We start from the raw sequence: 144179 nt of genomic DNA on the forward strand, positions 1-144179 counted from the left end.
TTTGGACTATCTTTTCTTTTCAGATGCGGTGCAAAGGGAAGAAAACGGATTTAAATAATCCGCGCTAGTCGGTAACGAAGATTCTAACTGCTTTCTCTTGTTTATGTTTAGAAGCCTATACTATACTTGATGACGGACTGGATAATCTTACTGAATAAATTTAAAATTATAATGGCATGCAAAAAATGGAAAATTATTATGGGAAATATCAATGAAAGGACTAAAGTACTAAATAAGGATGCTATATGGAAACTAAGCAACAACTACGAGGAGGAAAAATCATGAAAATTTGGTAACTTAAGAACTATCGACTAACCCTAGCTTAAGACTAACATAGAAATAAGATGATAGGCGCGACTAATCTAACTATTTACATATGTACATATATACAGTGGATCAGGTAGGATCTTGAAGGTCTCTCTTTGGTTAGGTTATTTGCCCTTTTTGGTGTTTTGTATGGATATTTCCCGTTGTTGCTTCTCCCGAAGTGTGCATAGCTGATGTACTCTGCCAATTTCCCACATGTGAGGTTGGGAATTGGTTAAATTTTTGGTTGTTGTACAATGTTCGAACGTTCGGCGAGGAAACCCTTTAGTCGAACCAGAACATTTACTGTTTCAAATGCGAGATCATCACCTTTGGGCTCGCTTCATTCATGGTATCATTACTAATACAGGTCATCGCCCAAGCTCCTTCTTATGCTTCGTGTCTGAGTTCTTTGGCCAGGTATTTCCTCTTCACTTTCTTGACTGTACAATCAACTTCAAATCGAGCCAATGACCAGTATGAATATTGGGAATTTTTTTATTGGTCCCTCACATAAATTTTCCTTGTGTTTCTCCGTAGAGTTGCCATAGCTTGAACAAAATTAGTTGGTCATTTGGAAAATGGGAACAGTTGACCTCGAAGGTTTTTTCTTTAACTGAATAGTTGTCTCGTTTGTCACTCATCAAGATTCATAGCTGTAAAACTGGTTGGATTTAATCCCAAAGGTGTTTTCATATGCATACACATTTGGTTCTCCCGTAGGACTACATAGCTGTAAAAATTGTTAATTCTTGGGCAAGTTTGCCTTCTTCAGGTGATTCCCGTAGAAGACGCCTAGTCGCTTTCCATTTGTATCCTCAAGCTCGTAGCAGTGTTTTCCTAATATTTTCCTAACTACGGCGAGTTCAAATTTCGGCGCTAACTTTGCACAAAAACCTTTTGCTTTGTCCGACAGTTCGAAAGTTCGTTTTAAAACAGATTCGCCAACTGAGTAAGTTGGACAATCGGGGTTCGATCGCAAATTGTACTGCTTCTTATGACGCTCATAGGCTTTCGTCAACTGGCTTTTTATTTCCTCGAAGAGTTTCTTCCTCCTTCCCTCTACTTCCGCTGGTGAAACGTTGTTTCTGACCTGGTCGCGCATTTTCGCATATTCCTGGCCGTCCGACACCCTTTCCCTACCGAAGACAACAAATTGCGGTGTATATTTGGTCGATTCGTGTACTGCGTTTCGAATTGCACAGGCAATCGTTTGCAAATCGTCAGCCCAATCCTTGTGTTGCTTAATCGTTGCTCGGATGGCTGTTGTTATTACCCGGTTTACCCGTTCCGTGTTATTCACTTGTGGGTGGTAAGCTGGAGTAAGCCAATGGTTTACATTGAACTCGGTTAGCAATTCGCGGAATATTTTCGACGTGAATTGCGTACCGTTGTCTGTTAGTACGACTTCTGGTACGCCGAACAAGAGAAATATCATGTTTTTCACGAAATCTACTAACGAGTTCGCTTTCGCTTCTCTGAATGGTTGAATCAACACAAATTTACTGAACACGTCCGTTGCGACTAACAAGCAGGTGTGACGACTTTTCCCGGACGCCGGGAGCGGACCGACATAATCCAACGTAACAAATTGCCACGGGTATTCAACGAACTCTTTCTGTATTCCCATTGGCGGAAGTGTATTGACATTGCCGGCTTTCGAGGTTTGGCACTTCAGACATTCTCGACATAGCTTTTTCACGTCCTCTGCCATACCTGGCCATGTGTAACGACGCTTTAGCGCTTGTAGGGTCTTTTCCGCTCCGAGATGTGCAATCTCGTGCTCAGTTCTGATGATTGGCGATCGTTCTTCAACTCGGGGGTACATTTTCCATCGAAATCGTGGATCATCCACCAACGTCTCGCTTTTCACGTACCGGTAGATAACACCGTCTGTTATTTGATAATCGGGAAACTTCGCTGGCTCTGCTTTGATTTTTTCGGCCAGTTCTTCGTAGTCGATGTCCTGGGATGTTAGATCGAGTAGGTTGATTGACCTTGACAAACAGTCGGCCGTTATGTTACAGCTTCCTTTTCTGTACTCCAACTGGATGTCATAAGACTGGATCTTGAGCGCCCATCGAAGGAGTTTTGAGTTGCCAGACTCCACTCCGATGGTAAACAGCCACAAGAGGCTCCGTGCGTCAGTGACCACTTTGAACCGCGAACCTTCTACGTAGTGCCGGAAATTTTCAATTGCGAGCAACACTCCAAGGCATTCCTTTTCGACACTTGAATATGCCCGCTGTGTCCTGCTCAATTTCTTACTGAAGTAGGCAATCACTCTCGTTTCTCCGTCGAGTTCCTGGACCAATGCCGCTCCAACCGCTGTGTCAGAAGCATCCGATTCTATGGTAAATGGCTTTTCGAAATCCGGGTTTGCCAGAATCGGTGCCGATGTTAAAACCGACTTCAATTCGGTGAACGCTTGTTCGGCTTCCTCTGTCCACTCGAACTTTTTCTTAGCTTTTTTAAGCAGGTCCGTTATTGGGACGGTTATGCGGCTATAGTTCTTAATGAACCGTTGGTAGAAGCCTGCCAAGCCTAGCAGCCGACGGACATCCTTCACGTTTTTCGGTCGTGCGTAATCAAGAATCGGTGCAATTCGGGAACCGTCAATTGCGACACCCTGTTCTGTCAGCAAGTATCCTAGATACTTTATCTGTTTGCGGCAGAACTTAGATTTTTCCAGGGACACCGTTAGGTTTGCCTTCCGTAACCTTTCAGAAACTACCTTTAATAACCTGAGATGTTCTTCTAGCGTCTTCGTTGCTATAACGATGTCGTCTAGGTAAACAAACACCGACGGCATTAAGTCGAATCCAATAGCCTTATCCATTAAGCGGCACATGGTAAACGGTGCATTTGTTACGCCGAACGGGCAGACTTTGAACCTGTAAAGCCCTTTTGATGTTCGAAACGCTGTCAAGTTCCGACATTCTTTTTTCAGTGGTATTTGAAAATAGGCGTCTTTCAGGTCTATGATCGAGAAGTATTTTGCGTGCTCCAGCCTTCCGAAAATTTCTAACATGTTTCGAATTGGATACGTGTCTTTAACCGTCATTGCGTTCAACCTCCTCGAGTCCAAGCAAACTCTGATCTTTCCGTTCGACTTCCGGACCGGAACTAACGGATTAGTCCATTCGCTGTAGCATTCTTCAATCACGCCCATCTGTTTATAGCGTTCTATTTCCGCATCCACTTCCTTCTGAATGCTAGGCGAACAGCGGTATGTTGGTTGGTTTTTCGGCTTCGCTCCCTCTTTCAATACGATTTCGTGCTCGATCATATTTGTTCTGCCCAGTTTTTCGCTGCAGGTGAATTCAAAATGCTTTATGACTCCCAACAGTTCCTTTCGCTCATCGCTTGTCAACACGTGTTCCACCTCGAGGGAGTCTTCCGTTGGTATTTGTGCTTTTTCCGGTATATCGAACGTCGGTATGTCCAAAGACGTGTCTTCGGACGTTGGCAGTTGCGGCAAGTATCCCACCGGTTCTAACGTAAATGCAATGAGCTCATTGACTACCTCAAACTGTCCAACGGGTTCTGGCCCTCGGCCCAAGTTTACCATTGGTTGAATTCCGAAGCTTTTCCAGAAATTACATCCTAGTATCGGCTTCGAGATTTCAGGGACGACAACTGTAGGGACTACTCTTGTTATTCCCTTAAAGGTATACGGTATATTGAGATATCCCAAACATTTGTACTGAGTGTTATCCGCCGTGCTGACTTTTAATCTTGTTGGTTGAAGCTTCAACCCGTATTTTTCGGCGAGCTCTAACGAATTTATTACGCTAATACCGGCACCTGAATCTAGAAGGGCTGTAAATTCATTGTCAAAGACTTTTACGGACAGATAGGGACAGTTTCTTGTTTCTATTTTGATTGTATGTATCTGGTCGACTGGGTCGTATTTTTGTACATCGGGAACGTTTTTAGAGATAGGGATGATTGTGTTCCCAATCGTGCACCCCTTTACCGGTTTCCCTGGTTGTACTGCGACTGTCTCCCACCTCGCATACCGCATTTTGTACAAGAGCGAATTGTTTGTCCCAGTTCGCCGCAGCCGTAACAGAAGATTTTTTCCGGTTCGCGACAGTCCCGCCAATTGTGCCCTGCTCTTTTACAATTCCAGCACAAGCTTTGACGGTTTTGTTCTGTCCTCTCTAAATTTTGTCGTTCCGGTCTCGTTTCTATCCGCTGTCGGTTCGGTTCGTCCGTTCTTAACCTAATTGCACCTATTTCTTCCGGACTATCCCTCTCTTCGTCGGAATCTTCACACTCGACATGGTGGATGTTGCGCTGTTGATTACGAGAGTCAGGAAACTGTTGAAGGTTCGGGTCGGCGGCATCTATCCCGTGGTTTAACCGCACCAGGTGGTCCAAGTCTCGAACGGAGATGGTCGCGATTTTTGAACGGTAATGTTGCCGCATATTGTCCCACACTACTTCGAATTTCCTTCTACGGGAAAGTGGCCTAGAGAGCATTTTGTTTAGCCTCTCTATGTCCGTCACAAACGCAATAAACGGTTCACCTCTTAGCTGTTTCCGATCCTGAATCTTTTGTCTTATTCCCTGGTCCTGGTTTGGATTTCCAAACCGGTATCGGATCCGTTCTTCGAAATCATCCCAGTGCTCGAATTCATCGACATATGTAAAGAACCAATCCGAAGCCTGTCCTTCTAGGACAAGGTGAATATCCCTAAGCAAATTACTGTCCGATATCCCTTCTCTTCTAGCAATCTTCTTGAGTTTATAGAGAAAGTTTTCGACAGATACGGACTTCGTGTCTCCCGAGAAGAATAATTTCCAGTGCTCTATTCTCCGGTAGTGTCTAGACTCTCGGTCTCGTTGGTAACTGGAATTAGAACCCCACGATTCACGCCTACCCTCGTTTACGTTTGAGCTATGCCTTCCATCTGTTCTTCGCCAACCTCTTGATACCTGTCGTTGCTCTTCTTCTGAATCGCTGTCGCTAAACTCCTGGACATGCCTCGTCACTCTGCTTGTTTGTCGATTCTGCTCCAAATTTTGTTGTTGAACCCCATAACTTTGCAAGTGAACTCGTGAATTTCGATTTCGCACACGGAATTGTGCGTCTAACCCATCTGGTTCATTTTGAAAAACTGGCTCACTTCCTACCCGCGGCGGAGCGTCGAAACCGGATATGCTTTTTGGTACTGACATCTGCAATTGTTTTAACAGCTTCTCGAGCTCGAACACGCGGTTTCTCATTTCTTCGTACGAAGGTTCTGTGACATTCGAATCGACCGGGGCAATCTTCTTGGCAGGTGTTTGGATGTTTTTTGGAATTGCTCCTAACGATTTATTTTTCGCGTTTCCTTTAGTGGTATCTCCACCTTCCGCGATATCAACACCCTCTACTCTGGCTAATTCGTTCGAGGTGCTTTCTTCTTCGGTTTCTGAAGGAGGTAATTTACTAGCTGTTGTTTGTAACAGCTCTTCGATTCTCCTCAACAATTGTTGACGGACCTTTTCACCACCTTCGTTTGCTGCCGTGTTCCTCTGTACTCGGAGGAAATAATGTCTCAACCGAGACAGCAAAGTTGGGTGTGCCGCGTCTTGAAGAAGGCGTTCAATTTGATCGACCCGATTGATAATCAAATCTACTTCCGTTTCGAACTGGTAAGGAGAAAGATACTCTTTTCCCGATTTATTGTCTTCCTTAAACAGCCTTCGCAACAATCGCATTTTGCTTGGCAAATCCTTTTGCCTCTCCTCCAACTGATTTCGCAACACCAGTTCATAATCTACCTCCTCGTTCGTCAAATGATTCGCGTATGGAAATTTCATAGCCATGTTGAAAATTTAGCCGGATAATTGTTCTAGATATTCACTTACGCTAGGTCACTGTTCACACTACTTAGATTATACTATGGTGTTGACCAACAATAAAAATTATAAATAAAGTTTGAAATGTGTTTGAAAACTTATAAGTATAATAATGTAATGTAAAAATTAAGTAATATAGTACAGTAGATGTTAAATTCAGAAATCAACAGTCGACGTGTATTCAATTTTAAGTATAGAAGTAATAATAATAGATTATATATATATAATTTATCTAAATCTAAATTCATGAAATGAAACAATCCGAAATTATCTCCAGTTTGTTTCCTTTCAAAAAGAAAAAAAAACTATGCGCCAAAAAAATGTAGGAAAAATATCTGACTAAAAAAATTCAAAATTTCAGCCTTTAAACGTTGGGCGCCAATATAACGTGGGCGGCTTGCCCGCGATTTATCTCCCGTCCACCAAAGCTCTTCAGGCCGTTCAAGACGAGTGGCTTAAGCGCCACCTCTGAAAGAGGACCACTCGCTCGGTTAAGGTTGCCCGGCACGAAACCTAACCTCAGGGCAGGTTGTGGAAGATGGGTCCCGAATCGCGCAAAGGAACGGTTGATTTGCACACCTGGGACGTTAATCTACCCGCGTCTAGATGGTGCCACTATTACTTTCAGCGAAGACAACGACCGCCTTACCGGTTCAAGAAGACGGAACCTATAAATAGATCGTTATCATCACAGGCAAAGATCTTCCTATCTCTCTCACCCTCTCGCTTCAACGTAATAGTGGGGCTGGTTCCCGACAGCCACTCGGAGAATAAAATTAAATTAAAATTATCAGACGCGAATGTGAGAATGTCTTCAGGTGTGATTATCGACGGGGGAAATCAGCTGGGGTTTACAGAAACATAGGAAAGACGAATATACAATTTACAAGTTGGGTTTATTCATATTCGATCTGCTTTATCGGCTTCCTATGACTATCGTTCTATCACTTTCCCCCTAAAGTGCGGTCAGATTGGCTCGTTCTAAAAATAGCTACAGAACGGCACAAATGTCGGCTCAGCGAGTCGCCTTCGAGCGACGAAAAAAGGTTCAAAAAGGTAATGTGTGTGTGGCTATAAAAATCTCAACGTGCACGGTTTACTCACTCGACCGATTTGATCGGTTGGCTGTGGATCAGCTGCGGCTACTCGCTGATGTATCGACGCGTTGATTCCACAGAGATGGCGTCGGGTTTTTATCAGCGATGGCGTCGGTTGGCGTCGCTTGACAATAAGATGGTGGCGCGACAGCGTCACAGGTTGATGCTCGATGCGTTAGCGATTGTTAACCACGTCAGCGAAACGGGATGTCCAACTTATTTCCGTTGCTCGTTTGAAAACCGGGTCGTCGGCGGAGCGTGGCCGCGTCACCAGTCGATACCTGCTGCACTAGCGATGAATATGGACGACGACGGCTGGTCGTCAGCGTTAATTGCTTCGCTGCAAATTCAAAAGCGCGTCGTTGGCTGGCGCTGTCGTCGTGAGGGTTACGTAGTGGCTCCGCTGTCAGTACGTGTCGCTAGAATCCGGTCGCTGTTAGCAGTCGATGCCAAAAATAAAGCAAAAGAAGCCGTCGCACGGCTGTCGACGCCTTTGAGCATTTTGCCAACACACACTTTTTGAAAATTCTTACCTTCTTTAATTAGCTCACAACACACGATAAGACGTCCGTAGACGCAAAAATCGACCGCACTTCCTAGCTTTGACCGCACTAGCTATTCTGACTAATTAGAAAAGAACTTTTGTTAATCATCAAACTGAAACCTTTCTCACATTTTATCGGACTTACAAAAAACGCACGCGGGACTACTCAAAATACCACTATTACCACTTTCACGATCACGATCGAAATGAATAGTAGAAATTTGGAAATCCTCAGATAAAATAGTAGGCATTCAAATTCTTTTCACGGAAGTACGTTTTCTTTAGAAAACGACTCTTCAACGTTCGTGTCTTTCTAAAGGTTTAGTGGTATCATCCCGTTCTTTCGCGTGTCGGTTCAATCGCGCTTCCCTTCTTTTGCACGATTCGGCTTTGGTGAGACGGAAACAGTGGATAAGTTTTTTGAAAAGCGCTGAATTTTGAACGCGACGGAGATATTTGAATACAGGCGTCGGACTAAACGTGATTTCTGCAGTTTTGAACAGTGAGCGTAAGTGGCGTATGATGCGTAAAAATTGTAGAATGATGACCATGCTACAAGTGGTTCCGGAAAGTAAGCTTGGAGTCCAGTTCCACTCCTAAATCTTTGATATTCGTCACACGTTCCAGAATAGATCCATTAATCCTGTATGCAAATAAGATTGGAGTTTTGCTTCTGGTAAAAGAGATGATTGACCGCTATCGCCAAAATAAAGTGCCTAATTTCTTAATGATCCCATCTTTACTACCGAACCGATTTAGCAAATAAGCCATTCAATATGTTCCGCCAATATGTTAGCCACTCTGGTTTACGCTCGTTCAATACCGGCTTTCGCCTTTCTCCGCTCGTCGAACTTTCTCCAAGTTTCGCCCGAAATCTACTCCTCCACCCGCTGCGCATTTTGCCGAGGATTTCGTCACTGATCGTGATGAAGGCTCATTCCCCATTTTCAGCTAATGTAATAGTGGTCAATTTGGTTTTCTATTCAACCGTCGCGGGAAACAAAACTCTATAACTAGCTCCCCATTGTCGTAGTGGTGGGAAAACTATCATTAATTACTGATAGTTATCAGTAAGCAATAATATCACTAAGTATCAGTAAAGTTTCGCAGTTATTGATGCTTACTGATACAATTACGTCGTCCCGTTAGAAAAATCAGTTGGTTTAAAGTTAATGGTCGGTAGTTGTGTACGATAGATGAGAGTGACACAATATATCATCGTTGTCGTCAGCAGCCTAGAGACGGGGTGGTTCGTGCTGTTTCAAGCAGTCGTCTCGATCTTGGGCCATTCGTCGCAAGTTTCCCAGTCGTCTGAAAAGTCATAAATCACTTTCGACTGCGTCAAGCCATCTTGCATGTCGAGTCTTCGTGTTTCCGGTGCCGGTGGGGTTGTTGAAAAGAACTGTTGTCGTTGCTCTGTCGTCCGGCATCCTTACGACGTGCCCGGCCCACCGTAGCCTACCGAATTACGTCAGATGTAGATGGGAGTCTCTGGGATTCTCAAGCAGTGAAAGTATGTCGTGATTCATATACTTCTACCCTCGATGAAAATCATGCCTCTCGTTTCGATACTCGCTGGTCGGAAAACCGCCTCAAGAGTGACGTTGACCAGTATACTGGATAAACTGTCACCTTGTGCCAACCCTCGCCGAGTCTCGAAAGGACTCGAATGTGTCCCAGAGACGTGCGAAACGCATCACTCGTTCCAATGCAGCTCTGATTAGTCAGGTCAGTTTATTCGGAACAAACATCGGAAAACCGTTTTCGTGCATTATGTACCATAGCTGGTCTCGATGGACTGTATCGTATGTTGCTTTGAAATCAATAAAGATGTGATCCGAGGACACGATGTACCTCAACATTTCTGCAAGATCTGTCGGATGGAAAAAATCTGGTCGGTAATTGCGCGAGCCCCCATGAAGTCCACCTGATAAATTACAATAAATAATGCAGTTATTACAATTTCCTATTTTTTGCTACAATGCCGTGATGGGTAAAATTACTGATTTTTACTGATAGTTATCAGTAACGTACTGAAACTACTGATAGTTATCAGTAACGATTTTTAATGATAGTTCCCATCCCGATTGTCGCTTTTTTTCTCATGGCCGTCGTCGATGTCAGCAACGATAGCAAAAGAAATTCGTGAATGTAGGTGGAAGTGGATCGGTCACACCTTGAGGGATGGAGCGAACGAGATCTGCAGAAAAGCACTCGACTGGAATCCGCAAGGACAGCGTAGAAGAAGCAGCCCCAGAGTCTCATGGCGACGGAGCTTAGCCAACGACATCCAGACTATAGACGAGAACTTTTCAATGATAGGCTATCATGGCGACAGGTAAAAGCTATCGCGGGCAACCGTCAACAGTGGAGATCTCTGATTTCATCTACCGGACCGGCGGTTATGGACACATAATGCATAAAAATATGTGTCTCATGGCGCGTTTAAGGTCCGCGTTTTTTGAGCCAATCTTCGCGTTGAACTCGCCCAAGAATCTTTGAGTTTCCCGGTTCGGGATTCTCTCAACCATGCTGTTCAGCTGGTTGTAGAAGCTAACCTTCAGCAGCATCTGTTAGCCCATAGCACTGAATTGCTGTGAGGTTTCTAGCCCGTGTTCTAAATCTGGCAACGATTATTCTTTCGTTTAAAGCTTGCTTCATTTAGAAATGAAACAAACATTTGCTCATATTGTAACGCTCTTGGTAGACGGATTTGGCGCCCACGTGTCGGAAATTTTGTTAGCTTCACTTATGTATTTTTGACATTCCGTAAAACGACTGTATTTTGTAAACAAACAACATGGAAACCGAAAGAAGCAAAAAAATTGTGCACAGTTATTTGGAAAATCTATTGCGGTCTGCATCTAGGTTAGTTAAATAACTGAAATTGCCCAGAAATACCGTATGGCGCGTTATCAAACGGTATAAAAAAGCATTGAAGCCTCAAGCTAACAATCGGAGTGGAACTGTCGACCGGAAACTGCGTGGTAAGATTTTGAAGACCATCAAGAGGAATCCCAATCTGTCGGATCGTGATTTGGCCAGAAAATTCGGTGCTGCAAATATTTAACTGAATATTTAACTGAATTTGCTTTTATATTTAACTGAATGTAAGCAAATGTTTATGATCAAATCAAGAGTAATCATAGCTAGCTTAGTTATGAACTTAAATATAAAACAATAATGTCACTTTCAAAATGTTAGCACTGCCCAAACTTTGAGTCGATATTGTTTCTGGCAGCCATGTATATAATCCTATTGAGTGGGACAACGTTTCCCGTAAGGTCGAGGAACGCGAGAATAACGAGCGAAGTCATTCTGTGTGCTATTTTCGAGAACCAAGGATGTGTTTTGGATTCGGATACGACACCAATTGCCCCCAGTTCCACCCTTTTGAGAAATACTGGGCAATCATGAAGAGAAGACTCAAGGCAAAGGGAAAAGCTGTCAAAGACATCAATCAGATGAAGACCTAGCCAAAACGATGGACGAAGAAAGTGTGCGCCGCCTAATGAGCCATATTACAGGAAAATTCCTTCGAAACCGTAACGAATAATTATTTCCGTATTTTTTCTCAAAAGTACGAAGAAAATGCTACATTTATGTAAGAAAAAATCTTATTGAAAAAAGAATTCAATAAGAAATAACGGAAATACACGCAATTGTTTTTGTTCCAATACTATCTGAAACAAGCTTTATCTGTTCCCACTTAATCAGGGCCGCATGTGTCTCTGGGCTCAGTAGGAATCCAACTTCGCCTTCTCCTCGTTGACATACGAGCAGAGCAGTAGAGCAAGACTTGCCTGCATAATGTCTTGGGTTTTCCAATACCCGGCCAGTGGATCTCGCTCAGCCCCAGGATTTCAAGCTTCAGGTGGCTAGCTTCCCTTGCAAGTTCGTGTTCGTGTTTTCATGCTAAATGTCATTGCCAATGAGCCAGATCGATTTCTTCTACTTCTACTTTCTACTATTGTTGTTTTCAGGTACAGTAGGTTGTTCGTCTAAAGCAGTGATGGCCAAAGCGCGGCCCTTCGTGATAATTCGTGCGGCCCGCGGGCTAATTTGAGGGATGGACTAATGAATAATTTTTTTGATGACACAGGGGTCACTCGTGCATATTGTAGATCTGATTGCTCCGCAGTTTAAATCTTGTGGTGATTCCTAAAAATCGGCTTTTGCTGCCGCCTATTTTACATTTTGGTATGCGAGAGAATGGCCAGAGGTCCTTGCGGCCCGCGACTCATTGCGCGACCTGATTTGGCCCGCACCACGCTTATGCCTGGGCACCACTGGTCTAAAGCCTGTATCCCGCTGATGGGGCTGGCATCTTAGATGTTGACGGTTTCCTCTTCCTAAGGCTGCGTATCCCAGCCGGTACCACGTGGAGGTAGGGATAGGAGTTAGTGAACAAATTTACCTATGAAGACCAACAATTGTAAAGGGTCCAAGTCGAAAATGCAAACAAATCGAGTGAGGGTTCATTTTGCTATGCTAGTCCAGCAACAAATAACTCGAAATAAAAAGGTCATAACTAAAACAAGTGTAATGTATAATTAAAATCAAAGGATCAAGCTAATCATTTGATAGGTAATTACTTTTTTATATTCAACTTAAAAAAGATAACTAAAGAATGTCAATAACACATGCTGTTTTTCGCGCTAGGTAAACTTTCAGTCGGATCAGATCAATCAACATCAAACAATTCTACCCTGAAGATTGAGACCACATCCTTCCAAGTGGACAAATATGGGACTATTTGGCAATTTTTATTTCTCTTCAATTTACCGCTCAAGTGCGCGGCTCCATTTAGCACGATGTGACCACCACGGAACGTTAGATAATTCGATTAACGTAATATGCTCTGCACACGCGACGCCTCGCCGACCGCCCGGGCGAGAACATTCCGCGACGGTTTCGAGATCATTCATTCTAATTGAGAGTTCACACATTTCCATTTGCATAAGAATCATTTGATGACCCGACTGCGGTTTCTTTCTAAGTCAGAAACTTGATCTCTTTTTTATATACATTCAACTGATCCCATAAAACTGGGCCTGCCTTTTCAATGTGTTGGCAGAATCTGCCACATTGTCTGTTTGCATATATTCATACAGATTATTGCCATTTTTGTGCATGTGAATTTAGATTTTATTATCATTGTCCGCGACATCATACGATTCTTTATAGCTTGTATAATATACCGCCCTTATCTCGGCATTCCGGTTCATTTACGAACTGACACTGTTGCAAAATACTGTTTTGTCTAAAAGGCTATATTAATAATAATAATGTATTAAGTGAAAAAAGAAAACATCAGTTGACCTAAAATAATACAAAATTTGTTGCTGAATCTATCTGATTTGACTTTTTTACATAGTGCATTCACCCTGGGGAGATTCACGAGCTCATCTTTTCAACGCGTGAATCAACCAGAATCATACGATACGACGACCTGTCTTTATCAGTTAGCATCATTAGTAGATGGATTGCGACTAGTTTAAGCATGAATTGCAATAAAGCTTAAATCTGCGTTCAAGATTTCAAAACTATTACTGTTCGCATTATTGCGTTATGCATTGCTACTAACTAACTAGTAGTTTCCCAACCAGCCAAAGTGCATTCACTATCCAAAAGACCTTGAAAAAGAGTGATCATTTCAATATGGATATCGGTTACGTAAAATCAATTAGAACTAGTTGGCGTGAACGTTCCAGAACTCGGCCGGGCCGGCATAACACCACTAACGATTCCGGTTATAGAGCAGATAGTGTTTTCATCACCAGCATGACGTTGTCACATTTCGACACAGCCCCAACGCATGTTGTAGTGATAGATAAGTTCAAAGGCCTTAACATGCTTTGGAATGGTATGGAAAAGTATCAGCATGATCGATCTCTCCGGCCAATCACTTGCACCCTTGAAAGATCCCTTGCATAATTTCCAACCACAATGTCGAGTCTGATGTTGTATAATAGCCATGCGGTAGAAATTAACACACACAATAGTGATGGGATTGTTCCAGACATCATGACGACAGACAGGACCGACGGACGGTTGGTTAGCTAGCGCTTTGTTTGCCGACATCGCATACCTTTCGTGTTTCGTTAGTGCAAATCTTGAAATAGTTGGAAGCTGATGGGGGAATTGCTTGACGGAATTAAAACCTGTAACGGTGATCACTGATCAAGTTCTCGTTGAGCTTAACGTCTAGTAAAGCGCAGGCTTTTATTATATTTTTGGAAAAGTGTGGCGTGGTGTGTTGGCTCAACGCTTTTAATGGGCTGGACACGCCCTTCAAGCAGTTGGAAAATCAACTGATCACGGAACGGAGCAGACCTGTATAGTCGTCGACATGTGGGATTGGTGATTGTTGCTAGTATTTCAGCTATTTTTCGTCAGCAAAATGATCGTCGATGACGCTACAAAAATATTGTAAAAATAGCTGAAAGCGCTTCGAATTAGATTACTTGTTTCTGCTGAACTCTTCTTGGCTGAAAATTTGCTCTCTAATGTTACGTGAATTGTACAAACAAAGTGGAGACGCTTTCGCTTAATTAATTTCGAACACGAAAATATGACTTATATTTAATGAGATATTATACGACTACTGCAGAGAATTGACTGTGATATTAAATGCTTAATGAAAACTGATACACTATGCTTCCAGCGCATTGATCACCAGGGTGAAATTGACCAAACGTACAACTAAAACAAGCTTAAATTTTTGGAAACAATATGAAATTAAACCACATTATTTTCCGGCAGTCTCTCATTGCCGGAAAATTATATGAAGAAAGAGGAGCTAATAAGTATAGGGGGAGGAATAGGAACTGAACGATGCGCTAGCAGACGTTCAGTCCTTTTCCTCGTCTACCCGCAACCTGTCGACTCGTTGGAAATCGGGAAACAAAGAAACTGACGAAGTAGTAAACTAGAAAGTAAAATCAGATCCGGACCTTAATTGGAAGGTCCGGCTGAGAATGACGTTTCGTGAAAACATTATCTGACAAAAGCTCAGGAAACGAAAATAAAGAGCCTGCCGCTGGGACTCCTGCAAAGGAGGCACGGCAGCTAGTACCGGCTCAGTCTGACTCTGTGTCGGATAAAAGACCACGAGGATCGGAACTACCGAGCAGTGGAGAAAAGGCGATCCCCATAAACTAGAAGTGTGAGTAGGACAGCATGTGTTAAAGCAAACCACCCGTCCCGCACGTGGGAGACTGGTGAAGCTTCCAAGCATCATATGGAATCCACTACTGGTGTCCCTTACAGGAAGGCCGTAGGTCAGGTCAGATCAGAGTTGAGTTCCTCTATGAGGTTTACCCAGCATTGAATGGATCAGCTAAATTCAATACAGGATGCTCTATTAATAGCAATAGAACAGCAGCGAAAAGAGCAGGTTAAACTAAAACTTTTTAAATGGTCGTCTAACCCAAGATCTTAGCTAGTTCTTTCTGGTTAAGACCAGAAAACCGCAGACTGGTTAAAGATAAGGTGGATCCCAGCTTACTATTTATGGGGAGGAACAAGACTCGTTGCTCTGTATGCAAAAAATATTTCGCGTCCACAAATTCATTATGCTTTCTATCCAAAAAGCGCGATATTCGATGACAGGGACTCAGAAGTCTTATAGGCGAATTGTGTAACGATCAAATCCGAATGAAATACATACGGATTCTATGCGTCAGCTCACTAGTAAAAACTTCACCATAATCTTTCGTTTTGGCGAAACTCAACTGAGGACAGTAAATAATTCCGTCTCTTCCAAAAGCCTGCGAGCGGAAAATCTCAAAAAATGTAGAACACTAGAGTACTGCAGATAAACCTCCATCATGGGAAAGTAAAGCTTGTTTCAGATAGTATTGAAACAAAAGCAATTGCGTGTATTTCAGTTATTTATTATTGAACTCTAGATCTCTTCTTATACAAATGTAGCATTTTCTTCATACTTTAAAGAAAAAATAGGGATAAAATTATTCGTCACGGTTTTGAAGGAATTCTCGAACTTTACCTGTAACCCTGGCTGGCTTAAGCGGCGCAAACTTTTTTCGTCCATCGTTTTGGCTATCTTATTCCACCAGGTCTTCATCTGATTGATGTCTTTGACAACTTTTCCCTTTGCTTTGAGTCTCCTCTTAGTGATTTACCAGTATTTCTCAATAGGGCGGAACTGGGAGCAATTGGGTGGGTTAAGGTCTTTCGGAACAAACTGCACCCCTTTCTCTGCATACCATTCTTGAACGACTTTGCTGTAATGACAGCTTGCTAAATCCGGCCAAAACATCACGGGATGGCGGTGGGATCGAATGAAAGGTAAAATTCGTTGCTGGAGACACTCCTTTTAGTACATTTCCGACGTCATTGTCTTATTTGTAACGAAAACAGCTGCAAATACCCTGCCAAATCATAAATTTTTTGTTCTGCTAACTTTGTACTTCCAGCTTAAGGGACATCTTACTTTCGTCGTAACATTCCCAGGATTCCCACTCAAGAGGTTGCGGCTTTTGTCAAATAGTGCAGTGAAGTCAATGAAGACTTCAAGCCAAGTCTCACAGGTAGCATATTGAGAAGATATCCTAAAAACCCAACTGGGATCAGCATGCGCTTAAACTCGACTTGAAAAGCTTTACTACAAGAATTGTTAAAGGAAACGCTAGTCTCTGCATATAATAATAATAATTGTCCACTTAAAAGGGTTACTTCCACAAGTAATGTTGCCTAGTCGGGGGGGCTCCGTAGCCGCATGGTTATCGAGTCTGCTTTGACAAGCGAGTGGTCGTGGGTTCGAATCTTAGTAGAATCAAGCCATTCGATGTCAAGTGACTTTAGCGTGGGTTTATTGTCAGGCCCCTCCATTTACCCTTTCTTCATGCTGAATTCTATATTTACCCTCTGAAGTCTCTTGACAGTGCAAATGTCCCTCCTACAGTTAAGTGTACTGGTCAGAGGTACGAATGAGTCCTCGCCAGGGACGGCTATAATATGGGATAGTACTGGCAGCGAGGAATATATGGGTAAAGTAGATTAAGCTTGGAAGGAAGGGTAAACCCCAATACACACAGGCACGCATAAAATTTAATAAGCATATCGCTCATTCAATAGCGATTATAGCTAAAAGAAATGCAATGCAGGTCATACAGTGAACACCCGGTCGATATCACAATAGATCAACGATACTGGTCGCAGTGATGAGTCCATACATGGAAAAAAAATGTTCCCTAGTAGAACAAGAGGCCTGAGCGATTTTGCAAAACGACGCGTACTCTTCAATAGAACAATGATTACATGGAAATGGAAATGAACAAAAACAGACGATTAAAATGACGAGAAAAAACGCAAAAAAAGACGATGAAAAGAAGATGAGACGAGTATACGACAGAAAGACGATGAAAGAACAACTGACAACAAAAAAGACAATGAATGAATATCAAAAGAGTGACAAAAAGATAATAAAAACGGTGAAACGACGATAAAGCCGATGAAAAAATGAAGAAAAAGCGAAGAAAAGAAGACAAAAAGACAGCGAAAAGACGCCAAAATCGCGCTAAAAGAACAAAAAACCGCAAAAAACCGACAAAAATACCAAAAATAGAGTTTAAAAAAACGAAAATATGATGAATGGAGGCCAAAAAGATTGGATGATGACGAATACAAAGAAAAGACTACAAAGAGATAACATAAAAAGGGTAAAAAGGCGTCGAGAAGACAACAAAAGATGACGAAAACACGGCATAACCCCAACAGCAACCAGAAAACCACAAATGCCAGTAAAAAAATGTCAAAAGTAACCAAAACGCCACAAAAGACGATAAAAAATAATAGCAAATCGCTGAAAAGAGACAAATAGACGATGCAAAGACGCCAGGATGACAGATGTTAAAAAGCACGAAAAACGACTAATAAACGCTAAAAAGGCAACCATAAATGGCAAGAAGACAACATCAAAAGGGAACACAGTACGCATAACAAAAGAAGACAAGAAATTAAAGATAAATGACGGAAAAAAAGACGAAAGATCAAGACAGAAAGTCGAGAGTAAACGTCCTTGAATAATTTAAATCAAATCCCAGATGCCGAGAGTGAGACCTAGGAACACTTGAGATCTGTCGCAAAGACTGTAACGATGTTACAAAATAACTAAAGTAACAAACCCTATAGTCCGATCCCACACACAACCTTCTCCAAAAGACTTTACACTTTACATCTGGTATCCCCGAAAAATGGTTAGAGTACCGCGACAGTAAACAAACCCTGGTAATGCCCATCGGATGGAACCTGGCGAAACTAGCCGAAGCTGAATCGTCGGTTCCGTCGTAAAGTTCTGTGCTTGACAGGCAAATGAGCCATTTTCCGGACAACCACTAAAGAGTTCACACGAACAAACAGTTAAGAGAAGTACGAAAAATAAAGATAACCAGTGTAAAGTAAAAAAAAGCAGAAAAGTACAGATAGAAGTGAAAAATTGTAGAAGCACGGTTAGGAAATAATAGAGACGCTAGTGTGAAGCTAGAGTGATAGTGACACGGAACAGTAAATGTACAGCATCCTCCTTCAAACGGGGTTCTACCCTTAGGGCCGTCAGTCGGCCTCACTACGTGTCGACCATGAGTGCGTGTTCCGTTTCTCCGAGCAACAAGCCAATCATGATTTCCTGTAGACGGTTTCAAGAACCGCTAAAATCAGCATTGCCTGTGCCTCGAAACATCGAAAACACTTCGTCGAGGATGAGCAGCATGCCGTAAGAAAAACCCCAAAACTAACCCTTAGAATAAGGAACTTATGTAAAACCAGGGCATCTAAACGAAACTAAACTAAAGAGAGTGCGTTAAGCACAGTCGCTCCTCCCTGAAGTAATACCGATAAGGTGGTGCCAAGGGGGATGGAGGCTGGAGACTCCAGTAGGGTTTTAGTGGGTCTGGATCCTCACGCCCCAGTAGGGGGTAGGGATACCAAACCCCACTCCCTGAGTTGTCTTCTCAGGTGTCTGATAACAGATTTCCCTACTCGTTAAAAAAAAATATTGAAACTAGGAAAACCGTGTGAAGGCTGGAGGTTGAACAAAAAAAACTTATAATACCAAAAAATACTGAAATCAAACAAAACAAATACCAGGGTCAACTGTCATCGAACACACTGAATTTCGTAACGATATTTCTGTATATAATATATTACCATTATTGAAGCAATCACGATTGCTATACTATGTGGAATCGTGAAACTATCGTTCTCTTGTCCATCGTCTATCGTTTTTTTTTTTGTTTTTATTTCGACTCGAGCCCCTGTTGTTTCTCTACTAACTCCTCCTACTGCTGTAGTTTGCCACGTATTCGATTCTAGGTCAATTTCTTTCCTATATAGCCTCCACACATTATTAATGAACGTTCAAAGCAAAATCGAGACGCATCTTTTTTTGTTGTTTTGCGTTCGTGAATTTTGCTCGATCTCAGTTTGCGGTAGTTAAACGTAGTTTTGTTACTAGGACATAAGTATCGATTGAAACTTTCTTTTGTTTTAGTGTTTAATTTCGATTTCGGGAGTTTATTGGTCTCCGATATCTCTCTGTTTCTTTTCTTTCTTTTTTTTTCTTTGTGTTTTGTTTGCCATTAACTAGCGGTATCAAATGTAATAAATTGATTACAATTTACTCTTTGTAACATTCTTATGGTATTCGAATTGTATTTGGTTGGTAATAATATATTTTTCTAAGAATCAAACATGTTTTTTGTGAGTATTTTTGGGATTACAAGATGCACATCAAAACGTTTTTATTATTCTAAACAGGTTTGCATAAATCTAGGTTCAATTTACTTCTCATCCTGGATATAAGAGAAAATTTGGAGAAAATCAACGTTGAAATTAAATGCAAAGATGAAGCGTTTAGCTTAGTTTTTAGCATTCCGTAGACTACACTGGTACCTACCATGTAAATGAAGAATTTGCTTAGGATTAAAGATAGGTGCTTATTTAAAGGTGAAGTTCTAAGTTTATGTTGTTATCAAAACCTTTCAAATATGTACAGCTACTAATGCAAGATGGTGCCTCGGACAAAAGTCTTTACCAGTTTTGCCGCTTTTTTATGTAAAGTATTGTATTTATTTTATGAATGTGTAACAAATCAGATTAAAATTCGTTGAAAATGTTCTAGGGTGTAGACTCATGCTGGATATAAAGTGCTATTTTGCCCATTTTTTGTACGTGGAATTGGCGATAAATTGTTCCGAAGAATGCTTGTGTGAAAGAGTGAGAAAAACTGTTAAATTCGTAAAAAGTGTAACAACGGGGTTTGATTTCCGTTTTTATTTTTATTTGTTTTTTTGTTTATAAAGGTCTTGCCAATACGGTTGAGAGAAAAAGTTTCACGCTTTACGTAATTCACTTGCGAATGCAATTCTACATATGTAAGTCATCTGTTCTTCCGCATAGATCAATTTGATTATTGGTTTTGTAAATATAAGTACCATTTTCTTATTTCTTCATATATTCATATAAAAAATGATTTGATAAAAACCATTACTTCAATAAAAACAAACTACAGTAAACCACAAGACTATTTGCAATCACATTATTCTCATATTTTACTCATCCATCGGTCTGCCGATTGAGATTCCTTTTTATGTGTGTTTTTTTTTTGTTTTTTATTTTAATAATTTCTAAATTTGTTAATTTATATTAATGTTAATTCATAGTATTTTTTTATTGATTTTATAAGATCCCTAGCTGAGATGTGACTGACAATATGTAAAAACGAACGCTTGCAGAAATATTTCAAGCGATGAAGGAAACATTTCACATCAAGCTTTTCTTTCGCATGCAAAGCTTTGCTAACCGTATACAGACAGTCGCCCACTATAAATGCATCTCTCTATTTTCAACGCAAATTGTATAAGTATTTAAGAATACTAAAAATAGAGCCACTGAAGGTATCGTATCCCATCGTATTGTTGTAGTTTCATGTTAGCAGAATATTTATACCTACCTAATTGGAATAAAACATTAAAAATTGTTGGATTTAAATTTGCAGCACATGCCTACATTTTTCAACAAGCGATGAAGATGAAAATGCCATGTGATTGTGGAGTATTATAAGCACATTAGTGGTTGTTATTGAATAGTAAGTAGTAGAATAATGTATAAAGTTTCCTGTTTTGTGAACAAATGATATTCAGTCTGATTGTTTATTAGTGAAAATTTACCATCTGTTACATACTTGTAACGATAAAAAAGGATTGATTAGTTCAAGGGCACTATAATTCGACCTACAAAACCAACGCATGACCAACAAATTGCAATATATCGTCCAAATAGTGAATAGTGGAATAGTAGAATAGTGGAAAATGATGTATTTTCAGTTGGCATTTAAAAGGAATTAAGTGTACGATGTATATTTTTTACTCATTTTCTCGTTTCAATTCAATTGGGCTAATTTTCGACCCCTTCTAATATTCGACCCAAGTACAAAGTAATGTATTTTCAAAGTTGAGGGTCGTTTAAATTGATGAATTTTAACTATTTCGATTACCCTTCTCCTTTGAAGGAAAAGATGGAAAATGTTTGTAATGCAATCCTGGGAAACGCCTAAAATCATACAATTACTTTCGGATCTGGCTACTTTCCACTTCCATGGCTTTTGAGCGATGGGTCGAAAATTGAAACAAGCGGATTTGAAAGCATACAGTAGGCTGTTTCGACCGGTCGAAATCTAGAACACAACCAGTTTCGCGTTTCAATTTTCGTACCTTTCTAAACGTCTTTAATAACAGCATAAAAACAAATATGCACAGGGTCGAAAACTAGATTCCTTATCCTAATATAAAAAATATTGCCGAAATTTGTCTTGTAGATACAAAATAAGCGAAAGGCAACGTCACATCTCAGCTGCTAGTTTACTTCGCTTTATGACGGACTCATCAACAACGGCCCCGCCCGCCAGTTTCGGTTTCTGCTGCTATTCTAAAGCTACGCGTCAACTCAACTCAATCATTCTTCTGCAATAGCACATTTAAAACCATTTGAACTACAATATCTTCGAAAGATAACAAGACAAAAAAATCGAGAAAAGGCTGTCGTACAAATTTTAGCTAGCGTACATCCAATAGAATGATTTTACTATATAGACATGACTCTCTTTCTATTTAGTTAGCATCTTCGTGCTGAGTTGATGTTGTTTTTGTTGTTGTTCTTGTTGTTGCTGTCTTTTTTTCTAATTGTTGTGTTGTTTTTCTTTTTCCTCAATAAATGTTAACGTTCGTTTTCATTGCAATGAAGCTACCAAAAAGGATCGCAAATTATGTTTTCTGTCTACTAAACCGTTCCGAAAAGAACTTATGCGCTGTGGAAGCAAGTAGATTGATAAAACTTCCCGAATAAAGAGCTACAAATATGGTTCTGTTTAGTGAATAAAAAACTTTTTTGGTAAACTGGATTGTTCTGTGTGCAGGTATTAGCCAAATGATTTGACTTTACTTATGCTGTCGGTCGGCTTAACAATTGGTGGAGCAGCCTTTCGCTGCTCGTTCAAAGATTTGATTTGTGCATTATTTTACTACTGGAACTAACGGGAAAAAAGACATATTCTAATAAGATATATGTATATATAGTTATTATCCTTAGAGTTCTAGGGGGTAAATAATGATTTCAATATTAATATTTAGAGGAAAGTCTTAGAATATACTCAACAGCAAGGAAGAGGAGAAAATATGTAATAACACTTTTTTTTATAGAGGATGATATCGTCCGATGGAAATGCTGATGGCTCTACTGATGGTTTTGAACGCACAAATGGCGTTTTACGTCTATCAGTTCTTATGTTGTATCTTCTGTGTCACTATTTCAAAATTTGGCTGTCGTTTGTTTTATTTTTTTGTTTTCTTCAGAAGGCGGTGTAGAATATCGTAAACAATATGGTACTTATTCTACGATAAACGATCAACGATTACAAGTTTTCGTACACGATAGGCCTTCAAGTTCAAGCAGCAACAATCTAACTAATGTCAGTATTAATATGTAAATGCTAAGCTAACATTTAATGGAGTTATGCTGCACAGTAGAGAGTGAAGTAGAGAAAATAATCACATAAATACATGAAGTCTGAGAAAAGTATTGCTCATTAGGGTTCACTGGACAACGTATAAGGAAGAGCTGTAGCCTCTGTGACGACCATAGCGGAGTGTGTGTTATGTATATTTCCAACTTTCCTACCAGGAACTGTTATACATAGTGTCACTTTGAACTTCTAAACTAAAAAGCCCTCAATGATACAGGAATTAGTACCATATGCAGTGATTACGGGTCAAATTTTGTCCACGACTGTGTGGAACTTACTGTCACTGTCCAATTGCTTTGTAATTTTTAGGCAAGCAACAACACTGATGATAAGTTTAGGCCATTATCACCACTAGGCTGTGGTATATGGTTATTTCGTTGTTGTAAAATTCCTTTTTTCGATCAAAAATTTTGTTTTCTTGTTCGCCAAGTCTCAATCTTTTGGTAATGAAAATTTTCTTTATGACCACGGTGAACCGGTCAAAAGTTTTTCGGCTATAAAACTCAAAAACAAATAATTACACTATCGTAAAGTTTTTATCACTAAAAGATTAGAAATTGGCTATCAAGAAAAATTTTTTAAACATTTTTCGTGAGGTAGAACATAGTTTTACCGGACTTTTGTTTGGAGTTTTTCATCGTGCAAAACATTGTGGCAAGCATTTTCCACAAAGCTCATTCATTGAAAGCTTTCACCCCCTGCTCCTTATTTGGTATTCAAATCTTTTTCTTGAGAGATTTTTACATGAAATATCCCGTAAGATACTAAGAGATGGGGAGATGAGAAATGCGGACCTTTAATTTGTATGAAATTGCAACTATTTCCGAGTGTGGCACTGTTCTTGATCTTGATTCAAGATGATTTTCATATTGGTAAGGATGAATCTCACAACGTTCGCAGCCTAGCTGCTAGAAACCGAACGAGTCGCAGATGGCGAAGCTTAAACGACCTCTAGATATCAAGAATCGCTTTGCGAATACACTAAATAAACTCCACACGGTACAGTGTGGAGCGTTTAAAGAACTGTAAGTGCAGTGTCTCGTCAGCGAAACGGCAGCTCACGTTGCGAGGCTAACTATCGCAACGCTAGTGGAAAATAACCTAGAGTACGAGAAATAAAGAAGACAGCACTATCGGAACAGTCGCTAACTTGATCTAGCCCAGGTAACCAATAAGCTTTAACATTAGCAGTAAATCAACCGTTTATTGGTATTTACTGCATGTTGCTGTATATTATTTTTTTAACTGTATAACTACTTTAGATCGGCACCCAAAATTCTATTCCAATTTTTTTGTCAGTAATCAGCTGTAAAAAAGCATTATTAACAGTATAAGAGAATTAGCAGTAAAGTAGCTGTATATTATGCTAAAGTAGCTTTTATGTAACATTTAACAATAGTTCAATACTTATTGGCTTACATGTAAATTGCTTTAATACTTATTGGTTACCGAGGAGGTGATGAATGAAAGATAACGATTGAAGACTCGGTATTCGGAACTGGACATCGCTAAGCAACTCGGGTTGTACCGGATTTACGGATTAGCTTGAAAACCGGTAGCGTAGCGTTGTACAAACATGACCGGAGAGATGTAAAGTGATCATTTGTGTGAAGTGTGCGTATTGAGGACATAAGGTTGCTGCTACAACTGCTGCATCTTCATAATGATCGGTACATGATATAGGCACTCTTCCGAGGACTAGTAGCCAGATGTACTTTTCCCTGTAAGGCTATCCAAAAAGTGACGAGAAAATCTTCTGATTTATGAACGGCAAATCAAACGGGGTTTCTCGGAAAAAAGGGTCAACTGTATATCAGCATGACAGAACTGTGACCCTTGATGACTGCGAAACTCCCAAGTCACTGCACTGTGGTCCCAATGGACAAAAAGTGGAATTTTTGTTCCAAACATCTATTGTCTTCAATTTAGCAATATAGTGTCTTTTAAACATTTGTTTATATGAATACCCCCATAATCTGATAGTATCAAAAGTCATTTATGGCTGACTATGGTAAAAATAAAAATAAAACTAACTTTTTTGTATTAGGAGATAGAGACACAGTTTCTTCGGCAAAGCTGTAGAATATGTAAAAACCAGCAACTTCGCTAAAGTAACCTAAATTTGTAACTCCATAGAGTACAGAGTTATAGAGCATTTTGTTTGAATGCTCCTTAAAAATTATTTTTCCATCCTTAACTTTTGTTAATTGCATTTTACAAAAATACATTGATTTTAACAATTATCGAATTCTGTAGACTCCAACTCTCTAGAACCTTTCCTTACAAAGTTATTGCATATTCAAGTTTTAGTTATCCTGCAGTTCACGAGCCTATAATAAAACAAAACTAGGTATTAGACTACCTACTCCTTTCCCTTTTAGTGAGTAAAACATTCGAAAGAGCGTGGGTGGTAGCCCCACCTGCCAGTTCACAATATTTTTGGTCTATATCGAAATTTTCATGATAGCCAATTAATCATACATTAATCGCGCTTCCTCTTCCTCCCAAAATAGTTTACGTCATAACCGCATATAAAGTAATATACGAGTAAATAAACAGAGAGAAACTCTTACTAATCTATCTATTTACATAAGTGGCTTATGTCTGTCGCCAAAACGAGGGGCGCGTATGTATTTTCGTGGTAATAATCGCCCACATTAAGGTGAAATTAGTCGTCATCGATTCTGCCAATTCCAAAAGCAGTTTTTTTTGTTTAAAACGAAAATTCTGCCCATGAAAATATATTCGCTATGTTCAGATTGGCAAGATGAATGCAGTATTTACATTTTCATGAACAGAATCCCGCTTTTGGGCCCAAAAACTGCTTCCGAAATTGGGCTCTCCGACGAAAAGTTAATGACTGCTAGTTTCCCGTTACGCAAAGACTCAAACCAATCATACCAGATTACTTTCAAGACGAGCAAAAGTAATGTAGTTGCACCTCATAGAGTTACATAGTGTTAGCGTACCTGCAATTTGCTCTCAATGGATCATTGAAAAAGCTAAAAAATTACACAGATGGCTCCAGCATAGACATGTTCTGTCAAACACTCTCGACGAACGTCGACACATATGCTTGACTTACTACTCGACTTGACTGCTCTACTTAACTGCACGATTGAACTGCTCGACTGGACTGTTCGATTCGACTGCTCGACTGGACAGCATGATTTGTCTGCTCGACTAGACTGCTCTATTCAACTGTTTGATTCGTCGCTCGACTCAACTTCTCGATTCAACTGCTTGATTCCACTGCTCGACTGGACTACTCAACTCAACTGCTCGACTCGACTGCTCGAATGAACTGCCTGACACAACTACTCGATTGGACTATTCGAATCGGCTGCTCGACTCAATTGCTCAACCTGATTACTCGATTCAACTGCTCGAATAAACCGTTCGACTGGACTACTCGACTCAACTGCTCGAATAAACCGTTCGACTGGACTACTCGACTGCTCGAATGAACTGCTCGACTCGACCGATAGAATGAACTTCTCGATTTGACTGCTCGAATGAACTGCTCGACTCGACTACTCGAATGAACTGCTCGACTCAACTGTTCAACTCATCTGCTTGACCCGGCTGCTTGACTAAACCATTCGCTTTGACTGCTCGACTCAAGTGCTCGACTAGACTACTCGTTTCAACTGCTCGACTAGTAGTCCAGTCTTAAGTCCTGTCCAGACTTAATTACTCGAATAAACTGCTCGACTGAACTGCTCGATTTAACTTCCCGACTTGACTGCTCGACTCGACCACTCGATTCAACTGCTCGACTCAACTGCTTGTCCGGACTGCTTGACTGAACAGCTTGATTTAACTGCTCGACTAGACTGCTCGATTTGACTGCTCGACTTGACTGTTCGACTCGACTGCTCGGCCCAACTGCTTGACTCGATTGCTTGATTCGACTGCTAGACTCGCCTGCTCAACTCGATTGCTTGTCGCGATATTATATGGTCGGTGTTAAATCAGACCGAACCAAGTCGCAAAATTTTCAAAAATGAGTTAATGATAGCAAACGATCAAGAATTTTCTAAGCAGTATTTTACTCTAATCAGACTAGGGTAAAGAACTAGTTTTAAGCAGTCTAAGCGAGTCACTGATTGTTTTACCTTATTACAAGCGATGGGTTGACTAAGTGGGGGATATCAGCAAACCAATCTTCTTGCTATCTTTAGTTCTTCAAGCTGTTACCATTGGAAGACACTATTGTTGAGCTAAACTTTTGATTTTTCGCTTTAAAAGTTGGAGCGGCGGAACTAATTTTGAACAGACCGAACCCATTTTCACCCGCAAGGTGCTTTTTTAAGCAATCCTGAAATCTGAATTTTTTTACGTCCCCTTAAAAAATCCCTCCCTTCAGTAAGTTCGCGTTCCTATCCGCGACCTACTAATCGGCATCTGATGCGTAATCGGCATAGCGTATCGGCATAGATGCGTAAAATGCCATCTGTCTAAATTGTTTATCGGGGCATACACTCACCGCACCGTTCGGCAAACGGTATTCGTCGTCTCTTTTCTTCTCTGGTGTTCTTATGGGAAACTGCGAGTTTGACGTCTCACTCGCTGTTCATAAGGATGGTGGGAGAACAAAAGAGGTAAACATATAGCAGTACAAACGATCCGACTCAGAACAGTGTTGTCAAAGCAAATAACATTGAAACACATCGTTGCTTTATTAAATCACTGAGAAAATCTTCGAAAATTATTGAAAAAGCTGTCTTTTGTGTTGTTTTTAATAAAGAAAAATTAATTATGAACATACATTTCTCTTGAAAGTATTGAATCACGTTTTCACCATAGGAGGTTTCAGTTAATTTCAAACTTAAAATTCTTATTTCCAGAACCGAAACAGTGTCTTGGCAACACGATAGTTCATCAGTTGTGCTGCAGCTGCTGCTACGAAGTAATTTGCGGTTTCGTCACCAACGAGAATGACATTTGCTGAGGATCGCTTATGATGGAGTGAGAGGGGAGCAAAGAGTGGAGGAGAGGATCCGGGAGTTTGGAATTTGATGTTGTTGATATTACTCCTACTGCAACAGCCTCAGCGAGGGCCTCAGCTAATGTCAAAAAATCTTTATATGTGTGCGTGGTGAAATACTTCACTGGTGAACAGGTTCCGTCAATTCAGAATTTGTTTTCAGTTTTGTTAGAAAATAATAAAACTTTCGGCTAGTGACAAAGCCTTAGATAATAGAAAAAAAGCGCGAATAATATGGTATGTGACAATTGAGTGCTTGACTTTTAGAGTGGTTGTAATCAGTGCTGAAAAATGTGATGGATTCGTTAGTAGCGAGGTGGCAATAGCCTTCAGCAGCTGAAAAATGTTTTGGACAACAATTTTTAATTCATCATATTTCTTGTCGGAAACCCAATAAATTGTGTTTGTGTGAATCAAATGTATGGTTAAGTGATTTGTGAAGATGATCCTATCAAAAGATTTTGAAAATATGAATAAAAAAGTGCATTTTCGGCTCATTTATGTTCAACTGATTAAAATAGGTGACACTGCTTAACTCGTTCCTTACCCTACATAAATGTTGCAAACAGCCAGAAGTTTTTATTCAGTTAGATAAAATCCAATATAACCATAAAAATTATTTGTTTCAGTTTCCGGCTATGACTCTTTTATGTACTACATCTTAGAGCTATATTATGCAATATAAGAACTCAAAGAACTAATACAAAGATTAAACATCTTCGCAAACACTGGCCAATGGAATGTACCCGCAATTTTCGAAATTCTGAACAGACATTTATATTTTCCGGATCGTAAGACTCGGGCCCAACTACGGCATTATAATGGGTTGTTTTCAAAATTTACGAGAAGGATAAACCACCGCAAGTGTCCCATCTACAAAAAACGCGGCAAGCTGGAATGCCACTACTATTGCGCCTACAAATCTTCTCAATCCGACAAATTTTGTATAAATGTCGTGGGTACAATTTCATCGTCTTGAAGGCAGCGTACGACAAAGTCGATCCAGAACAGTTTTGGCCATGTTTTGGAGTACTCTCGGATCCTTTTACTTGACTTTTCTAAAAAATGCAGAAAGGAGGCAGAGAAATTAGATTCTCGCAGCAACCCACAACTTCCAGTTCTCTGTGCAACTATTAGATTAGATTAGCTACAATAAAAGTCCGCTGGACTTCGAACAATGGAGTCTTTTGTTTGAGCCGACACGACATTTTTCGGACCGAGTGAAACAATGTGCTCACTGACCTTGAGAAATGAAAAACAGATCAACGCTCATTGTAGACAGAACAACGCAGCCAATATTCTGCACTATTCGAAAAGATGACTTCCTTGCCTCGTTTAGACATGTTGGAATGCCGTTTTTTACGCAGCAATAATAGCGTCTGCCGATTTACCTCTTGTAATATGCAAGAGCTACGTTCAAAAACAGCATAAATAATAAGGGTCGTACCTTGCTTCCTTATGAAGCTAATCATTCATCATTTTTATCTCAATTCAAAATAACAAATAGTCTGCAACAAATCTTCTATTGCATTATGCCCATAGACACTTTCACTTAGAAACTGTTAAATATGTTTAAAAAAATCAAAATTCAAGGCAGAATAAATGAACTAAGATTCGACAGAAATCTCAAAATAAATCCTTTATGATTTCCGCAAGAAAATTCTCCGCTACTCTGCAGGATCTTTACAACTATATAGCACCTGTTTGATGGGCTCTTGAAAGCTCTTAATTATACAGCATCTTCCCCAAAAATTAAGCAACAATCCGCCACCGTCAATTTAAAAAAAAAACCTTATTTTCGGCAGTTTCATTGCTCTTCACCTAGTTCCCATCAATTTATAGTTGACACTGAAAACTGTCCATATTCCTGCGAGCCTGCAGTTCGATTACACTTGGAGCCGCAAAAAGGTGTGCCCACACCACATCACATGCACCATCAAAATGATCAGCTGAGGTGGCACCGAACAAAACGCACCACCATAAGCGCACCAATAGCAGCATCAGCTGACTACGAAACTATCTATTTGACAGTCTAATGATGACCATATTTTTCGGTCATTACTTCTTTATTGTATTACACCTCACGCAACGCCGAGTACCTACAGTTCGGCTCAGTCCATCATTATCATTCCAGTCCAGTCTGAACCAGACTAGAAGTTCCCAAAACAATAATTACGCACGCACTATGACAACATGAAGCTGCTGTACGCACGAAGAGCTCCGACTGGGTCCAATTAGTAAGCTTCGCACACGTCATGCTTACATTATGATGAATTATTCAGCAGAGGTAAACAAAGGAACAAACACACGAGCGCAACGTGGTGACAACGAGTATAGCAGTTCCTGTTGATAGCGATTTTCCGGGAAATACACCGCAACATACACACACACACTGTCCATCGGCTATGGTTTGTCAGAATTGTTCAAAAATTGGCTGATTTGAATTAGTTAACTAATATCACATTGTAGTAGTTTTGTTCGAATTACTGCTTGTAGCCATCCATTTGTCTTTTATTTAATACTAGTCTACGCATAAAAGGAAAGCGCCCTGATAACGATCCTTGTCTTTTACAGTTCAGCTAAATATCGATAAAGAATGATTTGCTAGTGTAAGTTGGTATATTTTTGTTACCTTAACAGGATAAGATTTGTGCATTAAAGTTTGGAAATGTGAATCTTTGTTCTGTCGTTTAAACGAAACAAAAAATATAATAAACAGAAACTAGTCCATTCGATTGTGTTTTCTGGGATGTTAAATGCAATACCTGCTTTGCTGATCTTCTTCGGTTGTAGAGTGTTTCGAATATAATTAATAATCAATTTTAACCTTTTAACGTTCTCCGATAGACTGTGATGACTTTCCTTTTCCTACTGTACAAAGTACCCATAGCACTAAAACATACGTTCAAGTCTGGTTTCACATTTCCTTTGCTTTGTTTCTGGACGCACTTACATTGAAATAGTATATATTTTGTTTCATACAATTTTTAATCGATTTGTTGTGTTTCTTTTCTTTTTTTCGTAAATCTGTTTAACTATGAATTGGTTGATTTACACTATTTTCCACTAGCAAAATGTACGACCGTTCGTTCCACCAACCTGCACCACGGCGTTCTCCTTCGACTATTTCTTTTTTTTTTGCTTTTCATCTGGTGGAAATAATTATGCTTGTCACACGCCAAAACATGGAAAGTATCACGTCGTTCATAATTAAAACACATTTCGCATGTTTCTGGTCAGGACAGCGGCCATCACCTCTGCTTATTGTTTTAAACTCCCACCTCTTTAACATACACCGGCAGGTCCACGGTCCAATTCGTTAAGCGTAATTTAGTTTTGAGTTTTTGTAATATTCCGGTCGGGAGGTTTATAAAACTGTTGCACAAAATGTAGTAAATCGTACACGCTGCCAGGTCCCTTTCCCGGCTTCATGCAGATAAAATCGTCGAGGCTGTGTGTGTTATCTAAGCCGGGGAGAATGAACGAATTAGAAGTCATCGAAATTAAAAACAAACATTGAATTTATCTGATGGTGTTTCCAATGCACGGCACTGTTTCCAATACTCACTGTTGGTCTGAATGGGAGGATACGATGGCGGGGGTTTAATCCAGGAACCGTCCGGTCTACGCATGTGTCTTCTGTCTGACGAAAATTCCGCCAGGTACTTCTCGGCAGGTATCACTCTGAAAAATCTAGACCAAACATTTAAGATAAATTCGTACCAAAGCATAATCGCATTTCCAAACAGTCAAACTCGTACCTGTGGTGCTCGGGTGTCACTGCATAATCCGAACGGAACGTTTCCGTGACGTACTTGTGGAAATAGGTCGGAAAAGGCAGGGTGGTGTCCAGGTCGAACACTAAACATCGGTTGGGCGACGGGTTGTGCATGAAGAATACGTGGTAATCCCATATCACCAGCTTTTCATCACCGCGACCCGCTTTCTGTCGCCACAGCGGTACCGTTCTCCGCTCGTTTGACACGAATACGGCGTAGCATTTCGGCAGCTCCGACGGATGTGTCTTTTTCACCTGCTCGCACAGCTTCCATACGTTTTCCTCACTGGTGGTGGCGAAAATTGTATAATAGAGAACAGAGGGAGAGAGAAAAAAAATCACTTTAGACCGTCGTACCGGAAGCTGCTAATTGCAAATTGATTAATTCATCGGATAAGCTTTGTTCTCTCTTGCCATGTATTTTTCATCATTGGCAAAATCCCTCTGACGGATAGGAAAGTGGCCTTGAGCGAATGTGATTAGGACTAAAGAGCGCTTCTTAGATCTAGCGAAGAAGCTTTAGCAGAAAAACCGAAAGATCATTCGGAAAAGATTTTTTTTTGCAATTTGAAACTTTGAGCATAAGATAATCAGATATCACAAAATCGATGTTTAACCAGTTTTCTGCTCACAACTGAGCACATTTTCATTCTAGCTGAAGAACTTCAACAAGACAGCAGACATTTTAAAAGTTAGCTGTTATCATTTTGGAAGGCATATTTTAACGATTTTATTTTTTCAAAAAAAGGGCCAACGCAAACCGGTGAAGTATATTCATAATATAGAATAGGACGTTATAGAAATTCTATTTTGATGTTTTTGTCTCGAAAACTACATCGTGGTGCAGTTTTTATGCCAAGGTAAGCCAACTAAGCTAAGCCTTAATTCAAGTAGAATAAAATAGTTGGTGTACCTTAGGAGTTTCCCTCGTCTCAGCTATCATATCTATAATTCCTAGTAGGTAAACTGATTCAGATTCTGCTCTGATAAATTAATGATAAGCAAATAATACAGCTTCTCTGCTGCAGATTATTTTCACTTAGTTTTAACGTGATGTTGAAAAAAGAACATTTGTCTCGAGCAGAAAATTCTCTGCCACTGCCTAAGGGTAACTGCCTCATTTGGCGCAAAGTCACGAGCCTTTCCTGCGAATAGTTTGCAAAGGAATTTGATGCGATAATCATATTTTTTTGCACTTTGAATGATAAGTTTCTCCATCTTTAATAGTGAATATTTTTTACCTTTCTGTTTTACCCTTTTCATATTTTGCTTTTCTTTCCATTGCCAAACAAGGCTTTTCTAAAGTGTTTATTCTGGACGACAAACTACTACATATCGTAACTTTTAAACAATTTTTTGTTTTTATGTTTAATATGAAATCTTTAGCATTTAGACCACTTGAAAATGAGCAATTTCATAACTCAACAGTCCTTCAACAGTCGAATCGATCGAATCGATCGAATCGATCGGTATCGAATCGATACCGAGGCGTGCCACGTACAATTCGCAAAATGATATTAAACGACGATCTACACGATTCTTCTCTGTTATCAACCAGATAGGGGTATTAGGGGCATAATGAGCACTCTAACTTGTTGGCTGATTTAAGCACCCAAAATGACTGAATTTTTAAAGGGTCGTCATTGCAAAACATACATTCACTAACGATAATTAAAGGCATATGGTTGACAAATTGAAAAATAATTGATTTGATGACGAAAATTGCAATTTAAACTTATGCTTCAAAAACTAAAAATCGGTCAGTGTGTGGGGCAAAATGAGCACCCCCTGGGGCATAATGAGCACCCTTATAAACACATGCTTGAAGGGTGTATATAAGTACAACAACCAAACACATACACACACACTCACACACATGCATATACACATACATACACACATACATACACATATACACATACACATACACACCCATACATACACAAACATAAAACGTGTCACGTGCTTGAAGCCAATTGAGCCGCGGAGGTTGCCTCTGGAGCACACAAAGAATGTTTCGGATGACGCTAAGGCTAGCTGTATTTTAGTGTTGAAGACATATGCTTTTCCGTTTCCCTCTGCCAGCTAGTATACGAGGATTCTGATTTCACGGGTAGTAATACCGTAGCGTCGAACCTCCATTTACAAAATATGGACCACCAGTTCTTGTTCTGCAGCGGGAGTGAAAACAGACAGTTTTGAAGGAATCAATTTGGTCTACCTCTTGCCCCGAGATTGCCCTTTCGTATGGCCTCACATACCGAGCTAACGCCTGCCGCAGAATGCCGTGGAACTTGGCGACTTATTTTGTGGATATTCCGTCTCGCCTTATAGTGGTCAAGGTCGCTTGCAAGACCTTTTTTAACCAATTATGTCTTCTGGATTCTCTTGGCATATTCATACCATCACTGTAAACAAGCATAGACGCGATAAACAAAGAAACTGACAGGTTAGTTAATGCGACACAGTGCTCGTTTCACCCCACCTAAGGGTGCCCATTTCGCCCCCAGTCAAGTAGTTTAAGTAAAAATGGGTTTTTCCACTAATTATAGTATAAAATCAAAACTTCAATGAAGGTGAAATTTGAGATACAATGCATACATTATGTTGCAGTGTGCACTTGATAGATTAAGATATTTAAATGATCGTAAAAGCTTATTTGGTAGTGCACCAAAATTATAATTTTTTCAGCGTCTGAGAACCTAGTTAAATTTTTTAATATAACTCCGTGTTTTAAAAGTAGAGATCACTCATTTTTTGATAAATTGATACTATAGTACCTACAGCAGTGTTTCGCATGCCATATGATGTTACAAAATGCGTACTTTCGTAGAAAAGAGGGGTGCCCATTTCGCCCCGTGTGCTCATTATGCCCCTAATCCCCCTACGTTGCGTCACACTGTTGTCGTCGTCATCGTGGCTCGTACTGTTTTAAGCAACCGTCTCCATTTAATTATATTTTGGGGCGCAAGTCGCTAATTTCTCAGGCACCTCAGAAACCTCGCAAGTTCGCTTCGCCCTCTATTCCTGGTGCCGTCTACTTTCGCCAAATGTCCAAAATTTCGAAATTTCTCCAAGCAGGGCTTGTAGCTAGGGATTAATACGCCTCTGACAACCTCCACTTTCAGTTTGTACTCTATCGAATAACGTCCGCTCAAACACGGCCAAGACATGTATGACCTTCTTGAGCAGCGTAACTGCTTCAAGTCCATAAAGAACTATCAGTCTAATGGGAGATTTGTACATTGTCAGCCTCGTACGGCGGCGTATGCATCTTGATCGTTGCGTTTTGCGAAGGCAAAAGTAGGGTCCGATTAACTGCTTGAGTGCCCCGCTGAATCTGCTTACTAGTGTTGTTGTTTGCGGTCACCAGCGATCGCAAATACACGAACTCTTCAACCACTTCTCAGTCAGTCGCCGACAGTATTTACCCCCCATAAAAGATGGGTGTTTGAATCTCTTCCTTTCATTGGTCTTCGACTTTTGCCTTTGCCACTGCAAAGTTCGTAGCCATGATATAAAAGTCATCTGCGAAACCTAGGAGTTGGCTATAGCTGTTTTTAATGAGAATCGTGCAGGATAAGCCGTCATCTTGTCTCAACTATCGTCGCGTCTCCAAGGGACCCGAGAGTGTCACCGAGACGCGTACGAAACTTATCACTCGAACCAATAATAGCTCTGATCAGTGGTGTTGCTTTGTCCAGAAAACCGTGTTCGTGCATTATCTGCCATAGCTGATCTCGATCTACTGTATCGAATGCTGCTTCGAAGTCAATAAAGGTATGATGGTCGGACACGTTGTACTCTCGACAATTTTGCAAGATCTGCCGGATAAAAAAATCCCTACGAAACCTTGTGCTATCGGTGACAGTTGGTCTAACAGCATCTGGGAAAGCACGTTGCAGACGGCGTGTACCAACATTATACCACGATAATTGCAACAGTCGAGCCAATCACCTTTTTTGTACCCGTTCTTCCAGTAGCTTCTCTTCCTCTCACATCTTAGAATTAACCCAGTGTAGAGTCAATCGTTGCAAGCATATCTTGGTCAAGTTTGTAACGCTCTCCTGTAAACGGTCCTTACCGGTGCCTTTGTTAGTCTTTATTCCCCAAATTTCTCGTTTAACTTCTTGGAGATCAGATGCTGTGACACTCCCAACGTTTGCATAAAAAAATGGACCAAAATTGTCGATTTTGCATGGGTTTACCTTCACACTCACTGATCTAAGGACGAAACTACCTTTACTTACTTACTTAGGTGGCTTGTCATCCTAAGACAAAGCCTGTTGAACAAAGTTTCTCCATGTAACTCGGTTGAGGGCTACCGCTCTCCAATTCCTCGGACACCGAGTACTCTCCGCCAGGTCTAACAATCTTGCGTAGTCTTGTTCCTACCGGATTTGAGGCGAACACCATCTTTGCAGGGTAGTTGTCTGGCATTCTTGCAACATGCCCTGCCCATCGTATTCCTCCAGCTTTAGCCACCTTCTGGATTCTGGGTTCGCCATAGAGCTGCGCGAGTTCATGGTTCATCCTCCGCCTCCATACTCCGTTCTCCTGTACGCCGCTGATCATAGCACTCGTCATTCGACAACTCCGAGCACTCGTAGGTCCTCCTCGAGCATTGTCCATGTTTCATGCCCGTAGAGAACAACCGGTCTAATAAGCGTCTTGTACAGGGTGTACTTTGTACGGGGACTTAGTCTGCTCGATCGCAATTGCTTGTGAAGCCGATAGTAAGCACGACTTTCGCTGATAATACGCCTCCGAACCTCACGGCTAGTATCATTGTCCGCCGTTACCAGTGAGCCAAGGTAGACAAATTCGTCGACTACGACTCAAACTCAACGCCGTCGATTAATATACTACTGCCCAAGCGGCGTCTTTCGGTCTCGGTTCCGCTGGCCAGCATGTACTTTGTTTTATACGTATTTACCTCTAACCCAATCTTTTCTGCTTCGCACTTTAGTCTGGTGTACTGTTCAACCACCGCTACAAATGTTCTGCCATGTCATCGGCAAAGCAGACGAATTGACTAGATTTGTTGAATATCGTGACCCCGCGTGTTGATATCCGCTCGGTTCATAATACATTGTAGCGCTATGTTGAACAGCAGGCATGAAAGACCATCACCTTGACGAAGCCCCCTGTGTGATTCGAATGAACTTGACAATCCACCTGAAATCCGAACACAGCACTGTGTACCATCTATCGTAGATTTAATCAGTTTGATGAGCTTCCTGGGGAAGCTGTTCTCGTACATGATTAGTATCATATGCGGCTTTGAAGTCAACGAACAATTGATGCGTGGGAACTCTGTATTCACGGCCCTTTTGGAGGATCTACCGCTGTGTAAATATTTGATCCGTTGTAGCCCGACCTTCGACGAAGCCGGCTTGATAAGTTCCCACAAATCTGTTCGCCATGTTCGGTGAATATCTGTGGAAATTGATTTGGGACAGCACTTTATAGGTGGTATTGAGAACGGTTATCGCTCGATAGTTCTCACAGTCCAACTTGTCGCCCTTTTTATAGATCGGGCAGATAATCCCATCTTTCCACTTCTCCGGTATCTGTTCCGTATCCCAAATTCTAACAATTAGCCGGTGCATATAAATGGCCAGCTTTTCTGGTCTCATTTTAATAAGCTCCGCTCCGATGCCATCTTTCCCAGCTGACTTGTTGTTCTTTAGCTGTATGCTGGCCTCCATAACTTCGCCTATCGTTGGGGCTGGCAGTTCTTCCCCGTTTGTTGGACCGTCGAAATCGCTTTCCCCGCCGCCACAGTTCTCCGCCTGGGCGCCATTCAGGTGTTCGTCGAAGTGCTGCTTCCACCTCTCAGTTACCTCACGATCGTCCGTCAGAATACTGCCAGTCTTATCGCGACACATTTCGGCTCGCGGCACTAAACCTTTGCGGGATCCGTTGAGTTTCTGGTAGAACTTTCGCGTTTCCTGAGAACGATGCAGCCACTCCAACTCTGCATATTCCTGCTCTTCCAGGCAGCGCTTTTTCTCCCGAAAGATTTGGTTTCGCTGCATCTTCTTCTGTTTGTGTCTTTCCACGTTCTGACGTGTGGCACTGCGCATCTTGGCCGCCCGCGCAGCGTTCTCCTCACTATATTTATCATCAATCCAATCGTTCCGATGATTTCGGGCCACATGCCCGATGGAGTTCTCTGCTACACTGTTGACGACTGTTTGGATAGTGTTCCAACAGTCCTCGATAGGGGCTTCGCCCGCTTCCGGCAGTGCAGCTTCGAGTGAATGAGCGTAGTTTGCGTCGACGTCTGGCTGCTTCAGCCACGCGAGGTTTAACCAAGGCTGGTGTCGGAGAGTCTTGGGCGCATCTACCCCAACGCGAAACTACCCATGCAGCATTAATCATAGTAACCCATATGTCAGCTGAAAAAATTTGACAGCTCTACCAGTCTATCTCTAACCGTGATGACGAAAACAGGGGACGGTAAAAGAAAGTAATGAAGCAAAGGTGTTGGTTGTATCCAAACAGAGCGAGACAAGGCGTGAAGGGGAAATAGTGGAAAAATTAGAACAACACTTAAGAAATTGTGTACCACTCCTCTTTAACCCAAGCTGGGAAATCCGCAGGTTGAAACAAACTAGAGCCAATTATAATCGGATTCAGATTTTTGCAATCTAGAGTGTGAAAGTGCTCATCATATACTGTGCGAATGCACGGCATTATTCAATAAAAGGCGCAAATTTCTTGATAAAGGACTGTTGGAGCCTTCGGAAATATGGGCTAGTTCTCCTCAGAAAATAATACAATTTATTCTCAACATATTACCGTGTTGGGATGATGCCTTCAATTAAAATAACAATTACTAAACAACATAGTAGCTGTTCATAAGTAAAGGCATACAGCAAAAGAGGACACACCACAATAGATCAAAGAACTGGTCGCAGTGGTCCAAGGTCCCCAACAAGGAAAAAAAAAGATAATCGGATTCAAAGCCACTCCTCCTTCCAGGCCCTGTAGATCGCAGACAAATGTGGGCCTTTAAGAATGCGTTTAACATCATTGCAGTACAGCAGCAATATTAACGGTTGTAAATGACTGTCTTGTGAAAATCCAGGCGGGGCGGAAATGCATTTGATTGAAAACCTTCAACTGTCACAATCAGTTTAGTTGATAGATTTCGTCAAATACCGCAGATAAATCAGTATAAATGACGTCCGTTTGAGCTTGATTAACTAAGGTTTCCGCAAGGTATGATGTGAAACACAGGAGATTCGTGGTGGCTAATCAACCAGCGATGAATCCATATTGATCGTTAATGAAGGTATTGTCACCAAGTCACGATTACAAGCCCAAATAAGTTCGAAGTGTCACACAATGACCGGATTCTTCGGTGGTTATTGACATCTTTTTGATCCTCTTTTTTAAGGAAAATGGTTTCCATGAAGACAAAAATACTACACTTGGGAAGGACAGAGGAACAGGCTTAACACAAGTCGAGCCGAAGGGGTATAAGCAGTTCTCTGATGCGTATTTTAAAACACAGACGGAATAGCATCTGGGTTTAGTCCAGGATTTTAACATTGAGGCGGTTCTAGAAATCATTACTTTATCGATGTTGAGAGAACCTAGTGTATTTCCGGTCACTAGCGGAACATTGCAAGCAACCTGGACAACTTGGTCTTCCGAGATCACTTCATTAGAAAACGTTCGCGCGAATTTATCGGCAAATAGTTGGCAAACATACTGAGGGTCCGAAGCAATCTCACCGTAGAGGGTCATAGTTGAAGGGAGGGTCGAGTCTTCAGGCTGATGGCTTACATGCTTTCAGGAAGTTTTTGGATTTACCTTCAGTCAGGCATTCAATTTATCGTTTCAAATGCGCGATATTCAATGAATTTTGCCTACTACGACTTATAACCTAGCAAAAGAGAAATGAGAATGTTTTATACATATGTATTGTCGCTCGTGAGCGCAGGCTATTCATATTTTTCTTTATCCCTAGAAACACGCGATCATGATTTGTTTATTTTTAATTTTTCGTAACACTAGTTTATCCTCTCTTTCTTGTGAGAGGATAAAGCAGTATCAGCCGTTTTTCAGAGACGAAAATGCACAGGTTACTATTGAATTTACCATGCAACCAGCCAACAAGAGAGAGACATATAAAACAACAGAATTTATGTATTTGGGTAACACCATGGGTTTCATTATATACCTAGTATTGCATTAGAGTTTCGCGCCAATTCCACCTGCGATTTATATTTTTCATGGTTTACTGAGAGAGGATAAATGTTTTTCAGGGAAAAATGCAATGAGATATTATCAACTCTCATTCTGTAGCGGAAAAATGTTTTTCTTTCGCTTTGTACAAACAGATAATCACAGAATCTAGTTGTCATATGAGAATAATGGGTGAGCGAAAAACGTTTATCCTACATGTGAGTGAAAATTTTAATCACTGCTTCAGATTATGCTGGATTCTCTGCCGGGGTCATCTAAAGCATTCCCTACTAGTTTTCTTGTACACAGTGTTCAATCTTATGTAATGCTGACGCAGCGAAAAGGAACAAAACTTAGACTATGTCCTAAACGCCAATGCAGTTAGTCGAATGTACTATCTAAGGTACATGTCCATCGATTGCGTGCCCAATTATGTGCGAGGGAGTCAATACAACGTTATCAGCATTATTTCCGTCGATAATACCAAACCGAAAGTCATACGAAACACGTGGAGTGGTTTTTGTTTGATTAGAATAATAGTTATTAGGAGCAAGCACGAGTGGAGGCTGATGCGTTACTAGCCTAACCGGAGGCGACGGAGCGAATAAAATCACTGGAGCAACAGCCTATACGCTGACAAAGCAGAGATCCAGACTGCGATTGATCTCGATTGATTGGAGTTTTCTAGAAAAATTGGTGAGCTCGAATTTATTAAATATTGCTCTCATTAATATGCTCGTATGCAAAATTTCAGGAAGTTCTAAGACCCTTCGGCCCATTTTTATGATATTTCTGAAAAATGCATCTTTCTCAAAATACATCCATTGCGATTCTTAGGAAGTTCATTTTTCAAGTCGTTATTTTCGACAACTTACGCTTGATTCGTAACATGTGGAAATACTTACATCTGAGCTACAAATCCACAAATCATTGAATTCGTAATATGTGCAAACTAAGATTCAGGCCACAGTGAATAAATTTCGAACGCATTTGACTTTGAATAATAAACCATTGTCCCGTGTTCGCAGAAGAGATACGGAGGAGAATATTGCTGCTATACCCGCCAGTGTTGATGAGGACCGCGAATTGTCGATCCATCACCATTCTCAACAACAGGGATTATTTTACGCCATCACATGAATGGTTTCAGAAAAACCTGTATTGCCTATAACTATATTTTTAAATAGTCACATGGTTCTTTATGAAAATATAAAAATATCATATATCGGAATCAAGTAAATCGACTTTTTAAGTAAAGCAATGCTTGAAACCAGCTATGGAATAAAAGAAAAATAGTCACATCATTGTGCACCGAATATTTTTGCATATTTTTCATTTCATCTGTAATAAAAATTATACTCATTTCTGTCTGCGGGCGTTGGACATCCGCCTACCGGAAATGCATATTAATTTTACATCAAGAGATTTTATTTAAAGCACCAGCTGGTTTCACCACTTCCTGTCTTGATTCCGCTACAAAAACACCAGCACGAAACAGACTTCACGACTACGCATTTAACTTTTGCTTAAACAAAGGAAAGCCTTGTAAAAGCAAGAAAATGTCTCTAACAAGTCCGCCGAAAACGAAAAATTTTCTTCACAAGATTTTTTTACTTTAACACTTTTAAAGCAATCAAGCAATTGTATATTTGTGAAATTGAAGTTTACGAAAAGAACATCAACCATTTTATTTTATGTTCATCTTAAAATTGTTAAATCGTCTAAGAAATAGCTACTGCTTAATCTTATACGGGCTGTATTCTAGATGATTTCCAATTCAACGCGACAATTTTCCTGAAATCCACAATGGCAAAGGGTTTATGATACGGTAGCTTTACACACCATTATGTCTATCAATCTTTCCCTTACGTGCAATGTTTGTAAAGTAATTTTCAGGCCTGTATACACCGCCACTGCTTCTATAGGCAGCTTAATGTCGGTTCTTGATGAACCTTGAGAAAAGTTTCAAGACGACAGATTATACATTCTGAAAGCCGCCGACATGAATTGCTAGGCGAACCGAATCGGCAGATGAGTTTTCCGTAATAGGAGCAGCCAGGTGCCTGTTTCGCTGTTAAAAGAATTTACTTGATGATACTTTGACATCGGTCAGGAAATTTCAGTTCTCGTGTAATCAGAACCATGAAGCGTATCGTCAAAATAGCGTAATAAATCTTTTATTCATTCCTTTATTATCCTGCTTCACAGGATATAATGTGCCAGCCTACGATATAAATGACTGCGATATCTTTACGGTCGTTAGTGCGAGGATGGGCCAGAGTCGGTCATTATGCATTGAACAGATTTGCATTTTTGTTTGCGTTCGGACAAGCCAGGTTTGCGTCTCGTCTATCATCAACTCATTGCGATTCAATGGATGAGACCACAAATCCGGCATACTGCTACATCGTCCATCATACCCCGATGGGAAGTTGCCTGGCGGGCGTGATAAATGCTTCCACTGTGATCCGCCATGATCCATAATTAAACGTGACTCTGATGACTAGCCACTGATAATAATTGGCCGCCGACCGTTCTATGTGGAGCGCGTTTTCGATTATTTAACTCGTTTGTATTGCATTCATGTCATTGATAAATCTGAACGAATGATTAATTTACGTCTAATCTCAACGATTCTAAATACATTAGTTGGAATCTAGTCACAGAATTAAATTTAATTTAATAAATTGAATTCGTTAAAGAAAAATAGCATTAATAAATCAGTTCTTTGAGTAGATATTTAAAGTAAACTTTATATCATTCCGTTCATTTGCTAAATTTCAGATGCTACACTACTTAAAGCAAAATGCATAATCGCGGATAAGCAAACAAACCATCTGCGAAAGAAAATCCCACGTTTGAAGGGATTGCGAAACGATATATTACATCACACTCGTACCGTTTTTTTTTGTTTTTTGCTTTCCAAGAAGGATTAACGAACAACTCATCTGCCTTTATTTTATGGTTGTGTATATCGTATATCCTATGGACAGGACACTTAGCACTTTAGTATCTGAAGCAATTTCACTTCCGATTCACCACTTTCGCCTGCCAATTTCCCCTTCCTAAATAAGTTTTTCCTAGCGGCGATTGCACGCTTTTCCTCTTCACGCTTGTTTACTTTTCCTGTACGAGCCAAAATTCCATTACATCTAACACTGACCCGTCGGTCGGTCGGTCGTGCGTCGATCTGCCTGCCAGTCGATTGTTTCTATTTTTCCTTGCCGGCAGAAAGAAGAAAAACTGTTTATAACATTGACTGTAGTAAAAAGTAGGTCCTTATGGCTGCTACTAAAAGAAAACCCATCTTGGGCAGCCTGCTAACCTTACATATGTTCCGAGACCAATATGGTAGCAGAAGCGCAATTTGTCTATAGAGCCGAAGGGAATTTCTTCTTTTCTTTATATTTCGATTCTTAGCAGACCTCTGATGGATTTTCGTGTCGTGTCAATAAGCTGGGAGATTGCAGCATCGTCTTTTACCAGAAGCCAATTTTGAAGGTTCATGTGTATCTCATCTTGTAGTTTGCTGACTGTACGTACGGGCAATGGGCTTGTTTCTTTTAATGAGTTTCTCTCTGTTTGCCTACAAGACGATAGCTTCGATGGCTAAATTAAGAAAATTTATCCCCGAACAATTTAACACACCAATAGACACAGACTTTGAACTTTCCAGAAGCCAATTTGACTATCCTTTCCTGCCTTTGCCATGTTTTCATGGATCTTTCAATTATAGATGCTTGCAATTTCTAGACTCCAATCTGCCCACAATCAACATAAATATTCAAGATTGGTAAAGTGAGCATCATGTGCAAGGAAAGCAGCATAGTGCTTCGCTGTATAAAACTTCGTAAAATAAACTCGAGAATGTTTTATAGCCATTCAAGCTACGTGCCGCATTGAAACTACACTTGGGCGCCATCCAAAAGACTCGTAAGGCGAAACTGCGGCTCATCAGTGTAAGAACCGGTGGTAGCCTTGACTGGAAAAGAGCAGACACAAAACTACTCATACCATTCCTTACAGTTATGAGACGTTATATTTGGTTATTGAAAAGTTTTAAATAATATCCCAAAGTTAGCCGTTCAGCAGCAAAACCTCTACTGAAACTTTTGTTGTGCGACGAAAAATTTGATATTGTTCCTCTGTGTGACCTTAACAGTTAATCCAATTTGTCACTGAACCTGGTTAAGTTCAGATGGCACATGCCCTTAAATCACATTAAGAGCATTGGGGAAATTATCGATTGTTCTGGAAACTTTGGAAATGCACAAAAAGTTGTGTGCCATAATGAAGTATTTAAGAATGGGCTGATGGTAAAAGTTCAGAGTACTACTCCACGAAAATTTAATGGATTAACATAAGACAAAGCTGTTTGCCCGGAAACTACTACATTAGAGCATATAAAATCTTACCCTTCATTTGCGCTTGTGCTGGAAGGAGGTTGACATTGCTCAACGAAATCGACAGTCGATGTGACCACTACGATTAGAAGCTACCACATTGAACAGGGTGGTTGTTTTTAAACGTTTTTTTACCCTACTATCTATAGTCCGAACGTGTTCTCTCCTGTTTGCTTCTTTATCCCTGAGTTTAAACCCACTGTGTGATTTGAATGAACCCGACGATCCACCCGAAATCCGGACATAGTACTGTGTACCATTTATCGTACTGATGAATGATTGAACTGTACATAGTACTGAAACTGATTGAATCAGTTTGATAAGCTTCCTGGGAAAGCCGTTCTCATCCACAATTTTTCATAGATCTTTTCGGGCGATTATATCATATGCAGCTTTAAAGTCAACGAACAAATAGTGCGTAGAAATTCTGCCATTGCCATTCTTATTCCAATGCATTCCGGTTCGCGGTCCAACGCCTTTGCGGGTTTTGTTCGGTTTCTTATAGCACTTCCGAGTCTCATGAAAGCGATGCAACCACTCCAACTCCGCATACTCCTGCTTATCCAGGTTACGCATTTAGTTCCGGACAATTTTGATACGCTGCACCTTCTTCTGTCTGTCTTTCCACGTTCTGATGAGTTCTATTCATCCTCATTCATTGTCAAAGCCATTCCTTCCACTGATTTCGTACCACGTGTCAGATGGAGCTTTCCACTATTCTGCTAATGGCTGTTTTGAAGGTATTCCTACGGTTCTCGTCCAACTTGTCCTCTTCCGGCAGCGCAGCTTCGAGTGAATACGCGTAATTTACAGTGATGTCTGGCTGCTTCAGCCGCGCGAGATTTAACCGAGGCTGGCGTCGGTACCGAGTGTTGTTGAGATGGGCGGGTACCGAATGGCCGCAACACAAATGGCCGGTAACCAAATTTCAACAACAGTTACAGAAGGCCGAAATTTGGTTTGGCCGAATCACGAAAGGCCGAATTTTCTCGGAATGCATAAAAAACTATTTAATAAAAACATGAATTCTGTCTTTAGTTTTCAGAAGGTCGCATAACGCATCCAAAAGGATTGATTATGCGACCTGCGGAACTCTAAAGACAAAATTGGCAAGCAGTTAACAATTAACTTTAACCAAACAAAAATAAGCAACTTGTTTATTTTCTATAGAGATGATTAAATTAAGATGATTAAAAGTTCTTTCTTTTCCTAAACTCTAATGGTTTACGTTCATTATAAGGTGCGAGACCCATCTACCGTAGCAAATGTTTCCTAGATGATTCAAGGCGAGACTCGCCGTCGAAAGCGCCCCCGCAGAAACCACTTCTATTTAGGTGAATGCATTTTCCTAGGCTTACTAACTAGTAAGGGATTATCCTTTAGTTAAGTCCGAACGAGCGACAGCGAGTAAGGACAGCACGTACCCAACTTACATGCAGGTTGAAGGCCGTGAATATCTTCGGCCGAATATAGCGTTCGTGTTTCAGCCTTTTGTGCTTCGGTCACTCGTGATTTGGCTATTAGATATATTATGCTATTTGTTATTTCGACCATTCGTAGGTGATTCGTTCAGATGGTATGGTCATCTCTGAACGCACGTACCGTTGAACCTTTCCAGCACTCCTCCAGCAGCGCAACGATGTCGAGTTTGTGGCACTTTAAGGGGACATGAACGACCAAAAATTTTGAAAAAATCATTATTTTTTTATATCAGATTTTGATTCTGCAATCTTTTCCGCTTATTTTGATACTAAATTTGTAATGATCCGACCACGGAAAAGGGCCAAAAAACGATCATACACATAAGCATTCCAGTGCGGCGTGAAACAACCTCGGCGAAATAAAACGCCGCTTCTGAAAAACCATGATTTTTAAACTTTATGTACCTTTTTCTCAGAAACTACACAACGTATTGGAACAAACTTTTTTTTGTTTTGTTGGTAGTAGGTTGGCAAAGACTTTTATAACTTTTCAGTTTTGTAAACAAAACACAGCTTGAGAAAAAAGAAAAAGAAGACAAAATTTTATTTTTTCAGGCATCTATTTTTCTTCTTTTTCGTTTTTCTCAAGCTGTGTTTTGTTTACAAAACTGAAAAGGTATGAAAGCCATTGCCAAGCTACTACCAACAACACAAAAAAAGTTTGTTCCAATACGTTGTGTAGTTTCTGAGAAAAGGGTACATAAAGTTTAAAAATCATGGTTTTTCAGGAGCGGCGTTTTATTTCGCCGAGGAATCTGAAGAATCAAAATTTGAAATAAAAAAATAATGATTTTTTCAAAATTTTTAGTCGTTTATGTCGCCTTAATACGGCAGAGAGCACTTGAGTGTTTTTTGGAAGTTCAGAGATGGGTAGTTTTACGTCCCGAGTTTCCAATCCATATCCTTTTTCTTCGCATGGATTTATGTTCCGACAGTTTCAGTTCGAATTTCTTTGTTCATCGTTCGTTGCTCAATACTTTTTTATGGTGGCGGCTCTCAAGCTCTGTCTCGTCGGAGGACCAATGAGGCTCAAAAGACTTTATTCAGCCGTTTACCAGCCAACAGTTTGCCCGTCCAATTTCAAGTTTAATTGCATGTTTAATTTCAATTCCAATTTGAAGTTTAATTCTAAGTCCAATTTAAAGTCGAATTCCATGTTCGATTTTAATTAAAAATTCAATTCTATTTTTAATCAATTTCAAGTCCAATGGGAAGTTCAATTTTAAGTCCAAAGTCCAACGTCCATGTCAAGTCTATTTTCATGAATATTTTCAAGTTCAACTTTGCGTTCTATTTGAAGTCTACCTCCGTGTCCCATTACAAGTTCTATTTTGTGTTTAACTTCAAGTTCAAATTAAAGTCTAACTTCAAGTTCAGTGTTATTACTGTTTGGGACGACAGTACTCCCGAGAAAGCTCACAGAGCAAGAGACCGTAGATCTTGGATCACCGGGTCGACTTGCACTGGGCAATCGGAGGGGCTACGCGGACAAATCGTGCAACAACTGCGGTATTCCTAGGCTGTTCGAATTTTGGGAATTTAAAACTCTATTTTAGCATCTATAGCTTTATTACCACAAAAGTGTGCGTGTGGGTGTGTAGTGTCTCCTGGGGCAACTAGGGTTTTCGCTGTGGTACGTACCGGATCCTGGGCGCTGAGGGTCGTTGTTGGTTCAATTCTGCTGGTTGGTTGGGTGGGCGATATCGGGTTCAATGGTCGCAGTTTGCTGGCGTCCCAGCAAATTGCAATGGCGGACTAGCTTATCCAGGAAAGGTTTTCTTCTTCGGCGTCTTCCTTCGTTGACTCGATCGGTGGGCCACGGACGATACCGTATTGGTTCCACCGAGAAGGGTCCTCTTTTACGATTAGGGCCTTCTGCCCGAGGATTCCGCGATCGGTGCCTGGTCTCCTTTACGGTTAGGCGTAGATGGAGTTCACCATCTAGGCCGACTCGTGTGCGTGTGAGGGATCGACAATCGGATTAGAATCCGAACCAAAATGCCAATACAAAAAGGTCCTAACGGGACAAGTTAAATTTATATCGTGGTACTTTCTGAGGCTAGGTACGAATTACCTGAATAATTTTGCCGTATTCAACTAGTTTTGATCACTTTTAGCAAACAACTTTTCTCTTCCACTGACTTCTTTCACACACGAACGCCGTCACATATCTGACCATTTGGCGGTTTTTCTATTATATCTTTGCCCTTTCTTTACCACCCACCATTTTCTTCTCCTTTCGCTACAAACTATGCCCACCCCCTTCAGGGCTGGATTTTCTTGCAGCTACGGTCAATGTCCCCCTTTTTGCCTTACTAATAATAACAATATATGTTTTGTGTTTCTTACTAACCTACTAACAAATTAACAAACAAATTTATATTTCTATTACTTAACCCTACTAACAATTACTAACATAGAAATACAACAGTTATTAAAAAAAATTAGCACATTTAAAAAAAATACCTAAGGAGAATTTGTAACAACGGTTACAGTGTCAAGTGAAGCACTAATGTAAATTGTTCCAAGCTTAAATTCAATTTCATGTTCAATTTCAAGCTCAAATTCAGGTAAAATTTCGTGCCTAATTTCAATTTCGCAGTAATGTCAGGCCTAATTCAAATCTCATATTAATGACAAGTCTAATTTTATGTTAAAATTCAAGTCCAACTTCGAGTGCATTTAAATCCAATTTAAAATCCAACTTCCAATGTCTAATTTTATACCCAATATAAAATCAATTTTAAGTGATATATTGTGTGTAATTTCAAATCCAATTCAAGTAAAATTGCAAGCATAGCTTTAAGTCCAAATTCAAGTTCATTTAATTTCAATTTCAAGTCTAAACTGGAACAAAATTAGATCCGTTTTCATATCAAATTTCATACTGAATAAAATTTCCAACCTTAGGTTTAATATTAAGTCTAATTACAAGTATAATTTAGGTCCTATATCAAGTCCAAATTCGTCACCCATTTAAAATACTATTTTATGTCTTATTTCAATTCCAAAATTCAAGGCCAATTTCATGTTACATTTAACATTCTGTAAATTTGCAGTAAACCTTTAAGTCTGGATTGGTCCAAATGTAAGTCCTATTTGAGGCCATTTTTACGTATACTTTCAAGTTTTCATTTACCAAATTAGCTTAACATAACTCTAACAGATTGTGTTAATGAATAAAAATATCACAACACAGTTATCACAATTCTCATAGAACAACAAAAGTCAGCTTTAGTTATTCTACGCAAGAAAATGCTTGGACTTCCCTCAAACTTGAACAAGTCTTCAACAGCACGGCGAAAGCACGTCTCATCGATGGCATAGGCTCATTGTGTCCAAACGCTGTGCGATGAAATCTTGGTTGCAGTAAGGTATAGCATTCTTAAGGGACCGCGATGGAATTCTGTGATCAAGTAGCGAAAGCAATCGTGGACAGTCGACCTCGTTGTTTAGAAGCTTGGCTACAATACAGTTACCTGTTGAATTTCCCGGCGTCTGGTCAAAGTGTCAAGGTTGATTAGTTTGCAGCGATCGGGATAAGGAGGAAGGTTCAGAGGGTCACGCCATGGCAAATTACGCAATGCGAAGAAACCGTTTTTGTACTCTCTCTTTTCGTATGTCCCATGTTATTTGATGACGTAGCCATATAAGTGCTGCATTCACCAAAATAGGACGAACCAATGACCAATATAAAGCATTAAGGTTGTAAGGACCCTTTAAATCTTGCGCTATTTTCATTATGAAGCCTAACTGTCGACTAGTTTTAGCGATGATAGCTCCTCGATGATTGACAAAAGAAAGTTTCTTATCCATCACTAATCTCTTCGACTCTGTTGAGCTTAATGCGTTCTATGTGATAGTCGAAGATAATTAGCTGTGCAATACGATGAAATGTCATGACGGAGTATTTAGGGACGCTGACAATCAGTTTGTTGCGTTGACCTCAATCAACAAAATAATTTAGAAATCTTTGTAAACGATAGCAGTCGTCGATACACCTCACCAAAGAATATAGTTTTAAATCGTCAGCGTAAACGAGTTTACAGTCACCATCGTGCAAAGATGCAACATCACTGAAAAACATCGTGTACAGCAAAGGTCCCAGGTTGCTTCCCTGAGGTACTCCACTCAAGTTACCAAACGGTGACGATGTTGTACATGTTCCCAATTTCACGCGTAGTGTTCTATGGCTAAAGTAAGATTTAAGCCATTCGGCCAAATTTATCTGAGGCTCCCAGATGGCGTAGCTTATGCAAAACAATGCGATAGTCAATTCTATCAAATGTTGCTGAACTCTAGTATAAACCAAGTCAACCTGAGCAGGGCCCGACAACGTCACCTTCAATTGCATAGCGTTATTCAAAAATGAAGCAGTGAAGCTTCGGTTTCAACAGAAGCTGATGGCTTTGCTTTGCTTCAGGTTCAAACTGGCTTCAGTCAGCGTCAACGAAACGGATTTCACTTCGTCACGACTATCGGTTTCAACTTTTCATTTGTACTTTTCTATCAAATATTCAGAAGAAGGATAGCAACTATGAATGCAAATAAATTGAATTTGAGTAACATTTCCTACAATGCAATGCATATTAAGGTTAACCTTGTCAATGTCAACAAATCGTATCTGACTTTCTGCCGTCGACAAATGAAACAGCCACCAACTTCAACTGAAGCTTGCTTGAAACGTTCTGTTCAACAAATAAAGCAAGTCACTTCATGTAGGAAGCGAAGGTAAGAGAAAGTCAGTTTCATTTATTTGTTTCGACGATACCGGGCCCAGAACCTGAGCTTTCGATTCAATTTGTGTGAAACAAGTGAACGTGAAATTCAGTAAATTCGTAGTAACGGATCGACCAGGCATAAAAGGTTGTGCTTTAAGTCCATTTTCTATTGCAATTTCAAGTCCAATTTCACGACCAATTCAAGTCCAATTTTTAGTAAGATATTGTGTAAAATTTCAAATCCAATTCAAGTAAAATTGCAAGCTCAATTTAAGGTCCAATTTCAAGAAAAAAACATCATGGTTAAATTTTAAAACTCGAGTTCAATTTTAAGTTCAATTTCGAGTAAAACTTTGTGTCTTAACTTTAACCCATTATGACCCAGCGTATGATATATCATACCTCGTCTTCAAAACCTGTTTACTGCTGAATTTCAATAGTTAGCATTGTTAATATATCACTACAAGAGAGATAAGACATCAATCTGATGTGTGTGTGATATAATTTGTCAGTTTTTGTCATTTCATCTGTATTTTCAACAGTGCAAAGTTGTGACAAATGTCGGAAAAAAAGTTGAAAAAATGGCGAAAAAATGTTTGTCTCCAAAACGCATGAAAAACTCTACATTTAGTGACGAAACATTACCTGACATGTAAATTAGTATTTATATGTAAAGTCTATCACAAAATTCGATAAGAAATCTGTAAAAAACTTTGTGATTTGTTTGTTTGAAACTGAGCCTATAAAATATTTAACCTGCGATATTTTGGCCTTGAAAGCATTCCAAATGACGATTTTGCGTTTCCCGACACATTCGAGCCATAATATAATAGATTACAGAGTTTCACTTCATTTGGTCCAAATTTAGGTATACCCGGGTCATAATGGGTTAACTAGAAGTTCAATTTCACGTCTAATTCAAGTCTATTTTTAAGTACAATTTAAGTCCTGTTTGAAGTCCTATTACATATCTCATTTCATGTCCAATTTCATGTCGAATTACAAACCGAGTACAAAGTTTAAATTTGTCCAAATCCCATGCTGGGGTACGATGCTGGCCTAACAAGTCAGTAGTCGTATTTTCGAATCTCGACTGGGCGGTGCCGCTACAGAGTTAATAGGATCTTTCCAATTTTCCTGTACTCTAATAACCGGCTGCGAAGTCTGTCGATAAAGAAGGGTCAAGTTCTGAAGGACGTTTCCTCCCAAGGCTTTGTTTTGCTTTGCATGTGCGCAAGATGGGACACGTGTCCCGTTTTCTTTGTGAAATTTAATGTAAAAGACTCCTCATTAGTTTAAAACTTTAGACTTCCCGGAAGTGCGGAGTTTTTAAATCTGACCGGGCTGTATTTTGCGAAAAGTAAATTATTGCGCATAAATCCGCCATTTTACGATTAATTGTTTTTTTAGGTTAATACATGCTTATAACATTTAATTTCAACGAAGCTTGGAAGAACGTAGGCGGTGCTGCTAGATAGAGTCAGTAGGACTGTTGCACTAGCCCCGTAATTATCCTGTACTCTAATAGCCGGCTGTGAAGTCTGTCGATGTAGAAGGGTCCAGTGTTAGAAAGACGTTTAAACCCAAGGCTTTGCCTCTCTTTTGGAAGAACGCAGCTGTGTAACAAGTAAGTCCTAAAACTTTTTTTTAAATAATAATTAACTTTAGTTAATTAGCTATATTTACTATGAACTAAGAAGAAATTAAATTACACTTCAACATCAATCATACACCAAATTGCAACTCAAAACTAAGAGTGAATCTGTAAACAATTAAAGGAAATTCGAATAAACTTGTGTTCCAAGCAAACTCGAAAATGCAATAAGGATTGGTGACCACCCGGGCTGCTCAAATCCAGGATGCAATCGAATCAGGCCAAATATGCCTGCAAAGAAAAGTCTATGAAAATACTTAAATCATTAAGACTGGCATTAATTTTACGCGTTGAAGCAAAGCAAATCCTAGGTGCAACAGTCCATTTTCAGAACTTGAGCCTTTGTTTCCATTCGATAGACTTGGCAGCAACCAGCTGTTAGAGTACAGGATGATTATGTGCTCCTTTTGCATCAATACATAAAATTACAGTGCAAGAACTATTCGTGTCACAAAGTAGTAAATTAAACTAAGTAAGTTTGTGATAAAGCAACAATTTCAACTAAGTAACTTTTATGTAAGATCTATTAATTCCGGATGTTATACAACTCCCAACAAATAATTGATGCAATTAATCCAGATTTCCCAAGGCTTTATTTCCGGACAACTCCTTACGTATGAAACTTGTCTATAGAGATGAAAGAGAAAAGCCGAAAACAAAGGTGCTTTGAGCTCAAAACTTCAGAGCTCGCGTCGAAATACAAAACAAAAAGCCAGAATCGTGAGGAAAACCAAACCTCCCTGAACGGCGTACATTCGAAATGACTGTACTACTTTAAATTAGCATTCTGTTTTTTATTTAATCCAGTACAGTTAGTTGAACCCGCTGAAACGTTGTTTCAAGTTTATATCGATTTTTGTGCTATGCCTTTCGTGTGTGATCAATTCGCAAAATACGCAACGTGATACGCCTTCCTCGAAATTAGCAATTGTCATGAGAAATAGAGCACATACACCGTGACCGTGACATAACGAACCGAATCCATTTCGACATGTTCGCCGCAGGTTCAACAAGGGACAACAAGACAGAACCTTCAAAGCGAAGCGATGCTAATGCTGGTGGAACACTCGCAGCGAAAGGCTGTCGGTTTACATGTCAATTAAAGCTCAACTCAACAGTGAAACTGATTAAGGGTGACATTTGCTTGTAAACTTTGCGGCAAACGAGCAAAATGGGACAAAAGAACGGACAAACGATATTCTAATCTGCTGCTAATCCGAAGAAGATTGATGAGTGCTTTACCCATTATTTAATGTGTGCCGATGTTGAGCACAGAATATTTTTCGGTGTCTGCATCCTACTTTCAATAGGTGGCGACTTGTGATTGATTCGAATTATGACAAATGATTATTTTCCTTTCAATATTAGGAGCAAACCATATGGTGCATTGCTTTTGTCGAACATAGAAATTCCATATTTAAAAATGAGAAAATAGAATAAAGCAAATTCAATATTATCCATTTGAAGCACTATTTGTTACGTTATAATCGATTGTACATCAAAGTAGTTATTCGATAAGAATTTACCTATCTGGTTATCCATCTTCGGAGTTTATTTTCTTCTTTCGCTTTTGAAAGTATGACTGCTTTCTCGACTTCATCGATTTTTTTTTCTGCGGGGAACAAGATTCCCGATATACCCAACTTATTTTTCTAGATTGTGAATAGCAAAAAGAAAGATATTCTCTGTCTATTTTCAATTCAAACAAAATTGAAATCTTGGTTCTGAGTGGCTCGTTGCGCCAAAAGAGTGCTGCTGCAAATATTGAAATTTGCTCATGAAAAATTGATTATGCTGAACTAAACCGAGATCTGTTTTGAAGACAGAAATCGTTACCATTGGTCGTATTCTATTTTCGCATATTATGAATTTTTTTGCTTTCCTTTATTAGTGATTTGCATGCAGTTGGCGAATATTGAATCAACAAACACACAACATGTTGTGTGTAAAACTAAAGGGAATCAAAACAAAGTTTTTTTTACTGTCTGAACAAATTCGGTGTTAACTTTCCATTATTTGGCTAAGCCCGGCCTATGGTTTAGAACAAAGTTTCCTATTCCATAGACACCTACAGTATGATTAAAAATGCAATTTAAATGTAATTTCAACCACACGGCTGGAAAAAGTCTAATCTCATCTCGGAAATCTTCCGCTATGCTCGTACCTAATGAAAAAATGAATATTCCACGCCATGGCCCTATAGGATAACACTGGCTATGAGGATTAAATTGCCATGTCGTCGGGGGTTTGCCAGCAATAATGGCCAGTAAAAACAGTGCTCCGGCTCCGGTGGGGTAAAAAATTAAAATTATTAGATCGCGTGTTACACTCTTATCGTGGACTTCAAACCTTCATCAATTCCCAGCACAGTTCATCTCCACTACATCGGTCTATTTTCCACCTTGAAGCTCACATTCAACCATACCATACACCGCACGCCGAGGCAAAAAGGCCTTGCATTCAGGTCAGGACCTAACATACTCTGCCGGAGCTGCCGTCGTCGTCGCCATCAAGAGGCCACATGACCCGGCAGCAAACATTGGCTGTGAACTGTGGCAAGTTTGTGTATGTGCTTGCTGGTGGAGCTAAGACCGAGCTTCAAACACACATATTTCCACCCCATTATGTTGCATGTTAGCCACAATCATCATCGACCCGAGAGCACGGAACTCAAGCGGAAAAACTTGGGCCGTTCGGATGTAGCAAAAATCAAGTCATATATCATGAGCCCGGCTTTATTGGGCTAGCCTAATGGTGGTCATTTTTTCCCCTAAAACGGACTATATCGGTATTACTTCGCAAAATATATAAAACATGTAAAACATGAATGTAAAATAATAAACGAATATTTTGAAAGGTATGCAAAAAATAAATATTGAAATTGTCTTAAATTAAATTAAAAACCAGTAGTCAATCCAAAAAAATAAAAATTTCACTGTTATCTTCGTAGTTCCTGGATCAAATCGTTGCAAAGCTTTTATTCAAGAAATAAAATTTTGCTGATAAACGGATATTTTCTACCAAATATTTTTATTTCACGTAAATTTTCACCGCAAACAAACCACGGCTTCAGCTTTCTTTCGTCGAAAACAGAATGGGCATCCCTGCATGAGCGTACACCCTTGGGTGTCTATAGGCAATAAGCTTTCTTCCGAACTAGTCACGGAAAACTTACTCCGCATCGACGCCAAGATAACTGGTGGCCTGTTGACACCGACCCGGCCGGCGGTTGTTAGCGGCGATCCGGTGTACCAGATACAGGGTGCTCCATTGTTGAGCATAAAAATTATTTCTTTAGAAAAAAATAGCGAATATTAAACTCAATCACAATTTATGACCTTTCGAAGTGCTGTGCTATCGGCAGGCACTGGAAATTTATTTGATTCGAAAAGTTAGATTTTGGTTATCGTTGAATAGAAAGGAAAACGTTTCGAACAGCTCAGAATAAATATTTGATGGTAATAATGATACCTCCTTCTTGAATAACTACATTATATTCATATAGACTTACTAATACATTTTGTAACTCAATATTTCGAGTCATTGCAGTGCAGAGTCAACTATTTCAGAGTTAATACTTTACGCAAACATACCGTCAAGGAGAGCAATTAGTTTTAATTTATCAAATATAATGTCTCAAAATTTATAAATATTTCTATTTTGTACGTATACGTCGTTTGTATGGATTCGAAAAAAGAAACGAAAAAACGTGAATCGTACTTAAAAATATGTTAAGTGTCCTGGAGAGTAGACAATAACGTTGATATTGTTTTCCCATAAACAACAAATAATAATAAAACAAAACATTTCTTTTCAAACAAAACCCTGAAGGATTTGAATAAAAAAAATGACATTCCGGTATTGGAAATTTTCATATTCTAAACTCGACGCTCGAAGAGAATCTAATTGAAAATGCGTGGGAAATGATAATGTGCAAACATGCTGGTAGACGTGTATTTTCACCCCGAAGCAGGTCGCTTATAACATTAGCAAAAACAAAAAGTTGACACACTTTGTCCGAACAGAGTACGAAGGCAAACTGCGGAGTGCAAAGCATGCCCCTAAGATGTCAAGCGACATTAGACAATAACGGAGTGCTGCATTGCTTATTAAATAAAAGTCCCTTCAAGTTTCAGCGTGATATTTATGTGTAGATAAGTTTCAAATGGATAGGTGTCAACATATTCTAGTAAAACGACAGTCTTGCAAATGGAAATTAGATTAATACCACACGCAACCGGAATATAATGTAGAAACACATGAAATGTTATAAATTATGCTTCAAAGTTGCTAGTGTTCTTATTAACCTATAGAAATTTATGTTACGGTAAACAAATCTTCCACTTGTTTAATTCATTTTGTGACACGTTTAAACGATTCGAAAAAGTATTCTTTCGAGCACAGGCATGGTCGTGCACAAACAAGTCAAAGTGACAGCTAAATTCACGCAATCACTAGGTATTCCAAACGGTTGAACAGATGCTCGAACGCGTCAGAACCATTAAAGTCGAAGAAACAGATGCGACGCCGGTGTCAGTTGATCGGATTGTGCTAACAAGGTGTTTACTGCTTTTTAATTAACAGAAACAAAGTTTGCGCCAGGAAACTTTAGTTTCATCAATTGCTGTCACGTTCGTATATTTCTGCTTGAAGAATTTATAAAGTGCAATGTTGACTCCAATACTTTATAATCGACTTTTCTTTCTTTGATATTTCGTTTTATATCGATTAGTTGGTAGAGCAAAATGTAAATCGCGGAGTCATAAGATTTGTAACAATATAGTTTTTCTCACGAATCCAGGATACCCATCTTTTAATCAGTAATTAGTTCATCATCAATTGAAGGCAGGGCTGTCCTGCACTCAGTGCACCTATTTTGCTTATTTAACTGTAACACATCAACCAAACAAAATTCGAAAATGTTATGTATGAAGTATAAATGCTTAAGTCAATTATTATCCACAAGATTCCTGAATTAAGTGTTGCGTGTTGCTCTATCTTAAGTATTTACGGCGCACTCCCAGTTCACACTGGTTGGTGCGCAGAGATTTTAAACCGTTTTACTACCGGTTATGTGGAGAAAATGGCTCTACGATAGTATCTAATTAACAACTAATCAACAAAGCAATTTTGAATTGACAAAACACATATAAATTGCTTAACGAATTCATTAAAGTTCACTTAGGAGAAGTATAATCTCATCGGGTATGCTCTGTTTTCTGTTTTTTAAGATTGGCTGACCGGCATAACACATCATAACATGTATCTGCCACACTTGATGATTGTGTCCGTCAAAGATGTAAAAGAAGTGCTTTCGTCCGTAGATTCCACCAAAAGACATTCGTTTTCATACTATAAATCATGCATTATTCTTAGTGCATACGTCAACTTGAGCATGGCGTACGATAAAGCTCCACACGCACTGGCAGTGGCAAAAATCAGGTGGGGTTACCCACCGGGGCGATACAGCAGTGCATCCCATCTTATTTTACCGAACGCTGCGCATTTTTAAATATCACTGGTATTAATTTAGCTTGTATTGAGATACCATTCGGCGTGCCACAAGGTAGTTATCTAGGGCCTTTGATATTTGTACTTTTTGTTAACGAGCTGTGCAGCCATTTGCTCTGTTCTAAGCTTGTTTTCACTGACGACTTAACGACGACTTCCGTGAAATTAAGACTGGATTTGACGGTTGCACTGTTCAGGGCGATATACAGGGGTTAGACAAAATGATCGGGACATGCAAAATTTTTATGAAATTCAAACGGCCATAACTTTTACAAAAATGAACGTTTTTAGATGAAACTAATTATATTTGACGGGGAAATTTTCCTTGTTTTCCGAAAATATTTCATAATTCGCAATAGTCAGCAGACACCGGAGATATTCCGGGTTGTCTGGGGGTATATCATGGGGTGTATCTTTTTTAGTCGATTTCATTTTCAGTCGATTGGTCGAAGAAGAACGGAAATCCGACGAGAAACAACCGAGATATGGCCATTTTAGTGAAATCAGTTCTAGAAATGTTGCCAGTAATGTCTTACCTTTATGACCATTTCAAAACATGACGAAAACCATTCCAATATGGATGTCAAACCCATATTGACATGATTTCGAATATTCCCTGAAACGACCACTTCCGCCGGGGTACCTACAACCTGCTACAGCGTTGCCATGGCACGCTGCGGACCTGGGAATGCTTCCAGTGTCAATGACTCATAAAACTTTAACGTTTGATGCTCATATTGACATGGTTTGCGTTATGTCCTAAACTGGCCATAGCAATAGTTGTTACTACTAGTGATTTTACGAAAATGGCCGTAGCTTGGTTTTTTCTCGTCGGATTTCCGTTCTTTTTTCACCAATCGACTGGAAATGAAATCTAGTTTTGGGATAAAATATGAATATGAAAAAATTTCGATGACAGAAAAAGATACAAGCGATGAAAAAAATCAGTTTTTGACATACCCCCAAAATATCTCCGGTGTCCGCTGACTATTGTGATTCTTGAAATACTTTAGAAAAACTAGAAAGATTTCCCCGTCGAGTGCAATTGGTTTCATCTAAAATTGTCCAATTTTGTGGAAGTTATGTCCGTATGACATCATCAAAATTTTGCCTGTCCCGATCATTTTGTCTAACCCCTGTAGGTTCTCTCTCACGATGGTGTATACTTAAGGGAATGCAAATGAATGTCACGAAATGTTGCGTCATATCCTTTAGCCGTCTACGTGATCCCCTGCGAAACGATTACACTATCGGGTTTAGCCATCTACTCCGAGTACAGGCTTGAGTTCTTGAAGAGAACGGATTTCACTGCACAGTCGTCTGGCATCCTAACGACGTGGCCGGCCTACCGTAGTCTCCCAAATTTCGTCAGGTGTACGATGGGAATGCCTATAGCTCGTGATTCATACGCCTCCGCCACTCTACGATTTCCGTTTGTACTCCGCCAAAAATAGTCCGCAACACCTTTCGTTCAAATACGGCTAGTGCACGTAAGCAAAGTTACTGTCTCAAGTCCACAGAGGACTACCGGTCTGATTAGCGTTTTGTACACCGTCAGTTCTGTGCGGCGGCGTATGCTCCTTGATCGAAGCGTCTTGTGGAAGGAAGAGTAGGCTTGATTTCCAGCTTGAATGCGTCGTTGATCTCCTTGCTCGTAATGATGTCGAGGTAATCTGCGAAGGCTAGGAGTTGGCTACTCTTGCTGAAGATCGTTTCTCTCGTTTCGATGCCCGCTCGCCCGATCACACCTTCAATAGCGATATTGAATAACATACAGAACAGTTCATCCCCTTGCCGCAATCCTCTGCGCGATTCGAAAGGACCCGAGAGTGTCCCCGAAACGCGCACGTAACACTTCACTCGCTCCAGAGTAGCTTTGATCAGCCGCGTCAGTTTGTCCGGAAAACCGTACCTTTGCATTATCTGCCATAGCTGTTCTCGTTCAACTGTATCGTATGCTGCCGTGAAATCCATGAAAATATGATACGTGGGTACGTTGTACATTTCTGGAGGATTTGTCGGAGGTAATTACAGCCGCGGTAATTACAGCAATCTAGCTGGTCCCCTTTTTTGTAAATAGGACAGACTACACTTTCCATCCACTCCTCCGGTGGTTTCTTCTCCTCCGCTAAGTGGAGCTTTTTTCCTAGCGTCTTTTGCTTTCATTTTATCATTTAGGGTCTCCAGCACTTTAGTTCGTATGAATATCTCCCTTAATCCAAGACTGTAGAAAGTTAGTCAACTTTTTTGTGTTAAGAAATATAGACATAGTTTCTTTGACAAACTTGTAAACAATATAAAAACAAGCAACTTTGCTGAAGAAATAAAATTTCTATCTTGATCGAGTGCTGAACTATAGGGCATATTCTTTAAAACTTAAAACTTAAAATTTGGTTTTTCATACTTAGCTTTTCTTAGTTGCATTTTACAAGAATACAAAGTTCTAGGCAATTATCGAAGCACGCAAAATCAGAGAATCAAAAATCTGGACTCCATTAGCATCATACCATTCCAAAACATCTTTGGCGTAGTGACAGGATGCCAAATCAGGCCAAAACAACGAGGGTACATCATGGCTGTGTAGGAACGGTAACAATCGTTTCTGCAAGCATACTTCACAGTATATTTCTTTGTTAACCGTTCCCGTAGTGATGTAACTTTTGCTTGCTCGACCACAGCAACATATGGCCTGCCATACTAAATATTTTTTGGGGAACTTAGCTTTCTTCTTTGTCATAAAATACTCTGCAACGCCATTCCGTTTCATGGGAGTGTAAACAGACATACCAGGAAGCTGTTTAAAGTCTTCTAGCCCTTTAAGTACGGAGGGTTTTAGTTACGATATTTTTGGTTTTTTTTTTTTCAAATTAAAATTCAACTAACAAAAATGTCTTATTGAATATTCTAAGTCATGTTCATAAAAATCTTATACTATTTAATTTTTGTACTTATACTTTTAAATTTATACGACGGTTCGTTAAACTCAAAAAGGCTTTCAACGGCGGAAAAAGTTCGAATGCAGGCCATTATTGGTTCGTAAGATCCAAAGGTTGTCCGGTGGAATCGCGCCGGCAGTAATCCGGTCGATCGAAGTGAGCGTTGCGACGCACGAAAGTTTAAGACAGACAGGACTGTCGGTGAATCGATCTCGCCATTTAATATCTTCGCCACACACACTGCTTGCTGAACTTTCCTGCGATGCTCGAGTGTCTGGAGACCTAGGAGACGACATCTGTCGGGGTACGGCGGTAGATTTGCTGGATCACTCCAAGGTAAATCTCTCAACGCAAGCCAATTTTGGATCAATATAAATTTTTTTATCTCTTGAGATATCAAAACCAGTATATTCTACACATTGCAATAAATGTTTGCTAAATTTAGCAGCCTACACAATTGTGTGGGTTCGGCCTTATCTTATACCATTGCACTATGGGCAAAAACGAGCCGAAAAAACGGACGCAATTAAGATATGGCTTGCAGGCTGATAAAATGTAGGTGATCTTATGTAAAATATTCCGGAGAAACGCATGGTGCCCACAGCTTTCCTATTTGTCATCGGGAAGTGCCCCATTTTGCTCATTTTCCCCTATTGTTAACATTTTTCACCCTTTTTGGACAATACCAAGCCAGCCTTTGAAAAAACAAAACATGAAAACCTAATTATTTTGTGTAAAGAAGTCCACAGAATTGGATAGGGTTGACCCCGTTTAGTTTAGAGCGAGATCATCGCTTTGAGGCTCATAGACTTCAGCTTCTCAAGCAGCGGAACGGTCGTTACGTAGCTATGGAAATACAGGCAACTTTTTGCAAGCTAAGTTTTTACTAACCTTAATACAACAGATATACCGGAACGTCCAGATTGGCTTAAACACATTCAAATGTTGATCCAAGAATTTGTCTTAGAAAATCCCGTAGTTGAATACATCATTTGCCACACTTCTTTACCATTTTACAATGTATAAATGACCAGTTTTAGGTTCCGGTAGTACTCTTAACGGACGTTCCGTAGTGTGGAGCATGAACGAGTGCTCTACAGTATAATGTATTCATTCTTACTGACCCAAAATGAGATGGCAGCAGCAGATTTCGTTTTATTTCATCTGTTACATATGACGTGAAAAAATAATCCCACTGCGATCTGGAATATCTCCGGGAAAATAGATCAAAAATTTGCTAATATATTTTTTCATTGAAGGTCAATCGAAAGTGGTTCTTTGAAGACAAGTTGTATAAAAATCGATCAAAAAATAGTAAAGATAGAGCCAAAAGTGTAACGGCAAGTACACTAATTTTTGAAGTCCCGGCGGGAACGTAAAGGTAAAAGTAGATATACAGTAAGGCCAAACCTACACAATTGTGTAGGTATAAAAATCAATGTGCATAAGTAAGTTGTAAAAGTTATTTCCCGTAAGTTTTTAATTACATCAATTAGAAATATTTATTACCAACAATTTTTTATCCAAGCAATTTCGAAATACGGTTCCAATAAGAAAATACGACAGATAAAACTTTTTGCTGTTTCCACATAATTTTGAAGACTAGACAATAATAAATCCAAACACAAAAGAAAACTTCTTTTCAGCTATTTTCTATTTTTCTACGAGTTACGATGTTTACACAAGAGATTGGTGCCATATATGTAAAAGTACAACGTTTAAAAAGGAAAGGAAAAATTTTAAAAGTAGTCATGTCTCACCTAAACAATTGTGTGGGCTCGGGTTTAAAGGGCTAGGACATACGTTTCATCGTCCATTATAACGCATGTAAACTTCGTTAAATATTCGTGATAAAGCTTACGAGCGCGTGTTTTGGCCGCCGTATTTTGCTTATCATTGCGGTTTGTCACAGTCCTCACCTTGAAAGACTTCATGCCTTGTCGTTGCTTAGAAGTATGCACGAATGTTGGCGACATTTTTATTTTACGAGCAATGGTACGTACAGAAAGAACTGGTCTCCTCCGTAATATTTGTTTTACCATCGCATACTTGAGGTGGTTCCTCAGATCCGTTTTTGTTCCACTTCCCTTCTTCCTAGCTATTGTCAAGCGAGTATCGAACGATATTAAAACACTGTGAACAGTGCTTGGAGGAAATCCAAGCTTTTTGGCAAGTTTTCTTAACGGGAGATTCGGATTTTCAATGCGACCGCACACAATTGCTTTTCGCACCTGCTCTTCCTTCGACGCCATTTTACGCTGAGCGCTTGTAATATAAACAAGTGTTATATTTTCAGGAAGAACAGACATACGTCTACTACTCTGCAAAATATTTCACTCATTGTTAATGTATTTCAGAAGCTGTGTGTGTTTAGGAGTGTCCAAATTTTGTCGCGAACAAGCCTTATATTCTCATCGAAAGTTGTCCTGCTTGTTGGTGTGAATGGACATTCATTTGTCCTAATATTTTGTTGTCGTGATACATTCTGCTTGCTACTTATGTTTGCTTTATAGGCAGCGAATAACTGGTTTATCACTCTTCGTTTTTGTCGCTTATTTCTGCGTATGAACAATGATATTTTGATTCCCTGCTCAAAATACACGTTTTTGCAGAAGACCGCAAATCTCTTGGACCTTTACCTGCGAAGTTATCGCATATTCAAGCTTAAATTTCCATAGCTTCACGAGCCGAAGGGGTACAATTGGGCAAGTGAATTTATGAAATCAGTGCTTCATCTTAAAACTTAAGTCAAGTACTATGAACTTGTACGGGTTTCGCATGTCCCCAACCACCCAAATGAGAGTACGGCAAGCATACATTTTATGTGTTTCGCGTTCGCTATAGGCTCAGTCGGTGTTGCCACATGTACAGATTTATCTGGAAAAGTACAGATTTTTTAGATTTTTTTGGTACAGATTCTGTGCGGTCCAGATTACAGATTTTTGTCATAACGTACAGATAGATAGATTTTTTTTGGTGTCAAAAATCCATCATTTTCTCTCAGTGTTGTTACTAGAAATCAATAAAGGAGCACCTCTTGGCATGTATGCAAATAAAACAAAATGTGTCTGTATTTAAGTTTAGTAAGAATACGTACAAATATCATCAAAGAAATAAATAATTTACGACTTATGTATTTTTTAAAGCTAACAAACCAGGTTTTTCTATGCAACAAATAAACTTAGTGGTACAGATTTTGGTACAGATTTTTCAAAGCAAAAGTACAGATGAAAAGGATTTTTTTTTTTTGCTTTCCAGTACACATGAATATGTGGCAACACTGACTGGGCTCGATACACGTTCATTCTTTTGTGTTAGTAGATAGACACACGGTTTCTTCGGTAAAGTTATAAAACAAATAAAGGCAAACAACTTTGCCAAATAAATAACCTTTCTATCTTTATCGAGTGCAGAGCTATAAAGCATTTCCTTTGGAAATTCATTGAAATAAGTTTTTCATACTTAGCGTATGTTGGTTGCATTTTACAAGAATATATGGTTCTAGGCGATTATTGAAGATCTCAAAACACATGTTTTTTGCAAAGTTTCAAATCTCTACTACCTTTCCTTACAAAGTTATCGCTTATTTAGGCTTTATTTTTCCTTATCGTCACGAGCCAAAAGCGATAACTTGTTAAGGAAATGTCCTAGAGATTTGCAATCTTCTGCAAAAACGTGTATTTTGAGTCCTTGAATGTGAACAATGTGTTGTTGTAAAATGCAACTAACAAAAGCTAAGAATGAAAAACTAATTTTTAAAGAAATTTCAAAGAATATATATAGTTCAGCACTCGATAAAGATAGAAATTTTATTTCTTCAGCAAAGTTACTGGCTTTTACATTATTTACAACTTTACCGTAGAAACTATGTCTATATTTACTAACAGAAAAAAGTTATTTTTTTTGTTTTCATATAATAGTAAGCAATGACTAAGTTTTGGTAGTTTTACATTAAGAGGGTTATTCATACGAACAAAAGTACTGAAGATCATAAATGATAAAATGAAAGCAAAAGACGCTAGGAAAAAAGTTCCACTTTTCACCCTTTTGGACCACTGTGCAATGGCGTCACACACTAACTATACACAACCACTTAAACAAACACGCATATTCATCGAACACTGAAGCTACGTTTCTTGGACATTGATTGCGTATCATGTATTGAAAATTGTAATCCTTGATACAGAAAATTGGTTGTTTCGTGAAGTTATTTCTAGTGCATACCAAATTCGATGGACTTAATTTACTATTAACGGGCGCTACCTACATCTCGGAGAAACTCAAGATACAATATTTGCACATTTTTTCTTATCAAAACTAAGTTAACTTACGAAAAATCTCAGGCTACACCGCTCGAGTAACAGATAACGCATTTTAAACATTTTTCTTATTATGGAAATTGAATTTGTAATCACCTAATTTTTTTCAAAGTGCGGACTAATGTAAAATATGTTTAAAAATTGGGTGAGCAAAACAACACGAGCCGTTGGTTTAGAAAGACATAACAAATATAATGGAAATCCTCCACTAGACCGGCTAACACTTTCAGTTTGCCACATTTATTTTAGAAGGTCATTCATCGTGCTTATCGTCAGCTGCATCTCCACTCTAGGTTAAACTTCAACTGTCGCAGCTACCGCAAACACTCTTGATTATTAGCTTTCTTCTGTCCTGTGTACCCTCTGAGCCTGGTAAGCCGGGCCGCGGCAGCTCTTGACAGCTTGTTAAACTCTTCTATCCCGGCTTACAGAGATTAACTATCGCTAGTAACTGCCACATAAGCTCAGCCATCGGTAACTACTGGCGCTAGTCATGAGAGCAACGATGAGCTATGATGATGATGATGGGGATGATGATGATGATGATGATAATGGTGATGCTAATGACGATGAAGGAGATTCTAGCAGTGTATGTGTCTGTGTCAAAATGTGTCAACTGTGTACGGTGATGCATGGCTAAAGGATTAAAGTTTCAAGATCATCGTGCTTAGAACTGAAAGCACCTGACTCAGGGTATGGCAGATAATTAATGTTCTAATTTGATCGCTTTATCTTCTGAAAGTTGACCTTGATATAACAAAACTTCCGTGAAAAATAGCACCATTCTTAAATGAACGGTACAGCTCGATGAAAACTTTTCTCTCTGCTATGCGTTCTACTTCATTGGTACGAAAACAACATAATATGTACCGCATTGAGTTAGGATGAATTCAAAATTTACTCGGCTTTTTCACACACAATCCTCTACTAGATTATACTCTTGTTTCATCTTCCGTGTATCAATCAAATCTAACTGTATGCGATTAAACACAAACGTAATAATGAACTCTTGTTCTTTTCCTGGTTCTCTGCTCAGTGATTGCAGTGCACCCGAAACGTTACACGGGCTGCCGACGGACAGCATCACGTCAGGCAAAGGCAGGGGAGGCATTATAGCACACGTAAGTATGTACATTGCGGCTGCAAGTGACACAGAAAAGTTTTGCTACAGAATTATCAAACATTTATGTATGCATACTTCAGCTACAAAGCACTCACGGGATGTACCTTACTGCCTTACTGTATTATACTGTAGAGTAGTTCTGGTAAATATGAACTTCCAACAAAACACAAACCCGTTGCGGTGAAACTTTTCAATTAATCGGGCGTCTCCATTGAATTCATGACGATAGAGAAGCATGGTAGCCCATGTTTGCACTAGATGTTGACGTTGCGGTATGTTTCGATGATTTAATGATGATGGTCTTCTAACTGAGGGTACTTATGGCAGACCAACAACGTTGATTATGACTTGCTTAATCGAAAACTCAAGGGTGGAAAAATAAAATGTTAACCCGTTACTTACTGTATGAAGCAACTCTTGCTGTTTCTCTTCGCAGTAAGTTATTACAAGGGTTTGTGTTCATAACTCAGTGTTTTTCATTCCAATAAATCAAGAACCAGTTATCACGGAGCAAACTTCCGCCGTCAGCTGTCGGATACAATGTTTTAATAACATAAACTGTTACTAACTATACATTACATTCGGATGAGCTGGCAGAAAAATTATGAGCATAAGCTAGAAAGAAATAGTTTTGTGTGGGAAAACGAATTGACGGAAAAGTTCTTGATACGATAAATACACATCGCACACATATTATTATCATGTTATTTAATATAATATTGCATAGTTTCACGCATCAGATAGAGGTCACTCGAAGTTCTTATTCAAGCCTCAGTCAATTACATGAACCTCACTTTCTTGTAAGTAGCTGACAAGAATTACTGCCACATATCTAAAACGCATTTATTTTACTCCCTATACGCATGGTGGTGGTTCATGTTACAACCTTGTTTCCTCGGCAATCACATTATAGCTCTGTCCTTAAGACTTGATGTGAAAGAGAACAAAAAACGCCGGCTCCTTGGTGTTCGCAAGCAACACCCCCACGGAATGCATAAAGCATGTTACGAACGCCGGCTGGCAGTATCCCCCACTTATAGACGTGTTGCAGGGAGCACTTGCAAGCGCTGCAGTGCAAGCTGCATAATGCTGTTGGCTTGTAACCGAGTTACTACTATAAATCCGACTTTCCAACTCAGCTTCTGCCGCTGCTTTTCAGCAAAACACGACCGCTGCAACATGTGTGTATGAGGGCCTGCTATAACTATGAACCTTTGAGGGTCTATTATTCACAACATCGCCAGGGAAATAACTGCTGTATCATCGATCACAGAAACGAATCAAAAGATTTGAAAATTAAATTTAAAACATTGCAGTACAAATTGCATTCACATTGTTGAATAAAAAAAAGTAGAAATGGGAAGCACTTGCACTAAAAGGGATAGTTGAAGTCGAAGAGAGCATCTTGGTAGTCGGAATAAAAAAAATTAGGCTTATGAAGTTCCAAACAGACAACTGGCTGCTTGTGCAGCGAATGCAGCAATGTTTGTGAGAAATAACATTAGAATGCAATTCGCCTAACATGGCTTGGGACAACGTGGTACGTGGTGTGAACCACAAATTGAACAAATGCATTTATAACAATACACTGACCAGAGCAATTAAGGTGACCTTTTTATGCAACAAACACAATCCAAATTTTTTACGAATAGCAAAAATTGTAAATACATTTCAAGAAAATTTAGTGGAGTTTTTCATAGCACAGAGATGGATTTATAAAATTTGAGGTCATCATTTAGGTGTTTTACTCTTCTCAGCATTGTTTTTTATGAAAACAAGCAGGTATTATCGATTATACTACATTCAATGTGCGTAATGGAAACAACCTCAATCTAAATGCCATTTGTTCAATTATAGCTTCAGTATTGTCGGGAGCACTAAGTAATGAATGCATTTACGATACGTATTGTGTACAATCAGGTCCGAAGAGAATTAATGGCATTCGCTCTGAATTCAGGTCATTCGGGGTCTCAGCAGTTTTACACGTGTGAAGTATTTCATAGAAAATAAAAATTTATTTATTTTTACTGACTAAATATGAGAGCAAATACTGTCAAATAATATTCTAGGTTTATGGACATTTTTATTAATGATTCAAATAGAATTAAGCAGGACTGACATGATTTTGATACTCCGATTTTATTTATTTAATTATAACGCTAACGACTGGAGTGCAGCGATTATTCGGACATTCCTCTTCTCAACTCTTCATACAAAATTCTGTCCCGCATCCTGTTTCATAGACTGGAACAGGAAAAACCTTCGTTTGCGAATACCAGTGTGGTTTTCGAGAGAAACGCTCTACATTCATCTTGTGACAGTTCCTTGGTAAACTCCGGAAATTCAACTTGCAGTCTCACCATTTGTTTATAGACTTTAAGATGGTGTACAATTCAATTAAACGAAATGAGCTGTAACGGATTATGCTGGCACATGGATTTCTAATAAAACTGATTAGGCTGTTACGTGCTACCCTTGATGGTTCAAAATTAAGGGGTTATATACTGTTAGAATTATCGAAAAATCGAATGAAATTTTTTTGGTTTTATCATGATCGTAATGTACATATATTTATGTATGCACACAGAAAATTTCATGCCAATCCGGCAAATATTAACGAAGTTATACGCGTATTTGAAACGACGTGTTAGAGCGATTGAGGATGGAATGCGAAACTTTGCACGCGTGTTTCTCAAAACCATGTTTTCAAAGTCGGTGAGCAAAATTTTTCGAAAAAGGCTAAACCGAATCACTTCAAATTTTGACACAAGTGTTCTAAGGATATATTCTAGAGATTAATCGAAGGTTTTTCCTCGCTTTTTCCTACTTTGCTAATTGCTTCGACCAATCTATAGATAACATATTTTAACATGGATTCCTTTTTGGTTTTTCAATTTCCGATGATTTAGTCCATAGATATCGTGCCCACCGCAAGACGCCTTTTTTTTAGAAGAGTTCCAGGAGATTAGCTATAGCCACTATTTCTATAACTTTTTTCAAAAACAAAACATATTAAAAAAGTCAAAAGCTACCATAAGATGTATGCGGCTGGTAAACAGCTGAATAATGCGTACCGTCGGTGCCTTGTGCACGTGTATAAAATAGACCCTACAGTGGTTCATAGCCTCTTATTCAACAATTCCTATTTCTACCTCCTCGTGGTACCAGCAACTTTGGTGGAGATCGGGTAACCAACCCCGGTGGAAGCCAAGGTCGTATACCGACAGGAAAGGAGGGCTTTTTCGAGCTTCGTTGACCCGTTGACTGGTGTAGCAGGCTTTGCAAGCCGTCACCACGAAAGATACTAAAGCACGGAATGAAAAACAAGGAAATTCTTACTAGAACAATCGAAATAGACCCACGCGACGAAAAAGGACTATGGATTGGAAACTCGGGACGTGGAACTGCCGATCTCTCAACTTCCAAGGGAACACTCGAGTGCTCTCCGACGTATTGAAGAACCGCAAGTTCGACGTCGTAGCGCTGCAGGAGGTGTGCTGGAAGAGCTCAACGGTACGTACGTTCAGAGATACATACCATCTACCAGAGCTGCGGCAACACACACGAGCTGGGTACAGCTTTCATAGTGATGGGCAAGATGCGGAAACGGGTGGTTGGGTGGTGGCCAATCAATCCTCGATTGTGCAGGTTGAGAATCAAGGGCCGATTCTTCAATATAAGCATCATCAACGTGCACAGCCCTCACCTCTGAAGTACCGATGACGACAAGGATGAATTCTACGCGAGAGTGAATACGACCGCTGCCCAAAACATGATATCAAGATCGTCATCGGGGATTTCAATGCTCAGATCGGCCAGGAAGAGGAATACAAGCCGGTGATTGGAAGTTTCAGTGCACACCAGCGGACCAATGAAATGGGTCTAAGACTTATCGACTTTGCCGCCTCCAAGAATATGGCCGTATGTAGCTTTCCTTTTTCCAGCACAGAATCCATCACAAGTACACCTGGAGGTCACCAAATCAGACAGAATCACAGATCGACAACGTTTTGATCGACAGTCGGCACTTCTCAGACATTATCGACGTCAGATCCTATCGAAGCGCTAACGTTGACTCGGACCACTACCTGATGATGGTTAAGATGCACCCAAGACTCTCCGTTGTGAACAACATTCGGTACCGACGCCAGCCTCGGTTAGATCTCGCGCGGCTGAAGCAGCCAGACGTCGCCGTAAACTACACGCATTCACTCGAAGCTGCGCTGCCGGAAGAGGACGAGCTGGACGAAGCCCCTCTCGAGGACTGTTGGAACACTATCAAAACAGCCATCAGCAGTGTAGCGGAGAGCTCCATCGGGCATGTGGCCCGGAATCAGCGGAACGATTGGTTTGACGATGAATGTAGGAGGGTGATGGATGAGGAGAACGCTGCGCGGGCGGCCAAGCTGCGCAGTGTCACACGTCAGAACGTGGAAAAACACAAACAGAAGAAGATGCAGCGAAACCAAAGCTTTCGGGAGAAAAAGCGCTACCTAGAATAGCAGAAATATGCAGAGTTGGAGCGGCTGCATCGTTCTCAGGAAACGCGAAAGTTCTACCAGAAACTGAACGGATCCCGCAAAGGCTTTGTGCCGCGAGCCGAAATGTGTCGGGATAAGACTGGCAGTATTCTGACGGACGGTCGTGAGGTGACCGATAGGTGGAAGCAGCACTTCGACGAACACCTGAATGGCACCCAGGCGGAGAACCATGGCGGCGGGGAAAGCGATTTCGACGGTGCAACAAACGGGGAAGAAGTGCCAGCCCCAACGATAGGCGAAGTTAAGGAGGCCATCATGCAGCTAAAGAACAAGTCAGCTGGAAAAGATGGTATCGGAGCGTAGTTTATTAAAATTCACCCCAGTATTATGGGCCACCCAGTATTATGGGCCAGTCTTTACTTTACGTTAGTTTTATACGTAGCAAACTAATATTTAACCATCGTGTATGAGTTCAACAGTCAGAAGCAACATTCCGTTGCATGCTTGACAGCAATACACTTAGCAATGCGTAAATTTTCTTAATTTTCCGATAGTTGGCAGTTGGCTCTATTCGACTGTCGATTTGTTGTTATTTTTGCGGCAGTTATAAAAAGGCGGTCGTGAATTATAAGCTGAATAGCGGCGTAAATTTGTGTGTCTAAATGCTAAATGGATGAAAATCGAGGGAATAAGTATGTATTCATTGATTTACGGTGAAATCACCTAAAAAAATTCGTTTTCCGCTTTAATATACGAAGTTAAATAATGGCCCATAATACTGACAGCAAAATTCACTTTTCCCAGTATTATGGGTCAAACATATAAATCAACAGGGTTCGCTGCATTTGACTAAAATTGTAATTTGTTTTCAGTAAAACGAAAAAACGTGCTAGGAAAATCAATATTCAGAATTCGAAACACTATGATACTAAATGTCAGGCTCTTGATCAAGACAAACCGAGAAAATTCGGGAAGTTGCAAGAGATCACAGTCTACCGTACCGTACAGTTCTGCGTTATTTTCGGAAAACACGCAAAACTAATAAGCCAGGACTAAATACTTTTCTTCTTCCTGAACTTATTTACTTTACTTAGAAGGCGTCCTAAGATCTCCAATGCACTCGGTTGTGGGCCAATGCTCCAATTCCAATCCAATTCCTTCCCTTCAATTCCTTGCAGGGTAGTTGTCCGGCATTCTTGCAACATGCCTTGCCTGTCGTATCCGTTCAGTACATGGTTCGCCATAGAGACCATCACCTTGACGAAGCCCTCTGTGTGATTCGAATGAACTTGACAACCCACTCGAAATCCGAACACAGCACTGAGTACCATCCATCGTAGATTAAATCTCGTTAGTGAATCTAATCTCATCTCAGTTGCTGAGTACATTACAAGAAACAACAAGATCCCTAAATCGCGAGTACTGTCACCCACACCCACATCCAACCAGACATACTCACATCCACCCCCTCACATACTCACATCCACCCCCTCACACACACACACACACACACACACACACACACACACACACACACACACACACACACACACACACACACACACACACACACACACACACACACACACACACACACACACACACACACACACACACACACACACACACACACACACACACACACACACACACACACACACACACACACACACACACACACACACACACACACACACACACACACACACACACACACACACACACACACACACACACACACACACACACACACACACACACACACACACACACACACACACACACACACACACACACACACACACACACACACACACACACACACACACACACACACACACACACACACACACACACACACACACACACACACACACACACACACACACACACACACACACACACACACACACACACACACACACACACACACACACACACACACACACACACACACACACACACACACACACACACACACACACACACACACACACACACACACACACACACACACACTCACACACACACGTTTTTTTCTCGAAGTAAAACCAATTTTGTTTTATTGACCCATAATACTGGGAAGATTGACCCATAATTCTGACCACCTTTAAAAGTGGCCCATAATACTGGGAATGGAATATGATTACATTTTGTTGTTTTGCAAAAAAGTGTGCGATTTTGGAACAAGATCACCTACAGAACATCAAACTATGATATATTTTTAATCAATTAAGTTATATGTTGGAATACTCCAACCAGTACTAAGCGTCGACTCGCTGTGAGTCAACGGTGAGTTACTGCTAACCCAAGCGCACCAGTTCGCGCGCAATTGCTGTCGACAATTAAGCCTTTATTTGCTCTGCCAACAATACTGACATTGTGGCCGAAAGTTATAAAACCACTCTGAACAGCAGCAGCAAAGTGAGTTGAAAGTCAGTAGGCATTCAGATGCCGTATAGTCACTAGGCATGTAGATGCCAAATCGTGCACGTCGTTCGATGTAAATAGTGTACATAATTTTAACTAGTCGCTATGTTAAGATAAGTGTTTGATAAATGTAGACTTTGAACGAATACTCGTGTGATATCTATTCCGAAGAAACATATCCATAGGCAGTGGCATAGACTCCTCCACACTTCTCCGCGCTGTACTGAGTCACTCGAAAAAATGGTCCTTCGAGCCGGATTCGCGTCGATCTCCGCGGACCAACAGCATCGTGCCAGCGCAGCCGGAAACCGTCGAACTTCGGGGACCGGCTGCATTTGTTTGGAGTAACCGCCGCTGAGGTAAATCAACGCGCCCGACGACCCGCCCCGCCATTCAGCGAGCAGCCTCACCGCTGCTATTCTGCGAGCAGTGTTACCAGCTGGCATTCTTCAACCTGTGTGTGGGCTGCAATCACGCGCAGCAAGTTCACCCAGGTGTAAGATGCACTAAGCTTACCATCGGTGGATGAACGACAATCGAGCATCGTCGGACGTAGAAACGGGTAACACTCACAGCGAAATGACGACGTTCTGTATGGGTCGTTAATCTAACCGGGACTTCAATCCCAACGACCCAAAGCGGGTTTTGTAAAATGAATTAATTGGACAGGCTCTCACCTTGTCCCGAGATTCAAAGGGCCTTGTATAGTTTCATTTCAGGTGCAGCAGGCTGGATCAGGTGAGTAGAGTGCATCGGATTACCGAAGACCAGCGCAGGAACAAGAATTTGGGCCATTTGCTGCCAGCTATCGTCGTTGTTTACATTGTTGATGATGAAATTTCTGCTGATAGTGCGATCAGAAGCAGACAAAATTTGAAACCGATGGACTGCGGTGTTTGAATAGGTATTACACGGACGAAATGGTTTGGTGAATTTCTGGCCCCTATGAACCAACGTCGTATGTAAAATGTCGTCTTCCGTAGTCCAAAGCGGATAAAATTAAGTAGCACGGGCTGCCCTTTGCACAGAGTAGTCTTCGATACTGCAGTTGAATTATGCTGATACTTTGAATCTCGAGACAAGGTGAGAACCTGTCCAATCAATTCATTTTACAAAACCCGCTTTGGGTCGTTGGGATTGAAGTCCCGGTTAGAATAACGACCCATACAGAACGTCGTTATTTCGCTGTGAGTGTTACCCGTTTCTACGTCCGGCGACGCTCGATTGTCGTTCACCCACCGATGGTAAGCTTGTGTACACGACCGCATATATAGGTGACGCAGGATTACGTAAGTCTCTTTGTAGTGACAGTGGTATGTATTCATGCTTGTAATCATTCGATTCTTCATGTATACATGCTATATGCAACATATATATATATATGCTACATGAGTTGTAACAATGTTGTAAGTTGTAATGTAACATTTATCAAAGTAGTAACATTGCGTTCGTTCAATTCTCAAAAGATTGTGCATTTGAAAACAATTTAACAAAATCAAGAACACAAACTATTGCTTTCCAGCTACCTTACTGAAATTAAAGATTGTTTTTATTATCCATGGTTTCCCACGTTGAAGGGATTTTACCAATTCAATCCTATTTTATCAACAGCACATCTTTTCACTACACGTCTAATGAAACGACAAGCATGCGTATTCATACAGAGTCGTATTATAACCGGACACTACAGCTGTAGCACATTTTTCCAACACAGATATCAAGTTCGCCGAGGTTTAATCGTCTCGCAGTAATGAATTTGCGATCTGTTGGGAAAGCAAGCTTGTGTCATTTTTTCTACCACACTTCCCTAACACAGACTAGGTTTAATCGCGTTCGTAAGAAATCTGTTGGTACGAGGGGGCTTTGTTACTCTCTCTGGCGTACTTCCCAAGCAAGGACATCAAAATGGTCTAGGTTTAACCGCGGTGTTCCTGAAATCCTGTTGAAATGAGGAAGCTTGGTCACTTGTTTTGGCTTACTTCCCAAGCACAGATATCAAATTGGTATAGGTTTAGATCATCGCAAAGAATCTTCCAACCAATCACGAAGCGAGAATTCTGGTAAAACAGAGGTTCATTATTTTCAATTTTTCAATAGTTCAACATCAAGAATTCATACTTTTCTTTATTTGGGTCAATTCTTAGAAGATTTTCCGATCGATTGGTGTAAGAATAGCTGAGCTAATAGCGCTCAAAACCTATCATTTTTCGTGACGCTCGCATTTTTCGATTTTTTGGAATGACACCCTATCTCAAAACTTGCCGTAAGACGTAGTCCTACGTCAAAATCGTAAAAAACGCGTAAAAAGACTTATATAATTTAGTATGACTTTTACTCAATATGCTAGAAGCGTTCTAGGCACACATTTATCAGTTTGTTTAGGCTGGAATGAGCAATAAGAAAAATTTTCAGCTTGATTTATGTTTTTATATCAAAGGGGAGCCAATTGCAACCGGATTCGAATCCAATTTTTCCTCTAGGTACTGTAAATCGCAGATTATTATTATTATTATTATTTATTTATTCCCTAACACCATCTGACTACTTTGTCTACATGATAAATTCACTTTACATTAAATTATACAAACGACACTTAAAAACTTCACAACTAATCGAAAAATCAAACAGATGATACACATTGTTAAAACAAACACACATTGCACGAATAGGTTCATTTTGTCCATACATCGTCCGATGATAGGGCAGGCGTAGAAAGTCTGTTGAACGCAGAAATCTTGATGTGGCAGTGATGCTTAATTTCGCCAAAATGTTCGGAGCATCAATTTCACCACAAAGCAGCTTCACAATAAACATTGCTCGCAAGTCTCTTCTCCTTTTCGCCAAAGTATCCATGTCCAGAAGCTTGCAACGGTCTTCGTATGGGGGAAGTTCGAGTGGATTGACCCACGGCAAACGCCTCAATTCTAGTGGACCAGATTTCGGTGTAGGGGCTCCAAACTACTGCAGCTGTTTCAAGTATCGAGCGCACTAACGTATAGTATAGTGCTCTCAGGCAATAAGGGTCTCGAAACTCTTTGGCAACTCGCATGATAAGGCCAAGATTATGATACGCTTTGTTGATTACGTGGCTAAAATGCACCTGAAATGTTAGCTTGGCATCCAAAAAAACTCCCAGATCCTTCACAAGATACTCCCGCTGAATTGGTTGACTGTTTATCAGGTAACGATGCTCAATTGGAGATTTCCATCTGGTGAAACTTACTACCGAACACTTTGCGACACTGATGTTAAGCCTGTTGTTGACGCACCAACTAGAAAATTTATGAGCTTTTGCAGGGCTTCGAAATCAGCAGCTTAAGATCATCAGCATACACAATTTTACATGCTGGAGGAAGTGCTGAACAAACATCATTAAAGTACAATAAGAAAAGGAGTGGTGCACGGTTGCTTCCTTGTGGGACGCCAAATGTGCTTTGAAAACTCTGAGACTCAGTATGGCCAAGCTTTTCAGAAAGATGACGGTCTGACAGGAAATAGTAGAGCCAGTGAACAAACGGCTCCGATGAACCTACGCGCTGCACTTTAGCGAGAAGTATAGAATGGTCAACGCGATCAAAAGCTGCTTTGATGTCGGTATACACTGTGGCAATTTGAGCACCATATTCCATGTACTGGAGACCGGAAGAACAAAACTCGACAAGATTAGTGTTGATCGAACGGCCAGGGTAAAATCCATGCTGGTCTGTACTGATATAATGCGCGACACTACGCTGTAAGTAATCACCGATAAGGATCTCAAATACTTTTGAGCAGGCACAGAGCGACTTGATTCTCCTGTAATCTGAAACGCCGCTTTTGTTTCCTTTCTCAAACACTATTGGTGAACCTTTGGACCACAGCGGCAGGGTAAAAAGGAAACTCTATAACCTCCTTACTAAGCGTGCGACGTATATCAAACTTCACCAACACTGGTTTCATTTTCATTAATACATTTTCATTAATACATCGCACGTTTTCTTTCACGGTAAAACTAAAGGAACGTACGGACAGAAAACGAGCGATGTATTAGGGAAATGACAAAAATGCTGTTCAAATATTACGAACACGTCCGCCATTATGGTTCGTAAAAAGCTGGATAGAAACGATAAAAATGACATATGGAGCTTTCATAGCACAGTCGACAGCGTTCGAATTCTAAACACAAAGAGCGAGCAGGTGCACGATGCGGTTGCGCCGGTTATATAAAATCTGGATCTGGTTAAAATGCCAGAGAATTGCTTAGGTCTCATGTATACTCTCTACGAAAAGAAATATGGACGTTTGCGATCTTTCGTACCCTGTTTTTAAATGGAGACTGTTAGATTCCTTTGTCGGTGGATGCCAAGCAGGTGTTTCGAGGGAGTCGCTCAACTATAGAACAAATAAGTGCACTGCGACAGATAGCAGATAATTTTCGAAAGTAAAACTTTCAGATTCATCACCTATTTGTGCATTTCAAGGCAGTGTACGATTCAATAAAATGAATTAAGTACTGCAGCTAAACGTTTAAACAATGAAACAGATTATTCTGATTAGAATATTGAATGAGCCCTCAAACGCTTTTGTGACTTTGGAAAGAATGAAGCAAGAACATGCTTTCTTAAACCTTCTATTCAACATTGCTCTTGAAAGAACAATACACAGAGCAAATATGCAAAGAAATGGTACAATATTACGAAACCTTACATGTATTTGTATTTTGTGGATGATAAATGTCATCAAGATCGACCGCAAGGGTGTGCAAGAGACTTTTAGGTGACCTAGAAAACAAACTGCGGGCTTAGAGCTCAACTCTACCGAAGCAAAGTACATGAGAGCTGGTTAGAAACATAGCAATTCCAGTGGTGTTAGAATTGAGGCTGAGCTAGTTTATTTGATGTTGTCGAGAAATTAATATATCTTAGTGTGATGTGACTGGAAAAATGTCTTTAACGAATTTTGATTTGAAATACTTGTTGAACAGTATGTAATGCAGTTAAGAGCTGAGAAATTTGTCTAAATATTCAAATCTTACCAATGAGAAAGTAACATTGGTTTACCTTTGGTATATTTTTACCCAAATACTAATTGAATTGTTCATAAACAATCTTTGGGAAACATTAAAGTAAGTTGGACTTACTTGATCAATCAGAGAGGTTCAGTTTAGCCGACTATTCTGTCATTAAGTTTGTGTACCAGCCTTAGGGGAGGGCAATTTAAAAAACGGAAGCACAGGTAAATAACTGTTTTACTTGAATACCAATTTAACTTTCACTTAATGTTGCTTTGAGTACCTCTTCTAAATTCTGGTACGTGATTTTTCCTTAATACAAATTGACAATAAACGCGACTGATTACCAAGCACAAACACACCCACCGAGAATTTCACATCCTTTTCAAACAAAAATATTTTACATAAAGGTTACTTTTGCGGATAAAAAACTTGTTGGTGAATACCAACACAGCAGGAGAAAGTCGAAATCTACCATTTTAGGAGTTGCTCTCTTTGGCGGTATATATTACATGCGCCATACATTACTCGATATAATAATTCAATTACACATTGCAGTTTTCGACAGCTTGAATGGAAACGTGAATAATTACAGACATGTGAAAACGCTCCGGCACAAACAAACACCACTTCCGACCAGCTTTGTGTTGTTTTATTCTCATGTATCCATTTGTATTTAGCCAAATGCCAAAACTCGCAAGTGATTTCCGGTGTAGGCGGATCACTGTGAACCACTCAGTCTGGCATGACAGAATACTACCATCACCAGTAGTAAATGGAAGGAAATTACAACCAAAAAAATAACCCTCGCCCACAGAGTGACAAAGCTTTCTACCGACCAGGAAAAAAAATTATTGCTATCCACATGTTCTCATAATGAGTCTTTCAGATGCTGCAACTACTTGGTCGGATTTTAACTTGAAAAAGTAAAACGAAATAAATTTTGTCGTTAAGGTAACTATAAAAACGGCTCAATGCACTGTTTAAATTCAAAAGATACACTCGGAGATTCTTCATAAATATTCATGGTCTGTTTCTCGAGGGCAAGAAGACCCATTTCACAATTAACGTTATCCTTTTATAGACTGTCATACTAAGCAATGCTTTTCCGGTAACCCTATCTCTTACGCAATCCAATAATGTTAGCAAAAACCGTGAAACGAAAATATTCACTTCTGGGGAAAAGCTCAGTTGAGTAGTTGTGAGTGGTCCCACCATACTTTTGTGGTTATAAAATAATATATTATTTTATTAATCAAATCAGCATCAATCGGATTAAATCGATGTCGAGCAACTGTATCCTAATTCGAAGGATATCTAACAACCGGATTGTAGAACTTTTCAAAACGAGAAAAGTAACCTCCGATTCCATATCACTTGATACCGTAAAAAAGAAACCCTCATAAATTTTCGGTTTCTCGAGCGTTTTCTTAATCGGAAGCCTTGATGCATGAGCAACGTATGAACCCACTCACACACACAGAGCACTAACAATAACTACTAAATTTATTTTCTACTGCATACAATGTATGCCATACATCTTAACAAGGAATGAGAAGAAAGGTTTTGCTAAAAAAAAAACATTTACATAAGAAATGTTTATTATCACCATTTAAATCAAAACCAAACGTTTTATGGCGTGTTATTTTCCTTCATATTTTCAACCTTTGCGCGAAATTATCAACTTGTTCTAACAGTTGTGAAAAATTTGGCAGATTGGTACGGCTATCTGATTTGTAACAGACTTTTTATGTGATTTATTGAACTTTTTCTATTTTATTCAATTCGCTACTTAATCACAGTGTATGTAATTACAATCTCAGACTACCACCGTGAAAAAATAATTAATGTTCAATTAGTCATTCAATCTCACATGTGGCAGCATGTCATAATCATAAATATACAAAATCTCCAAACAGTTTGCCAGCCAATGGCTAAGAGCCGCCAGTGCATTGGTTGAATTAGACCCAAAGGTTATTCACGCCAAAGTTCGAATTTCTTTTTCGCTGCTGACCATTAGTCGTAATGAACCACTGCTGTCTGGCAGCTAACAATTTGCGGCTTCGCCACTCTTTGAGGAGCCGATATTGGAAAACGACTCCGGAAAATCATTTATCGTAAACGATAGGTTTTTTATATTACCTTTTTTTGCGGATCAGTTCCTGCAAGCGCACCACGTAACGGATGTCTTTTCGATAACATTCACCCAAATCAATGCGACGACGACGACGACGACGAGGACGACGATGAATACTTGATGATTGACATGCGAACTCTAGCCACATCAGCCAATGGGGTTCACACGAAAATGCGTAGCAAAACGACAAATGAGCGAAAGATGCTGTCGGATGTCTAATATTATATGCAAATTTAGGTTGGCATTTTTCTCATTTTGGTATTGTGATTTGCATGTTCAAAATGTTTCTCTATACATACTGTATACTGTAGTCGGTTCACGTTATTGATGTAAGAAACTTTCTGCTTTTCATACAGAAAGTATTCCAACAATTAGACCACAACAGCGAATCAGTTACTGCAGACGGGTTTATGCTGACGATTCTTTTTTTTTTTGTCGACGACAACAAGAACGTCCATGATATGCTTCACTTTAGGTGGCATTGGGTAAAGGATCCTAATCTTGGTAAATTTCCAACCTAAGTGGAAACCATTAAAAATAAAGCTTAAGTTAGTGGCACACCATTACATGAGTATTGCAAAAATTGTCGACGTCTTCTCGGTTCTCGGTCTGATGTTGAATGTTAACATACTTTCCTCTTCTCTGTCTCTTAGTAGGTATCGTATGTTGTTACATTGAGCCTTTTTGCTGCTGATGATGTCATGTTGCGCTAAGAACAGCCGACTGGCTGTAGACATCACGGCGCTAATGTGTTTGCTGCATGTCTCCGCCGGCAGAATCATGGTGGATTTTGCCATCATGCAAATGAAAATAATTTACCGGAGTATTGGAAGTTTTAACATATCTAATCAATAGTTTATACAAGGGCTAAATGAGATTTTGGTACTACATGTTCAATCCAATTAATCGAAACTTTGATAGGATATCTTTTACTGTATTATTATTTATTTCACTTTACTCACTTGGTCAGTTCCCCTTCTGTTGTCCTCCAGCCACTTGTAAATCTGTCTTCTTCTCGATAATTGCGATAAATCGACACAAAGCCTTTTTTATGTTTTTACGGTAAGTTTATTGTAAAAGTGCCTCAAATTCAAATCAAATTGGTCTAGGTTCAATCGTCGTAGAAAATCTCCGACCTGTTGGGACGGGGAGATTTTGTCACTTTTTTTTCTAGAAACACGTTAAAACTATGATGGCGTCTTTTGCAACCAATCACGAAGCAAGGATTTCTAGTTAGACAATGCTTCATTATTTTCAATTTTTCAATAGTGCGTACTTTGAAATCAATAGGTATCATTATTGAGGTTGATGCGTAGATTTTCCGATCGATTGGCACAAAAATATTTAAAATCGATCTGAAAACCGCTAAGCTATTAGCGCTCCAAATTCTTTCATTTTTTCGAGTCGCTTGCATTTTTCGATTTTTTGGAATGACACCTTATCCCAAACCTTGCCGTAAGACGTAGTCCTAAGTCAAAAAAAAAAAACAAACAAAGGACCGACGTTGCTGCCCTGAGGAACACTTAAGCCCTCCGGAAGTTGCAAAACTCAGTGTTAACTAATTTCAAAGAAACACAGCGGTTTACAAGGAAGAATTTCAACCACCGGACAAAAGCAGCAGAAGCACCAAGATGCATTATTTTGAGTAGCAGTATGGTGTGGTCAACGCGATCTAACGAAGTTTTGATGTCGGTATACACCGTGATGATTTGTGATCCACCTTCCATATATTGTAAATAAAATGAGCTGAATTGCACCACATTTGTTGTCAAGAATAAATATACATAGTAGAATTAAATTGGATAAGTTTTCTTTTTATTTAATTCCAGATTTCGTATTCTACTAAGACGCTCCAAAAACTTCAGTCAAAAAAGCCATGCTGATCAGTTGAGATGTGTTGAGATTTCGAGCCAGTGCATACCATACCATATAAGAATGCGCTGGTTGCAGCAGTGAATACAGAGTTAGTATGATCAATTTGAACTTTTCCAAAAGCAGAGTAATTCCAACAAAGACCGGGTTGGTTGTAATCACCAAATAGTAGATGAAAGTCTTATGATCCTAGTTTTTCGGATACCGAGAATGCAGAATCTTTATGACGCTCAAGGCACTTCGGGGAAGTAGAAAAACAGAAGGAATGTAGACAACGCCAAGACAGATAGTTCGGTTTGCTCCATTCTCATTTACCCAAAGTTGTTCAATCTCACAATCATCGATGATTGCTGATTCGGAAGAACTGTATCTTTTAGAAACGGCTATACAGGGTGTTCAATAAGTTCGAATACAACTTTTCATCGTTGTGTAAGTGCGCATCATGTACATTATATGTATTGGTATTGGTGTCAGCTTTAGCCTTATATATAGGCTAACCGACGCGCAAGGTTATTTGTTTACCACGCGCGATGAAGGAGTACCGCAACGTCGTACTAAAGTTGTTTGCGAGAGGTGAGGTGATCCGGCAACATATTTCGGCGGTTGAAATCGCACGGGATGAAGCGGGATTTCATCTATAATACCATCCGTCGGTACCGGGAGACGGGCTCGGTCAAGGACAGTGCTAGATCCGGGCGGCCGCGTTCGGCGAGGACGCCAGTAGTCATCAAGGTGGTGAGGGAGCGGGTTCGTCGAAAAATGAACCGCTCGATCCGGAAGACCGCTGTTGACCTGTAGGTGTTGATCGGAACTGCCCACACCATCATGGTGAAGGACCTAGGATGCAAGCCGTAAAAGAAACGGAACATTCACGGGATAACGGAGGCTACAACGAAGAAGAGGCTGGACAGAGCAAAATTGATACTTTTGCGACACGCTGGTCAGGAGTTCGTATTTTCTGATCTTGCAACAGCCGCACAATGTCCAAAATGATCGGTTGTGGGCGCCGAAGTTGGCCAGCATCCCCCACATCCACATAAACATCCCGCGGCTCCAGAGCGCCACGTCGGTGATGGTTTGAGGGCCGTATCCAAGCGTGGAAAGCTTCCACTGGTGTTAATCGAGAAAAACGTGAAAATCAACGCCGCGTACTATAAGACCGAGGTTGTGGCCGGCACTTTGTGACCTCCACGGGAAAGAGCATTACGTCTTTCAACAGGCCGGCGCACCGGCCCACACGGCGAATATCGTCCAAGCGTGGTGTCGGGAGAATTTGGCTGATTTTCTCGATAAAGCTTTGTGGCCTCCCAGCTCCTCGGATCTTAGTCTCCTGGACTTTTATGTAAGGTCGTACATGCTGGCCAAGCAGATGGACCAGCAGATGCACTATGGACCAATTTAAAAAGCTCATTTCCAAGATCTGGGACGAGATGCCCATGGACCAGGTGCGTTCCGCTTGTGATTCTTTTGAAAAACATCTCAAGCTCGTCATAAAGCACAAAGGTGGGTGCTTCCACCAAATATGTCGTAAAGGTTCTCAATAAACACTGCTTCAATAAAAATTGACTCATTGTATTTTTATTTTTTAAACACATTTTTAAAGTGTATATGGACTTATTGAACACCCTGTAAGTACGAGTCCATCTCTTAATTTGCCCGAGCCAATGGGGTCGCGGTCATTGCGTCAACATTATATTCCATTCCAAACAACTGCGGTGCATAAAACCGATCATTGAGCCAGGTCTCGGTGAGAATCACCACGTCGATTTCAGCGTCGCTAACTGACATGAAGAAGTCGTCGAATTTAGTGCGGAGTCCTCTAACATTTTGATAGTATAGGCGGCTACAGGCAGATTTTGGAAGGGTTCCCTCAGTAGCAGTAGAATAGCAGCAGAGGCTACAACGAAGAAGAGGCTGGACAGAGCAAAACTGATACTTTTGGACTGATACTCCACCGCAACGTCAGCAACTGTCAATGGGGCCTATATGTCGCCGCCTTCTTTCATGCCATCTGCTGCGCTAGAACCATGGAACAGTTCAGGAGAAAAATGACTCGAGACTGAATTGTATTTAGGGTAAAGAACTAGTTTTAAGCAGTCTAAGCGGGTCACTGATTGTTTTACCTTATTACAAGCGATGGGTTGACTAAGTGGGGGATATCAGCATACCAATCTTCTTGCTATCTTTAGTTCTTCAAGCTGTTACCATCGGAAGACACTATTGTTGAGCTAAACTTTTGATTTTTCGCTTTAAAAGTTGGAGCAGCGGAACTAATTTTGAACAGGCCGAACCCATTTTCACCCGCAAGGTGCTTTTTTAAGCAATCCTGAAATCTGAATTCTTTTACGTCCCCTTAAAAAATCCCTCGAACTTTTCCCCCTATTCAGTAAGTTCGCGTTCCTATCCGCGACCTACTAATCGGCATCTGATGCGTAATCGGCATAGCGTATCGGCATAGATGCGTAAAATGCCATCTGTCTAAATTGTTTATCGGGGCATACACTCACCGCACCGTTCGGCAAACGGTATTCGTCGTCTCTTTTATTCTCTGGTGATCTTATGGGAAACTGCGAGTTTGACGTCTCACTCGCTGTTCATAAGGATGGTGGGAGAACAAAAGAGGTAAACATATAGCAGTACAAACGATCCGACTCAGAACAGTGTTGTCAAAGCAAATAACATTGAAACACATCGTTGCTTTATTAAATCACTGAGAAAATCTTCGAAAATTATTGAAAAAGCTGTCTTTTGTGTTGTTTTTAATAAAGAAAAATTAATTATGAACATACATTTCTCTTGAAAGTATTGAACAACGTTTTCACCATAGGAGGTTTCAGTTAATTTCAAACTTAAAATTCTTATTTCCAGAACCGAAACAGTGTCTTGGCAACACGATAGTTCATCAGTTGTGCTGCAGCTGCTGCTACTGGTGAACAGGCTCCGTCAATTCAGAATTTGTTTTCAGTTTTGTTAGAAAATAATAAAACTTTCGGCTAGTGACAAAGCCTTAGATAATAGAAAAAAAGAGCGTGAATAATATGGTATGTGACAATTGAGTGCTTGACTTTTAGAGTGGTTGTAATCAGTGCTGAAATGTGATGGATTCGTTAGTAGCGAGGTGGCGATTGCTGAAGAGCAGCTGAAAAATGTACGTTTTTGGACAACAATTTTTAATTCATCATATTTCTTGTCGGAAACCCAATAAATTGTGTTTGTGTGAATCAAATGTATGGTTAAGTGATTTGTGAAGATGATCCTATCAAAAGATTTTGAAAATATGAATAAAAAGTGCATTTTCGGCTCATTTATGTTCAACTGATTAAAATAGGTGACACTGCTTAACTCGTTCCTTACCCTAGCTTGGCTAACGCGATGGAAAACCCCTTCTCCACACCCACACTTAAGGCAGGACGACTGTTGTGTGCAGGCGGGAAGAGCGCGACCGTGGTGGTGGGACTTGGGGCTTCCATGGTACCAGCATTATTACGTCCCGAAAACTGGAAGCCAGGTTGAGGCTGATAATGGGTCGTCAGGTAACTGGAACTGATGAACGTGTCACAAGCGCATATGGTCGCTAAATTATCGTACTTGCCTTTTTGCAGGCTCCAACTCCATACACAGCGCCGGGACAACTGATGAACGAAGGCTGCTGTAGCGCGACTATGGTGGGAGGATCAGTGACTTCCATAGTATCAAAATCGTTGCGTCCAAGTGAAGATCCAGTAGCATCGACGGAAGATGCGGTTGATTGCGAATGGTTAACCATTTCTCGGGCGTTCTTCGGACAGTTGAGGCTCCACGCTTAATGGGTAATGTTGACCTCCTTGTCCTTCGTAAGGTTACATTTTTTGTTCGCCAATTTACAATTCACGCACTTTTCGAACGAGAATAGATAATATTTTGCTGAATGATTCGGGCAGCAGAAAGGGTTGTTGCAGGAATAAGGTCCAGTTTTCAATTTTCATTTTTGCGGGTACGAATAACGCTGATATCCGATAATCGCAACGATTATTCTTCTTCAACGCTATTGCGTTCTTCTACAACAACAATAAACATATTTTGACCTTCCGTATAGTAACGAACTTCCAACTAACAATATTCCTGATTAATTATGTTTCACTGTCTGTACAACGTGAGCCAAACCATCCGTTATCACTATTTTATTGATTAGTAATCTGCTTTGTGTTAGAAGGAAAGTTTCAGTTCAGGCCAAAGTTACGCTATTGTGATAATATCTCGTTTAACCAGAAGTACCACACAGAATTTTCCAGCGCTCATCCTACCAATGCATGGCATCCTACAAACCGATTTTCACACCGAGCGACTATTCTACACGCTCAACACCCCTTGAGGTATGATAATATAGCGAACAATTGGGTGGTTTCCCCGTTTTAGACAATAATCACTTTAACACTTTGACGAGCCATGCCGCCACCTAATTGCCACCAATCAATGATGACCATAATTTGCTGTGATATCGGTCTCCCAGTTGGCTTCGAGGTCTGTCTAGTCCAACAAGTCAGACGTCGTGTATTCGAATCTCGTCTGGGAGATACTGTTAGTCAATAGGATCACAACACTGGTCCCACAATATTGTCCTGCACACAACCGTTAACAGTTGACTGTGAAGTCTGTCGAATAAAAAAAGTATGAAGGTATATGTCTCTAACGGCACGAACGCTGCGCTAACGTAGAACTACGAATGTAGATGCGATTCGATAACACTGGGCATTTTTCAAATGTTCCACAGTTTATTACGTAAATTTATAACATTTTTAGATGAGGTCGAGATTATACTTTCCAAATTCCTGCATCTTGTGTATCAGTTTCTTCTAATTTGTAGTTCTATAAAGAATTAAACCACCAAGTCACAATCACACATCCTTTGGTCATTGGCGGTGATACCACATTTTGTAGATTTTTGAGTGACTTGTAGCACTAGGTAACTTTAGGTAACTGGCTGGAAACTACACACCAGTTGACATTCGATATACGTTTATTGGCTAAAAAAACTTATTCAAATCATAAAATATTTGTCATTAAATGCAAAACTTTTGGCTAAGCTGGGTTATCATTCACAAAACTAATTCGCTCTTATCAGTTTATTCGAAAATAGTTAAAAACGTCATTTATTATGGCACATTATCGGCACATGAAAATGCTACTTAAAATCGCGCAGATTGGAAAATTTCCAATTAATATTATCGTTCTAAGTACATTGGAAGTTTACTTGGCTCCCTGCTTTTCAGTTATTTTTATACTTTGCAGCAATTAAATCAAAAGCTTGTAAAGAATTTCATAGCTAGGCTTTAAAGAAATACTGAAAATTTGTACCTCATGTCACATGCTAGAATAATCCATCTACCACGTTTTCATACAAGACTTCAGTTTAGAATATATTTTTTCGATATAATCGGTTGAAAAGGAGAAGTGAATGCGTTCTTTTCTTCACCGGTTTACTTTCAAGACATCAACTTCGTCTAGATTTAATGTTCAAATGATAAGATCGATCGAAGGGAGAACCGAACTTCGGACCCTTCAGGTTAAAGGCTCTGTAATAAAAACCATACCAAAATCGACCGAAGGGTAGATGTAATTGGAAGGATAGGAGTGTAAAACTGTTTTACACTCTTAAACTTGTTTACTTTCAGGACATCGAGTTCGTCTAGGTCCAATGTTTAAATAATAACAACAATCAAAGAGTGAGGGTAGTTTTGAATTTTTACAAAATTGCTTACCTTCAGGACTTCAATTTTGTCCAGGTTTACTGGTAAATTAGGGATGGGAAGTGGGAACTATCATTAAAAATCGCTACTGATAACTATCAGTAATTTCAGTACGTTACCGATAACTATCAGTAAATATCAGTAATTTTACTCATCAGGGCATTGAAGCAAAAAATGGAAAATTTTAATATTATAACTGCGTTCTTCATTGTAAGTTTACTTTGTAATTTACCAAGCGGGTTTTATGGTGGCTCGCGCAACTGCGAACCAGATTTTTACCACCCAGCAAATATGTTGGGAGCACATCATGCCTACGCATGACATGAATCAGTCGATCAAGACCAGCAATTGCACTTACTGGATGAACACGGTTTCCCAGATAAACTGACGCTACTGATCAGAGTTATTGGATCAAGTGGTGTGATTCGTGCACATTTCGGGGACAAACCCGTAGAGACGCGGCGAGGGTTGAGACAAGGTGACAAGATGACTGATATCATGGGTAGGAACCTTGCGATGGTGAAGGCAACCTACGCTAGGTTGAAAGCAGTAGTCTAGGAAGATCAGATGAATAATAAATACGTCAAAGATCACATACATTAAAGGAAGAGACCCCAAAGAGCCAAACGCGTGCCTCTCATGGATAGTAACCTTTGACGGCGACGAACTAGAAGTGATAGATGGACTCGTTTATTTTGGATTGCTGGTGACCGTGGACAACATTAGTAAGGCAATCCAGCGGCGCAGTCAAGCGGGAAATCGAGCTTATCCTTCGCTATACGCTACGATCAAGAAGCATATGCTACCATACGAAGCTGATAATGCACAAATCTTTTATTAGTAGTTCTTTATGGAATCGTAAGGTCGCTCACGGAGGATATACGCGCCCTTGCCGTGTCCGAACAAAAGTGTACTGCGGATATTTGGCGGAGTACAAACTGTAAGCGAAGAGTGGTGGAGACGTATGAATCACGAGCTACAGGCATTGTTTGGAGAGAATCCCATCGTACATTTGGCGAAAGTCAGTAGGCTAGGTCAGTAGGGTAGGGTTGTCTTCAACAACCTTACTGGCATCAGGAACAGGGGCTCAATGTGCAAGATGGCACGATCACGTCGAAAGTGATTTGTGACTTTTGAGACGACTGGAAAATTGGCGACGAGTGGCCAAAGTTCGAGTTAAATGGAGGCGACTGCTTGGATCAGCACGAGCTACCCCGGCTTCAGGCTACTGACGATGACTACAATATATTGTGACATCCACGTTTATCGTACGCAAGTACCAACCAATAAGTTTAATCCAATTAATTTTTCTAACGGGACAACGTAACTATATCAGTAAATATCAATAATAGCGAAACCTTACTGATACTTAGTGATATTATTGCTTACTGATAACTATCAGTAGTTAGTGATAGTTTTCCCATCCCTATGGTAAATGAATAATTCCTGTCCTGTTGGAAAGCAAGGATTCGGTTACTTGTTTTTAGAATCGAAGTAAACGAAACCGCAAGTGTATAAGATTGTCGTACCGGGCCTGGGAAGCAAAACAGTGCTTCCATGTGATTGGCTGATTCGTTCGTTCTTGACAATAGGCCGTATGAATAAAAGCGTTGAACTAAACTCTCCCATAAGATTTACACGGGAAAAGCAAAGCAAACCGGTTTATTCATACGGCCTAATCCCTACTATTTATGCTTTTTACAAAAGTATTTTGACAAATTATTGTTATATTTGTTATATTAATCAATTTTTAGAAAAATTTCTGATCGACTGATGCAAATATCTCAAAAATCCTTTGAAAGACTGAAAAATTGTTGAGTTATAAGTGTGCAAATCCTAACCAATTTCCGTACATGCTCATTTCTCGAACTTCTAAAGTGCACCCCATTATAGAATAGAAAGCAAAAACGTAGTTCTACGTTAAAACAGAAGGCAAAATTTCATCAGAATATAGCGCCAAAACATTACTTTGCTCTTTATTACTTTGGGTCTTTATTGACCAAAACTTCAATGGAAGCACGAGCGAGAGCACTAAAAACGATTATTTTATGATGAAAATAACATGTTTACTATGTAAATGTGCTCTTCGATTTCTACAATCTCTTAAATGGTGATCGTGTTTATGGAGTTTTATTTTTGAAACTTTTATTTTTTTAACAGCTTACGGTTTTCATTATGAAAAAACTCACTTCCAAACAGACGTATAAACTCATTGAATTTTGTTATGAAAATTCGTGCTCTGTGAATTTTACAAATGAACGCTCTAAAATCGACCTAGTGCGCGAAATTCAAGCCACAGTAAACAAATTGCGTATGATTGTACTCATTTCGACATACGAATACTGTTTGAGTTCACAAAATGTGTTTGAAGTAACTGCCTTAGGCTCCAGTTTGCCGTCATTTTCTGCAATTGGAATTGTATTAATCAAGCACATGAACGATTTTACGTAAGAATTTTGTACTAAAACCGTAGGCCGATTTATCTATTTTGCACAACCGTTACGCGTACTCTATTGTGGACACTTACAACAAAATCAAATGGAAATATCTAAAATACCGTACACGTAACGCCTGCCCAAAATAGATAAATCACCCTCTCAATTAGAGTTTATCCAGGAACTGAAGTCAAATGATCCCCTTAGATCAATTTGAAGAAGAATTGCATATAGAATAGATATGTTAACAGACAGAATTGACACATTCCAGAAATGCATTGCTTGTGGTAGGCTATGGGCCGGAACCATTGGTTCGTATATTTTACAAAATGGTGATGGCCGGCACGTTACGGTTAACGGAGCCCGCTATCAATTGATGATTACAAACTTTTTTGGACCAAAATGCAAGCATTGGGTATGTGATTTGATCAAGTCGGCGAAACTTACCATACAGCACACTTCTGTAGCTTCTATTTGTGTGGAAAACGTAAGTAGTACCAATTGTAGTTGTTTCATAAGTGTTATAATAGAATACATCAAGAAGCACATTTCCGATAGTTTCAGTTTAATCATCTTATTAATGACTCAAATTAGTCGTACAACACTAAGAGTCAGCTCAACTGTTTTAAAACAATTGTCCTTGCAAGGACTAATGTATGTTAACACATATTAGTTAGTAACATAAAAGTACAAGTAAAAAATCTTGTGACAAATATTCATCATCAGTGTATGATTACCATACCGGTGAAAGAATTCCCACGCAAATTTCCCATTCGAAACGGAAATCGCCTAGTAATCATTTCCCAATCGGCAAGTTAATCAAAATACAATAAAACGCACATCACCTATCAATCGTCAAAGTTTGCCGGGGGTACGCTGGGTAAGCATTCCCATTGATTGTCCCTGCGGGTGGTGCTCCCTGCGTGCCTGTTGATTCCACCCACCCAAGCAAGGAGAAAGCATCCGGCACAAACATATAGCAGGGATACCTAACTATTCGTTTTGCACTTACCAATAGCACGACACGTAGGAACAATCGCTAATGTTGGAAAACAACATGAAGTTTGCATCGTTTGCCGACATTTTTGTTCACTTCGTTGATCTATGTGATATCCTGATTCTTTCACCGACTTTTGTGGTGCAGAAGGAGCAAGGATTTTCCGTGCGTAAATTCGCAACAGCAACAGCGCCTTGGTGAGGGTATCCGCTCGGAAAAACACTATCACTCGCTCTCTATCTTTCCTTTCTCTCGCGCGCTCCCGTCAGCTTTTGTTCTGCGGCTCACCTAATGTGGTTCAAGTCACGTCTGGAAACAACTGGCTGGCACGGATACAGGTCAAACTCAAGCACAATTAAACATTAGCACGCACAGTCAAATCAAGGATGCCTTTTTTTGATTTTTTTAACAGGAAATTATTCGTGGCGAATTTTGAAGGGGCACGTTTAAAAAATATAAATCCGGTTTTTAGTAAACGAGCTGTAGTTGCTGTTATCAGACAAACACTATTAAACACAAATATCACGACAAAAGTGAAGTATAAAGGAATATACGCAGCTTCATTAATGTTCTTTGCTTCTCCACTATTCTGGAGGATAATTTACAATTCACATAAGGCCGTACTACCTACTTAATTTCCGTCGAAGCTAATTCATTCGTTAATTTGCACTAAACAACTTTCCATTCAATAGTATATTAGACTCATATATTAGGCTATTTTGCAACTGGATATCTTTCTATAGGAGGATGCAATTAAAAATCCTAACTAGCACTAGTTGACACTAATGTTACAGCTATGTCTTAAAAATTTTGTTTATCAAAGAGCACACAAAAAATCTTCTAACACTATCCGAAATATATCCTGCAAAGGATTTTTACGGTTCTTTCACATATTAGACGTCACACTACACTATCAGCGTATAATTTTTGCTCAGAATTTTTCCAAAAGTCACCCCGAACCATCAAAATGCGAGAAATTTTCCTAACACTGCAAACTTTGCAGCCCCCACAACATAACCAGGGAAAACACACAAAACGCACCGGGAAGGAGAGCTTTGCGTTAGACGGATGCTGCTGGGTGGTGAAAAGCACACTCCCGTTTGTTGGCGGCTATACACTATTTCACAATGGTTTATGTTGGAACCAGGCGGCTCCACCACGCGCGGCTAGATCGCAGACTATGCTTGCGTTCAATCAGAGGAGAAAATGTGTTATGATAAACGGTGAAGGAAATGTTGAGCTCTGTCGCTAATGCTGTGGTTTTTCCTTTTTCGCATATCAACCATTGCGAGAGCGTCTGCCTTTTGGTGAGAGCGACCGGTTGTAGAATAATGTGTGTCCTCGCAATCAATATACTCACTCTGTCGTTCCACCCGGGTCGGAAACATAAAAGGACACTGCGAGAATAAGGCTAAAACTTTGGAGCTAAATTCACAATTCTCTTTGCAAACACGCGAACCTTAAATGTGTGCGATGCCTTGTCAATGACAGTAAAACGAAAAGTTGTTGAAGTATCATCCGTTGTCGAACAAAGCGCTGTGTCGCGGGAGCAGCAATAGAACGAACAGTAACGACGTAAACGATAAACAGGGCGTTACGTTTGCTGATGTTTGGTTGTTGTCTAAGATTAAGCTTTTTGGGTGTCGCTTGGTAAGCATATGGTTCAGAAAAGCTTTTCTATATATTTACTGAAATCTTGCGAAAGAGGTAGGGTATTGTCGTTATCGTCGGGCCACTGTTATGGTCGGGTCATCACAATTTTACAGTTTTAGTAACTCATGATATCTATGATACAACCATTGGAAAACTCCTTACTGTGATAGCTAACTTTTCACAATATTGTGAGTTTCAATCATGTATTCAAAACACCCGTACTGAATTCACTGACTAAATCTTACAAAAAAGGTTTTCCAGGCGCAATGAACTTTTCTTCAAGAAATGATTCATAAAATGTAATTATCGAGATAAATTTTGAAAATGTATGGAGCGTGTTGCGCTGCACACGAAGACTATAGAATAATCCTCTCCAGTAAGGTATTTGAGAAGGGTAAGGTGAAATACTAGAAAAGAGCTATTTGAATAGGTCGGGCCACTTGAGTAGTCATGGTTGGACCACCATAATTTTAAGCGCAGAAGCGCAATAACCGCTAGACAATGTCAGTCAGGTAAAATGTGATGAAATAAAGCAAAATTAACACGATAGAATCCTAGATTTTTGTTGTTTAATCATTGTAGTTGTACACTTCGGAAAAGGCGATTGTAGCAATATTGATTTTACAAGATCGCCCAAAATTTTGCAAAAATGCAATTAAAAATAGGGTATTTGTACTTATATGAGCCGTTGTTCACGGAACTCATTCTTTTCGTGTCACTATATAGATTTTCAATACGTATGTATTAGATTTTCTGCGGTGGGCCAAGCTATACAGCATGGCCCGACTATGACAAAAATTTTGTCTTCACGTAAATTCTTATAACTTTTTTATTTTTCAAGAAAACAGTTCAAAACTTTCCGGAAACATACCTTATTCTTAGACCTTTGCAGCGATGTGTTTAAATTTCCAAAATTCCTTTTGAAACGAAAATTATGGACGAATTCCAAAATGTGGCCCAACCACGACGACACTCCCCTATTGTTTTACAACATGCCGCAGACCTAGCTATATTTTGTTTGACGTTTTCGCATATGATTTCTACAAAAACAATCGGTCCTTCAATCAGGGTTCAGTTGTGAAAGCTTAGCCCAACTAACAAAAATCTTTCACTAAATGGACTATGTTCTGCTATGCTATGCTAACAAATGAACTTATATTCAGCAATCAGCCGTTTGAGAACAGATTAATTAGTACCTGGCCCACCGGGGCCAAACATTTGAAAGCCTACAAATAGAATTGTAAAACTTTGTTATATTTTTGTGTAGTTATTCTGACTGTAACTCAAATGCCAAGAATTCTGCAGATAAAGAACATCAAAAATAATCTTCTAAAATTTAGAATCTAAATGCAAATGTTTCTAAAATTTGAATTGCTTGTGCCAGAAGATAAATCGCTGAGATTGCTATATGTTTATATAAATCACAAACGTTATCTGATTCTAACGTAAATTGTTTTGGCCCTAATCTTCAAAAATGCCTCATATGAGCACGTTCAATGCTTGCAAATTTTCGTTAAATTTCTATTTAAGTCGAATTCATTATGTTTCTTATAAATAGCAAATTTTTGGAGCTTCGTGTTGAATGAAATTTGCAACAATTGAACTGCTGGGACCCAACCCTACTAGCACGGTCGTTACAAAGTTGTTGTGGTAACCGAAATATGACTAATTTCAGTCGTAATCCGGTTGCTTCAACTAAATGGACCTAAAGTGTGCTACTTGGGAAGCCCCGATAACACTCATATGCACAGCTCGAATTCTGGGAACTTACAGTAAAATTAGCTGTTCATCCAAAATCATTCTACTTTTCATAAATATTAAACTGTTAGGGCCCCATGCTCCATATAATGCTCATATACGCAGGAAGAATGTTGGAATTTTAACCTTCTGCGGCTGAGGTGCCCTAATCTTAATGATTATGCTGACATCCCAAGTAACATTTATGCACTGATTAAACATTTTAGTAGCCATTATTATACAGCCATAGCTGAATATGCATCGAATAAAATTTATGTAAATAATTCTATAATACTTATTCAGCTGAAATTGGAAAACTTATACAACCTATTTCGTTTGAGGCAAAAAAAAACATGTGTTAAGCTATTATAGTGCCCTTTATATAACCTTTGTGCTCCAGCTTTGCGTGAATAGGTTAGGCCATAACAAATATTTAAACAAGTTTTTGTCTTTCCGGTGTTGACCAGCTAAAGAGAGGAGCGAAAAAAAACAGAGATTTTTTTAATCGAGCAAACAAACTGCGTTTTTAGCATTTTTACTTGAAGTTTAAACTTTTAAACTGGATCTATTCTTGCTTTTTATATATACGTTATTATTTTCCAAGCAAAAAATACGAAAAGAAACACAAAATCGAATGAAAATTTTTTTGCCGATTTTCGGAAATTCCGTTGTTCGAAATTAGTAGAACTATCTATATTAACATAACTATCTCTTATGATAGTTTCACTAGTGGCTCTATCGTATTGGGCATGGTAGAACAAACTGATCATAATCGTATTTTCGAGCTATTAAACAATCTCGCAAGAATTGGATGCAATTACATATCCAACTACAATCCATTATAATAATGCATTACAATGTAATTGCTCACGATCTGTGTTTTATATTAATTATAAAGTCATCCGTTTTTATCTGATGTTGTTACGCCATTTTTGGACGAACCATTCGTGGAAACATTTTCTTTGATTGCATCTTGCAATGCTTTAACGTTGCTGTAAATTAACATACACAATTTTGTTATTTTATGCTTTTTAAACAAATTTGAATATAGGTCCCACTTACCCCGGTAAATGGGGCAAGTGGGACCTACTGCCATGATTTTAAAAATTCTCCTCCAGATTCATTTCATGTAAATTGATAGGCCTTTTTCGTAATTAAACCTTCGAAGTGATACCACTGAAGAGTTTCTGTGCTGCAAGAATTTCGAAATAATCATAGGTATATATTACACAGTCAAATAAATCCTAACTATGCATTTTTTAAGTTTCACTTGCCCCGGGGTACCTTATATAACTAGAGCTTACATACTTACATTATCCCCCCATCTACTAACAACAATTCCTTTCCCGAAATACTTGTGAAGATGCAGGAGATTCCCTGATCTTTAGTAGCAACAAGTATTGGACTAACATTCCTTCCCATCCCACCAGGACCCGCAATGCACAATGAGGAATAGCATGCTGTCCCAAGTATGCTTTTCCAGGCATCATTTTGCAATTTTCATCGGTCCTGGTCAATAACGGAGTAGCAGCACACGGGCGGTATGCTATGCTTATGCTAATTCCGTTGTTCGAAATTTCCATTTCTGTTCCATGTTAGCAGCGTAAATACTCATCTTTCGATTTTTTAGGCTCTAGACTTATATCCGACAAATTATTTCTTTGCCCCCCAAATATTCATGCCTATTTCAAAGAGGGGGGGAGATTTTCATGCCCCCTAGCCCTAGCCCTAGCCCTAGCCCTAACCCTAGCCCCAGCCCTAGCCCTAGCCCTAGCCCTAGCCCTAGCCCTAGCCCTAGCCCTAGCCCTAGCCCTAGCCCTAGCCCTAGCCCTAGCCCTAGCCCTAGCCCTAGCCCTAGCCCTAGCCCTAGCCCTAGCCCTAGCCCTAGCCCTAGCCCTAGCCCTAGCCCTAGCCCTAGCCCTAGCCCTAGCCCTAGCCCTAGCCCTAGCCCTAGCCCTAGCCCTAGCCCTAGCCCTAGCCCTAGCCCTAGCCCTAGCCCTAGCCCTAGCCCTAGCCCTAGCCCTAGCCCTAGCCCTAGCCCTAGCCCTAGCCCTAGCCCTAGCCCTAGCCCTAGCCCTAGCCCTAGCCCTAGCCCTAGCCCTAGCCCTAGCCCTAGCCCTAGCCCTAGCCCTAGCCCTAGCCCTAGCCCTAGCCCTAGCCCTAGCCCTAGCCCTAGCCCTAGCCCTAGCCCTAGCCCTAGCCCTAGCCCTAGCCCTAGCCCTAGCCCTAGCCCTAGCCCTAGCCCTAGCCCTAGCCCTAGCCCTAGCCCTAGCCCTAGCCCTAGCCCTAGCCCTAGCCCTAGCCCTAGCCCTAGCCCTAGCCCTAGCCCTAGCCCTAGCCCTAGCCCTAGCCCTAGCCCTAGCCCTAGCCCTAGCCCTAGCCCTAGCCCTAGCCCTAGCCCTAGCCCTAGCCCTAGCCCTAGCCCTAGCCCTAGCCCTAGCCCTAGCCCTAGCCCTAGCCCTAGCCCTAGCCCTAGCCCTAGCCCTAGCCCTAGCCCTAGCCCTAGCCCTAGCCCTAGCCCTAGCCCTAGCCCTAGCCCTAGCCCTAGCCCTAGCCCTAGCCCTAGCCCTAGCCCTAGCCCTAGCCCTAGCCCTAGCCCTAGCCCTAGCCCTAGCCCTAGCCCTAGCCCTAGCCCTAGCCCTAGCCCTAGCCCTAGCCCTAGCCCTAGCCCTAGCCCTAGCCCTAGCCCTAGCCCTAGCCCTAGCCAACTTCCTGGCTCGAACCAACAGTTCAGTGGACTAGCCCTAGCCCTAGTTTTAATTCAAAGATAATTTAAACACCCGAAATTAAGTTAAAATTGTAAAGGCAAAATTATAAAATAAAACTAATGTCAAAAATCAGAAGCTAAAATAGAGTGTATTGAAAATTAATTGTAGCAAATTAGAAAAAAGGCAAAACTTGAACATTAAAGTTTAAAAGGCGAAAAGCAAAAGTAAGACAAACAAAATTCAATAATCACAAACCAAAAGTTAAAAAATATACATTTCAAGTCAAGACAAAACTAAAATGTCAAAACTCGGAAGGCAAAGGTTAAAAGTCAGAACTCAAAAATTACAGGGTTTTTGTCTAATGCCGACGTTTACAAAAAAGTTAAAGTTTGAAAACAAAACACCAGAGGTTGAAAATCAAAAATGAAAATTCAAAGGCAAAATATAAAACGAACGTCAAAAACATAAGGACATAATCATAATGTCAAAAATTAAATCAAAAACTATAACAGAAGGTCAAAAACTGAAAGTTGTCCCACAGTCAAAAAACAAAAGTGAAAAGGCAAAAGTGGATAGTAAAATATCAAAAGTATAATCAAAAGTATAGTTGAAAATCCGAAGTCAAATGGAATGTCGAAAGTCGAAAGCTAAATACTGAAAGTCGAATGTCAGTATTAAAAACCCAAAAGTTAAAAGTTAAGTCAAAATTTTACTCAAAACTCAAAGATAAATAATCAAAACCTGAATGTTATACATCGAAGATCAAAAATCAAAAGGTCAACCGATCCGACGAGCGGGCATCGAAATGAGAGAAACGATGTCTAATAACATACTGGACAGTCCAGTTTGACCGGAAAACGTACTCATGCATTATCCGCCATAGCTGTTCACGCTCGACTGTATCGTATGCTGCCCTGAAATCCATAAAAATGTGATGCGTGGGCACGTTGTACTGCCGACAGTTCTGGAGGATTTGTCGAAGGGTAAAAATTTAATTTGAAATTTATCGCACTATTTCACAAATGCACAGGAACGCTTGATGTTAAGGCGTGCAGTACCAAACTAAACTTAACTGTTACTTTTTTCGAGCGCTGGCGAAAACCGTAATAACGATGGTACAGAAAACATTTGATTGCACTGATAGTCCAAACTGGAATGAGTGGAAAATTTAACCAAAATTTGAAAATATGTTCATGGTATCTTTTCAGCCATTGCTAAACTAATAAATAGTCATAAAATTTTAAAACAATTTAAAGACAAAAACATTGGTTTAGGATTCTACCGTTAGTAGTTAGCCATTAGTCCATTGAACTTTATACCTGCCTCATTTTGCCAATCTATCACTCTCACGATGGTCTGCGTATATGAGATAATAAATTAAAAGTCGTGCACGATATTGTTTTCATACTCGGTGTTTTAGTTTCCTAGAGTGAAGAAGGCTAAAATGGCAATTAGGTTGCCATCAGTTGTTGCCAGTGGCCACCGTTTGCTCTCAGATCTGCTGCAACCTATAGTTTATTGCTCGCACGTGTGATAGCGTTATATGACAATCTAAATTGTTCAACCTGTGTTACGATGGTAGATATTTTGTGCATTCTAAGCGAAATTTTGTATTATTCATGTTTTACTCAAGGTGATAACACCTTGCATTCTTGATGTAGTTCATGTAAATTTTTAAACCAGATACAAGAAGAATCAATTTCACGAAAATCCCGCCGTATCTATTATTATCCCATTTAATTTTGGTCATTTTTTGCATAACCAAACTCTGGTCAAAAAGCATTTCTATACCGTATTAAGGCTCCCGCTGAGAAAATTGCACGTTTAAATTCAGAGTAAAAGATAATTTATTCAACACATCAAAAGCTTCTGTTTTTCATTATAGTCTACTGACATGTACATTATGATTCACGGTATATCAGCCATTACACTAAATACTCTATATCAGCACTGTTCTTGGATGATTTTTAGGCGTTGTTTCAGTTACGTTTATTCACCTACGCACCATTTCGCTCCTCCATTCCGTTCGAAATTAAAAGTGAAGATTACTCTTGTGGGGCCAGTTCCAACAACGGTAGACAGCATAGCAACAAAACGAGGAGGGAAAATATGAACTTCAACGTGAAAATCATTGCAATTTCATTGATGGACCCAGTGACGTATTCAGTACGATTTATTAACATGAGCTTGAGGACTGGAGGCGATGAACTATCGGAAAGCTCATTTTCCTATTCCGACATACTTGTACACCGGATTGTGGTAATTGGTTCCTCGGTATAGATCCGGCACGGCTGACACCAGCGCGCGTATTCGGTGTGACGGGCGGTAATTCCTGTCGGAAGAATATCAGTTACTATCGGAATATATTCCATTTTAAATTAAATCGCTACCGAATGGCGTGAAGAAATGCCGCACTGCCTGCAGGTTTGGGGTAGTCTTCGATAAATTCTGCGGTTGGAGAAATGAACAAAACAGTTAGTTTAACCCATAGTTCGGAAACATTACTGTCTTAGTTTTGGAATGAATTTTACCTACCTTTCCGAAGGTTTGTGATCATATTTTGACCCTCAAGCAGTCTAACCTGGTCGTGGGAGAGGTTCTTAGATTCTAGTGATTCAAGATTATGTTTCAAATGTTGGAAAAAATCCCCCAAATTTGTAAGCGCTCCTAAAATAATCGAAACATCATCAGTCGCGCTAAAAATAGCATGCATCTGTTTTGAATAACCATGCTCACGAACGATCATTCACAATTTTACTCAAACTAATTACACCATAAATCAATCAAAATTTGCATGCTACATGTCTACAAACATTATGCAGTACAGCTACATATGCTAGGCCATACATCATGCGGCCGCGGTGATTAAAAAATTAGATCATTGTTAGTCATCGTGTAAACGGATTAGCTGCCTTTCTTTCCGATGAAACGCCTACAGGATTTTAGCGTTCAGGTGCATTTCTAGCCGAAGCAGTGCTAACAGCAACACGGAATGACTGATGGGACGTGATAAAGCATTCGGTCTAGGATGCAACGCAGGGGAGGCTTCTACTGCCGACAATAGGCTACAAGATTGTCTTGAATGAAAGTCATCGGAGTACTCGTTCTTAATTAATATGTGGAAAGTGGAATATTGCCATTGATGATCAATCAATTGTTATTTTAGAATATGTTATTTCATGATTAATGATATCAACTATGCACAAGGAACTAAACTAGCAGGCTATAAATAACCTAATGCGTATATATTTTATTAGATTTAGATTTTCTACTAAAATGCTTAATGGAACACATTTTCGAACGTTGATCATAGAAAAGCAAAACATAAACGTGAGCATGCAAAACCTGAACCTGAACTTAAACCTGAAATTAAGTTTAGTGAAGTAAAGTGCAGAAAATATACATATATTTGGTATATTAAACCAGGTGTAGCATGCAAGTATGCAGGTGCGTTTGTCACATCCTATTGAACGAATTAAATTTTATAAAATGAAAATACTTCTGCTCGACCGTACCGTAAAACTCACCAATACTGATGGACGGCGCGAACGGTTCCGGTTCCTTGAAAGAAGAGTGGGACCTTCTAGCCATGGTGGATCTCAAAGCGGCAGCCCGTTTACCGCCGTTGTCGCTGAACTCATCGGACGCCGCTACCGCTACCGCTCCGGCGTGCTGTGCTAAGAACCTAAGCACTGTGTCAAGGTCATTGTCGAAGGAAGCAGCTTTATTGATTTCGTCGATGGCGGCGGCACTGAGCGGATAGTTTAAACTAGCCAGCAATCGTAGCAGCCAATCGTCTGGGCTTCCCGCTTCGGCTGGCTGATCTTTGGTGCTGGATCCCCCCAGCGGAATCCCGACAGCCGGAAGCAGCTGCCCTTCCCTCTGTCTTTGCCGTAATTTAGCTAGAAAATCGATTTCCGCCCTCCCTAATGCGTTACTGCTGCTGCCGATGCTATTAGATTTCGCATCGTCATTAAGCTCATGACCGGCACCGGGGAATCTGTGCAGATTATCCGTGACAACGTCATCTAAGCTGCTGACTGCATGAGCAACACTTGCGTCATAAAATTCGCCAACCGACACTGAAAGTCACAGGGAAGAGAAAGCAAATGACAGTTAACTGCCAAGCACATACTAAATTCCCAAACTTGTCTTTAAGGGATTTTACTACTGAAGGAATTAAGGTAAACGGTTTACGACGTATGGTTATTGCTAATAAAATAAAGACTAAACAACTAACCGCTCCGAGTTTTCAACTATCACGATAAATAGAATGCATTAGCACCACTGAGCCGGAAAAAATCAGAATTAATGAACGGATTTGGACTTTTATGTTTTTCTTAACTACAGTGGTAGAATCTCCAACGTCAGTGAACCTTTCAAAAGTATATGTTTTGGCCTGAACATTATTAAATAACAGTAGAATGATGAATTTTTTTCCGAGTTCCAACATGAACATTTTTTTACATTAAATTTCATAGAGAAGAGATTAAATATGACAAAGTCTGGCCAAGTCCGTGGATTTTAAATTGGATTTGTGGCGAGATGGACCAACCATGGCCAACCAAACTGCACAAAAAAAAATTGGATTCGAGATTAAACTTCAAATTGGCTTTGGCCCAAATTAATATTAGGATTTTAATTTGAACTCGAACTTGAACTTGGACTCCATATTTTACTAAAAATTAAACTTTAAACTGCACCAGAAATTAAAGTTTAAAAAGTACCGCAAAATTGGTCTTCAAATTGAAATTTAACTAGACTTGAAATTGAATTTTAAGTCTGACATGAGCTAGAATTCAATTACACGACAAATTGGACGTAAAATAAAACAAGAAATCGGACTTAATTTGGAACTTAGGTTTGTCTTCAAATTGTATTTGAAATCAGACTTAAAAATTTAATAGGCAATTGGACTTAACATGCGAGTTGAAATTATAATTGAATTTGCCTTGAAATAGGACCTGATATCGGACATAAAATTGGATTTGTAATTAAACTTGAAGCGAGAATTTAAGTTTGACAATTTTTATTTAAAATTGAGTTTGAAATTTTAATTAAATTACCGTACTAACACGGTTGTTACAAAGTTGTTGTGATAACCGAAATATGACTAATTTCAGTCGTAATTTGATTGCTACAATACAACTAAATCAACCTAAAGTGTGCTACTTGAGTAAACATAACATTCTACTTAAGTTGGACTTTAAATAGGAGTTGAAATTGAAATTAAAACGGACTCTAACCCTCTAGCGGCCAACATCGTAAAAACGATGCGGTCAAGCTGTAAGCAAAGCCTTTGACTTAAACGTCCTTTCTAAGACTTGACCATTTTTTTACCGACAAACTTCATAGTCGACTATTAGAGTACAGAATAGGTACAGGGCTAGTAGAACGCTCCTACTGACTCTATCTAGCAGCACAGCCTAAATGAGATTCGAACATACGACGACTGGCTTGTAAGACCAACATCGTACCTCGAAGCTAAGCGGTTATGCGATCAAGCTATTGATTATTTTTTCATGGAAGTACACTCAAAAGAAGCTTTTATCAAGTTTTATTTTTCATGCAAAAATAATCATCTGGAGGAGCGCCAGGTAAAAGAAATAGTCTAATTTCCCTTTTCTCCTTTCCATGTCTGGCGCTCCATCCAGATGTTTCATTAATTAATTCAGATATATTACAAAATTGAAATATAACATGTAAATTATACTCATATAAAATTTTTGAAGTCAATCATTTTGTTCAAGATGTCCTTTTTCTTATAAGGTAAAAAAGGGAATATTCGTGCAAGTCCTACCTCACTGGACGCTCAAAGTCCGTCAAAATAGGTAGTGTTATCTTTTCGCCCTTCTCTGTTACATCTGGTGTACCTCAGGGTAGTCATCTGGGGCCGTATATCTTTCTAGTTTACCTGAACGATATCAATTTTACACAGAGTTGTATGAAATTATCATGTGCATATAAAACTCTTTGCAATTATCAGAAACAACACAGATGCTCAGTTTTTATAAATGTAGCTGGATAATTTCGCCGACCGGTGTATAACGAACAGAATGATACTAATCGCCGTCAAGTGATCCTGTATTTACTTTACATGCAAAAGATTAATTTTGTGCCATGGTTATGAAGTATCTTAAATATCTTTAAAAAGGGAAACATGCACAGACTTGAGAATTCTACTAGACTCCAAACTATCATTTAAAGAACATGTAGGAAGCTTTCGGTTCAGTCAAAGTATCCAAAAATCTTGGCTTCTTATTTCGGTTTACTAAATATTCCGAAAATATCCGAAATAACATCCGAAAATATCGAAAATAAACGCTATATTGTTCGTTAGTAGGGTCGATATTAGAATATGAAGCAGTAGTTTGGGTACCGTACCACCAATAGAGCATTTAACGGATCGAGACTATCCAATCAAAATTTGTACGTTACGCCTTACGACTCGTTCCATGAAACGACCCTATGAATCTTCCAACCTACGAACACCACTGTACTCTAATTGGGCTTTGACTGTACTTTTTTTTGTAAGATTATAGTCACTTTAAGGCATCGAACAGCGTTGGTGCGAACGCGAAAGATACCGTCAAACGGGGTAACTTGCAACAATTCTTAACTATGATTGCAAGTAAAAACTTATCTGCAGTACATTTGAGGATATTTAATTAATATAAAGTTATTAGGTCTAGGATAGAACAATTTCACATATTGAGAAAAAATATGCGATCAATATTGGCTGTTGCAGAATTTTTTAACTAATTTGTTACTAGTAACCCCTCAAACGGGGTAACTTGCAACAAGCAATATTTTTTGGATATTAAACGAATTTAATGATTTGTATGAGTTTCTTTGGACTTGAATATGCAAATGATAATCCGACTTGCGATTTTTAATGCTTTTACTATGAATATACGCATAAATGTCCTATGTCACGTTGGTGAAAATAATTTATGAGGGGAGCGAGAGTTGTGTAACAATGCATTACACTCGTATATCCACTATGCAAAATCGCGTCACGAATTGGAGCAGGGGAGTTAAAAATCTTCGATATCTTGGTATCGTAATATATGAATGTTCATTACGTTACGAGTTATCGTAATTAGACACTGTCATATTGCTGGTGAGGATATTTTCTTTTTGGCCTCTTCTATGGCCATTTTCAGTATATCCAGAGAAAAACTGGCATATTTCTGACTTACCGAAAGTAGCTTACACTCTTCAGGTGTGCTTTAATATTGTTTGATGCAAAATTAAATGATAACTTGCTTCGTGAAGTTAACGGAACACAGCTGTTTATATCTACCAGTACAAAAAGTACAATAAATTGGATCGATACAGCGTTGTTGCATGTTACCCCGCTGTTGCAAGTTACCCCGTTTGACGGTAACATTTTAAAAATTTTGAACATTTCTTAAATAACGCTTCAATATAGTTTTTTGAATACATCATGGTGTGAAAACCCCGTACCTGATATGATATGTCACTACAGTTTAGTATTCAAAACCATCTAATAAAAGTGAACTCTCATTGAAAGTTTTGCTTCGTCTTTTTTCTCTCTCTAGTGCGCTGGCTTGGCCTTAACAGCTTGGGTCATTCGTTACTTCTGCGGGGTTGGGATTTGAACCCGGGTCCTCGACGTGAGAGGCGTGAATGCTATCCACTAATGCCAAAAAATAATTCAAAAAATAAAAGTTTTATGCCTGCTGAACAAAGAACCTTTAAAGTTGGTCCACTTCCGTGGGCTTCTCCCTTCTCGAACAATAAGGAATAAAAATAGTTTTTCCGGATTTTTTTCTGAATTTTTGTTTTTAAAAGATAATAATAATAACTATTGAACGCATGTTCAGAACGTTGTGGTATTAATATCATGATGTTAAGAAATCTAATCTGAACACGTTTTATCTACAGATGGCCTTATCTGTTAGAGCGTTACATTGGCCTTAAAATGTGACGTTAAATTGGACGCGAAATTGAATCTCAATCGAGCTTCATATTGTACTTAAAATTAGACTTGAAATTGGACGTCAAATCGGAGTTGAAATTGGAATTAAATTACATATAAAATTGGCTAAATGGGAGATTATATTGGACATAAAAATGAACTACAGCCATATTTCGTTAGTTGGGCCAAACTAACTAAGAAGAGCATGAGGGGTGCGTGCATCGTTTTTGTTAGTATTACAATTTTGTAATACCAAGCTAATCTACGATTTTTTGTTAGTTTAAAGCATAAAAAGAGATATTTGTTCTGAAAACAGGAGTAAAATGTACATAAACAAATGCACATATATTATTGACCGAAGAGAGTGCGGTCATCGTGGTATGCCCGATCCGAACGCTGATCATTTGGTTGAGGTACTGTCGCGAGCATGTGACGCTACCATGCCTAGGAAAGATCGACTTAGGTATGGTAGGTCACCGGCTTACTGGTGGACAGATGAAATTGCGGAACTCCGCGGAGCGTGCTTTCGTGCGAGGAGAATTATGCAAAGAGCTCGTTCGGACAAAGGCAGGGCTGAATGTCGCGTAGCACTTGCTGCTGCACGCGCAGCGCTTAAGAGTGGGATAAAAGCTAGTAAACGAGCCTGCTTTGAAAGGTTATGTGCTAGTACCAATGCGAACCCGTGGGGTGATGCCTACAGGGCCGTAATGGCAAAGACCAAGGGGGTGATGGCGCCCTCAGAGCAATCACCAGAGATGCTGGAGCGGATCATCCAGGGCCTCTTTCCACGCCACGAGCCAAGGCCCTGGCCCCAGGCCGCTGAGTCGTCCCACGGCCAACGTTCCAGTATCTCAGACCATAGCGTAGGATGGTCGGCCTCCCAGCCGAACATCCAAAGCAACGTGGGTGACGGCGGTTTAGGCGGTTTAGCGGTCGGGGAGGAAGTGACGGTTACGAACGAGGAACTCATTGAGATCGCTAAATCCCTAAAGTTGAGTAAGGCACCGGGGCCAGACGGAATCCCGAATATGGCCATTAAAGCGGCTATGTTAGAAGCTCCCGAGTTATTCGGGGCAGTAATGAGTAGATGCCTGGAAGCTGGGCACTTCCCGGACAGATGGAAGCGGCAGAACCTCGTGCTGTTGCCGAAGGCGGGAAAACCTCTGGGTGTTCCCTCGTCATATAGACCGATCTGTCTGCTCGATACTGCTGGTAAGGTGCTGGAGAGGGTTATCCTTAACAGACTAGTACAGTACACGGAGGGTACAAACGGTCTGTCAAGGAACCAATTCGGCTTCCGAAAAGGCAAATCTACGGTGGATGCCATCTTGTCTGTCACTAAGACAGCCGAGGTGGCAATCCAGCGCAAGAAGACAGGTATCCGCTATTGCACAGTTGTCAGCGCTAGCTGGGACTCCATAGCCAACTCGCTTCGGAACGTCCAAGTGCCGGTGTCGCTGTACAGGATTCTGTAAAATTATTTCCAGAATCGTGTGCTATGCTACAACACAGAGGAGGGTCAGAAGTGCGTTCCAATCACCGCAGGTGTCCCGCAAGGTTCCATACTGGGCCCGGTGTTGTAGAAAGTCATGTATGACGAGGTGTTGAAGCTAAAGTTCCCGGTAGGGGTGGTGAAGGTTGGCTTTGCGGACGACATCACCTTGGAAGTCTACGGTGAATCTATCAGAAAAGTTGAGTTGACGGCTGCCCACTCTATAAGCATTGTTGAAGATTGGATGCGATCCAGGAAACTGGAGCTAGCGCATCATAAAACGGAGGTTATCGTGGTGAACAACCGCAAGTCGGTACAGCAAGCAAAGATCAGCGTCGGGGACTGCACTATTTCGTCAACGCGGTCCTTAAAACTTCTGGGAGTCATGGTCGACGACAAGCTCAAGTTCGGGAGCCACGTCAACTATGCCTGCAAGAAGGCTTCCACAGCTATTTCGGCATTGTCTCGTATGATGTCTAATAGCACTGCGGTATATGGCAGCAAGCGAAGGCTATTAGCCAACGTGGTCCAGTCTATAGTTAGGTATGGCGGACCGGTGTGGTCATCGGCGTTAGGTACCAAAAGCTATCTAGCCAAGCTAGAATGCACCTATCGTCTCATGTGCTTGAGAGTGGCGAGTGCGTATCGCACAGTTTCACATAACGCAATCTGCGTCTTAGCGGGTATGATGCCTATTGGCATCATCATCAGCGAAGACGTAGAGTGCTTCAACCAACGTGGAACCAGAGGCATACGGAGTACCACAAGATCGGCCTCGATGGCCACATGGCAGCGGACATGGTCTAATTCCACAAAAGGTCGGTGGACACATCGACTTATCCCGGAACTATCCGGGTGGGTCAACAGGCGCCACGGCGAAGTCAACTTCCACCTGACACAGATTCTGTCAGGGCATGGTTGTTTTAGACAGTATCTGCACAAGTTTGGGCATGGGGAGTCCCCCGCGTGTCCCGAATGCGTGGATGTTGAGGAAATTGCAGAACATGCTTTCTTCATATGTCCTCGTTTCGCTGGCGCAAGAAACAACATGATGGCAGTGAGCGGACAGGACACTACCCCGGATAACTTAGTCCAAAGGATGTGTTCCAGCTCGGACGTCTGGGGAGCGGTCAATGCGGCTGCTACCCAGAATGTACTTGAGCTACAAAACCGCTGGAGAGCCGATCAACGGCGAATAAACAGCCTAACTACCATAGTCCAGTAGTTAACTAAGCGAGTGTTTTAAGTACAATAGCCCCTCCCTGAAGTAATACCGATAAGGTGGTGACAGGGGGGATTGAGGCTGGAGACTCGAGTAGGGTTTTAGTGATTCGGGATCCTCACGCCGCATTAGGGGGTCGGGATACCTAAACCCCACTCCCTGAGTTGTCTTCTCAGATGTCTGATAGTACCGTATCTTCTAAGGTGCTCAGCAGATTTCCCAACTCGTAAATGCATTTGCAAAGCCGTAGACTTAGCCTAGCTTAATCATTCAATACGTTAGGAACAATGTATCGGAAGCTACGTGACATAAATCCTTTGAACAAAACTAATCGAAGTTTGGTGTAGTGAAATGGGTAACTTTCTTTTTTAAGTAAACTCTGAAAATTTCAATAATTTATTATTGAAAATTATTGAACGCAAATTACAAGTTGATACGCTTTTGCTCACCTCTTGAAAGAATTGACATCTGAGTAGCAGTTCTAATTTGACAACCAATTTTGACATCCAGTTTCTTTTTAGTTGGGCCATAGCTCAAGTATTAAAGGCCCAACCAACGAAATTCGGCTGTATAATTGGACTTAAAATTAGATTTGAAGTCGATGGTGAAATCGGAATTAAAAGAAACTAGCTGAATGACAGATTAGGTCATGTTTTGTCGCCCTCCCCTTTTAAATTCAGATGCAAAATCGAAGGGCAAAAAAATAATTTGTAAGATATAAGTTAGGTTTATTTTAAAAATCAATTTTCTATGGGCTCTACAGCCTAAAGATCTCGAGAAATGAGAGTACGAGCGCTGTTAACGCTACTAGCTCGGAACAGAAAGGGAAATTCAAACAATGGAATTTCCGAAAATCGGCAAAAAATTTACTTTCGTTTTTCTCGTTCTTTTTGTAGGTTTTTGCGTGGAAAATAATAAGGTGTAAAGTAATCTTCCGATTTTGTCAGCTCCATGTTGAATTTTGGGCTGACAAAATCGGACCACTGACAAAATCGGGAATTTTTTTTTCGAATATTTTTTTTAAATTCAAGGCTTAAGACCTTCCAATATGGAAGATTTCTACTAAAAATTAAATTTTAACCCTCAATTGATCAACCGATTGCGTAAAAAACCGCGTAAATTCCGAAATTCGCGTAAAAAAAACCGCGTAAATTCCGAAATTCGCGTAAAAATAGTCGCGTAAAAAGCGACTTCAGTGTACCCTAATTTTGGCCCCGAATTACTCGCAAGAAGGTATTTTATTCAAAAACTCTTCCAGGGAATCAGAATAGCTTCAAGCAAACTGAAAAGTTTTATAAATCGTGTTGAAAAGCACAAAAGTTAAACAAATTTATAGGCTGACAAAATCGGGATAAAAAGCTGATAATATCGGGGGTAGACAAAATCGGGAGCTGACAAAATCGGAACATTACATCGGTATATGAAAAGCAAGAATAGATTTGTTTTTCACGTTTAAACTTTAAGTAAAAATGCATAAAACGCATATGTTTTTTGCTTGATTAAAAAAAATCTCTTTCTTTTTTTTCGCACAATACAGGTCGGACTCGATTATCCGGGTGAATTTTTTTTTGTAAATAGGTTTTTTGAAATATATTTACGTTCAAAACATGTTTAACGTAATAAAAAAAAAATTTTTTCACCCGGATAATCGAGTCCGACCTGTAGCAGGATCTAATTAGCTGATGGGACATTAGAATAGATTAGATTAAATTAGAAGCGTTATATGTGAGTATCTTATTCAAATCTGAAATAATCCGTAACTGGAATTTTACGGATTAGGATTTTTAATTTAAGCACACTAGACAAAATTTGAAATAATTATATCGAGCAACAAAAAAGTTAACGAATGTTTAGAGCTCTAAAAATGATAGGCTCCAATATAAACGACTGGTTAAAATCTCGACGTAGCTGGATCAAGTGCTTCCTTCGTCGGGCCTGCGATGAATAGTTCATTCATAATTCAATTTCCAAATCTCATAAAAGTAAAGGAAAACCTTCTTCTGTTAGAATTGGGTAATGGCCGGGTTTTTAAATTATTGGAGTTGAAGTTTGCTTTTTCATTGTTCTTCAATGGCACGGACTAAATCGTATTGAACTTATTGCTTTCTAAGAAAGCATTTTCCTAGCTATTACCAAAATAATCAAAATTTTTGTGCAGCAATTTCAGCGGTAATCTGCAGTAAAAGTAATCCATAGCTAATTGTGTATAACTTGCAAAATCATTGCACAATAATGGGTCACTTTTGCTTGCCATTGAATTTCCATAAAACTAATAGAATTATTCTTGAAAGCTACAAATTTAATCTCTCTTTTGATACAAACATATTTGATATTTCCGAAGTAACTTGTTTCAATTTGCACATACGACATTCACGAATACATCACCCACTTTAAGATGTTTCAGTGATGGTTTGACAAATTATGTAGCACATTATTTACTATAGTACTGAATGAATATATCGTCTATTGAAAAATCAGTTTCACATTGTCGTACAGCCTTAAGGTAAAGCTAGTTGTTATTAATTTTTTAATTTCAAAAGATCAACTATATCCTATCGACTGGTGGCTTTTTGATCTTGATTTTTTACTTTTTGTCTGACTTTTCAGTCTGTTATAGAAATCACAACAGTTTTTTAATTCTTTTTTTCAGAAAAGGCTATAACATACTGAAAAGCCAGACCAAAAGTAAAAAATCAAGATCAAAAGATCAACGCTTTTTAGAAAATTGTTTTTTTGTGTGTTCGTATTTGGCAACTAAAACGAAGCAGATACATTTTCAAGAAAAATGTTAACAAAAAAGAAATTTATCACGCAGTTTTCCCTAATATTAGACAGATTAGTACCTTTCGTATAGACTAGTAACACCAGTATCCAGAGGACTCTAGAGTCTCTCTTATTATGATTCATTATATCTTTTTCGATAGCCAGAAAACACATCCACTTTATTGCATATTATCAAATATAGATTACACAACACAATATCACTTAGATAGCAACTATATTTTTAGAAGCCATCACATATTTCAACTGCTAGATCCATTGAGCAATTCACTATTTTGCCGGTTCAACCATTCTTCCTACTACTGTCCGGTTCCCACCTGTTGATCAACTGGAATCAACTTCGCTAAAACATCCCGTTTTATACAGGATACTGATGTACGGTTGCTAGCTTCTGCATTTGCAAGCGCCTAGCGAATATGGTGGGCTATTTTTGAACATGCGCAAGTATTTTTTTTATTGGAAAGCTTTTCTCGGCGTTGTAATCGACGGATGAGCTTTCTCACCTACACACACTATACCCTCGGCATCGTGCGTCGTAAGATTTATTGCCTATGATAATGAAAAGGCGCGAAAATGATTCGTATGCTGCAGATAACCGGAACACGCTTTTGTGCACTGTATTCATTTCATTAGCGTTGGTGTTTCCCACAATCTTTATATCGTACATCGAGAGACCTCGATTTAGTCAACGACGAACCTTTCTATATGAGTCATCCCATCTCAAGTGACCCAGAGAATCAACCGACCGTTATATCGATTGGTCAATCCCAATTTTTTAGATGAAAGAATTTTTCAAAATTCCTCGATTTCTAGTCACCGCACATTAGTTATATTTTGGCTTATTGGTGAATACCGAAAATAATCAAATAAATCCAAAATTCTTGACACAGGCACCATAAAGTCATAAACCGTTTTTGTGTGAAGGCAGGCAAGGTTTCTTAACAATCCAGGACAAATATGATCTACAGAAAGTAGAAAGTAAAATTTTATTTCTAAAGGTCGGAAATAATGTTCTTATTTATTTAACTTTATCGGCGACAATCCGTCTATCGAATCCATGCCAAATTCAGGAGACGTCTCCACGTTTCTCGATCTTGGGATGTCCATCGGGAGAATTAGCGTCTTATAGAGTGCAAGTTTTTTACGGAGTTACAGGCTACGGGACCTCAGCTGGCTAAGTATCCGTAGAAGACCCTTTTGGCAGCCGCCATCCGCCTTTTTACTTCACGTCTTTTTCACATGTCACTAACGTACCAAAGTAAACAAATTCATAGACCACCTAAAAAGAATTTCCATCTATCACAACCGCAGTTCCCACACCCGAAGGGCTACCACGCTCTCTACCAGCCACCATATACTTTGTTTTGGTAGAATTTATGATAAGCCCTATCCTCGCAAGAACACGATCCCAGTGGTGGCGTTTCGTACGACGGTGAAGTCTCTTTTCGGTAGCTCCTGCATCTCGGTATCTCTCTCTTTCTCTGTTCTGGTGTGTCACCGCCGTTGCTCGATTCTTCTCATCAGTCACTCGTTGGCACTCTGCGTCAAACCACTCACTGAAAGTGGCTTCAGCAGTAGTCCCCAATACTCCTCACGCTGTAGTACTTATCGTGTCGTGGATGTGCCTCCATTGTTCGTTCAGGTTCTCTTCAAGTTGTTCACCGATCCACCCATCAGTCTTCCGAGAGTTATCTGCAGCAACTTCTTCCACTGATAACCGCCGCATGTTCAGTCGTATCTTCCTCGTTGGTTTCGATTTGAATACGTTGGACAACCGGGCGCGGTTCTTGCTTACTAAGAGATAGTGGTCCGAGTCTACGTTTGGTCCCCTGAAGGATCGCACGTCTGCGACATCAGAAAAGTGCCGCCCATCAACCAGAACGTGGTCGATCTGAGAACAGGCCTCTCCATTAGCGTGCTGCCAGGTGTGCTTCCGAATTCTTCATCATGCAAAATGGTTACTACAAATAGCCATTCCTCTGACCGCAGCGAAGTTGATTCCCAACAAAAAATTTTTTTGAATAGTAGCTTGTTCAACCATTGTACAGCCAATTACTAAGTAACAAGTTGACAAGCTATTATTCAACAAAAATGTTTATTGGGTTATCCTCAAGCCATTGTGTCATTTGCGGTAGGATGGAGGCTTTTTCTACCAATAACGATACGAAAGAACTCTTCACGTCCGACTTGTGCATTTGTATTCCCGATAACTATCTTTATATCATGTCCTGGGCACTCATAAAACGTAGATCGTAAAAAATTTACCCTTAATCCTCAACTAGCATAGACGGTCATTGATGGGCTTCCACGGTGGAAGTTCCACCTAATGACACGCACCACTTGTTTTCCATGTAATACGAATCTGACTCCATGCTCTGCTTTATTGCCGCCACTGTAGTAGATGTGATACTTGAATGTCGTGCTGCAATGGGATCTTACTTACCTACTTAAGTGGCTTGCCTAAGACAAAGCCTGTTGAACAAAGTTTCTCCACGTAACTCGGTTGAAGGCTACCGCTCACCAATTCCTCGGACACCGAGCACTCTCCGCCAGATATCACTCCGTGTGGATTGTCCGTATATATTGGAAATCCTTGATATTCACGTCCGGAGTCGTATATTGCGCAATAGCCACTTTCAACACGTGCCAAATCGACGGACTAACTCTATAGCAGCTTCAGCACGATTACCGGTCTCCTACGCCACTTTAACCGTTTTTACTCCAGCTTAGAATTTGACGTCAGCCGTAACATGATGAAAAATCATTTTTTATTAATAGCCCGCAGTTCTTAGGTTAAATTATCATTTGGGCCACAAGGCCTGTTGATATACAAATAAAATAAATAAAACTCCACTCAAAAAGTTTTGTACAACCTAGCTGCAGCTTCATCTGTACGGAGATCCACTTTTTCTCAATGTTTTCCTCAGACTTGACCTCCTAGGGATGCTTCCCTAGTGCCTGCTTCATAGTAGCCTAGTATTTTTCGATGGGCTTTAGTTCCGGTGCCTTGGAGGCGTTCATGTCCTTGGGTACGAAAGTGACTCCGTTGACTTCATACCATTCCAATACATCCTTTGAATATTGACACGAAGGCAGACCCGGACAGAAGATCGTACGGTCCTCGTGTTGCTCTGACAGAGTAGGCAGGTGCTTTTGTAAACACTCGCTGAGGTAGATCTACCCGTTTACAGTTCTAGTAGTCACGAACGGCGCGCTCCGTTTACCACATGATGACCAAATCACGTATTTCTTGGCAAACTGTGAAAGTTTCTGCATCCTTACTTCCTCCGGAACATCAAACTTGTGCTGGGCGCTGAAGTACAGTAGCCCCGAAAGCTGCCGGAAGTCCGCCATGACGTAAGTTTCATCATTCATGATAAGACAGTTGAGGATTTTCTAGGTGCCTGCGCAAAATAAATTCGCGACGTTGCTTTTCGGGTGACGCCATTTTTTCCAATTTTCGACTGACCGCGATAAAAATAGAGTGTAAACAATACACTCTAAACTACTTCTACTCAAATTTTCAAGAGAAAATACCCAATGGTTAATTTTTTGCAGCGTTTCTTCCGAGATGCAATTTGATGTGGGACACCCTTTAGCCGCACTGGTTTACGTTCGGTTAATACCGACTTTCACCGATTTCGATTATCCTCCAAGTTCCAGTCGTCCGCCTGCTGCACATGTTGTCGAGAGTTTCGTTACTAGTTGTGTCAAAGGCGTCTTCGATGCAGCGGCCATTTGTTCTTCTGTAGTTCCATATGGTGACAACTCCGAGGCTCGGGATGATATTTGGCCTTAATCGCCTCACAGGCCTCATTATTGCAGTTTCTCGTTGACTTCTTCATGCTTCAGCGCTCTTAGGTATTTTTCGTAGTTGAATCAATCAAATGCTTTCCTGAACATCACCAGTAGAGAGTCCTAGAATATTTTAGTTTGCGTGAAGCATTCACCCTTCACCCCCCTACAAGACGATCGGTAATTCTGGTGTCACTGCGCTTATCCAGCGATGTTTTTGCAACAAGGCGATGTTACGGGTTGGTTTAGAAAGACTGCATTGCGAAGCCATGAAAACTGGCAATGACGTGCATGCATCGAACTGTTCGCAGTTTGTTTTGATCACAATAAATTCTCTAGCAATTTTTGAAACCAACGTTCTTTCTCGATTCCTTTCACAATCGATAGCCAAGAAATTTTACGTTGGGTCTTTTAGTTATATAATTCGAGAATCAAAGAGAAACATGTTCAATTCTTCTTAAAAAGAGCATGGCATGTTCACCATTACCCGGTTAACAATCCAATGTGTCCGCGTAATTTTGCATAGACATTGAACCTTGCATTTTTCAACCTCTCCCAACAGCCAAAACAACTGACTGCTAAAAGCGAAGCATGTGACGCGATTGTTAACGTGACTTTCACTTTCATTTGTAAAAAATTAATGCACTGTGAAGAGTTTTCCCTCAACTTCCCACTGCTTTTGGCTAGTTTGTTTAGTTAAAGCATTCTTGTTACACTCCCTCCCTCTCGCCAAATCAATTAACACTAGACACATGAATGACGTATCAGAAAAGCCTGTCGCTTGGTAGGACGTATTGAATAGGTATGAATAATTAAGGCACTGAAAGTTGCAATTGCGTGAAACTTTGCACCACAACGAACTAACTGAAGGGATGATTCGGACGAACAAATGAAATTATTTTCAAGCAATTCAATACATTTTACTTTCGATTATCCATTACACGAGGATTACATTTAAGCAGATTAAGATAAGTGACCTTATTCGATACTGTATCGAATAAAATTTGTACATAGGAGTTAACTTTTCTTTTTAATTTACACATTTATTTCCAAACCAACAATTTCATTTGCAAGTCCAAAACTTGAATTTCATCTGTGGATCCATATTTAGGCTAAATTATTCTAGGTAAATGCCCTTAAACAATACTTACTACATATATTGGAGTAGTTTCTATACAATATAATCTTAACAGATCAGTGTGCTTACCGCTTAGAAGTTTAGCAATCGACACTAAAAAGAATCTTTCTAACCTTAAAGCATTAAAGTAGGTGAGTTCTTCATCCACAGTTGGAGTCTAGAACGCCAGCTCGAAATTCTACCGCAACTATAACAAAAGAAAAGGGATATTATTTAAGTGTAGGTAGAACAATGTTGCTGAAGTTTGATTAACTTTTACTCGAATTAATGTTTCTTCTCTATTTAATCATTCTCTTACCACTACAAAGTTGAATAATTTAAAGCGATTACTGCTAACACAAGTGAACTACTTCGTACTTTATTTGCACATGTCACCCATGAATGTTAAAGCGATTTAAAGAGTTAATTTTTAAAATCAATCTCCAGAGGGTTTCGGTTTTTTTTCTGCTCTAACGTACAATTTAGATCATATATCAAACGTTTGATGGCGATTAAAGGTCTATTTCATCCTCCATGCCGGGTGGCGGAGGCTCACTGGATTCCCATTTGGGCTTTTTCGCGTCTGGTGGCCCCGATGCGTCGTCACCGGGATTCGCCGCTGGTTTGCTGTGAATAACAGGTGGCTGCAGGTAGCTCACATCTGGCACCATCCTAAGCAGCTCTTCGTCGGTTAGCTTCGACAGTTTGCTGTCGGATGCTGGCGGTTTGCTTTGACCACCCGCTGTAGATGACGCTGTACTGCTATAACCGGTATAATTTGATTTGTAACTTGAGTATAACGACGGAGCTGAGGGGATGTATTCGTCCTCGTCGTCATCGTTAGCTAACCGAGTTATTGGGGGCTTTTCTGTTCCTTGTTCAGCAGCCGGTGCCTTTGCAGCTATATCGACGGAAGTTGAGGGAACAGCCTTATTGATGCTTGCCAATATTTCCGACAAATTCGAAGGAATCGCTATATCCGTAATCAACGATGGAGGTAAAGTAGATTTGATCTCATCTTCTTTTAGTTCAGCTTTACTAATAATGCCGACTATTTTGTTCTTTTCTTCTGCGATCTTTCTATTGATTTCTTCCATTTCTATTCGAATTCGCTCCGACTCTGGATCAACGACAGATTTGGACTTAGTTTCAACTATGGCTGTCACGTCAGCGAAATTATCACTATCATCGCTAGCACCGCCCGGTGAATATGGTTCCTCATCGTCGTCGTCGTCGATAACGACAGCCGCTAGTGAATCCTTGCTTGTAGCAGCTAAAAAACAAAAATCATTGTAATTTGGATATTATTTGCCAAAAATTTTACTTACCTTTAGCCGCAGCAGGACCCTTGATAATATCCATATCTATTTGTTCGGGGGACTCTGATTCCGATCGACGTTTTTTCGTGGCAACACTAGTGCTATCTGAAGCAGTTGCTTTGTTGCTCGAGGCTGCCGCACCCTTTTCCACCGCCGGCTGAATTACCGGACTCTTACTACGTGGAGGCGTACTGCTTGAGGATTCGACGACAGCCTTCTTGTTCACTGTGGCATACTTTGTTATGACTTGCTGCATCAATGCAAATGACGGCGACACTGAAGTAGAACTACTGCCACCGGAACTTGCTTTCGTTGCTCGGCGTGATGCCTGGAATAATCAACACAAATTAGATTCAAAACAGCAGACTAAAATGTAACACTGAGTCACTCACCTTAGCCGAAGAAGTTCCCTTCACCGTAGATGTTGAACCAACTCGTTGACTTTGAATCTTAACAATGATTCCCAGCAGTAGATCAGGTTTCTTGTCTCCTTCAATTATACCAACACCACGCAGCGGTTTCAATATCATCGGTACCATCTGCTCAGCTGGTAGAGGGAAAATGTAGAAATCCTTAATGGACTTTGAAGGTGACTTGATGACACTGTATCTCTTCCGGGAGAGTAAATGAGAATAAAGGGTATAATATGCTGTCTTTTCGCTCGAATGGAGCCGAACTAGACACACTTCTTTGCTCGGGCTCTTTCGGATCTGACCAATATACTCCCATACTATTTCCGGCTTAATGGTTCCACAAATAGTGAGATCCTCAGAGAAATCTTTCGCGACGTCCTCGATATCTCCACTAACGGATCGCATGGACATTTCAACCGTTGCGAGATCAATCATGTGCACATTTCCCGTCCAATGTACAAACAAAGCTTTCTTGCGAGCGTCCTCTGTAACGTCGCTAGGGATGTTAGAGATGAAATCCGCTTTTGGTGAGTCGCTATCGAAACTGGTGGAATGAGGAGGGGTGGGAATCGTTACCGTACTGGTAGGTTGTTGATCTTGCTCGTCTGCAACTGGAGAATTTCTACGCTCTCTGGATTCGCCTTTTCCACTTTTTCCTGAGGAATCATCTTCCTTCAGTTTTCTTCCATCACTGCCGTCAGTAGATGCCAAAATTTGATCCACCAAATTGTAGCTCTCCAACTGCAGTGACCTATTGTCCGCTTTCTTGGACGGCTTTTTCACTTCAACAGCCTTACCTAGAGCTTCATTTTTATCCTTTTCCGGAGCAACCACTTCCACATCCTTGGACCCATCACCGGTTACCTTCTCTTTGTCCCTGTCCTTATCGCGGACTTCCTTTGGTTCGTACTTTTTGTGGTCTGATCTATGTTCCGATTTATAGTCGGATTTGTGATCACGATGCCGAGATCTTTCTCTTTCGCGACCACGATCTCGATCACGTTCCCGATCTCGATCGCGATCCCGATCACGTTCTCTGCTGCCATGCCGGTCATGGCTTCGGCTTCGACGGCGCTTATGTTTCGATCTGCTCCTCGATCTATCTCTTCGTCTGTCTCGGCTGCTACTTCTACTACGACTTCTTCTACTTTCTTTCTTTCTTGACGACGATAATGACGCCGAAGCTGAAGAAGCGGATATTCCACTTCCGGAAGTGGCCTGTCCAGTTGAACCGGTAACCGTTGCAGAACCACTTCCATATGAACCGGCCGAGTACTTACCGCCATAGTTCGCAAAGTCGTAATCTTTCGAACGAACGCTAGCATCTTTCGAAGGGGAAAGTGTACTGTCGACCTCGCTGGTGCTCGAAACGGTTGAATTGTTCAGCACAGCCACTACATCCTCTACCGAAGTCATCGGATCTAGCCGGACACGATCGTCACTTTTGCCCTCAATAACCTCTTCACCTTTGTGTGTTTTGAGGACATAGTTTTTCGCACATGCTAGTAGGTCCAGTTCCGACTTTTTGATCATTTCAAGCTGGTGTTTGTTTTCATTTTCGCGCCATTGCGCCAACTCTTGACTCGCGAGCTCCTCCGGTGTCATGCGAACCTGGAAAGAGATAATTTCATGAATCGTTAGTGGTTAATCGGAATTGGACAAGATTAGTTAATATTATTACTCTTTTCCTGGCTAATAATCATCAGTTAGTAACCTAAACCGAATAGCGCAATAAGTCGGTACTAGGCTCTAAGAGGGTCACTCAATGATGAAGCCTTTCAGTGGCAGTTCTGTCTGCTAAGCCAGTTATGAGTTGACTTTGGAGGTTACAAGCTTTAATTATATAATTGTCCATTTTGAGCTAAATTCAGAACAGGAACACTGATTAGAGGTGGTTCGATCCAGAATGCGAATCAACGCGAACGATTTTACAAAATATTCCGAATGGATAAAAATACCGTTAAGATAGATGCAGCCGGGTTCTTGGAATAATGATCAGGGAATTCAAAGGCTTCATTGCTACAAGTTTTAGGAACTCGTTCACTACTCAAAATTCGCGCAGTGGGCGAATCGACCGAAAAAACGGAACTTTTTGTTGCCGCTGTTTTTAAGGGATAAAAAGTGACTTTTCCTATGTAAAAAATCACGAGAAATCGATTGGTGATTGTCTCAACGCGTGGAATTGACGGGAATTAGCCCATTTTGCCCCATTCACCCCTATTTTCCAAAAGTTTTTTAAGAATCATACACAAACTTTCTTTAATTTGAGATTCTATGGTTAGAAAAGAAGATTGTTAAGAAAAAAGTAATGAACAATTTTATTTTAATGCAAGATAGTCTAATGGACTCAAGGTTTTAGTACCACAGACAAAATGCCAATTTGGTACTTTTACAGGCGATTGTCAAGAAGACATCCTTGTTGGGAAGGTTGAAAAAGTTAGATTATCGAACGATGAACAAACTTTTCACGAAAATGTCGTTAAAGGAATGTTTTGCTTTGTTTTACCCTATAACTTTTACTGAAATTGCAATACAGCATTTCACACTTCGAAGAAGTTTACTGAATGCAATGAATTGCACGATTATCAGCTATTCTTCTCTTCAATTCTATCAATTGCTTGCTTTTTCGGCGATAATCCGCTTATCGAATCCATGCCGAGTTCAGGAGCTATTTCCCGGTCTTGGACTGCCGCTCTCCAGTCGCCTGCGCCCCTGACACGCTGTTCTAGCATCCACGTCAACAGCGCGCTCATCCAACGGGTACGGGGTCTGCCTCGAAGTCGACGGCCGCTGTTATCTGCTAAATATTGTTTCGCTGGTCTCTTATCCTTGTTACGTGGCCAGCCCATTGTAGCCTGCCATCTTTCAGGTGCTCCACAATATCCGCATCTTTGTATACATAAAGGTAAATTTTATAATCCATGCGCTTGCTCCAACCTTCTTCGTCTAATAAGCTGGCAAGAATTGATCACAAGATGTTACGCTCAAAAACGCCAAGAACTCGTCGGTCGGTAGAGTACCACCAGGAGAATTAGTGTCTTATAGAGTGCGAGTTTTGTACGGAGTTGCAGGCTACAGGACTTCAGCTGGCTACGTAATCCGTAGAAAGTCCTATTGGCAGGCGCTATCCGCCTTTTTACTGCCCGGCTCATACCGTTGTCACATATCACTAACGAAACAAGGTAAACAAAGTCGTCGACCACTTCAAAAATATCTCCATCCATCACCGCTCCAGTTCCAACTTCTGAAGGGCTACCACGCTCTCTGCCAGCCACCATACTCTTTGTTTTGGTAGAATTCATGATAAGCTCTATCCTCGCAGTTTTCTCCTTAAGGTGCGTGTACACTTCTTTCACAGCTCTACGGTTTTTTTTTGTCAGATTTGACCACTGCATGACTCTAGGAGCATGAGATTTCGTAATGCTTCTGCTTCTTTGCGCGCCCGCCCTTCGAATGGACCACGCGAGTTCGGCTTCGCAACACTGCCGATTATTCCGTTGTAGTTAATTTTCTGAATTTCCCCTAGAATATGTTTTTTAAGCATACCGTTTCAATAGAGCTGCGAAGCCTAGTCTCGCGGACAGGACTACCGTCTTGGGTAAAGCTGGCGAGATACAGCGTTTCATAAGTCAGCCGCTCGCTCCGGATCAGCCGCTGTTGTATGCCGCCCCTAACCTATGATACAGTACTATGGTTCATCTTCCACCTGTATACTCCAGTCTAGTGTATATCACAGAAGACTGTTGTTGGCTTCCGTCTATAGAAAACTCCGAGCACTCGCAGGTTCACGGTGAACATTATCCATGAGAAACCATATACCTCATAGAGAGCAACCGGTGTAATGAGCATTTTGTCAGTTACACTGTGTAAGTTAAGGCCATAATAAACACAAATTACTCTGATAGTCCGCTTCCGTATCTCACGGCTGATATCCCAGTGAGCTAAGGTAGACAAAGTCGTAAGCTATATTGAGCTCAACCACTTATATCGATACACCACTGCCTAAATGAAATAGGACGACCTCGGTTCTGCTGGTCAGGATGTTCGTTGTTTTGGACGTATTCATCTTCAACCCAATCTTTTCTACTTCACAGTTTAGTTTCAGCCACCGCCACAGACGATCTGTAGACAATGTTCATGTCATCGGCAAAACAGGTGAATAGATTTGTAGAAGATGGTGCGCCACATGTCGCCGCCCAGTTAGCGTCGGGGTACGATGCTGGTCTAACAAGCCAACCGTCATATGTTCGGTGGTGGCCATATGTATGCTGGGTGGTGCTTCTAGAGTCAGTAAGATCGTTGCACTTTACCCGTCCTAATTACAATTACTGCCCTGTACACTGTACCTGGCGGCGAAGTCTGTCGATGAAGAAGGGTAATGTCCAAAGACGGTTTAAGCCCCAGGGTTTGCTTTTTTGCACCGTTTGTAGCGCTACGTTAAGCAGCAATCATTGTAGACCATCACCTTGACGTAGTTCCCTGTGGAATTAGAGTAGACCCGACAGTTCAAAAAATCCGCACACAGCACTGCGTACTATCCGTCGTAGATTAATCATTTTGATCAGCTTCCCGGAAAAACATTCTCGTCCATGATTTTTATTGCTCTTTGCGATCGATAGTACCATACACAGCTTTAATATCGATGAACATCTACTACAGCGTAAAGATTTGGCCCTTCGCTGACCGTGCTTCAACGAAGCTGGGGTGATAACTTCACGCAAATTTGTTAGCAATGTGGTAAGAGCTTTTGGAAGACGATTTGGGAAATCACTTCGTAGGCGACATTGAGAGCAATGATTGCACCGTAGTTCTCACAATCCAGTTTGTGGCCTTTTTGTAGAGCGGCCAGATACCCCAAACATTCCATCCCTCCGGCAGCTCTGATATATCCCTAATTCTTACAAGTATCCGGTGATATTTGGTCAGCTTTTCCGGCCCATCCTTATAAGCTTGTTCTTCAGCAGATTGAAGGCCTTTACTTCGGCTATTGTTGGTCAACCTAGCGACAAAATTGGTTTCTCCGTCACGATAGTCCTCTGCACGGGCGTAATTAACGAGTTCATCAAAGAGCTGTTTCCACCTTTTGGTCATCTCACGGTCGTCCGTCAACATACTACAATTAGTTGTCCTCATTCAATCACCAACACCTTTCGTTTGAATACGGGAAATGCTACATATGATTAACGTTTTGTACATCAGCAAGTTCGTGTGGGATGTATTCATAAATACATAAATAAATATGCCATCGTTGTCGTCATCGTCAGCATAAAGCCAAGGTTGCTCGTGCTGTTTAAATCAGTCATATTTATTCAAACTCGTTCCTAATCCAGGAATTGTCAATTTCCCAGGCATATCAGATGTCACAAGTCGCTTTCGACCTGGTCGAGTAAACTTACGTGTTGGGCCCCTGTTTTTGACGCAGGTGGAGTTGTTGAAGAGAACCGTTTTTGTTGCACTGTCGTCCAGCATCCTTACTACGTGTCCGGTCCACCGTAGCCTACCGAATTATGCCAGATGATCAACGAATCTCTCCAAGTAGTACCTGCAGCACCTTCCGCTCGAACACGTGAAGAAGAGCAAAGTACGCCCGATTTTCCGCTTCACTTCGACGCTGAATCTCCATACTAATATTGCTATCCGCGGTCACCAGCGATACACCAAATACACGAACTCACCTACCACTTCTAATTCTTCACCGTCAACGGTAATCGTCCATAGGAGGCGCGCGTTCGGCTCCTTTGAGCTACTTCCTTTTATGTATTTTCAGCGCATTTGTTTTTAGTCCAATCTGCGGGCGTGGGCGTGTCGGCTATACTTGGGTGTTTTAGTTGCTACTCCGCTTTTTAGTTATTTTCATACTTGACAGCAATACAATCGCAAGTGTGTAAGGAATTACAAGTAGCTTACTGATGCGAAGCAGCCGATTAAATACTCAAGACCTATTTTCGAATAAGACATCCGCTTGTCCGTGAGTAATTTCAAACATTTATTACTACTTTCTAGTATCTAGTAACATGCACAAAGATTTTGTCGACCACGTTTTCATGCAAGACTTCAGTTTTAATTAAATGCTTACATCATGTCGATATAATTGGATGAAGGAAAGCGCTGATTGCTCTGTTTCATGCACACAATATACTTTCAGGAATCAGGACATCAAATTGGTCTAGGCCCAAAGTTCAAACGATAAAATCGGTTGAAGAGATGGTTTTATCACTTGCACAAAACTGTTTACTTTCAGCACACCAACTTAGTCTAGATTCAATCGAAACGATTAATTCCTGATGTTGGACTTGGACGGGAGACTATCACTTTTATCTGAAATCTGACGTCGCGGTCCTGGGAAGCAAAAGGGTGCTTCATGTCATTGATTCTTGGCATGATATTTAGACTTATGTCGATAGTGCTTTGCTAAATAGGGTATTTTTCCCTTGCGAATCAATGCGTAGATTTCTCAAGACCTGACCACATTTCGTATTTAGATTTTTTTTAAATACCCCACCTTGCCGCAAGATCATCCTCCGTCAATACATGCCTACTTACCAACTGTTTCGCCTCTATCCGCTTTTCGCAAATCTTTTGAAACAGCGATAGATTCTTGCGATCCTTGATGTTGAACACGAGCGAGCGATATTTGGCTCGATACTTGGCGCCGGTATCCTTGTTGAAGAGGGCAAACATTTCCTCCTCGATCGCTTCCGCGAATCGGTCGATTTCGTGTTCGTTCAATCGCGGAGTATCCTTGCTAGTACATTGCTCATTAGTACGCTGTATAAGGTGTTCCTGTGATAGTAAAGCAATAATTAATAGTGTTTTGAGTTGCGTAAACTTTCTGTACAAACCTTAAGAGTTTTCTTCACAGTAACTCGAATATTTTCTCCTGCTGGAGGTCCGGCTGCTGGTTTTGGAACCGGCTTCGGTTCTGGGGTAAGCTTCTTCGGTTGTTTAACTGAACTGCCAGTTAATGTTGGGCTGCTGGAAGCTACCCTCGTACTAACCGTTGATGCTTTGGGAATATGCGTCAAAACTGGACTACTTTTCGAAACCGGCGTAGTTGTTGTGGATGTTTTCTGTGTGCTTTTGACGACCACCCTGGGTTGACCTGGTTGTTGTTTCTGCTGTTGCCCACCGGAGCTCACCAAGGTAAACTTTTTCTGATCGCTTAGTTTTAGCTGTGCTTGAACTTTGGTTCCAGCGGCGGCGGCTTTCTTTTGCGCTTCCATAGCCATTTGCTGCTTGGCAAGGATTATGATGGCCTGCGGGCTACCGGGCGGCACGAGTTCGAACGTCGGATTGCTTTTGAGCCAAGACTGCAGATTTTCGGCTGTTGGGGCATTTTTGCCTGTCAGGCAACGACCGGTTGTGCGCTCCATAACGATTATCTGTAATGATGCTCTGTTATTGCAATCCTAAGAAACTTGAGTATTAATACTTACTGGGCCAACTTTCACGTTTGTTCTAATAACGACAGGAGGTTGTGAGGGTCGATTGGTGGCCGCAACGGTTTGCTCCTTAGGTTTTTCTTTAACTGTAACGTTCGACGAAGTCGAAGCCAAAGTCGATGGTGTTGCTACGGTCTTTGTTGACACCGCAGAAGTACTTTGCGTAGAGCCATGAGCTAAGCCGGCATGCTTTCGGATGCAGTCATCGCTGCAATAAACTGAACTAGCACGAGCAGGTTTACCGCAAACAACACAACCCGTGACGGTTACCACTTTCTGTGGTACCGCCTGAGTTACCTGAGCTGTTCGCTCGACACTGGGGGCGCTACTACTTGATGACACCAAAAATTCCGTCATTTTCGGTTGCTGTAAAATGTGTGAAAAAGAAGTTGGAGAAGGATGTAAAGTAACGGAATTGGAAATTAAATACTACAGTAAAATTAACCGAACATTGTGTGATAGCATGCGTGAAGATATAAATTTCCAATGTGATTAAAATAAGAGAATTGGCAGGTGAATGTAGAGAAATCTATTTCTATTTCAAGGTTATAACACGAATTTGTATCTATTTTCTGTAAATGGAATGCTCTGTTTAAAATTCAAAGTCGAAAATCGGGAGAAAATAAACACGAATCAACAGAATAAAGGTTGGGTTGGAGAGCGACAAAGAAAAAGGATATTAATCCTCGGAATTTAAACTGAACCAGCTTAGTCATCAACGTCCAAACACCTACCTGTTTTTCATGCTTTGTCTTCAAGCAGTTTGGACAGGTCCACTCGATGCCATCCTCTTCCATCTGTTGACCCATAGCTTTCGTAATGTTGACGCACTTTCCGTGGAACCAGTCCTCACAAACGTCGCAGCAGATCATGAAGCGATTGTTGTGCGGCTGCTTGCAGATGCACCATAGTCTAAAAATTTTTGATCAACGCAAATTAAAACAATTTATCGATTGAAAACGGAAATGTTAGACATACCTATCCGGATCATCCTCCGAGTTCCAGCTCTCATCGGATTCGATATCGTCGTCGTTGTTGGCAACGGCTGCGACGGCAGCAGCAACAGCTGATGTGCTAGCTCGCTTGCCACGCGTTCCCGCTGATGTTGACGAAGACTCCGAAGTTCGTCGACTGGAAGCTCCACTTCGATTACCCTTTCCTCTGTTTTCATCAATCAACAAGCTGCCAGTTCCGTCGTCGTAGAGAACGGGAGTTGATGCTGTCGATTTTACCGTATGCTTGGGCACTTTTGACACATGATGAACAGCGGAAGGTGAAGGGTTAGCAAGATGTACGGCTGTTGTTGGAGCAGTTGTAACGGTTGCTGCTGCTGTTGCTGGTACAGATGGTGACGAACTGGAGCTTGGACCAGTTTGTGCACGTCGTTTTGCTGACCGGGTCGCGGGTGCTTCAATCGGAGGTAAGGTAATAACCCGTCCATCACTGCGGCGAATCTGAATGGCTTCTTTTCGAGGCATTAACTGTTCCTTGACAGTCATCGTTGGAAGAGATTCAGGATTGGGGCGTTTGTTCTGCGACGGATTCATTGCTGTATTTATTATTTGCACCTGTTGGGTAGTGGTGGAAAGCGGCACTACGTTGGTAGAGGAGGTGGATGGCAAAGCAAGCGGAACTGATGGGCTTGCAATTGGGTCTGTTCCAATGACACCGAGTACTTGTTTGTCAAGTATTTCTTGGAGTTCTTTGTTTTCGGCTAGCTCAGCAACGTGTTGCAAAAGATCCTCTGGCAGACCATCGTCATTGGAACCGAGCGCGGCCAAAATGCTGTTATCTGTTATGGGAAGACCGGACTCGGGCACTCCACCAGGCGGTAAATTGTTTTCCAAAATTTTCACAATATCTTCGTTGAGTTGCTGCGAATGCTGTGACTGCTTGTCAGCCTGTGACATCTCTCGCTGCACGAGAGAATCGATCAGGTCAAGTTGTTTGTCTTCGGAAGCGCTGGTATGTGTTTGAATCGATATTTGAGCCGGCAACTTTGGCGTGCCTTTCACGATTACCGGTGACAGTTGTACAAAGCCACGCTGAACAACGTGAACGGTTGATGAGCTGCTGGGGCCACTTGTTGGCATTGACGATGATGATGATGGTCCCGAAGCCAGAGGGGTAGTAGGCTGATTAGGACGATTCGTGCCAACCTTCTTGATAATGTCCGGCGTTGAGAACAATGACGTCATATCACTGAAAAGAGCTTCAACATGCGGAGCTGGTTTTAGCGGTTTCTTTTCCTTTTTGATGACTGGTACTGGAGCAGTAATTGCGATAGGAGTACTGGGAGCCGCCGAGGTGACTGCAACCGGAGCAATAGAAGGTGTAGGAGCAGCAGGAGCAGCTGATGCTTCAATTTGTTTAATTATATCTCGTTTCGGGCCGTAAGTTTTCGGTATTATGATCTTATTTGTGGCGATAGTAGGTATAATCACTTTCACTTCTGGTTTCTTGGGTGGTTTCGGCGTTTTCTTTCTAGCCTCCTTGGCCTCTAAGGATTCCTCTTTCTTAGCTGTTATCTTCGCAGTAGATGATTTGTTCTTTGATCCAGACTTTCTCTTCTTCGATTGTTTCCCAGTAATACTGAAGTCGAAATCGCTATCGCTGTCATCGTCCTCTGGGAAAGAGATTTCTTCGGAATAATCAGAGTCCGAATCTTCCAAAATACTTTGCAGCTCTGCAGCATCGCTGCGCTCTTCCTTTTGAAAAGTGGATTTTCTCCGCCGGGTTCCGGTAGTTGCAGTAGGCGTAGGAAGTATAACTTTACTGATTGTTCGTTTTCTGCCCGTTCCACTGTGTCCTTCGTCGACAGTTTGAACGGTTGAGACCTCTCGAACGGGTTCACTGGATTTAACTTCCGTCGGTGGAGAATCTACTTGTTCGTAATATGGCCGCGGTGGCAATTTCTGGCTCGGTGAAGTCAATGGTGTGTAACAGTGATCATTCGCAATCACGTACCGTTGGAATTCGTAATCGATTGCCGTATCGACGGTCAGCGGTTTCTGTAGTCCCGCTAGCGTTAAAATTTCCGAAGCAAATTTTTTCGCTTCTGCCGGTGGATAGAAACCTTCTACCATCAGACTAACGTGAGGGGTCTCACCGCCGTCCAAGAGGACATCGTCTTTTTTGGCAGCTACTTTTGATCGTCTAGTGGCTACCCCTCCCGAGCTCACAGCATTAGATGTGCTGGCGCCGGCCGCAGAATCGCTCTTGCCGCTTCCACTGCCAGCAGCGGATGAGGGTGCCGTGTTGGAAGACTCCGGCGAATTATCCGAGTCTTCCCCTGTCAAGGATTCCAGTTCCTGTTCCAGTTTTTGTTCCTGCAACAACCGACGCTCTTCCTCGATTTCCTCCTCGATACTGGGCGTCGGGGAGGTTATACGAACCACACTCACAGAGGTATCCGTAGTTTCGTTGGCTGTAAAAAGAAAGTTTTTTATTATTTTACATTTTATTTTAAATTTTACTGTCCAATTTGCATTCGTTTCATGTTTTCAATCGCTATTTTTGTTAGAAACCAACATGAAAGAACAAATGGCAACATTGCACGTTACTATGCTACACTCTACACATATGTATTTATATGCTGCTTAGACAAGCGGACAGCGCCGATCAAAAAGCAACATAAAGCAAACAGTGAGAAAGAGGCGCGCAAAGTTCGCAAAGCACTGCTGGCGAGACCCGATTTTTCGCAATCACCTCAATTGAAGCAGTAAGTAACCGAACCGATTGCGCTCAATTGACTTATCGTCATTATCGTCATCAGTCAGTCAGACCGTCAGTCAGTAGTCAGTCACTATCATCTATTTATACGGAGCAACTTTTGCTTTTACCTAGTAAACTGTGCAGTGTTTTCTGATCGACATGCACACTTCCATCCTTTCCGACTACGATCACCAGATTGGAATCGATCTTTAGACGATCGTCCACGGACGATCCCACCACGGTTCCCGGCGTGGCCGTCGAAGGCTCTCCGTCAGCTTGAAGCGAAGCTTCTTCCTCCCTGTTCGAGTCGGACGACGATGGATAAATCTTGAACACCGAACTGGACATCCCGCTACCGCTAGGAGACGAAGTTCGCAACAACCGGTCTCCAAATTGTTTTTATTTCCCCCTCGCGATTGTCAACAAAAACAAAAGTTCGATAGCCTCTTGTTTGCACAATCGAACAAGTTTTACGGTTTATTTTTGTTTGTCACTTGCCGACGATCACCGAACAGTGTATAGTACTAATTGTCACAAAATTCAGTTTCAGTTTCAAACACTTGCATTCACCCGACACTTTCAGTACTTCTCATTTTATGCAAACTGCACTGCACACTGGATAGCAACTAGCCTTCACCAGATCCATATTTCCAACACTATAATTTTTTCCCGTCGACGGCGATGCACAAGCAGACGACGCCATTTTTCTCTTCATATCAGCTCGGTCCCGGAAAAATTTGCTCGCACAATTTTCACATCTCAAACATATGTTTCCCGGTGGTTCTCGAGTGTTTCCGCACGGCAAACGGGATGAACAACGCTCCGGAACCGATTCTGATACGGGAGAACCATTCGAAAGGCAATTTTTGGACAGAAATATCCAGCCTCATCAACACGGGCGTGAAACTTTTGCCTGGGCTGCCTCAAGGGTCGAGAAATTTTAGCTTGAGCTTTCGTGCGATGATTTGACCATGGCGTGTGGGGGACACAGTGGAAACGAATCGTTTCGTTTTCTACCGAGGCGCATGATGCTTAGCTCTTCGCTCTAGTGCGAAACATGGGGCAAAGATGCGCGCTTGCTCGCTCTAATATGTTTATGATTGAAGGTCAGCTATTCTATGTTTTGACGAGGGAGCGAAATAGCAAAAACGAAGTTTTGCATGCACGGAAGGAAATTATGCGATGTCATTATATTGCACAAAAGAAAAGGAAGAATAAAAATTACCTTAAAATTACAGAGCAGACATCCATGATAGGATGGTCAACCTGTGTAAATTTTCGTAACAGCTTTTCCTTCATTATTCCTCGTTCACGTTCAAATAACTACGCGATTTTATTTGTAGGTACCGTGTATTGCGGCGCTTATAATAAATCCTCCTGCTGCAGCGGTGGTAACGCGCTCAGGATATATCCGCGAGACAACCGCAAAATTAAAATTTAGATTTTCTGGTTTGTGGTTCGACAAAATATCAGTTTTGTAACGTGTTTGTGGTGGAAAATAATTTATTTGGTAAATTTTCAAATACTAAATTTACTATAATAAATCATGCGGTTATCTTTTGGTGGTTTGGTTCAGCTGTCAAGATAACCGAAATGTGAGGATTTATCTTGCAATCTGCAATACCTAGCTCTTTACGAGCAATAATGGCGGAAGTGTTCGTAATATTTGAACAGCATTTTTGACATTTCACTAATCCAGCTTTTTATGAGCTATCCAGCTTTTTACGAGCCATCTACGACAGGACGTGACACGTTGTATCGCAAAAGAGAAAAATGTGCCAGCTTCCTGATTGGCTGATTTCAGGCGTGAAACTGTAGAAACAAAAATTCACAAGGGAAGCGCAAAAGTGTTGCTGAAAACCACAGCAAACCCTGAAACAATCAAGTTTTTCACGTTACTAGGTTTTTAAGAGTTTGTCAAGGGTAAGTCACTGAGAACCACCCCATCGGCAGACAACCATGTTTTCGCCGCCAACATCTCGTGAGTGCGAAAATGAGATAGCATGGCAGCACTGCGTTTCACTCAACTGCGAGCAGTCTGATTTGGGCCCGCTGTCAAATTTTGAGCCCCGGACATGCTGTCGCTGACGTTTACTGCAGCTCGATATAGAGATGTCGATGGGGTGCTGAGAACATTCCGTTCACCTTTTCATGGAAATTTTGTTCAGTCTGTGCCTTACTGTGCTGCCGAGTGCTGATCATGTGAAACCTGTCAAATTCGCCAGCGCTCAGATTGACCGTTTGATCGTTTTGACATTAACAAACATTGGCAGGGCTGCCAATTTCTAACATTTCAAAATTTAAATGTCAAAAATGTGGGCCACAGTGTGCCATAAACTGTGAAATGAGTGCACCGCAATTGCAATCAATGAGGTCAGCTGTTCCCTAAATTGAGCCTGCCTCAATGTTCTAAGCGACTTACCCTTGGAGTTTGTTTATTGTGGCGTGTTAACATAAAACAAACTAAATCGAAATGTAAGTACAGTGGACCCCCGTTCGTATGAACGATTCCTCATGCAAACTAACGGGGTTAGTTTTTAATTTGAACAACTGGTAACCTTAAATATGCTGGAACTTGTGTGAACTGGCTGCCCTGCTCTTTGTTATTGTTTTGGTGGTTTGATTCAGTTGGCAGTTGCAACCAGCGAATATTCATTCTCCGATCAGATTTCTACCATAATCGTTGGGAAAACGCAATGTGAAACAGATTAACCACGCTAGATCAGCACAAACAAATCGTGTTTATGTGCATTGTCTGCATAAGCAAATGATGTCATATTGAGTATGACGTTTGAACCATTTTTAATTTGCACGTCGTGCAAACCAACAGGGTTCAAATTAAAAAGTGTTCAGATTAAAAACGGTCAAACGAACGGGGGTCCACGGTATAATCGATCAGATTGAATCTATTTTTGTGTAATTAGTGATCAACTAGGACAAGTGGCTTCTATTATAAACTGCAGCTGCATTCTTGGAAACACTTTTCGCTTGCTATAGTAAATTTTGAAAGGGAATCGTCAAAAAAACCAGAAGAAGAAAAAGTCACATGTCATGTCCTGTCCCAGATAACACAAAATCGTAATAGAAAGTTCACATTAAATCGTTTTCATGTCAATTTCACATTGGAATTGTATCCAGCTTTTTACGAGCCATAATGGCGGACGTGTTCGTAATATTCGAACAGCATTTTTGACATCTACCTAATACATCGCACGTTTTATTTCCGTACATTCCTTTAGCTTTCCCGTGAACGCGCGGAAAGAAAACGTGCGATGTATTAGGGAAATGTCAAAAATGCTGGTCAAATATTACGAACACGTTCGCCATTATGGCCCGTAAAAAGCTAGATGAAGATAGAATTAACAAAAGGGCGAATGTCGCATGCGTAAACAAACCGAGTGAGGGTTGATTTTCCTATGCTGGTCCAGCAAAAAGTAACTCTCACTCGTTTTGTTTACGTTTGCGACATTCGCCCTTTTGTTAATTCTATCTAGAGATAAGCATTTCTAATGCAATTTAAATGCAAGCCAATAGAGCTTTCTGATAGCTCAAGCACCTACACTAGCGAACACGAAATACGCGTGTATAAACATGATGTTTACCTCATTTTGGGGAACAGCTGATGCTGGAGGAACAAACCGAAAAATAGCGATTACTAGTTGTGTTTCTCCGTTTGCCACACTGCAGAGCACATTTCGGTCAAATTTTCCATCCTGTTCCAAATTCAAGCACATATTTTGAAAATTTGCTGGTATTCGCTATGTGCGCGAAACGGTGCTGCCCCCTTCCCAAGTTTGTTCTATTTGTGAAGTCTGTGCACAGGTTTGTTAAAGAGTGAAAAGGATAGACAAAACTTTGCACCAAATCTTCACAAACTTTCCATATGGCAGTTCCATGAGAGTACAAGAGATCGATTTGTGCTTACACACCGAATTTAAGCCAGCGGAATACGAAACTCATTCTGTACCTTGGTGACAAAGGAATGCATCTCTTTTGTTTACTGTTGTTGTTTGCCTCATTTTCAAGCAGTACACACTTAACAAAAAGCACCGAATTCGGTAAAATTTTACCGAAATCTAAACAGCTGAACGTTCGGTAAAAATTTCGATGGTGCCAATCGACGTTTACAGATCATTAGTAATGTTTGGTGCAATAAAAAAATTTACCGAACGTTCAGCTGTTTAGATTTCGGTAAATTTTACCGTATCGTTTAAGTGTGTAATACACACATAACTGGAAAGGTCTATCCAGCTTTTTACGAGCCATAATGGCGGACGTGTTCGTAATATTTGAACAGCATTTTTGACATTTCTCTAATACATCGCTCGTTTTCTTTCCGCGCGTCCACGGTAAAACTAAAGGAATGTGCGGAAAAAAAACGTGCGATGTATTAGGGAAATGTCAAAAATGCTGTTCAAATATTACGAACACGTCCGCCATTATGACTCGTAAAAAGCTGGATAAGCATTAAAGCCTTAAATGGTATTTTGACAAAATAAGCGGATACTTTACTGCCCATGGATGCATAGTCGACGTAACGACCAGCACCATGATTGTTGAGAAAACGCATTTTTATCGTGAAAAACGTTTAAAGCCATATAATCTTTGCTATAAACTTTTTCAATCGAATAATCTGTCAATTTAGTAGAGATTATTAATCAAAACAGGACTGATGGGGTTTTATGATTCATTCCTCATTTATTGTGTTTAACAAATGCGAACGCCAGTTTATGCGAATAAATAGACTGTTTTTTTGAACGATTATTCACATAACTTGGCGTAAAGCTACAAAAACAAATAGGTTGCTATGCTGATTGATTATGCAGGGAATCCCGTCAACCATTAGCATTACGTGAAACCAATAGCAGAGTAGCTCAATTTTCCTAAATTTCTCGAATATTTTCGAACAAACATATGTTGTTTGAGTATTGGGCATGTGAACAACATAGTTAAGAGTGCGTAGGACCGAAAAAATACATTTTGGTCATTTTGGTTTTTACGTCAACTATGCATCCATGGGCAGTTTACTGCTAGCCCTCTTATAGTGCTGACAATGCTTATTTGCAGCTTGTTACCGACAAGAAGAATTTAAATAGAATTATGGATGCCAATTTACAATAGTTATGCAGTCAGAAAGCTGAGAGCAAGGGATGCTAATAAACGATTGATTTTCTGCTTATATTAATGCTTATTGGTTACCTGGGCTGTTTATCAGCCTTTGAGAGAGAGAGAGAGAGAGAGAGAGAGAGAGAGAGAGCTGGTTTGAAGAACTTAAAGTAGTTTGAACATCGCTTGCCCAACCACCATTTAAGTGCTTACTTTGATCGCCTTAAAGCAGCCAGCTACCGTTGTTACTTGGGAAGGCACTCAAAAACCGCTAAGCTTTGAATCATAACGGGGAGCTTTATTTGTGATGGTACTCTCCGTTTTAATTCAAAATCTAGCGGTTTTTCAGTGCCTTGTCGCCTCTGTAACCTACAGTACTTTTAGTAAATCCCATTATGAATAAATTGTCAAAATGTGGATGAAACATCGCGAGAATATGCGTTTGCTAGTTTTCCATTTTAATCCGCACTAAGCGGCGATGGCGATTACTAAAACTTCACACAAAACAAACAAAACAAAAATCTATGTGCAAAACAAAAAAAAAATCCTCAGTGAACACATTCTCTTGTTGATCATATTCCAATATCACGCGATTAAGCATTCTGACCAACATGACAAAACCTGTTTCCAGCTCGTCTGCAGTGCATCTGTTCTGTTAAACTGGGCTTTTCCACTGCGGATCTTCCAAAACCAAAACTTTTCTTCTTTGCGACAGATTTCCTGCAGGACTACAATGCCACGTTTATTGCGTGATTCAAGCTGCTCGAGTAGCACCCTGTCGCCATCTACGAAATTCAGTGATCTGTAGTTCCAAGTATCGTGCTTCCATTCGTCATCCTTGTTTCATCGCCTAGATCCTGTTTCTAGGAGCTATGCCCAGATACGGATCCGAACCACTGGGACACTGGGGCATCCGAACCTACCGGGTGACATAGAAAAAGATGAAAGGTACATCGACTTCGCAGCAGACTTGCCTACAGAAGCTAAGAGTCATCGAGGAAGGGTTCGGTCAATCTAATGACACCTTTACTCCTGTCACGAACGAGGAACTTATTGCGGTTACCAGGGGTTGAAAGACGAAAAAGGCTAGCGGTCCGGACCCGGACGGGATACCGAACGAGACACTGAAAGCGGCGATCAAAGCTCAAAGAAAAAATCAAGATTGGTACTGCTACCAAAACCAGGAAAGCACCCATCGAACAGGCCTGTTTGCCTATTTGACATGTTAGATAAATTATTAGAGCAGATAATTCTAAACAAGCTAATGCCCGTTATGGAAAGCGAGACCGGGTTGGCAAGGACGCAGTATATGGATTCCGTAAAGAGAAGTCCACCGTTGATGCCATCAAGTCAGTCATAGAGAGGGGCGAGAAGCCAGTACGGTAAAAGAGGCGGGGTGACTGATATTGTGCCATAATCACGATTGACGTTAAAAACGTCTTTAATAGTGCTAGTTGGAGATCGATCACTTGAGCGCTGCACAAAATGAGAGTACCGGATTATCTATGTAGGCTGCTTAGAAACTGCTTAGGACCGGACGACATGGCTAATATTGCGAAGAAGTACAAAATAACCGCGGGTGTTCCACAGGGATTCTCTGTCTCACGCTCTAGAACATCATGTACGATAAGGTTCTGAGGCTTAGACTGCCCTTAAAGCCCGAGATTACCGGCTTTATCGATATCGTCCTAACAGTGGTAGTTTCTCGAGCAACTTGCAACGGCTAGAACGGGTGTAACGACAAGGATGACATAGGTTAGCTAGGTTCAGCGATAGGGCATGTAGTAGCCAGCATGAGTGGAGTGCTTGGACACATCCTCCCACCCGAAGTAGAAGAGTGGCAGCGGGAGAGCTTTTGGGTGCTTTTAGGAGATAGGCGCAAGTTTGCACCTTTCGAATTCTACACAACGCCGTATAAGGTGTTGCCTTCGGAAAATTTCCTCAAATCTGCGTTATTAAAAAAGGTTGCCTCACTAGGACTACGTTATCGAGTCTTGTGATGGGGCTGCCAGTTTAGTATCGAAACACCAAGTTTCCTAATTCAGTCGCCCGCTCCGGAACTGACACTGTTGGGAGCCGCTCCTAACCTGAAATACAACCACTCAAGGCTGAAATAGTAAGGAAGAAGAAGGTGGAGCAATTCGCCGTGAAATCGTTGGTTTGATAGGCGCATCTGTGGTGCGGGCATTCGATTATGGAGAGAAGATTCTGAAGGTTTGAAGAAAATCCGATTTAAAATCAATTTGAGGCGACCATTTTCTGTCCCATTTTTTCCAATATAGTATATTACTATAGTGTAGAGTTTATTCATAAGTCTATTCAAACCGCATGCTTTAACCCACGCTGATTAGGATTCAAAATAGGAGTTCCGATCAGAATAGTTACGATCAATAATGCAGGATAATGTGACATGCTGTGATATTCCCAATCCAAAATTATACACTCATACTGTTCTTCTCTATATTAACTGATTTCACCCAGTTACAGCTATATGCATTCGAGGAAAATGTACTGTTCCTCGAAATTGTTTTTTTTGTTTCTGTAGTATTTGCAGTATTTGCTTATCATAACATATTTCGTTTACTCGCTTATGTATATTTCTTAACCTTCTATCACAATTTTCGTAACCAACGGAAAGAGATTACATTTATTTCAACTTTTCATTACCGTATTTTCTCTGACTGCTAAACAATCCGAATAAAATCAAGAAACGACCGAATTTAACCTGCTCTACCGAATTAATTGTATTGCGTGATTGGCTTTTATTATATTTGTTTTAAGATAACTTGATATGGTTTCATATTATTACAACTGTACAAATAAAGGAAGCATGTTTAGATTACTTACATCGGTCAATGTAACAGGGCAGTTAGTAGTTAGTAAAGTCAAATTGACATTATTTCTTTAACTACATTACTCTTTAGCAATTAAACACAAACGAAATATATTTTAATTTTCCCATGCGAGTGTGATCAATATCATCCTCGACATGCATTTGTGTATTTTTTTTCTGAAATAAACGGAAGTTTTTGCTATACTTTATGTGTTATTATTAATCAATTTGACTTCGTCCAATAATAATATGAAAAGGCTGGCTAAATATGATGGAAATTTCCAACTACGATTCAAGACATTCAACCTCCAATTTTTCTTTCGTTCTGGTTCGAAGCATCATAATGATAAGTTTTATGTATAATAAAAATGAGCGTACATTCCTGTTTTCCTGTAGGAGTTTCAAAGTTCTACACACATTAAAGGTTTCATTCAATTGCATTTAGAATCTTCTGTTGGTCGTCGGCAATTAGTAGGAATAGTGTCCCATTCGGTGCTGCTGCAGATAAATTATATGCATTTGATTGATCCCGATGAACGTTACCAAACTTCCAGTCAGTTGATCGTTAAATCATTACACAACGATTCTAACAAATTAACATTTGAGGATTCTCTCTGTATCCTCATTTATCTACAGCATTTCACCAAAGGTCAGATATTCCCATAACAAATGATTTCACAGTTTCAGTATCGGTCCGTTTTTTTGCTTCAGATGTAAATATTACAAATAGTTTTGATTCTCATATGAACGTTATAGAATTAATGTCTGATAAGCGCCTACAGTTTTGGTTTACCGATTTTCTTAGAAGCTCTATAACAACAATCAGTTTTCTTTTTTTCTAATTTAGTTTCTCAACAACAAAAACATAAGTTGATTTTAAATAACCCTGTACCATTTCGAAGTCGCCGCTATGTCCCACCGTGTGTTCTCAAATGTTTTATTTTTTCTCTAACAGCTGTTCACAATTAATATTATTTTGTGTTTTTTGATAAGTTTTGCCGTATGCAGATTGTTCAGGTTAAAATTTCCCGAACTGTTTGTGGTGCAGAGGATTCCTTGGTCTATAGTGGCAACAAATGTTGGCCTAACCTTCCTTCTGATTCCACCAGGACCCGCATTCGGATGTAGCCGGCGTCGGTATATGTAGGTAGCAGCATGCAGGTATCTGATTAGGTTGCACAATTAGGAATAGACTGCTGTCCCAAGCATGTTTTTTTCAGTCAACATTTCGAATTTTCATCAGTCCTAGTCAATAACAGAGTAGCAGCACACGGGCGTATCCTCTGCTTTTGCTTAACAATTTTTGTAAACTGTTACGCTTAACAATCTTTGGCATGCAACAGATTGACAGAAGCGGGGCCAACACACAATTTGGGAATTCAATAACCTTTCAAATCCGTAAATTGTATATGTACACTGTTTGCATACCAAGAGTTCCAGGCTTACTTCCGTAGTAACTTCGGTCTGACTGGGAAGTGGTTCAGTATGAAAGTTCCATATGTAAGGAGAAGCAATGGCTCACCATGGAATAACGGTGATCCAATGGTAATGGTGCACCGGTTAAACAAGCGCTTTGGTAAACGACTGGACAATGCATACCATACATCAGTGCCTGCCTGGCGTACCTGTGGGCATAACATAGATCCTCACCCCCGTGGATCTTACGCGCTTATCCAGCAACTCCAAGGGAAGATGAGGCGGCTAACCTCGGAATTTAGTTTTATACCGACACAGAAGGGAGACTCTCTCGAGTTTGCGAAGGTCTGTTCTCCATGGAGCGGCCGATCATCATCTTCGTGCCATTGTAGAACTCTAAACAGTGGTGCCGCAGTTTACATTAATATGCAATGAACGAAGAATAGGAAATAGACCAACGCAACGAAAATAAACTATGGTTTGGAAACTTGGGACGTGTAATTGTCGATCTCTCAACTTCCAAAGGACCACTCGAGCGTGCTTTTCGAAGTATTAAAGAACCGCAAATTCGTTATCGTAACACTGCAGGAGGTATTTTGGGAAAGTTAAATAGTACGTACGGTCAGGAATGGTCACACCATCTATCAGAGCTGGTGCTTTCATAGTGATAGGTGAGATGTGGAAACAAGTGATTGTGTAGTTGTTCATCGGTCCTAAAATGTGCAGGTTGAGCCCTGGAAGTTCCGATGGTGACATTCTATGTGCAGCCTTTCAGGGATTTCAGTGCTTAGGTCGGCCAAGAGGAGGAATGAAAACTAGACGGTTCGGCTCACGCTAGCTGAGCAACGAAATGACCCTAAGACGTATAGAATACGCCTTCAAAACCATGGCCGTACGTCGTCGTCGTCATCAGCGAAGATCTTCGTCTCCAAGAGCATGTCTGAAATTAAATTAAAAAGGAAACTTTCCAATTAAATTCTTCTTCTTCAGCAGAGAGCCGGGGTGGCTCGTGCTGTTTCAAGCACTCGTCTCCATTCAAGTCGGTCTTGGGCCACTCGTCGCCAATTTCCTAGTCGTGTCAGAAGTCGCAAATCGCTTTCGACCTGTACGAGCCATAGTGCACGTCGTGTGGCCCCCCTGTTCCTGGTGCCGGTGGGGTTGTTGTAGAGGACTATTTTCATCGCACTGTCGTCCGGCATCTTTACGACGTGTCCGGCCCACCGTAGCTTGCTAACTTTCGCTAGATGTACGATGGGAGTCTCCCCAAGCAGTGCCTGTAGCTCGTGATTCATACGCCTCCGCCACTCTCCGCTTTCAGTTTGTACTCCGCCAAATATCGTCCGCAGCACGGCAAGGGCGCGTATGTCCTCCGTGAGCAGCGTCACGGCTTCAAGTCCATAAAGAACTACCGGTCTAATAAAGGTTTTGTACATTGTTAGCTTCGTGCGGCGGCGTATGCTTCCTGTTTGCAGCGTTTTACGAAGGGCAAAGTAGGCCCGATTTCCCGCTTGGATGCGCCGCTGGATCTGCTTACTAGTGTTGTTGTCCGCGGTCACCAGCGATCCCAACTACACGAGTTCCTCTACCACTTCTAGTTCGTTGCCGTCAACGGTTACTGTCCGTGGGAGACGCGCGTTTGTTTCCTTTGAGCCTCTTTCTTTCATGTATTTGGTCTTCGACGCATTTATTTTTAGCCAAATTCTCCTAGACTCCGCTTTTCGTCTGGCGTATATTGCCTCCGCCGTCGCAAAGTTCCTGGCTATGATATCGAAGTCATCGGCAAAGCCTAGAAGTTGGGTACCCTTGGTAAAAATCGTGCCTCTCGTTTCGATGCCCGCTCGTCGGATCACCCCCTCAAGAGCGATGTTGAACAGCATGCAGGATAAACCGTCAACTCTCGCCGCGTTTCGAAGGGACTCCAATTAAATTTTACTATGTTCTATGTATATTTATTTTTGACAGATACGTATTTCGCTTACGACTTGCAAGCTTCCTCAGACTTTGTTTTCGAAAGTTTCCTTTTTAATTTAATTTCAGGTTTCGTATTCTACTAAGACGCTCCAAAAAAGTCCATGAACACGGCCGTATGTAGTACTTTATTTCATCGTCAACTCCTATCCAATTGCACCAAATCTGATAGAAATACATATCAATCAAAATGGACGTCAGCACCTATTGAAGCGCCATCATTGACTGTGACTCGGACTGCCATGGTTAAGATAAAGATGCATCCAAATCTGGCTGCTGTGAACAACATTCAGTCGCCTTCATCGCTTAAATCACGTACGGCTGGAAAGGATGATTTCGGAGCAGATCTTATTCGGATGGACCTAGAAAAGCAAACCATTTTCTGTTGTGAACAGTTTCGATTGAAGTTATCAGGCCGACTTAGTTGAAAGGCAATCAAAGCTGGGACTAGGCCTTTACGCGGGGGCAGATTCTTCAAAAAGGCCATGAATACATAGTCCTCCCGAGCACTATCTTTTCATCGACTTTAAAACGGTGTATGATACCGTCGACCGCAAAGAACAATGGAAAAGCATGGAGAAAAATTCCTTTCTCGAGAAGCTGATCAGACTGGTTTCTTATTACATAATTTCAAAAGTGCTTTTCAACATATCTTCATACGTTTCAATCCAAATCCCAATTGCTTAGTCTTCAGCTGGTTAATAGAGAGTCACGATAGGCGCCAAAAATACCAAAAATTGGCTTAATTGGTAGTATGGCAGCTGAGAAAAATAATTGAATTTACAATTTGAAAATGGTCAATAGAATCTACATCAACAAAAAACTAACAAAAATAATGGCCTATTGCGCATGAAATTTCATAAACTGCACAGAAGTACTTTGCAACTCTTGGGAAAATAAAAAAATCAAAAACAAATTGTGACAAACATATCAAAAAATATATATTACTTAGAAATTGCAAAAATATCCATATTTGCTTTATCCTATGGACTTTTTCAAATAAACTAAAATTGATTAATAATTTATGCAGAAAAGATGTTTATCATTTTATAGATTCTTACTAAATAAGGACTAGTATTCCCGTAAAAGTCAAACCAAATGTAAATAATACATCACCACATATCAATGCAATTTGTGGTTAAACTGCACAAATATCATGGCTTGATTAATTCTATTCGAGTGCTTGCTACACACAGTGGGACTAGCGCTGGTTTTTTTCGGTCGTATATTACGACTCGCCAATAATAACTGTAACATACATCAACTGCAGCAAGGTCAGTCTAAACCGAAACTCTCGTATCGTCACGCATCTTTCTAATTCAGCTTTTACCTATTTTTGAATTCATTGTCGAAATAACAGTGCTAGTTCAATTCTGAGTTCTTCCTATTATAATAATAATAATACAGCGAGTTCGTCGTCATTCGTCAAGCAATGTGTCTATTCTTCACTGAAAACAGGAAACCCAAGTTGCTACCAACGACACTCGCTTTCGAAACTGTTTGAAAACCAAAAAATTTGCTTTAGTAGTCTAGCAGTTTTTTTTTCTACATTATTATTAAAACGTTTAAAGAGTTTTGTGCACTTGTGACAAACATCAATTTGTTTTGGAACCATAGTTTCTTGATTGTGTGGCCAGCACAGTTCTAAAGTCAAAATATGAACACGTGTCGCTCGGTCTGTTTTGAGACTGTTCCGTAGATTCTACTACTTAGCAGCTTTTTTTTAGTGTAGTTTTAACTTTTAGTTCGGATACAATCCTAGGGAACATCCTTGCTGCTTGCATTACACCGTTTCGGTTTTTATCTATTTCATGTACTCATTGCACGATGTACATGTTCTACTTGTTTTTTAAAATCACCGTTAAAATTCCAACTATCCGAACACCAGGGAAAAGCGTAGTTTGGTCGGTGTGCGCGGGTGTTTGTCCAACTTGATAAATTCTTCTGTTGGGGATGTTTGTGCGTATTATAGTAGTACAATTGTTCAAGCTCTCTACATGTAATAGTAGCGACACCTTGGCACCCTCTGCTAGGTGGTGGTTGCAGTTTTTGTTATTTTCATATTTCTAGAACAACAATCGATCCTCGTCCTCTGCAAGAGAGAGATAGAGAATGTGCTTTTCTGTATCATCAATGGAAATGCCAGCGGAACTACTACATGATTGTTTCCTATTATGTTGTCTAAAATAATGGAGAGTGTGGCATGCGCTCCGGAAAAGGTTTCTATTTTTTGGGATGACTCTACTTTTCGCAGCGAAGTTGGATAATGTTTCTTTTGTTTTACATACGTTTAACATGCTTTAATCGCTTAACTTTACTACTTGCGGCGCAAGTCAATTTTAAACCTTTGAAAATAAAAAATAAATAAAACAATAGAGTTGAATGGATTAAACTTTATTACTCAGATTAGTCTATCTATGCGAAAAACTGATAGTAGTATTTGGATAATAAAATAACTTAGGTATTAAAAAGCGGTTGCGGACCAACTATACATGGTATAATGTATATAAAAAACAATACATAAATTTGCCAATGGTATAAAAGCATTTACAATTTAGCTGAAACCAAATTCTGCTGCATAGCTAAGTATGTTACTGTAACGAAACTCGATTTGAAAACTCAATTTTTTCCGTCTTGAAAAATAAACTTAAAATTTTTGTTTTAGTTTAAATTCTGTTTTGTATCTACCACCACAACTAACTAACAATAGAGTAGTAGTTACAAATTAAATGGATTAATCCAGGAGATTTTTTGATTTACTTCTACTTTCATGTAACACGTCTTTGTGAGCAACGAGAGCAAGAGAGACCATTGGTTTGAGTGCGCTTGTTTTTTCGCGGTATTTGTAGGGATGTTTGCGTGTCTGTGGAGATATGACTGATGGCTGGTAATAATGGGACGGGCTAGGGGTGTAACTCTCGATGCCGATGACTTAGAACTAGAGCAACGTGCTCTCGTACCCTCAGGATGTGGCCGATTGGGTCATTAATTGGGTATCTTTGTGTTTACCTTTGGTTGATGTAGACGATGGTACTCCGGTGGTCGCTACGTTGTTGGCAGCGGAGCAGGGTAGGGCAGACAGGGTCCGTTGGTAACCAAGTCCTGGACTACTAGCCGAGGAGCTGTCCGACGGATGTTGGGACTGGTGGCTACTGTTGATGGCAGCTAGTGAAAGGGCCATTGGATTGTGGGTTGGGCTTTGGGACGGGGTACTGTTGGTACTTTTCGCTTTCCGGAACCAATTACCTAGTTTCCGTCGGCCCAGTGAATGAGAACTGTATTCCGGTTGCTGCTGCTGTTGCTGATCTTTGGTCGATTTTCGAGACTTTTTGGGAAGCGTATTTCCAGATTGTTTGCCACCTACATTCGTGGGAGATTCCTTTAGTACACTGCAATTGCTGCTACTTCTAGCACTCTGGGTCATTCCTCCTCCCATTAAAGAGAACTGCAGATTATCTGCAAGATCATATGCCACTCGTTCGTTGCTTGTTTCCGTGTCGGTATTGCTGCAGCCGTCCTTTTCGTCAGTGAATGGGAAATATTCCCGATCCGACAGGTTGTCTTCGTCTACGCAAGCACCGTCCAGCTCGGAAACGAACAAACTTTCCCCGCAAAACTGTCTCTCAGCGGAAAGAGTATTTAAAAATCGTAACTTACTGCTGCTACTGCGGAAGCAAAAATCGAACCACTTATTTCGGGTATCGCAGTAAAGTCGCAGAGCGTTCTTAAGGGTTACTCCGAACATTTTCCCGTCCGGGAGGTTCAATATCCGACAGTTGTCCAAAAAGATCCTGCCCTTGTAGATGTAATTGGTTCGCTTTAGGAGATCCTTTTTGCAGTAAATCAGCTGCCTATCGAAGAGAAACAGTGTATAGGTGTTGTTCCACAGGTTCGGTGACATCCGGATGGCGTCGGTTTGCAGAAACAGCCGGGTACTGTGAACGTTGATCGACGGTCCCTGGAAGTTCTCGAAGCGCGACTGAATGCGTGACAGGTATTCGCTGTGACGTTTACCTAGAATCAGAACGCAAAAAAATTGATATTTAAAAAAACGAAAACTTGACTTGATAGTCAGAAACCAACAACTGATTACGTTGGAGTACGGCCCTGTACCGTTCAATAACTAATATTAGTTATAGCTAAGTCAATATTTTATACGAGAGTAAGCCTTACCAAGCCTTATTATCAAAACAACATTCTTTTATCAAAACTTTGATCAGACATCCGTCAAAAACCGACAAAGATATCTCAATTAATGGGAGTAGTAAGCAGTACTAGTACTAGTAACCAAACTGAATTCAGACAACGCTACAAACTTTGAATGGGCAAACAACGAAATGTGCGAGCTGACCGAACTGTTTAAAAGCAAGCAGCATCAACGACATCCAGATGACTACTGGTACATAAAGAGCAATCGAATGCTCGTTCATTCCACCCCGCAGTCCACAAATCGGCGGTATTTGGGAAGCAGGGGTCAAATCTGTGAAGT

The 144179-nt window shown here is 40.5% G+C and overlaps 4 protein-coding genes across 4 annotated transcripts in view; all 4 read right to left on the reverse strand.

The window, feature by feature from the left end:
* Positions 1 to 30341: 30341 nt before the first annotated feature.
* Positions 30342 to 91971, reverse strand: LOC128735061 (protein N-terminal glutamine amidohydrolase). The gene is made up of 4 exons (XM_053829537.1): positions 91045 to 91971; positions 31595 to 31897; positions 31402 to 31526; positions 30342 to 31297 (listed from the first exon to the last, which is right to left on the reverse strand). Exons 1-4 carry the CDS (start codon positions 91113 to 91115, stop codon positions 31164 to 31166), a joined length of 633 nt encoding a protein of 210 aa, XP_053685512.1. The 5' UTR covers positions 91116 to 91971; the 3' UTR covers positions 30342 to 31163.
* A 7376-nt stretch (positions 91972 to 99347) lies between these two features.
* Positions 99348 to 110693, reverse strand: LOC128736455 (uncharacterized). The gene is made up of 5 exons (XM_053830937.1): positions 110630 to 110693; positions 100643 to 101209; positions 99663 to 99794; positions 99518 to 99575; positions 99348 to 99459 (listed from the first exon to the last, which is right to left on the reverse strand). The coding sequence occupies exons 1-5, from the start codon at positions 110691 to 110693 to the stop codon at positions 99348 to 99350; spliced, it is 933 nt and encodes a 310-aa protein (XP_053686912.1).
* A 4599-nt stretch (positions 110694 to 115292) lies between these two features.
* Positions 115293 to 129266, reverse strand: LOC128734550 (death-inducer obliterator 1-like). The gene is made up of 9 exons (XM_053828805.1): positions 128496 to 129266; positions 125632 to 128080; positions 125388 to 125565; positions 124648 to 125019; positions 124054 to 124593; positions 123755 to 123994; positions 117191 to 118822; positions 116808 to 117126; positions 115293 to 116752 (listed from the first exon to the last, which is right to left on the reverse strand). The coding sequence occupies exons 1-9, from the start codon at positions 128713 to 128715 to the stop codon at positions 115992 to 115994; spliced, it is 6711 nt and encodes a 2236-aa protein (XP_053684780.1). The 5' UTR covers positions 128716 to 129266; the 3' UTR covers positions 115293 to 115991.
* A 12927-nt stretch (positions 129267 to 142193) lies between these two features.
* LOC128736456 (uncharacterized) overlaps positions 142194 to 144179 on the reverse strand; it is a 189928-nt gene continuing 187942 nt past the window's right edge. Inside the window, 1 exon segment of the mRNA XM_053830938.1 lies at positions 142194 to 143704. Within this exon segment, the coding sequence (XP_053686913.1) occupies positions 142653 to 143704 (1052 nt within the window). The 3' untranslated portion in view covers positions 142194 to 142652.

This window comes from Sabethes cyaneus, chromosome 2 (genome assembly GCF_943734655.1).
Source record: "Sabethes cyaneus chromosome 2, idSabCyanKW18_F2, whole genome shotgun sequence".
Taxonomy (NCBI): Eukaryota; Metazoa; Arthropoda; class Insecta; order Diptera; family Culicidae; genus Sabethes; species Sabethes cyaneus.

Coding starts and splice junctions, on each gene's coding strand:
- LOC128735061 (XM_053829537.1), bottom strand. CDS start 91,115: ATGTCGGCAAACGATGCAAACTTCATGTTGTTTTCCAACATTAGCGAT. Junction 31,898..91,044: donor TCCTACGTGTCGTGCTATTG/GTAAGTGCAAAA, acceptor CGCCACCACCAG/TGAGGAAAACGTATGGAAGC. Junction 31,298..31,401: donor TCCTCCCATTCAGACCAACA/GTGAGTATTGGA, acceptor TCCCCGGCTTAG/ATAACACACACAGCCTCGAC.
- LOC128736455 (XM_053830937.1), bottom strand. CDS start 110,693: ATGAATCATAATAAGAGAGACTCTAGAGTCCTCTGGATACTGGTGTTA. Junction 101,210..110,629: donor GTTACTAGTCTATACGAAAG/GTACTAATCTGT, acceptor TGTGACTTTCAG/TGTCGGTTGGCGAATTTTAT. Junction 99,460..99,517: donor GCATTTCTTCACGCCATTCG/GTAGCGATTTAA, acceptor TTCTTCCGACAG/GAATTACCGCCCGTCACACC.
- LOC128734550 (XM_053828805.1), bottom strand. CDS start 128,715: ATGTCCAGTTCGGTGTTCAAGATTTATCCATCGTCGTCCGACTCGAAC. Junction 125,020..125,387: donor AGACAAAGCATGAAAAACAG/GTAGGTGTTTGG, acceptor CACATTTTACAG/CAACCGAAAATGACGGAATT. Junction 124,594..124,647: donor CAAACGTGAAAGTTGGCCCA/GTAAGTATTAAT, acceptor GCATCATTACAG/ATAATCGTTATGGAGCGCAC.